At 34.7% G+C, this 104,324-nt stretch overlaps 2 protein-coding genes and 2 pseudogenes across 2 annotated transcripts; 2 read left to right on the top strand and 2 right to left on the bottom strand.

Annotated features, from left to right (window-relative positions):
* Positions 1 to 223: 223 nt before the first annotated feature.
* On the bottom strand, positions 224 to 40,028 carry LOC128929869 (uncharacterized). Its single transcript, XM_078352755.1, has 3 exons — positions 39,660 to 40,028; positions 10,855 to 10,968; positions 224 to 1,287 (listed from the first exon to the last, which is right to left on the bottom strand). The coding sequence occupies exon 3, from the start codon at positions 1,244 to 1,246 to the stop codon at positions 833 to 835; it is 414 nt and encodes a 137-aa protein (XP_078208881.1). The 5' UTR covers positions 1,247 to 1,287; positions 10,855 to 10,968; positions 39,660 to 40,028; the 3' UTR covers positions 224 to 832.
* Positions 40,029 to 40,433: 405 nt separating this feature from the next.
* ZC2HC1A (zinc finger C2HC-type containing 1A) lies at positions 40,434 to 90,044 on the top strand. The gene is made up of 9 exons (XM_008982813.5): positions 40,434 to 40,509; positions 50,865 to 50,941; positions 53,605 to 53,721; positions 61,870 to 62,011; positions 64,433 to 64,581; positions 72,026 to 72,125; positions 73,008 to 73,107; positions 83,169 to 83,276; positions 87,632 to 90,044. The coding sequence occupies exons 1-9, from the start codon at positions 40,494 to 40,496 to the stop codon at positions 87,795 to 87,797; spliced, it is 975 nt and encodes a 324-aa protein (XP_008981061.2). The 5' UTR covers positions 40,434 to 40,493; the 3' UTR covers positions 87,798 to 90,044.
* Positions 66,896 to 68,224, top strand: LOC144579727 (RNA binding motif protein, X-linked-like-1; annotated as a pseudogene).
* A 4,011-nt stretch (positions 90,045 to 94,055) lies between the features above and the next one.
* On the bottom strand, positions 94,056 to 94,672 carry LOC108588659 (renal cancer differentiation gene 1 protein pseudogene; annotated as a pseudogene).
* Positions 94,673 to 104,324: the final 9,652 nt, after the last annotated feature.

The raw sequence follows: 104,324 nt of genomic DNA, 5'->3' as shown, positions 1-104,324 counted from the left end.
GTAAGATACTTGCTCTTGTATTTGTAGAGTATCATGTTAAAGCAAAGTCCATCAAATTCTATTTATTTGAGTTTTTAAACATGAATTGGCATTATAGTCATTTCTATACCTAAGAAGATGCTAGTATTAATTTCTTACTACACGTTTTTGAATTGATAGGTTTCAATTTATAGTTTTCTAGTATTAAATATCCCTTTGATCCCCATAATAAATATCATTTTGTCATGTTTTTTCTCTTTCGATTTTTTTTTTTTTACTTTTCATTGTTTTGAATGTCTAACACTTAAATATTTGTGGGTACATGTGATATTTTGATACAAGCATTTAATGTGTAAAGATTATCATTCCAAGCAAGATTATTCCAATCAAGATAATTGGAATTTTTTTTTTTTTCTGACACAAGACATAAAAACTTTTAATGGAGGATGATAATGAAGGAGGACACAGCCCAGAGCCCTCCACACGCCCTCCCCCGTGCAGCCCAAGCCCTGTCCATGGAGACCGGCCAATCAGAAGGTGTTCTTGGTGCGGCCGGCCACCAGCCTAAGGACCTCCCCAGTCTTCTTCTGCCAGTTGGCGATGTCCTTGGACATGGCACACCACAGCTCCCCATGCCGAGGCTCTGCGCTCTCACAGTGCTTCCTCACCTCCTCCTGCTGCTCCTCAGTGCCATGCTGCAGCTCAAACTTGTAGAAGAAGGCCCAGGCGTCCCCCAGGTCCGAGTCGATCTTCACAGTGCGATGGAACCACTCCCTGGCCTTGGTGATCTTCCGCTCACTCCAAAACAGCTTGGCCACAGCCAGGAGCACGTGAGGGTCATGCTCACACTTCTTTAGGACATCCACGCTCTTGGTCTTCCTCTGGGGCCTCGCCTCCAGGAAGATGGCCTCAGACCACAGGATACCGGAGTTAGGGCACCCTGCAGCACCTTGGCCATGAGCGTGTTTGCAATGTTCTTCAGCTCCGCACGGTACTCCAGCCGCACTGACTCCAACCACAGTCCAGGGTTCTTTGGGTTCTTCAGACGACACTTTTCCAGAATGGCCCGTGCTCGAGTAAGCTGCCCAATCTTCTCCTCCAGCCTAGAGAGGAGCAGCCACAGGGCTGTGGAGTGGGGACACTTCTTCAACCCCTGGTTGTAAGCTTCCCGTGCCTTCTCCATCAGCTCCTTCTGCTCCTCGATCTGCCCCTTCATCATCCACAGCTTGGGGAAGTCCTCGTAGTGCCTCAGGGCCTCCTCACACATTTATCATTTCTTTATGTTTGGAATATTCTAATTCCACTCTTCTAGTTATTTAAAAATATACAATAAGTTATTGTTAACTATAGTCCCCATACTGTGCTACTAAATGCTTAATCTTTTTCCTTCTATCTAGTGGTATTTTTGTGCACACTAATCATTCCATCTTTACCCTCACTCCCCACTACCCTTCCAAGCTTCTGATAATAATTATTCTACTCTCTATCTCCTGAGTTTTAACAATTTAGCTTCCACATATGAGGGAGAACACATATCTGTCTTTACCTGGTTTATTTCACTAAACATAATGTCCTCTAGTTTCATTCATGTTGTTGCAAATGACAGAATTTTACTTTTTGTGGCTAATATTCCATTGTGTAGATATACCATATTTTTTATCCATTCATCCACTGATAGATACTTAGGTTGACTCTGTATCTAGGTATTGCAAAAAGTGTGGCAATAAACATGGAAGTGCAGATAGATCTTTGATATACTGACTTTCGTTCTTTGGGATATATGTCTAGCAGTAGGATTGCTGGATCATATGGTAGTTCTATTTATATGTTTTGAGAAACCTTCATATTGTTCTCCATAGTTGCTGTACTACTTTACATTCTCACCAACAGTGTACAATGATTCCTCTTTCCCTGCAGGCGTGCCAATGTCAGATATGGTCTGTCTTCTTGAAAAATAGCCACTTTAATTGGGATGAGATGTTATATCATTGTAGTTTTGATATGCATTTCCCTGATGGCTGGGGAGGTCAAGTATTCTTTTTCATATTCATTTTAGCCATTTGTATGTCTTATTTTGAAAAATGTCTAATCAGATATTTTCCCCATTTTTGCTATTGAGTTGTTTGAACTTTTTATATATTTTGGATATTAATCCCTTGTCAAATATGTAATTTTCAAGTATTTTCCTCATATACTTATAAATAAATTTAATCAAAGAAGTGACAGATTTCTGCAAGGAATACCATAATACATGGATAAAATAAATTTAAGAGGACACAATAAAATGAAAAGATATTCCATGTTCATAGATTAGAAAAGTCAATACTATCCAAAGCAATCTTTCAAATATCAAATACATTCTTCACAGAAATAGAAAAAAAAATCTTAAAATGTGTATAGAACCACAAAAGACCTGGAATAGCTAAAGCAATGCTAAACAAAAAGAACAGAGCTGGAGGCATCACATTGTCTCAATTCAAATTATATCACAAAGCTATAACAGCTATAGTAACTGAAACAGCATGGTACTGGTAGAAAAACAGCCATAAAAACCAGTGAAACAGGGCAAAGACCCCAGAAGTAAGTCCATGCATTTACGGTCAACTCAATTTTGGCAAAGTCATCAAGAATATACGTTGGGAAAAGGACAGGCTGTTAAATGGTACTGGGAAAATTGACATTCACATGCAGAAGAATGAAACTAGCACTCTATCTTTTGTCACGTGCAAAAATCAACTCAAAATGAATTAAAGAAAAATTTAGGGGCCAGGCGCGATGGCTCACGCCTGTAATCTCAGCACTTTGGGAGGCCGAGGCAGGTGGATCACTAGGTCAAGAGATCGAGACCATCCTGGTCAACATGGTGAAACCCCGTCTCTACTAAAAACACAAAAATTTAGCTGGGCATGGTGGCACATGCCTGTAATCCTGGCTACTCAGGAGGCTGAGGCAGGAGAATTGTCTGAACCCAGGAGGCAGAGATTGCGGTGAGCGGAGATCGCGCCATTGCACTCCAGCCTGGGTAACAAGAGCAAAACTCTGTCTCAAAAAAAAAAAAAAAAGAAAGAAATAAAAAAGAAAAATTTAGGACCTGAAACTCTAAAACTCCTAGAAGAAAACATTGGAGAAGAACTCCAGGACATTAGACTGGGCAAAAATTTCCTAAGTAGGAAGTAGGACCTCAAATGTCCTGGCAACCAAAACAAAAATAGACAAAAGTGATCACATCAAGCTTAAAAGCTTCTGGAGAGCAAGGGAAGTACTCAACAAAGTGATGAGACAACCCACAGAATGGTTTATTATTTTTAAATGTGATGATAGATTTTGTTTGCTAATATTTCACTTAGTAGTTTTTGAATTAAATGTAAATAAGATTGGTCTGTTATAAAATTTTCTTATTTTTCTGCCAAGTCTGGCAAAATTTTTATTAAATTTTAGAAAATCCACATTTATCTGTTAGCCTACACAAGTTATCTGAAGAACGATTTTTTGCCTCCATCAGTCAGACCTGAAACATTTCTCTTTTTTATTTTATTTATTTTTATTTTATTTATTTATTTATTTATTTTTAAAGACGGGGTTTCACTATGTTGGTCAGGCTGGTCTTGAACTCCCAACCTCAGGTGATCTGCCTACCTTGGCCTCCAAAGTGCTTGGATTACAGGCATTAGCCACCATACCCGGCTGACATTTCTCAATGGAGAAGTGAAAAACCTCCTCCTCTGAGGTGAAGAAAGAAGCCAATGTCCAGACCCTGCTTTCAGGAGTCCTGATTTTGGATGACTACAAAACTCATTTCAAACTCTAGAGAATATTGGTATTTTACATTTCAGGAAATGTAAATAAGAATACATTGTGATAAAAATTTTCCTTGGAAAAACAAGTTATATGAGAGATGCAGCTTCATGAACTCACTGAAATAGTCACTCCTTGTGACCTAAAATCTTCAGCTCTGGCGAGATTAAATACTCAATATGCAATACACTTGAATGACATTATTACAATCTCCCATTTCAAAAATGCCTTCACAGTGTTAAGATTGTCTTTCAACTGTTAGCATTGATGAAAGTATAAAAAATTATCCACTATAAAATTGTTTCTGCATTTTTATTGAAAGTCATAGTTGAAAATATTGAGCAATACCCCGGCCCATTAAAAGAAAGGTATTGTACAGTTAATGTAAGGTCAGAAAGAATGCATCTTTTAAAGACATTAAATATGATATTTGCTTCCTAGAAAATCCAGCCTGAAAGATATGTGAGATAAGCAAGTTTTGAATAAAACAAAACAAACAGACCAGGGATTCATGAAGAACTAAAGAGAATTACGAAACTTAAGAGACCTGTTTGACAAGCAGCACCCGGCTGCAACAACTTCTTTTCTTAATAGGGTTCCACAGTACAAAGTTATAATTAGCAATTACCATTAACCTTAACCCTAACCAAACTGAATTTAAGTTGCTAGGCACATCTTAGGCACTCAGCAAACTGTTATCTTTATCTTTACTGCCAATTATACCTCCATATTCCAGTTGATTTTTCATTGGGCAGCATTTTTGCTCATGCAGACAGCATACGTATAACTCACAGCCACAGTCCTTGAATGACCAGACTATTTCCAGTCACAGACTAGAAAGGTTCACATTTGTGGATACCTAGTGACCTGTATGAAGAATTTTAATCAAAAATTTATAATTTGTCTACATTCTAGTGTTTTAAGAGAACAATTTCTTGATTGTTCTATTTCTGCTGAGTTTAAGAAAAATAACAGGTAATCATGATTTCTCTTCCTTAGACCTACCATACTACACTTTTGCTCACTTGAAAATGGACACTGCTGTACTACTAAAATAGTTTCGTCTTTTTAAGTGCCAGGGTAAACTCTGGCTGATCTAAATTTTCAAGCATTGCACATGCCAGAATTCCAGTGAAAAACAATCTCAGAAGGGAGTTTTTCCATTCACCCCAAAAATCCACAGGCTTGAGTTGACTTGTCTTGTATGCTTAAGGAAACCACAAGTGGTGTCATACTGCTGAGAACTAAAATATTTCCTGCTATTCTTAACACAATTTAAATCCGTCTTCTGGCTGCCCTGCAGTTGTCTTTGTCTGTTAAACAAGATGCCAAATGGCTCCTTTATGTCCCAGGTTACCTATTAGGGCTGTGTATTTGCTTTGGGGATGGAAAGCAGCTTAACCTAAAGAATAACATAATTATTATTCTTTCCTAACTTTGGTTGAGAATGCCACATTTATTTCATTTAAAAAACATATCATTAAGAATAAATGAGATTTAGTAAGGAAGATTTTATTACAAATGCCACAGAGAACATTCCCCCATAGAAAATAAACTAGTGACTACAATTGCCTTAAAGGATATACTATTCTGAGGATATGGGACAAAATGATATGTCTCTGTGGTAATTATTTTGATTTCAATTATGATTGAATTGACTCTGTCACATTGCTCTGAAATTGTCATAGACTAAATATTCTGCATGTTTTATGGATTACAAAATTTGACTATAAGAAGAGTCATCTACTAAGTGTTACTGGACAAACTATGTTGTATATTATACTTTTTTGTCCATAAAACTGCACAGATAAAATTAGTCTAAAATGAAATATCAAAGACAACCTTAAGAGAATAAGTGTGTTACAAATGGATAATTTAGACAGTCAGGAAGCAGGTCAATGTGTGCTAAAAGGTCTTCTTTGCACCTGTTCCTCATAGCAGCTTTGGATGTCGAATGCTTGTATCCGCTTTTATATAAGAGGATACTCAGTTGTAAAGAAAGTAGTTCATGCCAAGGCAACTCGCCACAACAGAGGGACTCCGCCACAGGGCGTAGCCCGTGGCAGCAGGGTGGAGACGGCAGCAGGGCGGAGACCACAGCAGCAGGGCAGAGCCTGCAGCAACAGGGCAGACCTCACACCAGCAGGGTGGAGCCTCGGCAGAAAAATAGTGACTAGACTGCCTCCTAGCTGGGCAGGACAGTGCAACGGACACATAAAGAAGACCCCAACCCCCCAAGACAGAGCATCTGAGAAAAAAGGGTTTTTTTTTTATGAGTTCTGCAATTAAATGTAGCAGCCTAACAGCCCTGAATGAACAACAGAGCTCACAGATCAGCACTTGAGCTCCTATAAAGTACAGATTGTCTCTTCAAGCAGCTCCCTGACCCCTCTATATCCAGAAGACTGACATTTCGCAGGCATCATTCTGGGACAAAGATAGCAGAAAAAGAAACGGGTAGCATCCCTCACTGTTCCGCAGCCACTAAAGGTGCACCCCAGACAAGCAGGGCCTGAAGTGGACCTCAGCAGTCGTACAGTGGAGGGGCTAGACTGGTAGAAGGAAAACCAAGTAACAGAAAGACTTCATCATCAACAATCTGGGTGTCCACTCAGAGACCCAATCGAAAAGTCAGCAACTACTCAGATGACAGGTGGATAAACCCACAAAGATGGGAAGAAACCAGCGCAAAAAGGAGGAAAACACCCAAAACCAAAACACTGTGACTCCTACAAAGGACCAAAACTCCTCATCAGCAAGGGAACAAAGCTGGATGGAGAATGACTGCGACGAAATGACGGAATTAGACTTCAGAAGGTGGATAATGAGAAACTTTTGTGAGCTAAAAGAACATGTTTTAAATCAATGCAAAGAAACTAAGGACCTTGAAAAAAGATTCAAGGAAATGATAACAAGAATGGATAACTTAGAGAGGAATATGAATGAATTGAAGGAGCTGAAAAACACAATACAAGAACTTCGTGAAGCATGCACAAGTTTCAACAGCCCAATTGACCAAGCAGAAGAAAGAATATGAGAAGTAAAAGATCAACTCAATGAAATAAAATGAGAAACCAAGATTAGAGAAAAAAGAGCAAAAAGGAATGAACAAAGTCTCCAAGAAATGGGGGACTATATGAAGAGACCTAACCTACATTTGATAGGTGTACCAGAAGGGGACGAAGAGAATGAATCCAAGCTGGAAAATACTCTTCAGGATATTATCCAGGAAAATTTCCCCCACCTAGCAAGGCAGGCCAATATTCAAGTCCAGGAAATACTGAGAACACCACAAAAAAATTCCGCAAGAAGAGCAACCCCAAGGCACATAATCGTCATATTCACCAGGGTTGAAATAAAGGAGAAAATACTAACGGCAGCCAGAGAGAAAGGTCGGGTAACCCACAAAGGGAAGTCCATCAGACTCACAGCAGATCTCTTGACAGAAACTCTACAAGCCAGAAGAGAGTGGGGGCCAATATTCAACATCCTTAAAGAAAAGAACTTTCAACCCAGAATTTCATATCCAGCCAAACTGAGCTTCAGAAGTGAAGGAAAAACAAAATCCTTTGTGAACAAGCAAGTACTCAGAGATTTTGTCACCACCAGGCCTGCTTTACAAGAGCTCCTGAAAGAAGCACTACACATAGAAAGGAAAAACCAGTACCAGCCATTCGAAAATCATCCTAAATGCTAAAGAGCATCAACATAATGAAGAATCTACATCAACTAATGGGCAAAACAGCCAGCTAGCATCAAAATGGCAGTATCAAATTCACACATAACAATATTAACCCTAAATGTAACTGGACTAAATGCACCAATCAAAAGACACAGACTGGCAAATTGGATAAAAAACCAAAACCCATCAGTGTGCTGTATCCAGGAAACTCATCTCAGATGGAAGGATACACAAAGGCTCAAAATAAAGGGATGGAGGAAGATTTACCAAGCAAATAGAGAGCAAAATAAAGCTGGAGTTGCAATTCTCATCTCTGATAAAATAGACTTTAAAGCAACAAAGATCAAAAGAGACAAAGAAGGCCATTCCATAATGGTAAAAGGATCAATACAACAAGAAGAGCTAACGATCCTAAACATATATGGAACCAATACAGGAGCACTCAGATATATAAGGCAAGTTCTTAATGACTTACAAAGAGACTTAGACTCCCACACAATAATAGTGGGAGACTTTAACACTCCACTGTCGATAATAGACAGATCAACCAGACAGAAAATCAACAAGGATATCCAGGGCTTGAACTCAGACCTGGAACAAGCAAACCTGATAGACATTTACAGAACTCTCCACTCCATTCCTTCTAAAACTATTCCAAATAATCCAAAAAGAGGGAATCCTTCCCAAATCATTTCATGAGACCAACATCATCCTGATACCAAAACCCGGCAGAGACCCAACAAGAAAAGAAAACTTCAGGCCAATATCCATGATGAACATAGATGCAAAAATCTTCAATAAAATATTGGCAAGCCTATTGCAACAGCAAATCAAAAAAACGTATCCATCATGATCAAGTAGGATTCATCCCAGTGATGCAAGTCTGGTTCTACATACGCAAGTCTATAAACGTAATTCACCACATAAACAGAACCAAAAACAAAAACCACATGATTATCTCAATTGACACAGAGAAGGCATTCGACAAAATTCAACAGCCCTTTATGCTAAAAACCCTCAATAAACTCGGTATCGACGGAATGTATCGCAAAGTAATAAAAGCTATTTATGACAAACCAACAGCCAATATCAAACTCAATGGGAAAAAACTGGAAGCATTCCCTTTGAAATCCAGCACTAGACAAGGATGCCCTCTTTCACCACTCCTATTCAATATAGTACTGGAAGTTCTAGCCAGAGCAATCAGGCAAGAAAAAGAAATAAAGGGTATTCAAATAGGCAAGTTGGAAGCCAAATTATCTCTATTTGCAGACGACATGATAGTATACCTAGAAGACCCCATCATCTCATCCCAAAAACTCCTGAAACTGATAAGCAACTTCAGCGAAGTCTCAGGATATAAAATCAATGTGCAAAAATCAGAAGCATTTGTCTACACCAATAACAGACTTCAAGAAAGCCAAATCAAGAACAAACTGCCATTCACAATTGCTACAAAAAGAAAAAATACCTAGGAATACAACTCACAAGGAACGTAAGGGACCTCTTCAAGAAAAACTACAAACCACTGCTCAACGAAATAAGAGAGGACACAAACAGATGGAGAAACATTCCATGTTCATGGTTAGAAAGAATTAATATCGTGAAAATGGCTATATTGCCCAAAGTAATTTACAGAATCAATGCTATCCCCATCAAGCTACCATTGACTTTCTTCACAGAACTGGAAAAAACCACCATGAACTTCATATGGACCGAAAAGAGAGCCTGCATAGCCAAGTCAATTCTAAGCAAAAAGATCACAGTGGGGTCATCACACTACCGGATTTCAAACTATACTACAAGGCTACAGTAATCAAAACAGCATGGTACTGGTACCAAAACAGAGATATAGACCAATGGAACAAAACAGAGGCACCGGAGGCAACACAACATATCTACAACCATACAATCTTTGATAAACCTGACAAAAACAAGCAATGGGGAAAGGATTCCCTGTTCAACAAATGGTGCTGGGAAAACTGGCTAGCCATCTGTAGAAAGCAGAAACTGGACCCCTTCCTGACACCTTACACCAAAATTAACTCCAGATGGATTAAAGACTTAAACATAAGACCCGGCACCATAAAAACCCTAGAAGGAAATCTAGGCAAAACTATCCAGGACATAGGAGTAGGCAAGGACTTCATGAACAAAACACCAAAAGCATTGGCAACAAAAGCCAAAATAGACAAATGGGACCTAATGAAACTCCACAGCTTCTGCACAGCAAAAGAAACAGTCACTAGAGTGAATCAGCAACCAACAGAATGGGAAAAAATTTTTGCAGTTTACCCATCTGACAAAGGGCTGATTTCCAGAATTTACAAAGAACTCAAACAGATTTACAGGAAGAAAACAAACAAGCCCATTCAAAAATGGGCAAAGGATATGAACAGACACTTTACAAAAGAAGATATATGAGGCCAACAATCATATGAAAAAATGCTCATCATCACTGGTCATTAGAGAGATGCAAATCAAAACCACATTGAGATACCATCTCATGCCAGTTAGAATGGCGATCATTAAAAAATCTGGAGACAACAGATGCTGGAGAGGATGTGGAGAAAAAGGAACACTTTTACACTGTTGGTGGGAGTGTAAATTAGTTCAACCATTGTGGAAGACAGTGTGGCGATTCCTCAAGGACCTAGAAATAGAAATTCCATTTGACCCAGCAATCCCATTATTTGGTATATATCCAAAGGACTATAAATCATTCTACTATAAGGACACATGCACACGAATGTTCATTGCAGCACTGTTTACAATAGCAAATACCTGGAACCAACCCAAATGCCCATTGATGATAGACTGGATTGGGAAATTGTGGCACATATACACCATGGAATATTATGCAGCAATCAGAAATGATGAGTTTGTGTCGTTTGTAGGGACATGGATGAATCTGGAGAACATCATTCTCAGCAAACTGACACAAGAACAGAAAATGAAATACTGCATATTCTCACTCACAGGCGGGTGATAAAAATGAGAACACATGGACACAGGGAGAGGAGTACTAAACACTGGGGTCTATTGGGGGGGAAAGGGGAGGGCCAGTGGGGGGCGGAGCTGGGGAGGGATAGGCTGGGGAGAAATGCCAAATGTGGGTGAAGGGGAGAAAGGAAGCAAAACACACTGCCATGTGTGTACCTATGCAACTGTCTTGCATGTTCTGCACATGTACCCCAAAACCTAAAATGCAATAAAAAATTAAAAAGAAAAAAAAAATAATAAAAAATAAATAAATAAATAAATAAATAAAAGTAGTTCATTTGTCCAAAGCTATCAACTATGAATGATCTATCACACATTCAAATTCCCCCATGAAAGGCCTATTGCATATGCAAATATAATTTTCCATGCTTCATAGAAAGGAATTAAACAGGTACCTTTACTCTTTGGTATAATGGCTGTATATGCATCAGGTTTATATTTAGAAGCTACTGTTATGATTATCTCTTCAACTCAGTTGTAACTCCATGTCTCCAAAACAGGTGCTGGTCCTGTAACAAAGGACAAGGAGGACCCTTAAATATGCTACAATAAAAGAATAATTTTCGCAGTAGGGTACTATTATGAAATCCAATTTGTAGTCTCTCTCTAATTCATAAAGAATTCAGATATTTGTAGTAGACATGCTTTGCTTTAACAATCTAAAGCATACTTAGAGCCTTTTACTTCTCACTGTCAGTCTGTGTTTATTTCTTTTTGCATTTGTATATACACTCATCTTCCAAATTATAAGTTCCTTTGAGGGCAACTATTGTAATATTGAATTCGGTTTTCCTTCTGCTGCAAAAACCATATCTTAACATACTCTTTGGAATACATATGTTACAGCTACATTTTTATTGTGATGTATATAGGTGTATATATACATCCAGATACGTATATGTTTAATATTTATTGTTCTAATTTTATTAAATAAGACTATAATAGAAGCCCTTTTTAAAGAAGCTAATAGGATTTAATTATTTTAATTCCTGTTACTTCAAAAGTTCCAATATTCAGCTTTATATATGCTTCGTTGGCTATAACATGTGGACTGAAGTAAGAAAACTTTTCCCTAATTTTGATGTCGTCTCTGGTCTCTGGCCAATTTGTGACTACATGTTTATTTTTAAGACCTGACAGAGGAAGACTGAACATTTTTGTTTGTGTAAATGAGAATCTAAAATGATCCTTGGCCTGTATTCCCCACTAATGAGTAATTAACCCAGAAGGAGATCGAATTCTATGGGTGAAGCTATTTCTGCCTAAAGAGTTAGAGAGGGGACATGGTTGGAGAAAATAGAGCATAAGTATACACTATAATATTAAAAACAGTTAATATAACATGAACAGAAAGTAGATATGGTTAACATTTTCTGCATATTTTGAGGTAGTCTTGAATTTGTAGCATGATCAATGAAGCGTAGTGACAAACTTTGAGAGAGATATTGAAAGCCAATATTCATTCACAAGTGGAATGATAAATGATGCAGCATTATGAATGAAGACATTGCCAGATTTTTAAAATTGTATTTCAGAAGCATAGTGGGAGCAAGATCTTTTTCCTGTCAATACAAACATTTTTTGAGGAGGAATGGCATTGTAGTAACAGCTACCTTTTTATTGTGATGGGAAGTATGACTTTAATCAAGCATGACACATTTGATTATAAAGAACATGAAGACATTGTTCTGTAACATAAACAGGAAGAAATGGGGGACTGAATACCGTAAAGGATATTGATGTGCAATAACTGTGTATTATACATACAAATGAGTGTCCCTTCACTACCTATTATTCTAAATCTAAATAAATAAATCTCTACTACATGGGCCCATAAAATTTGTTATACACTTTAAAAGAAATCAATTGTTTATATGGACCTCATTTTGAGAAAGATAGAGGGAGCAACAAGAACTAGATTAATCCTCATATTTTGTACATAATGACAAAAATATACTATTTTTATCTAAGAAAATTATAGATAAAATAAAATGTAAAGAGATACACAATTGAATGCAATCTGGCATTATCAACCTTATCACACTATCCTCTCTTAAAAGGTATACTCTGTTCTCTTTTCCTTTCCATGGCAACATCACCCTCATTTTTTTGTTGCTTTCTCTTGCTTTGGCTTTTAAGTGTCAAACCTTTCAGACTCACTCAATTCTTCTGATATCTTTCATAATTAAAATTCCCAAAAGTATCCTCACAGCTATGCTTATGGCATGTATGATTAAAAGTGTGGAAAACTCCAGGAGGAAGGAAAAGCTCTACATTTTTCATGTCATTCAAAAGATACTGTCTCCTGATTTTCTTCCATGTGTTACAAAAAAGAAATTCTGAAAATATTATTAGGATTGTTATGTTTCCATTTTTAACACAGAACTTTGACTGTGTACCAAGCTATTTTCCGCTCTACAAATATTACTGCTGATTACAATGTTTTGTAAAGATTCAGATTAACTTGCTTTTCTCAGAAACTTCTGAATTATTCCAGAAACAATTTTATACATAGGCTCAGCTATCCCTGTTTTCAGAGATAGGAATGGCGTTCTTACCACACATTTCTATCAAGTAGAACTTTTAAAATATACAATCAAAATGCTTAACAGATTCGAAAGTTGATTTTCAAAATAATTTTGCCACAAGGGAAAAAAATAAATAAACACAGATGGAAGTTAGTTATGCTTTCTAGTTCAGTAGATTGGTACTAACCACAGGCAGAAATTGGAGAAGGTCAGAAGGGAGATTCTGGGGGGAATTGTGATGCATTCAATTTTTGCTATATTTTCTTTAGGATTATGAAAAGATATTTTAGAGAAAATATCCTACAGATTATCAGAAATGGGAATGCCTAGAGTTCTGTTATCTTGGCACTGACAATTAATTGTATATTCATGAAAAACACTATTTTCAAGATCTAGAAAATAATAACACTATGAACTCTGGTTACATTATTACAATATAAACAGATAATTCCTAAATATATTAATTTTAAATAACAAAAATATAATAAAATGAACATTAATACTCATAAGTGTAGAGTAAGATTATCCCTTCTCCATGAGCAGTTGTCAAACATGTATTGTTTTCTTTATTTAAAAGAAAATTCAAGTTAACTTTTGACAAAACATTGTGAAGTTATTAAATATTTCTACAGTGGTTTACTTACGTCCTAGAATGTGATGCAGTTTAAATGGAACCAACTAACCATCAATAACTATAACTATTTTATTAAAAGACATTTTGCAGGTGTTTTCTTTTTGTGTAGTTCTCATATTACTGCAGTTTCCTCTAGCTAATTCCTAATGAAAAGCCACTAGAGGGTGACCAAGCATCATTTCATTTTCTTCTCTTGCTCTGGTTACTAAAATTATTTAGGTTATATTAACATTATATATATGTGTGTGTGTGTGTGTGTGTCTTAATATAAATTATTTCATCAATATCCTTGAAGATTTTTCATTACTACACTTGTTTGAACAAAAACGAATTTAATACCAATTAGTCACAAGAAGTTTAAATGTTTCTAACTCTCTCATTTCACTTAGTCTTAAATAAAGGATCTGCAATCCTCTTAACATTTAAATAAAGGTCAAATGAGAATTATGAACTTTTTACTCCACAGGAAGTGTATTACTTAGAATTCACAAGAGAAACAGAACCAAAGGATAAACATTTTGGAAGAGATTTATTATAAGAAATTGGCTCATGGTAACTCATATATTAATGGAGGCAATTATAGAGGCTGAGCAGTTCAACAATCTGCCCTCTGCAACCTGGAGATCCAGGAGAGCTGGTGGTATAATTCAGTCCAAGTCCAAAGTCCTGAGAACCAGGAATGCCAGTCCCAAGGCTGGTGAATATAGATGTTTCAGCTCAAACAATTGGGCAGAAGGGAAAAGTGGTGAATTCCTCTTTCTGTTGCTTTTTTTTTTTTTTAATTCTCTTCAGGTACTCAGCGGAGTAAAGTGTGCCCAGGCTTACTGAGGAGTACCATCTGCTTTACTGTGTCCACCTACTCAATGCTAATCTTATTTGGAAACGATCTCACAGACCAAAAATAATGTTTAATCTGGACACCCCTTGGCAAAGTCGAATTGAAACATAAAATTAATCATTGCAAGAAGTAAATTTTTACCCCCTTTGGACTATATATTATATAAATTAACCACAATTTTGAAAATAAATCTATACTTCTGAAAACGATGTCTTAGCATTTCTTAGCCTTTGAAAAATTACTTTTCAAAGTAATTTTTGAACGATAACATAAAAGTAATTATAATAAGCAGCAGGTATATTTTGAGAAAATCAACCAATTTCTTGGCATACAATTAAATTTTTTTTTCTAATTTTTCCTGAAGTTTATCTTGAGAAGTCGTACTAAAATATATATTAATAATTACAAATAAAAATTATCATAGTATTATTTCATAGTACAATTATAATATAGATTCAAAAGGAAGTAGTTTTAATCCTGAGGGTCTGAGTATATTAAGACACTTGAGAAAATACAAATTATTGATTGACATTTCTAGAACAATGATCCACTATACAATAAATATTTTATTTTAAAAAATTGAATATTTATTATTTAAATCAATATCAAAGAAGTAGTTAAAAAGAGTATTTACCTGTCAATTCTCCCAGTTTTTAAACCAAGAAGCACGCTATTATTAATAAGCAAATTAGTATTTTCTTATTTTTCACACAGTGTGATCTGGAGTTGAATAGCTGAGCTCTGTTTAATTCTGAGCTCCGTCATTTGCTAATTATGTGACCTTGAGTAAACTAGTTAACCTCTTTAAGCCACCGCTATCTCATCCCTAAAATTGGGAGAATAAAGTTCCTATCTCAGGGGACTGGTTGGTGGATTAGCCGAGATAATGTGTATGATGCATTATGCAGCATATCTGGCACAGAACTCCTACTCAATAAATGTAAATTAATTATATGATGAGCTTTGAATCATGATGAGAAGGTTAGGCAAAAAACATCATCTTCATAGTACTTCTAGCATTGGTTTGAAGATTAGTTACTGCTATAACTATTCCTTCCTCTCTTGCTTTCAAATTCTCCTTCTCAAATCACCCATTTAAGGATTTTAGATACTTAATTTAATACATATTTATGAAATCATATATAATAATTGTAATGCTTATAAACCCTTCCTTAGGGCCTGGTACTATGCTAGATTCAATGAGGGACTGAAACAAATATAAAATTATAAAAGGTGAGAGGAGAGTGAGCTGGAGTAGTCAAGGGAAGGGGAAAGGAGAGAAATGAAGGGCGCATGAGAGAGACTGAAAAGGGAGGGGAGGGGAGGGGAGGGGAACTAAGTTTCCTCAATCAGGCAATGCAAAGAGGCCTTAAGATTATAACCATGTTCAACATATGATAGCACTACCTACCATAGCACTCTATATTATATTTAGTCACCTGCTTAATGCCTGTGTTCACTAAGGGACCTGAGGTTTATTAAGGTAAGTTTCCTCACTATTCCTTACTTTTGCATCCTTGGTCTCTAACCTGACTCCTGACACTTGGAAATAATACAAAAATATTTATTAAACTAATAAATAAAAACTATCTTACCTCCTGCAGGTGATATTTTAAAATAAATTTTATTTTTAGCATAGTTCAAATTTGTAAAACATTTGGGAAGATAGTACAGAATGTTTCCATATGGCCCCCATTGTTTCCCCTATTACTAACATCTTGCATTAATGTGGTACCTTTGTTACAATTAATGAACCAACATCAATACATTATTTTTAGCTAAAATCTAAACTTTTTTTTTAGTTTTCTTTTTTTTTTTTTTTTTTAACCTAATGTCCCTAATGTCCTTTCTCTGTTGCAGAATTTCATCCAGGAAACCACATTCCATTTAGTCACTGTGTCTTTTTTTAGCTCTCTTTCATGTGACAGTTTCTCAGACTTTCCTTGTTTTTGACAACCATGAAATTTTGAGAAATATGGGTTGGATATTTTACAGAATGTCTCTCAATTTGTTTGACTTTTTCTTGATAAATATTTTGATGATTGGTCCTGGGTTATGGATTATGCATCTGGGGAAAGAATACCACAAAGGTAAAGTGCCGTTTCCATCACGTCATATTAAAGGTATCCATGACTGATCACTGGTGTTGTTGACCTTATCACTAACCTTGGCTAAGGTAGTGTTTATTAAGTTTCCCCACTTTAAAATTACATTTGTTCTGGAACTCGTCGGCTACAATGACCCTTCTGCCTCAGTCTCCCCAAGTTCTGGGATTATAGGTGTGAGCCACTGTGCCCAGCCAAATTACCCTTTTTGTCAAGTGATATATGGTCAGATCCAGTTTATGTTGATTTTTCATTTCACTACTCAAGAAAAACCTTAGTTCTTTCACTTCTATGTTGTCTGGAGCACTCTAACATAAACCTCTTCATAGCTGTAGGATGATTAAAATCAATGAAGAGAAATAAAATTAGACTTGTGACCAAGGCCTTCACCATCACTGTCTTTAGACTACAGTTGCTTATCTTAGATTTTGAAAAACTGGTAAATCCTACCCAGTCATTCACTTAAACTTTGTATCAGGTGTGATAATTGACGGTGGCAAAAAAAAAAAAAAAAAAAAAAAAAAAAGAGAGAGAGAAAGTAGGAGGAGGAGAACATGAGAAGTAAAGGAATAGAAACTAAAGGAGAGACCCTATAACTGAAAGAGTATCAGAGACATGTAATTTTCAGGGTATAGGAGCTGAACTGTGACACCCAAACTATGTCCTAAACCTTGGAACCCTATGAGTATTATCTTATTTGGAAAAATAATCTATACAGATGTAATAAGAGTCTTGCAATAAGATAATTGTCCTGGGTTATCTACCTGGGCCCTAAATACAATGTTAAATGTCCTTTTAAGAGACACCCAAGGGGAGACACAAGAAGAGAAAGCCATGGAAAGAGAGAGGCAGAGATTGGAGCAACGCAAAAATGGAATCTCCCCAGTCCGCTCTGAGGGAGCATGACCCTGCAGAATTATAGACTTTTGTCTTCCAGAACTGTGAGAAAATAAATTTCTGTTGTTTTAAGCCACCAAGTTTATGGTTATTTTAAATGGCCCCTTAAAAAATTAGTACAGGAGGACTTCTTTACAAATCATCCCAGTTATCAATAAAGAATACATAAATGATTATACCTAAAAACTGGAAGGTTTATGTAAGAAATGTGTGTGCTGAGTAATACAAAGTTTTGCAGTGGAATAGGATGGCCCAATTAAAGTATCAGTGAGCCTTTAGTTTTTCAACTTGCTCCTAGATTTTCTTTGGTTTTATTTTTATGTTCATTGTCATGGACATTATTATTGGTGCTACAGAACAGATGAAACTGAGTTAAGTTTATCAATTTAAGAAATTGATTTATTTTCCTTTTTTTCTTTCACTGTTTCAGCATATTTCTGAAAAATATCATTTCCTGGACCCCTTCTCCCAAAAAGGTAGAGGTGGCGGTATGTGTGCTTTTGGATGAACTTCTGAATCTGGGCTTATCACTACTGCATATTGAAAATATACACTGATCAGTGCTAAATTATTTTATATCAAGAAAAAGTAGAAATTGGAGTTTGTAAGACTCTAATAATAGTAAATTATTATGCATGAGGCATTTTGTTCACTGTATTCATGTACTGTTTGACTATTCTTCACAGCACCCTTATTAGGGGCTATTGCTGTGTCTTATTTGTAGATGGGGAAATTAAAACCAATGAACTTCTTAAAAGCCATACAGCTGAGAGGTGGTAGGATTACGATTCTAACGTGATCTGTCATTGTCCAGAAACACATCATTTAATCAAAATTGCCTTTATAAGCAGATAATCACTTTATCTTAACTGTTTGGCACAGAGTCAATATTTAACTAATAGTTTTTGAGATTAACTTTATATTGCCTGATGGGGCAATAAATGTGGCCAGGAAGAGGTATGCCTTCAAGAACATGTCTTTCTTTGAGGAAAAAACTATCCAAAGCTATCCCTCCAAAAGAGGCTGCAGAATACTCCTGGGATCACAAAATGTTGATGTTTTCAGATAAAATGTATCCTAGATTGAGTGTAAAACTCTTGTTTTAAGAATGAAGAAACTGAAGGCAAAGATGTTTATTGACTTACTCAGAGATTATATGATTAGTGATAAAACCTAGGCTAGAAGTACCGGCATTCAAAAGGACTAATGTTATTAATGTTGAATCTCTTGGCATATATACTTTAAAATAGTCAAGTCCAAACTACTATGGAAGAAACTTTATATTTATAAGAAACTTTTTACTAAAAATGTTTGTAACAATATTTGAATTACAATGGAAAAGCATATGCAGCAAGAGACTCCAGATGTGACCATTAAAGGGAAGAATTTTCTCTAGTAGAAGTAATTTGCATGCCTTTGCCTCGTTATTAGTTCTATAACAACCATTTCAAAATGCACACTTACTTCCAACATTTTGTAAAAGTTTCAACCAACTAGGTCTGTTAGGCTGCCTGAAAAAACAATAAGTTCATCTTTGACCTAGTCTCTGCCCGCTTCTAGCTTTCTACCTATTCTAATTAATAAAGTAAGTAAGCCAAATTAAGAAATCAAACTGGTATTCTGTTTTGCCATCATAATTTTTTTTTAATTTATATGCAATACAACTATTTGTTTTTTGATATACAGTTCTTTAAGTTTCAGTACATGCATAAATTCATGTCACCACCATAATAATCAAGATACAGAACATTTCCATTATTACAAAATACTTCCTTGTAATCATCTCTTTATAGTCATACTCTTTGTCCTCTGCCACCCTTACTTCCCTAGCAACCACTGATCTAGTCTCTGTCTCTGTAGACTTGTGTTTTTTGTCACATAAATGAAATAACAGAGAAGGAAACCTTTTGAGACTGGCTTCTTTCTCTCTGCATAATGCCTTTGAGATTTGTTCATGTTGTTGAGTGTATAATTTTATTATTTTATTTTATTTTAGATTGCTGACTAGTTTTTCACTGTATGGATGTGCCACAGATTATCTGTTCAACTAATGGAGGTTGTTAGAGTTGTTTCCAGTTTTGGGCAATTATGAATGAAACTGCTGTAAACATTAAACATAAGTCTTCATTTATCTAGGATAAGTACTTAGGAGTAGAATTACTTGGTCAAACAGTTAAGTGTATATTCAACATTACAAGAGACCTCTAAACTATTTTCCTGAGTAGCTGTCACAATTTGCATTTTTACCAATCCTCAGTACTGTCAATATATTTTTATTTTAGCCATTCTAAGAAGTGTATAATGGTGTGAAGTGATATCTCTTTGTGGTTTTAGTTTGCCTTTGCCTTGTGTGCTATTCAGAAACATGTTATTTGATTTCCAACTCTGCCCAGGTATCAATATGTGTGTGTTGGGGAATTTTCCATACTTCTTTTAAAATGATTCTATTAATCCCCCTACACTATGTGTAGACAATTCATTGATGTTTTTCAATTATTTTAATTTGTTTTAACATTATGATTTATTTTGCTGAATTTTCTATGTGCCCTTGAAAATTATTTGCATTTCTTCTACTGTTGAGTGGAGTGTCCATAAAGGACAATTAGTTCCAGTTGATGTGTTAATTTTTTTAAACATTTTTGATAATTGCTTTGTCTACTTGTTCTAATTTTATCAATACATAATGTTTATATATTTGTTCTTTAAATTACCCAGAGAAAATATTTGAAATCCCCAACTCTAATTTTAATTTCTCCATTTCTCCTGTCAATTCTATCAGTATTTCCATCATGCATTTTTGAAGCTCTATTGTTTGATACATAATCTAATTGCTATGACTTCTTGGTGAATTGATGCTTTTAATCATTATGTAACGTCACTCAATCTCTCACAAATTTTCTTGCTGTGAAGTCTATCTGTTGTTGATATAGTCCTCAAAGTTTCTTAAGATTTGCACTTTTGCGGTTTATATTTATCTACCTTTTTGCTTTTAAACTATAAATCATTACATTTAAAGTGAATTTCTGGCCAGTTGCAGTGGCTCACACCTGTAATCCCAGCCCTTTGGGAGGCCAGAGTGGGTGAATCACTTGAGGTCAGGATTTCAAGACCAGCCTAGCCAACATGGTGAAACCCGTCTCTACTAAAAGTACACAATTAGCTGGGTATGGTGGCGCAGGCCTGTAGTCCTAACTACTTGGGAGGCTGAGGCAGGAGAATTGCTTGAATCCAAGAGGCAAAGGTTGCAGTGAGCTGAGATCGTGCCATTGCACTCCAGCCTGGGCAACAAGAGCAAAACACTGTCTTAAAAAACACAGGAATTTCTTGTAAACAGCATATAGTTGCTTCTTTTTGTTGTAATTGATTTTATAGCCTGTCTTTTAAGTGATATATCAAAACTATTTATATTTAATGTAATTTTTGATAGATTTGGAGCGATGGCAAACATTTTACTATTTGTTTTATCTTGATATCTTCTGTGTTCTTGTTTCTGTTTCCTACCTACTTTGTTTGGATTGTTTGACAATTTTTTAGTAATACATTTAATTTTATTTACTGAGTTTTAGCTTTAGCTATTTGTATAGGTATTTAGTTGTTGTTCTAGGGATGTCAATGGATATACTTAGATTTTTAGATTCTACTTAGAATTAACATTTGATCACTTTTAGTGGAATGTAGCAATCTTACCAGCTTAGGAGTCCCTTTAGCTTCTCTGTTTTATGTTGTGATTTTCATTTATATTAAACCTACAAACATTGAAAACCCTGACATAAATTTTGTTCTTGTTATATATATTTTAAAGAAATTAAAAGAAGCAAATGCTGTATTATATTTACCCAGATATTTACCATATCTGTTGTCTTCCCTGCATTCCTGACTTTCCAACTTTCTTCTTTGGTATCATTTTACCTTTTGTCTAAAAAGCTTCATTTAACATTTCTTTTGGAGTAGGACTCTGGGCAACAAATTCTCTTAGTTTTTTCTTCATCTATTAGTTTTATTTTGTTGTTGAATAAGAATATTTTCACTGGTTGTGGGAATTTTGCGTTGCCAGTTGACTTCTTTCAGCACTTTAAAATTGTGTTTCTACCGCTTTATGGCTTCTATTGCTTCTGATGGAAACTTAGAGTTGTTTAAATCATATTTCCCCTGTATGTACTTCATCTTTTTATCTGGCTGCTTTCAAGATTCTTTCTTGGCCTGGTTTTCGGTAGTTTGATTATGATTTATTTTGGTTTTCGGTTCTACAATGTCCATTTAATACATTTTTATAGCTCCTTCTCTACTGAGACTTTCTGTTCAACAGTACTTTTTCTTATTTCTTCAAGCATAGTTGTAGTGGCTGCTTTAAAGACTTTGATATTTTTAACATCTGGGTCCTCACAGAGTTAGTGTCTATTGAGTGACTTCCCTTCAATTTCTTGAGATTTTTCACGTGTTTTATTTTAAGTAACATTGAATTTAGTCTTCCCATTCTATCATGCACTCCCTGTGACTGAGTCTGACTGCAGAACCAAGTGGCAAGAATACAGAGAGAAACAACAAAGTCAGTGAGGATCTCCGCACCTCTCCCATCTTCCAAACACAGATCTTTTGGTCAGAAAAAAATCCACAGCTTCAGAGGTTTAGTCATTTCCTGGCCTCTAGTACTGCCCTAGCACTGTGGGACTTCAAGACTGGAGCATGTCTGAGGGCAGAGATACAAGAGAAAGAAAAAACCCTACTCATTCTGTCACATGGAGGCCCCTCTTCGCACTCTCCAAAATAGATATAAAGTGTTTCTCTTAAAGTTCTTTTTTTGTCCATGCTGATATGCAGTTCTGAGATTTGGGCTGTATTTGAGTTCAGGCCAGGAAGTTACAACAGAGCAAAACAAAACAAACCACAAAAAAATCTTTGGCATATTGCTTCTATTTCACGTCATACCATTTTCCCTCAATCTCTCTGCTACTATTTGTTTGTTCCCAATTTTCAGAGAGCTGCTCTATAACCTTGCATTCAGTAAGTGAGACAAGATATGTCCTAACTTCATCTTATCCAAAACTAGGTCATCACAATGTTTTAAATCTGAAGAAAGCTACTTGTTAAGAAACACAGTAATGTACGGTATATCAACTTTTGTGAATAAATGTATGACATTTAACAATATTCTGTATAGGCTAACAATTTATCAGTTACCACATTAGGAGATTATGAATTGAGTTGCCTAGCAATTAAAATGTCTATAAATAAATCTGTGAGATAACAAAGAACAAAAAAGTAGTTTAATCACGAGCTCATAATTCCAGTTAATATTTGTTAACACCTTACTGTGTAAGTACTTAATCTGAACTTCCACAATTAATCTTCATAATAACCCTATGAATTAACTACTATTTTTCACATCTTTCAAGTGTGGAATAGGTGACTCAGAGGAATTCAGTCCATTTTTCAAAAAAATGAAGGGTACAGATCCAGGTTTGTTGGACACTAGTGCAAGTGTGGGTTGCCAAACTTTTTCTTAGAACCATATTGTGAATATTTTAGGCATTGACGGCCATGCAATCTCTGTTGTAAATACTCAACTTTGTCATTGCAGTGCAAAAGCAGCCATTTATAAATGAATGGGGGTGACGGTGTTCCAATAGCATCTTATTTATTAAAACAGGCAGCTGTTCTATGGGTTGTAGTTTGCCAAACTCTGTACCAGAGACCAAAGGTCTAGCCACCACTCCCTACTTTTTGTTTCCATGCAAATCATCTTTTTTCTCTTCCAGCCCTATGAAATTGACCTTGCTTTCCATTGTTATAAGTGCCGAGAGTCAGTTATGATTATATTATTTTATCAGAAATACCTGTACTTATTAGAATTTAAATATTTGTTTATTTTAAATAATATTGACAAGTAAAAATTGTATATATTTATAGTGTACAGCAGATGTTTTAAAATATGTATACATTGTAGAATGAGTAAATCAAGCTATTTAACATATACCTTGCCTCCCATTCTTAACCTTTTTTTTTTTTGCAGTAAGAACATTTAAAATCTACTCTCAGCAATTTTCAAATATACAATATATTGTTATTAACTGTAGTCACTATGATATATAATAGCTCTCTTAGACTTATTCCTTCTAATTTAAATGTCGTCCCTTGACCAATATCTTGCTATTTCCCCTCTGGCTCTCAGTCTATTGTAACCACGATTTTACTATTTCATAGAGTTCAACATGTTTACATTTCACATATGTGAAATCATTAGGTATTTGTGTTTCTGTGCCTGGCTTATTTCACTCAACATAAAGTCCTCCTGATTCATCCATTTTGTCACAAATGACAGAATTTCCTGTTTTTTAAAGCTTAATTGTATGTCATTGTGTATATATGCCACATTTTAACATTTTAAAAATTCATTCATCTGTGGGTGGACCATTTGGGTTGTTTCTGTTTCTTGGCTATTTTGAATATTGCTCCAGTGAACATGGGGATGCAAATATCTCTTTGACATATCTATTTCATATTCTCTGGGTAATATGGTAGTAGTAGTTCTATTTTTAATTTTTTGAGGGATCTCCATACTATTTTTTTATGTGGGTGTACTAATTTACATTCCCACTAACAGTATACAAGGACTCTCTTTTCTCTACATTCTCACCAAAACTTAATTTTTGTCTTTTTAATAATGTGGTAGAATGTAATTTTTTTTTGAAATAGGATCTTACTCTGTTGCCCAGGCTAGAGAGCAGTGGAGCCATCATGGCTCATTGCAGCCTCAACCTCCCATGTTCAAGCGATCCTCTCACCTCAGCCAACTAGCTGGGACTACAGGTGCAGGACACCATGCCCAGCTATTTTTTAATTTGTATTTCTGTAGAGGCAGGGTCTCACTATATTGCCCAGGTTAGTCTTGAACTCCTGGGCTCATGTGATCCTCTTGTCATGGCCTTCCAAAGTACTGGGACTACAGGTATAAGTCACTGTGTCTGGCTGAGAATAGGCATTTTAAATTTGAGATTTCTGTCACTTTTTTTGGCTATTTATTTTTATTACATTAATTACCTTTAATTTACTGAATATCCAACTGTTTGTAGCAAAACACAGCCAGCCAGATAATATTTTCAGGCGTGACTGCTGACTTTATTGCCTTCTGAAATTTCAGACATGCTTATTAACATCAGTACAAAGCTACATTGGAGGCTGATGTTAAGCAAACAGCCAATTCGAATTTTTGCGTTAAGAAATTGATAAATGGTAACTAGAATGAGAGATTGAGAGAGGGTAAAGACAAGTCAGAGTAAAATAAAATAAAAGTGAATTCAACATTTATTTTCCTAAAGAAGTAACAAGAAACATTACTAGACTCAATCTTTTTATTAGATTTTCTAAAAATCAACTCAAGATTGATTGAAGACTCAAATGTAAAACCCAAAACTATAAAAACCCTAGAAGGAAACCTAGGCAATACCATTCAGGACATAGGCATTGGCAAAGATTTCATATCAAAGATATCAAAAGCAGTCACAACAAAAGCAAAAATTGACAAATGGAGTCTAATTAAACTAAAGTGCTTCTGCACAGCAAAAGAAACTATCAACAGAATAAAGAGAACCCACAGAATGGGAAAAAATTTTTGCAATCTATGCATCTGACAAAGATCTAATACCCAGCATCTATAAGAAATGTAAACAAATTTACAAGAAACAAACAATCTCATTAAAAAGTGGGCAACAGACATGAACAGACACTTCTCATATATGCAACCAAAAATCACATAAAAAAGCTCAATGTCACTGTTTATTAGAGAAATGCAAATAAAAACCACAATGAAGTACTATCTCACACTAATCAGAATGGCTAGCATTAAGAAGTCAAAAATTAATAAATGCTGATGAGGTTGTGGAAGAAAAGGAATACTTTTACAATCTTAGTGGGAGTGTAAATTAGTTCAACCATTGTGGAAGATAGCATGGTGATCCTTCAAAGACCTAAAGGCAGAAATACCATTCAACCAACTAATCCCATTATTGGGTATATACCCAAAGGAATATAAATCATTCTATTATAAAGACATATGAACACATATTCACTGCAGCACTATTTACAATAGCAAAGACATGGAATCAACCCGAATGACCATCAATGGTAGACTGGAGAAAGAAAATGTAGTACATATACACCATGGAATACTATGTGGCCGTAAAAAAGAATGAGATCATATCCTTTGCAGGGACATGAATGGAGCAGGAGGCCATACTTCTGCAAACTAATACAGAAACAGAAATCCAAGTATCACATGTTCTTACTTATAAGTGGGAAGCAACTAAATGATGAGAACACAGGAACACATAGAGGGGAACAATGCACACTGGAGCCTACCAGAGGGTAGAGGGTGAGAGGAGGGAGAGGATCAGGATAAATAACAAATGGATACTACGCTTAATACCTGGATGATGAAAAGAAGAATCTATACAACAAACCCTCTTAACACACATTTACCTATGTAACAAACCTGCACATCTTGCATGTGTACCCTTGAACTTAAAAGTTAAAATTTTTTTTCTAAATCCTATTAATTTAAATATGATGTTTTTATCTAACCAATTTATATTCCTAGTTTTCTAAGATTTATAAAATGTATTAAACTTTACCACATTAGTCTGTCTTTTGTGTTTTAGTCTATTTCATCCTATGTTTACTCTCTGAGTTAGAAAACATGTGATATTACATGTCATTCAGTTTTATATATCACATTCCTACAAATCAGGACATGATGGCCTAGATGACTCTCAGCTGTGTAAGAGTGAACTATTGGACTAAGATGTGGGAAGTCCTATAAATCACTTGAATGTTGTCAATGTTCTACATAAAAATATATCTAAAACAACAAAGGAGAAGTACTTTTTTCATTTTTATCCATATTTAAAAAAATTTGAAGATGTGATTTAATTTAAAGTATGACTTTTCAATGATAAAAAATGCTATTGATTTCTAAGCTTTAGTATATCCTTTTAATTTCACTGTGCAATGTGTTTGTTAAAAGCTTGTTTTTAAAATCAAAATTTAATAGTTGCTTTGCATCCAAATTATGAGGCTTCTATTATAGTCTTCAACTATGTCTTTAACATTTTGGTTTTTATGTACCATGATGAGAACTTGAATTTTCAGTGTATTATTCTCAAGAGGCAGTTTTCACAAATCTACTCTACATACAGATGGTTATGGGAATAGTATTTAGGGAATTTAACAAGAGTCTGGCTCATTGGAATTACCATGAAGCAAGGGGAAGAGACCAAGCATCAGAGGTAAAGTTTATATTTCAGCAGGACTGTGTCTTTGGAGTCAGATATGACAAGCTAAATCTAAAATCTATAAACCACAAAAATATTGGACTTCCCACAGAAGAGAGTGTTTAATTTAAATAAAAACTCTCAAAGAACAGGTTGACCTCAGATGAGTCAATTCTGTTCTATAATTGTATAAAAGCTATGATGCGCAAAAGCTGCAATTTTCAGACAGACTTCACAGAATTAGCAAAGTGTTCAACATTGATTTGGAGCACAAAAGTAATCTGTAATTTCTTTCTGGTGTTGTTTCTAAGGAAGAACTATAAAGTAGTTGTTACGAAGAGACCTCACTGTATATAAAGAAATAAGTGAAAAATTTTAACAGAATTATAGAATGTTCCTTATTATTTTTGCATTTCTAATATCTTTTTGTAAGGGATATATCATTTAAACCTTAATTGTAATTTGAAAATAAATTTTAACTTAAATTTCTTGGCTATATTAAAACTAGTAAATATATCTCTGGAAATAAAGATAGTAAAAATAGTATTTGGAAACCCTAATGTTCAGACTTCAGATGTGTATTCTACATGCCCCAAACTAGATCCAACCATGTTTACTTTTTTATCATGTGGAAATAGAACGTGTAAACCATATATCAGTTTTTCTTCAACTGTGAATGTAAAAATATTTTGGATGCCAGATTCTGCAAGCCTCGATTAGAAAATTTACTGACCAATCTTGAAAGAATGAGGAATTATTGCCATAGTTGTTTTTGAACAGATCCTTTAGCTCACCATCATATTGCACTACCTAGATAAGGAAAAGTTTATTGGATATCTACATATGCAAACAAAAAATTTAGGTTTATCGATTTTAATCTGTATTTTATCATAAAATTTAATATTTACCAGTTTATTTGGTAAGAAAGTCAAAGTACTTTCATAAAATAGTGAAAATAGTATTTACAATGCTAAGGCATATTTATTTGTAACTTTGTATTACTTTTACACACTTTTGGAAACCTGTGTTTGTTCACTTAAATTGAATCCTATGTTATAAAAGGCAATTAACTTTGCCTACCAATCTTGTGATAATTAACGCAGTGTCATGATCTTTATTCCATAATTTCCTATATAGAAGTGGTTAATTAATTAGTAAGAAAGCACCAAAACTTAGTTCTTCATAATCTTACTTGTGGAAATCTGTTAAAAAAATATAACTTTAACAATTCATTTCTAAAAAAGCAGCACAAATAACTATTTCTTTGCCAAATAAATCTCATGTATTACTGAAAATGTCATAAATATTTGGCTTTATTGTTTTATTTGTAATGTTTCTTATTCTTACACATTAGCAAACATATATTTTTATTTCAAATAAACTTATTTGTCAATTTTGCTATTTCTCCTAGTAGAATTGCCATGTTTTTAATAATTCATACTGGAAAATATAAGGTCATATTGCTTTTCTAATTTGCCTTCAATCCAATCCCAGGTCTCACCATAAATTGCTTTTTTATAAATCAGTTTTAGGAGAAAACTTCCTGAAGAATCAGAATACTTCCTAATCTCTGATAAAGAGATCTTGTAACTCATTATTTTTTCTCAATTGGGATAATCTTAAATGCCAGAAAGCATGTAATCACAAGATAACAATTTATATTTCTCACAAATTATAAATGCTCAGTACAAACTTGTGTAATTTCTTTTCCATTTTTAAACATATTTTTATTATTTTCTGAAAGTAACATTACCATGCCTGCTTTTTTACCTTTATTCAGCCTATGATCAATCCTTTGTTCAAAATGACTGTCATCATCCTACATAATCTTCAAGAACAAAAATACAAAAAATCTGTCTCCTACAGGAAACTATCCTAATTCCAAACCATGTGAACATTTATGCATGTAACTCTTCTGCCTCTTTTGACCTGAATTTTCATTCAGGCATTATATGTGTCGGTTGCATAAGCATTTTTAAATAATTTTTATATCTTGTTACCTCATTTAGATTATAAACTACTGTAGGACTTCCATCTTCAGTGCCTGGTTTTGTTCACTAATCCTTCTCTGGCAGAGCAGCCCATAATAACCTCTTTAATTAGAATATTTAGTACTTATTTTCTATAGTCTTCATTTGGTCCTCAATTATATTCAATATGCTATTTATTTACTATGTATTATTATCATATTCCTCATATGTTCTTGCTCAATTAACTACATTTTAAGTTCCCTGGAGGAAAAGTTTTTATTCTTAAAATTCCTGAACTATGTATTAATTTGCATATAAAAAGGCACAAAAATACAGCCTAAAGGGCAAAGGGTCAGAAGGTAAAAGATCTGAATTCTAGGTACTTGGTTTAGCCAACCAACCACTCATGTTGAATAGTTTTTTAACAAATCTTTCTGAGTCTTTCCAGAGTAAAGTTGTGGTAGGAGAAGACTGTTAAAAATCTTTTAAAGATTTATTTTTTTGGAAGCTGGGCCATGAGTTTGCCTCTATCTGCAGGGTCCAAATTATTATACTAAGAAATAAAGTAGCTACTTCTGAAAATAGGATGAGAACAAAGGAGACATCCAACTAGAAGCAGCCAGTAGGGTATTTGAATAAGGACACAGATCATATTAAGATTGCACATTCTTTCAAGAGAATATTCTTGTTTGTCCTTTGTGCTTCCAGGAATTGATTGCCTACCTACTTTGGTAAGCATTGCAAGCACAGGGTAAGCATTCAGAACTCTTCAGAGTAATAGAGCCAACAGGACATGTATATATAGAAAGAAAGAGCCAACAGGACGTGTGTGTGTGTGTGTGTGTGTGTGTGTGTGTGTATTTTAAGTAATTGCCTTGCTCATATGATTGTGGAGGCTTGTGCAGTCCAAAATCTGCAGGGTTAGGACATGAGGCTGGAGAACCAGGAAAGCATTGCAATTTGAGCCTAAAGGCAATCTGCTAATAGAACTTCTTTTTGCCCAGGGGGAGGTCAGTCTTTATTTTATTAAGTCTTTCAACTGATTGGATGAAGCCTACCTACATTATGGAGAGTAATCTGCTTTATTCAAAGTCTACCAATTTAAAGGTTAATCTTATCTTAAAACACCTCCACAGAAACATCCTGACTAATGTTTGACCAAATCTCTGGGTCCATGACCATGCCAAGTCAACACATAAAATTAATCATCATGCACTGATTCTGTCATTTAGGGACAGAAAGTGTAACTCAAATGGCTTGCTTCTGCTTCAGTTCATGGACAATTTATCAGCCATAATTTGAAACACAAGAGAGCATAAATCCAGGGTCTTCCCTTTTGTCACTCTCCACAGACTCAGTGTCCTCATCTAGAAAAAGCTGTTATGCTATGATAAATGAGATCTCAGGTGGGATATTTATTTTCATTATCCAACCCTGCCACTTACTAACCATAGCTTTGAAAAAGTCACTTTATCATTTGTTCTTATGGCAAAAACAAGGAATCAATTATATTAGTAATTAGCATATGTTTATAAGGTGACTTCTCATATAGCTTTTTCTATTAAAAGGCAGCTGCAGAAACCATAGGATCTGATTGTTTTAAGAGCCACAAGGCTTTCAAAACCACGAAGAAGTGCCAAGATATTCATTTAAGTGATAATAGGAGAGATTTTTTTTGTCTTTAGTATAAATCTTCTGATGTCATCATTAACATTACATAACATTTATTTGTAAACCTTAGTTTCTACAACATAAAAATGGAAAGAATAACACCTACGTCACAAATAGGTTATCACATGAGCCTATATGGGAAATAGTGTGCATATTAACATATCAACCATAACCATTATGTACTAAATAAAACCTCTCTGCTTACCTAAAATAACTGTTTTGAAGACCATACCCATTCACTCATATTTATCCAGTCATTTAGCAAATATTTACTAAATATCATTGAGTGAAGTATTAAACTAAGCTTTTTAAAAACAGTAATGTCCTATGAATATGTAGAGAATTACTTTCAAAGTACTGAATAGATTGCTGATAATCTGTTTATTTACTATCAGCTCTTTAAAATCTCCAGGGGTAAAATGCAGTCTGTTTACATATCCCCATCAATATTTCACATTCTTGGTTTCAAGAACGTAATTCAGGAAAGCAGTGAAAGGGCAAATTTTTTCATCTCAGACCAAAAGTATAGCTGGACATAGGATCAAATAACATTTAATATTAACAATAGGGCATTAAATTGACACTATTAATCCATTTATAAAGGAGTCTTAGGTCAGTTTCCTTAGAAGCTGAGGGGATTCTTGTGGGAAGTTATTTATTGAAAGATAGCTCCCTTTGAGTGAGGAAAGCAAGTTAGGGCGTGGGGGCAAGAAAGGAAAGGTAAGCAAGGATATAGTCTTATGTGAAGACGAACTTGAGCTTACCCTGAATCAAAGGAGCCAGGCTGTAAGTCATTAGCTGTGAGTACACCCTCAGAGAGAAGTGTCATGACCTCTCAGATGTGGCGATACCCTTTATGAGAAGGGCAATTCTTTGGAGAAGTAGTTATAGATCATCAGCCAACATTTTCAATAGTAGGGGTGGATATCCCTTCCAGAGCAGGAGATTTTGAAAAGGCAACAACCTTCATTTCTGAAGGGCCATTAATATTCATAATAATAACAGAGGCACTGCAAAGGTTTAAGAGCTCTCTTATTTTTGAAGAAATTTCAAAGAAGTTTCAAAGAAAAACTGACAACCACTATAGTCTTATAACATTAAAATTGTTTGAAAATTAGTGTTCCTTAAATTCTATTTAAATTCATTTTCTATAAATAAATTCACATAAATAATTTGCATATAACTTAAGGAATGCTAATATTTTAGATAATATTTTGTATCTAGAATTTATTTTCTTATGAAACGTAAACCTTATTATGTTTTGAAAACAGAGCCAGAGGAGATTCTTATTTCTGTTTTGTTGATTATCCATTAGCTGCTAAGAAACATAAATGTACATAGGCTTAAAAAACTCTGTCTCTGAGGAACAATGAGCAAACAATTGTTAGAATCATGTGATAAAATGAAATAGACAATATGCCAGATGCATACTTTTAATATACATTCTAAGTAAGAAATCAATATATAAATGAATACAACAGTATGTTTTCAATGTAAAAAAATGCACGCAGGCAACTTTTCTAGAACGATATGTTTGCAAACAGCATTTGTATACTTATTTACAGATAATTTTAATTACCTGTGTATCTACAATATAAACAAGCTCTGGTTTTTAGCTTTTACTCATTTGTTCTTAAAGTAAAACCAAGTAATCAATTATATTAGTATTTAGTATATGTATAAAGGGTGAATTCTCATATAGCTCTTTCCATTAAAGGGCAGCTGCAGAAACCAAATAATCTGCTTGTTTTAAGAAGAGCCATAAGGGTTTTAAAACTATGAAGAAGTGCCAAGATATTTATTTAGGTGATTGATAATAGGAGAATTTTTCTTTGTCTTTACTATAAATAGGCTGACATCATCATCATTATATAATATTTATAACATTTTATAGCATTTTAAAGCAAATTTTAAAGGCCTTAGGAAGCTGCTATTGTGGGCGGGGGGAGTGGGGGAAGAAGGGGGAGGGAGCAGTGGGATGTGGGTAGAGAAAGGAGGAATCTGGAAGATGCTCCCAATTTCCCAGTATCCCAATGTGCCCAGGTCCTTGATCTTTCTTACCCTAGGGATGGGGAAAGGGACCCCAGAGGCACAGTGAGCTTACCTTTGGAATCAATATCGTGCACCCAAATAGTTTAGTGAGAGAAATTTACTAGGGAGGGAGGGAGGGAGGGAGGGAGGGAGAGAGAGAGAGAGAGAGAGAGAGAGAGAGAGAGAGAGAGAGAGAGAGAGAGAGGGCGCGAGCTCCCAGGCTGCTGTAGGAGGGGATCCAAGGGAGGAATCTGTATAGGTAAGAGCATGGGGGCATTTAACCCTGAAGTTATTCCCACCCCATTCATGTTTTCTTCCAATGAGAGGAGTTCTTTCCAACTTCCACTGTAGTGATTGATCTTTGACTCTGATACCGGATTGGCTAATTGGCCTACAACAGAGCCCCCCTCCTAGAGTTTTTGAACAAAGAAGCTCACCTGGATTTTTCTACCTAGCCCTCCCAGGAAAAGTTAGACAAAGAACTCTAGATCCCCGAATAGGGACGTGGATGTAGGTATGGCACTGAGAAACTCATGTTTTTGAAGCCATACCCCTTGTGGACCCGGGAAAAGAAGTTTGTTTCCTGAACACAGTCCCTCAATATGATTAATAATAAAGTAAGGGAGAAAGGATTCTTGATAGTTTATCTATTTTTGTTGTTTCTTTTCCTTCAAAAGAAAAGGTGCATCTGAAAACACTTGGCTGTCCTGGAGACAACAGCAAAATTGGACAAAGCTGAAGTGCACAATTCCTTAAAACAGTTCTGGGTATTGCTACCTATTCAAATTTTTAGAGTTACGCAGCAACACAAAATAAACTAGGAAAAACTGTTTTTCCTCTTACCGCTGTATCTAAATCTCTGTTTTATGAGGATTAAGTTTGACTATAAATGTAGAACAATTCCCCTTACCTCATCGTTTCTCTCAAAAAAAAAATTGCTTACGATAAAATTATTTCTCTTATATAAATTTAGAGATTGATGGTCCAGATGCAAGAGATCCAGCTTCTTCAGTCTTTTAGCTCTCCTATGAATGGACTCTATTCCCAAAGTCATCTTATGGTCCAAGATGGCTATTCCAGCTCTAGGTATCATGCCCAAACGCAAGCCAACAAAAGAGAACAAAAAGAAGGAGAATGGCTCACCCCCCTTGTTTTTTAAAAATGCTTAAAAATTATGCACATGGAAGTTATGAATTCTTAGTCACCTGGACTACTTAGTTGCAAGAGAGGCTGGGGAGTATAGTTTTTATTCCAGAGCCATATGCTCAGCTAAAATATCAGTAATACTATTCTGAGAAAAACAGAATACCTGGTGGCCTCTGCAGATCCTCCCATCTCTGTTCTGTGTTCCCTACTGTTCAGACCTCCAGTGGACTCATGCTGTATCCTGGTCATGCAAATCAGAGCTCTTCTCCCACACCAATCTATCTGTATCCCTTTCTCCAGGCCTAATGCCAATCTTCTGCTGCAGAGTCAGAGGCACCACATATCTAGTTACAAGATAAATGTGTTTCAAATTAAGATATGAATGGCTAAATATGTAGAATCATCCAAGGGGGAATTTTGTCTTTAAAACTAGAAACACATTTTTTATATTTTGTCGATCCATTCCCAACCCAAACTGGTTGATTTTTTACAGCAAGTACAATTAATGAAATGGCATTACTACAAATTATCTAGACACCAACCATATTTCCTTGTCAATATCAACCCTTTTGTTTCAACCATCATTAATCATATATACCTGTCTTTGGTGGATTCAGCAATACAAAGAACAACAAAACTTGTCACTGGAATGTATCATAAAGATTTGAAATGCAGAATTCATGGCTTGTCAATGGTTCTTATTGAATAAACGGAAAACAGAAGAAAAAAAGCTAAAATTTATACGGATATCTTGATATGAAATTATACTTTTAATCATGGTCTATACCATCTTATTTAATAATAATTTAATTGAATACAATTCGCTAATATCTTTTTTAGGACTTTTGTATATATAATGTTAGAATAGAGACAATCCTATCATTTTTCATATATTAATTTTATATTGTTTGGAATCAAGGTTATACTAATCTTAAAAAATTATGAGTTTTTCCTCTTTTTAAATTTTATTGAAAATCTGGACACAATAAAAATTATCTTTGTCTTAGAAGTTTGGTAAAAGTCACCTGTAAATCTTTCTCCATCTGGGGCATTAAAGTGAAGAGCTGTCTTTACTATCTGAATTTATTAACAGTTTTCATACTACTCAAATTTCTTGTCATAATTTTTAATTTTATCCAGAAAGATATCCATTTCCTCTGAGTTTTTATATTTATAGAAACAAAGCTGTTCAAAATATCATTGTATTTGTAATTCTGTGCTGTCTATATTTACTTCCTCTGTTTAGAGATAGTTTAGGAAAAACTGACTAATTATAGGCAGAAGAATGCAGTTGATTTCAAACACATATAATATACAAAGGTGATTCCTGGTGGATTGAAAACCTAATTAAGAAAGATAAAATGGATAACACTAATACAAAAACATGTAAGAAAATACCATCAATAATCTAGAAGTGAAGAAAACTTTAATAAAAAAATGCACAATTCATAAAGAAAATATATTGACAGATTTTATAGAATTAATCTTATGGACTGAATTAATTTATTCAGTGAAAGACATCAAAGACAAAATTATCAAGTATTTGGCGAACTGGAAAAATATTTTTTAAATAATTAAAATTAGCATGGGTCAACATCTAGAATATACATGGAATTTATATGTCCATAAGAAAAACATGAGAATTTCAATACACAAATGGGTAAAACCAGGCAATTCATTGAAAGCCAAATATGAATTAGCAAGTATATGAAGAAAAGATGAACTCTTGATTCAAAAATTAGAGCTAAGTCAACTATTACTACTGAGACATAGAAAGATGGGCCCTCTGTACTGTTCATGGGAATGTACACCAGTATCGCTATTGTAGAGAGAAATCTGGGTGCTTAGTGGAAGTGAATATGATCCAGTAATTTATTCCAAGGATGCATCCCGGAGAAACTTGAGCCCAGGTTCATAAGAGGACAGGCACAAAGATGTGCATTGTAGCAGCAGGTTAGAGGCAACTCAGTGCCCATCAGTACAGAAATGAGTAAGTAAAATGTGGTGGTGTAGGCATACAGTAAAATACTATTATCCCACATCCAGAAGCAATAAACTTGTATTTCATACAGTGACATGGGTATATCGCTGAATGAATGATAAAAAGTTAACAATAAATTTAAAAATTAAATAAAATAATAAAATTAATTAAAATTTAAAAATTGCAAACAGAATGAAAACCATAAAATAATGCCATTTACGTAAATTAAAAACAGATGCATATACAAAACAGCACCATATGTGTTTCAAAGAATCACTATATCCAAAGACATCTGTATGTAATAGAATTGTGCCTATAGCAAGGAGGCTGGTAAATTAAACAAAAATGGAGGATGAATGAAAAACAATAAAAAGAAAATAAAATAAATACCTCTGCATGCATAGTTGAGGTATATGCTGGGTGTTAGCGAGTATCATTAACTCAGCACCCGGCTTAAAAAGATATACATTATATAGCCATAATGCTTGTACTCTGTAATATAAAGAAGAACAAATGCTACACGTGAACCAAAATATATACAAATATTCTCCTTGGTTCTTTAGATGGTCCCAAAAAAAGCCAGGCTTGTATCATTTTCTTAAGGAAGATTATGCCATTGTCCCATCATCTTCAGTGATCTCTACCTATCCTATGACACTCTTCAAGACACAATTTAAGTTCTATGCCTATAAAACCTTTAAAATTGTTTCATTCATGTTAATGACTTCCTGAAACCAACTGCTTTTATAAGCTGCACCACATCTAAAACTTACTACCATTAACCCTCTCTTGTCCTGCATAATGTCTTGCTCAGGGTTTCCTTTACTAGATGTTAACTTTCTAGAGATCAGAGAGATTTCTTTGAAGCTTTCTGTTGTGCCTAGAGCAATGTCGTATTCAAGGTTGGAAGACATCAAATCCTTATTGGTCTATGTATGTTATTTTCAGTTAAAAATGTCACATAGCAGGTTAAAAAAAAATATGTACAGACCAGTACTTAAAAACCTAAGAGAAGAAGCTGAGCTTCATTCATTTTAGTATCTGGCTAGTGATAAAATAGACTTGAAGCACAGAAGGTACCCAACAAATATTTGTTGAAAGAATGTGTCAGAAAAATGGACTAGACTAGAGAGGACCTCAATAAGCATTTTGATTAATAGATTTTTAGTTAAGATTTGAAATTGTGATACAAAGGCAAGATCATAGCTGAAGGTTGAAGAAAATGATCTTTTTGCAGTTGAAAATTTGTTTCAAAAGTAGAGAAGAATAGAGCTGGAATAATTGCTATCACACTATGAATGGAATAGCCCTTCAATCAATTAAGTAGGTAAAGTTTTCTTTAAATTCCTCACCTTTTTAAAACCCCTCTTTCTTTTCTTGGTGCTTCTTGTCTAGGATAGTTTGTCTTCAATAAATCTTCACCTGTGACAGCCTACCTATATGCTTTCTGATTATCTCAGGCCTATCACGATTTTTCTCCTGAACACTTAGATAATTTTATTTTTACTTGAAATAAAGCTAGCAAAAACCAACTCAAAATGTGCTTTCTCAATCTAGAACTCTTTTAAGGGAATTATTTTCTTATGTTTTTGATGAATATTATCATTTTCTTATGATTACCAAATGTATGAATTATTTTTATATGCTAAATTGTATTAGGTCATTCCTCTGCTGGTCATGAAAGGAAGAAATGCCCCACATAGTGGAGGTGATAAACTGAGTTCTCACTGAGACTCAGAGTCTCATTTAGTTGTGGTCTGCAAATGATCTGAATGAGAACCAATGGCTCTCTCTCTGAAAGGGGTCTGGAACTTGGTGGGATTCAAGAGATTGGAGCTTTGAAACAAGAAGCTATATGCAGCTTGCTCTTGAGCAGATCCACATCTATTATGCACATTTTTGGAATGTGCATAATAGATGTGGATCTGCTCAAGGGAATGGTGGATGAAGGGAATATAATGCAAAATTAAAAGAATCACGGATATGATGTAATAAAACACCTATACAATATCTATTTCAATTAAGTACTAGTTTTGTGATCTTGACCAAGTCAGAAATATCTCTGAAACTTTGTTTTCCTTTTTGTCTGGCAAGGAGATTGGAAGATCTCAAATTCTTATTGATCTATAAATGTTATTATCAGTTATTGTAAGTAAAATTTTGATACTACAAAATAAATAGCACTTGAAGATAAATCCTCTCAGCAAGGCAGTTTACTTCTATAGAAAGATGTGGTGCATGGATGGAGCAATGGTGGCCACAGGCCTGTACAAGAAGGGGAAAAGCTACTTATGCGTGACCGGGGTCTCCCCTACTGCTGTGTCGCTCGCCTATTGGCTAGGGTTAGACCACACAAACTTGACTTAGACCCATTGGCTATTTTAAAGAGAGCTGGGGTCCTACTTGGAGTGGCAGGTTGGTGGTTTGGCGGGAAGAGTGATTATGAGCAGGGTAGAGCAGGTAGCCAGGGGTGACCTACGTCAAAGAAGGTGACTGGAGCAGGTGACTGAGGCAGGTGACCATATGAGTCAGGACAGAGCTGAGGCCCCAGGGGAACACATGTGTACTACAAGGAAGTTGAACTTTAAAATCGAGAATTAAAGAATAAGAGAGCTGAACATACCGACATACTGATTCTTTGAAGAGAAATTTGGGGTTCACTGTATCTAACACAGTTAATAAGATCACATGGCAGGTAAAAAAATATGTGCAGATAAGTGCTTAAAAAACAAGAGAAGAAGCTGAACTTCATTCATTTAATAACTGGTAGTGATAAAATGGACTTGAAGCACAGAAGGTACTCAGCAAACATTTGTTGAATGAATGCCTTCTGAAAAATGGACTAGACTGCAGAGAAAGTAAAGTCATGATACAGCGCCTAGGCCAAAGAGACTCTCAGGCTGGGTATTTAGGCGGCAGAGGAAGTAACTTATTGAAGGCTGATAGGAAGAAGTCCTATTTATCCAGGGGTCAGAATCAGGGAAAAACTGCAGGAGCCAGGGTAGCTGTAGCATAAAAGTTCTGAAGTACCAATACCTTTAGAGAAGACTAGCAATCATGTTTTAGAAAATTAAGATTCACAATAGAAATGCCTACTCAAATACATGTTAAACAACATGTCTAAAACTTGAGTTTACATTCGAGGCAGCTATAATAAAAAGCAAGGCAAGGAAGGGTAGTAAGGAGCCCATTTAAATCACCATAGGCTTTAGAATTTAACAGACAAGAGTATAACCAAGCTCTACCATTCAGTAATGATCGAAATATTGACAAAATATTAATTCTCTGAGACATCTAGAATATGAAAATTTTTATTCTGTCAGATGAAGATTGCAGTATCTACTTTGTAGACATCTTTTGAAGATTCATGAATATGTAAAAGGATCTGGCCGGGTGCCGTGGCTCACGCCTGTAATCCCAGCACTTTGGGAGGCCGAGGCACAAGGTCAGGACTTTTGAGACCAGCCTGGACAACATGGTGTAACCCCGTCTCCAAAAAAATTCAAAAATTATCCGGGCACAGTGGCGAGCACCTGTAATCCCAGCTACTTGGGAGGCTAAGGCAGAAGAATCTCTTGAACCCCAGAAGCGGAGGTTGCAGTGAGCCGAGATCCCGCCACTGTACTCAAGCCTGGGCGACAGAACAAGACGTTCGTCCAAAAAAAAAAAAGGACCTAAAACATGTCTCACATGATTTATTCTTTGACTATTATTATTTTTATTGTTTCTGTAGATTTTATGCTAAATAGTATTAGCCAACTCAATATTCATCTTGCCTTCAGTAAAAGAACTTGTAATTTGTAAAATAATGGCGCCTTTATTTTTATATTTTCTTCTGTGTGCTTTTTTCCTCCTTAATGCTTTTTTAAGCCCTTTTCTCCCCACTCAAAATTCTACTTTTGCCTTAGCAGCACTAAGGAGGAAAAAAGGACCTTTCCTCATTCAGTCTAGAGTAGCTTAACAATAAAATTCATCCGAAGTTTGCATAATACTGGTAGCTTGCCGGTAGATACGCTATAGTCAACAAACAATACAATTTGTTTATAACTGCTAAATCAAATTTTCAAAGAAATGTAGCTCTGGTGAATTGTAAGTAAAAACATTAAAATGGTCTGAGTTCGTTTTGAAGTTACCTTCATCTTCAGGATGTTTTAAACTCTGTTGGAGACTGGCGGACCGCATCCTGTCAGGTTGTAGGTTAATTCCCCAATTCAACTTCCCCGATCAAACATTATAAGGCCAGGCGACTGTTTCGGTTCAAGGATGATAAAGTGTAGGCCCAGGGTAGGCCAAGAGTAGAAGATGGAGGGAAGGCTGGGTTTCACTTCTAAATTTTGACCCAAGCTTTCATATGAGGAAATTATTTTCAAGGGCTTAGAGCAATAGCAGTTCCACAATCGCAGATAGAAAGTATGATTTCTCTAGAAAAAACGTGTCTGAACCTATGAAGCTGTGTGTGAAGATCAAGTCTAGGGGATACGCTCAGGTCAAGTCATGCGACCAAAGAGCGGAAAACGGAGCGTCCTACAAGGAAGCGTACTGGGCGTCTGTTTGGTTTGGTTGCTTGCTTAAAGTATCCGCTGGGAGGGACTGGCGGCTAGAAGTCAGAGGCACTGACTGATGGGGAAATGCTGAAGCGCAGCCCATGAGGTGCTGAGGTACTCAAAATAGGAGGATAAGGTATGAAGGAAAACAAGGTTGGAGTCGAACAAAGGCGCCTTTGCGTCGCAGAATGCAACCTGAAGCGGCTCGCGGATCCCTGGAGGGTAACCTCCAGAGACCCAGCGAGGTAGGCAGAGAACGCAGGAGGCGCGCCTCCGCCCCCACGGAGCCCCGCCCCACAGCGCCGGAACCAATAGGAGCCCGGGATATTAGCTGGTGGGAGGTGCGGCTGGGTTGCTACAGCCAGAGCTGGGCGGTGGCGGGCGCTGCTGAAGGAGTCTCGCTGAGCTCGAGGCGGCGGTGCAATGGAGGGACTGGAAGGTGAGGAGAGGAAGGGATGCGGGCAGGGCGACTAGAGCGGGCCCGGAGCAGCTGGGGTCCCTAGACACCAGTAGCAGGGAGACAAGGGCAAGCTTGGAGCGGCGGACTCCGCCAGGTTCCCGCCGCACCTCTGGAGGCCGGGGCCGAAGGGAGCTGGCCAGCCCAGATGCGGTGGAGCGAACGCTCCCAGGCTGCCCCGCCTCAGACGGTCTTCAGCTGGGCTTGTCCGCCCGGAGCCCATTCCTGCTTCTGGCCGCATGCCTGCACGTCTCTATCTACAATTTTCTGATCTTGCCTGACTTCTGAGTGCCCTTAGTGATCCCAGTCTCTGGCCAGATTTTGTTTTTCTTGCAGACTGGACTCTATCCATTATTGTCCATGGCCTTAACATCGCCAGGCCAATTTGTGCTGGAGCCCCGGGGTGTGTCTCCAGCCTCGAGCTCCTGACACCTTCCTTGGCCAATTTCCCTAGGTAACCGTTTTTTTTTTGTTTTGTTTTTTTTTTTTAACATTCCGACAGCCTTCTGTCTGAGGGATGTCAGAGCATCTCACAAGGAAGTGTCACTGGCCAGCTTTAAAGCCCGTACGATAGATTACCAGAAGGATTTGATAGCTTCTTCACGACCGCTGTGTGAGGAAGAGCCTGTATTGGTTCCTTATCTTTGGGTTTATCTTTGTGCTGTAACCGTGACTCCAGATTTTGCTTTGTTTCCAGTTCTTTCACTTTTTCTCTATTCTATTTACCCATTTTATCCTGTGTGATGAAAGCATTCACCTAAAAACAAAGGAAGAAAAAAACCCGCAATAACTAACACTGGCAACAACAGTTGCAAGATTTTTTTTATTTGTTATGAAGAACAAACCTACAGGATTGAGATCCTGTTGTCTTGACTTGGCCCCCCTCCCCTGCCCCGTCTGCTAATTTACATGGATTCAGTTGGAATTAAGAATGAGCAGAAGCGTTGAGTCTTGTGTATTGTTGCATGCCAGAGAGTAAAATATTGTACATTGTGTGATGAAGTGAAAAGTGGTAACCGGTAACTTTTTCAGTCATCTAAGTTCACTGAAAAGCAAATGTGCTTTTGCTCTGAGGTTAAGCTCTCATAGTAAACACCTTGAAAATGATAAATAAATAATTTTGACAATTTTCCATTTGTGGACAGCTGCAGTATGCAGTATTGCTTACGGGTTTTTGGAAGATAATTAAAGTGTCCATAAAATAAGGAATTGTAATGATAGTACAGTATTTTTTAGTTTCAAGATGCTTTTGTATCACGGTGGGATTAAAGCACAGTGGATAGGACATTGGTTCTGGAATTCCTTTATGATTATCATTATACATAATAATAATAATAAAAGGTTTTATTATATATTATCTAGTCTTTTTGAACAGTTTGCAGATTTTAATTTTATTCAACATTTGTTATTAAGAAAAAAGATCATCGTCTGATTTTTCGCTTATGTATGTATGTTAAGCACATAAAACAATGTCTGACACAAAGTAGGTACTCAATAAATATTTGCTGCTAATTAAATGTCTATTATGGGTATCTTTTTAGGTTCTAGGATGCAGCAAAGAGTAAAAACGATAAAGCTTTACTCTCATTGACCCTACGTTTCAGTGAACCTTACATTTTAACAGTGCTAAGATATTACTGTTATTGAAACCTTACTAGGAATGCTTTTAAAATGTAATGGAAACCTATAAGGATAATCAGTTGCATAGGAGAACAAATAGGTGGATTCTGTATTTATAGGCGTGTTTTATGGGCCCAGTATATGTTAATAGTGCTTGCTCTTTTTAATTTTTTTTTTTTTTTTACAAAATAACATGGTAACGATAATGCATTCAATTATGATAAATTGGGTTGAAATATATGAAATTGCCCTAAATTATGTAGGGCAAAACAGTTGAATTTTGGTAATTTCAAGTCGTTCAATTTAATAAGAGCTCTGGGACTTTTCTGTTGAAGTTAGGAAGGTGCCTTTTTCCCGTTTCTCCTCCTCTGCTCTCCCTCCCCTAAGAGATCACACTTTGCAGATATCAAAAAAAAACTCTGAGTCTTAAGGTTACCATTCGTTAATTCATTCATCTATGCTATCATTCTATAAACATATAGAAGTTAAAGTCTAGTACTTTGACGATGTCTAATAAATATTAGATTGTAGTGTCCAGTAAGAAATAGTCAAAAATTTGCTTAATGTGTCAGAGTAATTGAGTAAATATTGTATTCTGGCATTAGATATATTTCTAGTTGAAACCAGTTACCAGACATTAATCTTGGCTGTAAAACTAGAGAATATATGGACTCTTAAAAAATTCTATTGAAGATGATCTTACTCTTTTTTATAACTTTTACATTATTTGTATGTAATCATATACCATTTATATTACTTTTGACCTTTTGGGTCTTTATGCTTCTTTAATATTCAGTCAATAGATGAGGTATTAGGCTCAAACACTATACTTTGAAACCAAATATAAGTTACTCATGTTTTTGTATAATCAATATCTGAACAACTCTAAATTGTGTGGGTAATTTTAGCAAAGCTTAATTCCTTTTCATCTAAAAGTTGAGCCCTACAAATCTAAGGATAATAGAGGTAGTTCTAGACTTGGGAGAGTTCTAATCTCTTATAAGCTTTTTTTATTTGTAAAATGAATAGATGGTATCTGCTTAGATAAAAATCTAAGCAGATTTTATCCTTGTATATAGTATTGGCATTCCCTTCATAACCCTGATAAATGCTTTTAAAAATTGTGACTGAAATCAGACTGTCTGTTCCTCTTACGGATTGTTGACTTACTAGATCTTAGTACTGCCCTCTAAAACTTGTTTGAAAGACTGCTCTTCAGTGTAGCTCTTGGCTTAAAGACAGTCATGTCTTGTCAAAATTTCTGTTTTGTTGACCAGGTGTGGTGGCTCATGTCTGTAATCCTAGCACTTTGGGAGGCCGAAGTGGTTGGATCACCTGAGGTCAGGAGTTCAAGACCAGCCTGGCCATCATAGTGAAACCCCATCTTTAAAAAAATAAAGAAAGAAAAAATGTTTTGTTTATCTTTTTCTAGTATAAATGTGTACTAGTTTACTGAATAGTTCTTCATCTTTATTTATCTAGCATTTATTCCTTTGTGGTACTGAGTTAGTTGCCAAATATTTTAATAGACAGTATATTGGAGAGGACTGTGTTTGAATCTTTGCTTTGTTTCTTTTTAGCTCTGTGATTTGGGGAGTTTACTTAATCTGAACCTTAATTTTTTCTGCTGTAAAAAAAAATTGAGCTTTTAAATATGTAACTACCTAAATTATATTAAATATTAAATGATGTAATATATATGTAAAGCATTTAACTAAATGCCTGATGCATAGGATGCCCTCTCAGTATATGTGTTTGTTAAATGAGGAAAATCACAAAAAACATGTTAACAGGTCCAGTATAGGTAAAACATAGTATGCTTGGGAGGAGAAAAAGAAATACTGAAGCCAAGAAAGAAAGGACTTTAAAGGTGAAAGGGATTCATCAGCAGTGCCTCAGACTGTAGAAAGGCCTGGTAGCGGGGGGATTCAAAATAGGGCTTCAGATTTGACAGTTAGTAAATTCATGGTAATTCCTTTTTAAAGTCTTTATTGTCTCCTTATTAAACAAACTTTTCCTGATTATCCATACTTCTCCAAGACAGCATTGTGACCATCTCTTCTGCCCTTACTAATTTTATCTTAATTGGACTTATCACCATGTATAATTTTATATATCTGTTTTTATTTATTTTTTCCCCTATTAGATCAGTGAAAACTATATATGATCAGAGTCTTTGTTTTTATCATCCTTATATCCCTGCCTACTAAAACAGTTTCTGCCTCATGCTGGGTGCTCAACAATACTTACTGAATCAAGGAATGGAATTGATGTATTTCTTTTCTTTCTTTTTTTTTTTTTCCAGGCAAGAGTTTCGCTCTTATTGCCCAGGCTAGAGAGCAATGCCGTGATCTCGGCTCACCGCAAACTTTGTCTCCTGGGTTGAAGCAATTCTCCTGCCTCAGCCTCCTGAATAGGTGGGATTACAGGCATGTGCCACCATCCCAGCTAATTTTGTATTTTTAGTAGAGATAGGGTTTCTCCATGTTGGTCAAGCTGGTCTCGAACTGCCAACCTCAGGTGATCCACCTGCCTCAACCTCCCAAGGTGCTGGGATTATAGATAGGCGTGAGCCATTGCATCTGGTAGAATAGATTTATTTCAATACAGTGGTTGGCCTGATAAAGTCTGCCTGCAATTCAGACCGTGAGTAAATGAGAGGTAGGGAAGGACTAAGCAGAAAATGTAAGTCAGTGTTTCAAAAAATGTGCTCCTTAGGGCACTGGTGGAGGACACTGGTCTTAGGAGTACAAAGGATTTCAGATAAAATGAATTTGGGGAAATAACATACTAAGTCAGTCTCTCTCTCTCTCTCCTTTTTTTAAGACTAAGAAAGTCTGCTCTAAGAGAACCCATTTAACTTAGTTTAATCTACTGTTTTCCAAACATTTGGCCATGAAGCAAGGGATTCGAGAGTAATTCGTGGTATAAATATGGGTCATGTTCAGACTGGGTAGGAAGGGAAGTGCAGCCAGGAATTAGCTTATTAAGAAAAGCAAGTTGCTCTGAGATCAAGATAGTAACTTAGAGAAAGGTGGAAGGTAGAATTCTATCCTTAAAGAGGGAACTTGAGTGTTTTAAAGTCCAGAGTTGGTTGTTTAGGCAGCAGTTTTGCCAAACTAGCGCACTAAAATGTGCTAGTGAAAGATGACTTCTTTCACTAAAAAGAAAGGTGAAAGGTGACTAAAATGCTGTGAAAATGAGGTTGTGTGTTAAGTAGGGTAGGCACTGACTAGGTTAAGACAAAAACTCTTCTAGGATGAGCTGAAAAGGGTAAATCTTGTGAGATACTGGAGAATATTGATCTGAAAGTAATTCAGTTTTGGAAAGGATATTGGGAAGAAAGTGGTATAATGTATTTTGTGCCTTCAAACAATAGGTTCATTGAGTATTAAAGGTTGGAGTCAAATGGGTAGTGATAGAATATAAGATTTACCAGCAGTAAAGAGATAGACCTGCCACAAGGAAGGCCAGAATTGTTCTTAACTTCCAAGATTTATTTGAAAATGGTTCTCTCATAGTTCTTAAATGTATGCATTTTAAAATGTCACAACTATTTTAAATAAAATCATTATTTCTCATCACTTACAGTATTAGGTAAAGGTACCATTTCAAGTCTTATCATCATGCAGGTTTTGAAGTTGCAAAATATAAGCAACGCATAACAGAATCAACAGTGTGTACCAGATGAATTTTGTAAGGAGAGACTGGCATCTTAAGAGTTCTAGAAGATTAAAGTATTTTATTGACTTCATTCTATCCATCAGCTTGAGTGCTTATTTTAACAGTATATGCTCTCTGGTATAACATTCACCCCTCTGAATATCATATATCTCTTGTATTTTTATAAGATGCAAAATTTGCTACTTTTTGCCATGGAGGAAAGGTTAGTGGAGTTTATTTGAATACCTTGGAAAGTAGAATTTTTTTATTTCTGTAGGTTATGAAGCATTTTTATATGTAATAGTTGATTCTTTGAACTTTTAAGGTAAACTGAGCAGATATTAGCCTCATTTGCCTCATTTAACAGATGTTAAATTGAGTCTTGTCTGTATGATTGGTAATATATTTCCTTCTAATTCATGTCTTAAAGGCTTTTCTGACAAGGAGTAGGTCCTTTCAGGTTCTAAGTTCTTTATGTACATAAGTGGAAGTTAATACCTCAGCGTGGTATATACTACCTGAAGCATTGATTCTACCATCTGCAACTGGTTTAATCTTTCTTATATATGAACTTTATTTTTAAAAAATCAGTAAGAAAGATGTCTTCCATGTATTTTTCTTACTAATGTGGTCTTAAGGTAGATTTTCTTAAATTAAAGTATGTTATAGATGAAAGGGGACCATATGTCATTTAACTTAAATTCCTTATTTTATATAAGAAAATCTAGGCCGGGTGCAGTGGCTCAAGCCTGTAATCCCAGCACTTTGGGAGGCCGAGGCGGGTGGATTACAAGGTCAAGAGATCGAGACCATCCTGGTCAACTCGGTGAAACCCCGTCTCTACTAAAAATATAAAAAAAAAAATTAGCTGGGCATGGTGGCGCGTGCCTGTAATCCCAGCTACTCGGGAGGCTGAGGCAGGAGAATTGCCTGAACCCAGGAGGCAGAGGTTGCAGTGAGCCGAGATCGCATCATTGCACTCCAGCCTGGGTAACAAGAGTGAAACTCCGTCTCAAAAAAAAAAGATAATCTAAACCTTAGAGAGCTTAAATATCTTGCCTGGGGATTCATATTGCTCAGTGATGGAGCTGGGGACTTGAAGTTAGATAATATAAGACAAATTCACTGCTTTTTCAACTACACTATATTGTCTTTTAATGAATTTAATTAGAGCAAAATATGGCATTTGACTCTGAGGCTGCAAGTATTTATAATGATCTGGGTAAAAGGTTCCATTAATTTTTTTTTAAAATTATTTTAGTAATAAAATTTATATCCAGGCACATGATGATTATTTTAATTTTAATTGAGTGAAAGGTGTAGCCACTTCTTTATTATTTAGTTATGCCTGTGAGGTCAGAATATTTTAATTTCTTGGTCAAATTAATCTTAATATAATTATTACATATATAAAATAATTAACAATTCAAATAATACATGCAGTTTGCTTAATTTACCTTATAGCATTATACTTTCTAATGTCTGGTAATAAACAGATAATGATTTTTTTTTTTGCTCTGGACTCTTCACATCAACTCAGTAAGTCACTGAACTGATTACCAGCAGTATTTCTTCATGCTTTAGAGATTAGTAAGATAAATTTTGTTTTTAAGCTTTAGTATTCTACCATAGAGATAGCTTTAAATTAAGAGAATATGACAAATTGATTTTCTTAAAATAATTACAAGAAAACTAGGTATTTCCAATTAATCAGCTTGGTTATCCTTAAATTATGACTTTTCTTTGTTTATTGTGGACTTTTTGCCCACTGATAACTCTTAAGCCCATTTTAGTTCATAATTTTGCTTATTTCAAAATACAGTAAGACATTTCTTTTTACAAGAACTGACAACTTACCAAAGAAACTAATAGAAAACATTACAATGTATAGTTTCACAATTTAAGCTATAGAAATTATTTGATTTTTTTAAATTTTGATTATACTTTAAGTTCTGGGTTACATGTGCAGAACGTACAGTTTTGGTGGTTTGCAGTACCCATCAACCTGTCATCTAGGTTTTAAGCCCTACATGCATTAGATATTTGTCCTAATGTTCTCCCTTCCCTTGCCCCCTACCCCATGACAGGTCTGGGTATGTGCTATTCCCCTCCCTGGGTTCATGTATTCTCACTCACTCCCACTTATGAGTGAGAACATGCGGTGTTTGATTTTCTGCTCCTGTGTTAGTTTGCTGAGAATGATGGTTTCCAGCTTCATCCATGTACCTGTAAAGGACATGAACTCATTCTTTTATATGGCTGCATAATCTTCCATGGTATATATGTGCCACATTTTCTTTATTCAATCTATCACTGATTGGTATTTAGGTTGGTTCCAAGTCTTTACTATTATAAGTAGTGCTGCAGTAAACATTTGTGTGCATGTGTCTTTATAGTAGAATGATTTATAATCCTTTCGGTATATACCAGTAATGTGATTGCTGGGTCAAGTGCTATTTCTGGTTCTAGATCCTTGTAGAATCACCACGCTGACTTCCACAATGGTTAAACTAATTTGCACTCCAACCAACAGTGTAAAAGCATTCCTATTTCTCCACATCCTCACCAGCATCTGTTGTTTCCTGACTTTCTAATGATTGCCATTCTAACTGGTGTGAGATGGTATTCTGTTTTAGAGAATGAAAGTATCGTTCAAATTGGAGAATCGTTACCTTCTTACTGGGTAGAAGTTCCCTCAGTAGAGCTTGACATCAGCACACATGCACATGCCATATTTTGTGAATTCCAGTGCTATGCTCTATGACCAGCTAATATTAGAGGGCATTATAAATTTATATATATGTTATATATATCTTTATTTTGGGTGAAGTAATGACATTCTTTTCCAAAAAGAATATTTGGGAGGGTAATTGCTTTTGAATTATCCCAAAGTATCATTCTTTTAAAATGCTCTTGTATCTTTTTGCGCCTTTTATTGATAATAATTAAAAAAAAAAACATTTTAAGCATGTTTGATAACTTGTGGAAATTAACTTCAAGAACTGGATTTTAGTATATGGTAATATTCTGGTTGCTGTTTTAATTTTTCTTATAAAAAATCGGTGATTTAGTTCTTAGATCTATTTATTAAATAAGTGATAAAGATTATGTTAGCTTTCTGAGAGGAATAATTATGTTATTCTTTTCTTGTGTTAATATTACTTAATGCATGCTTAGTACGTAGTTTTTCCATGTGCTGAATATATTTTTCTCAATAGTTTTATAAGATTTTTCCTTTGTCATCTGTTTAACAAGTATATTCTCATATATACTTTAAGCAAGTTTAATATATCGTGCTTTTTAATATTTTGTATTGATGAATTTTAAAATCATTGCTTAGTATTTAAGGGAATACATGAAAACTGTAAGCAAGTTTAATAGTTAGCGTGTGATGTTATGTAGACCATCATTTTGAAGACATTCTTATCTGAATGAACCTAGTGGTTTTCATTTAGTAACTCTGGATGGTTAGTGGACTTAAGTGATTTAGATAAATTAGATTGTTCTCCCTAAATAACTTAGCTTCTGGTATTGGAGAAGGACAAATCAGGCAAATCTTAGCTTTGCTTTTGTAGTGTTTACTGCTTAACTGCCACTATGCAACATTGCATCCATCTGAAATTACAGTTTGTCACTATCCACCAGTCAAATAGCGCAGTGGAGTCATAGGAAAATGAGAAAACAAAACAGTTCTGTTACTGTATTTGAATGCATTCTTACCAATATCTATTTTGATTTGCCTGTTTAGTTCTCTGTGAACTCATTAAATGTCTTGCACCAGGTTATATGGAGTCATAATTGTACTTTTAAAAATTAGTTTGTTACTTCTAAAGGAAAATGTTTTTTTAATTTGTCTTCCATGTGATAAAAGAATTTTAACATCTCTAAAATATTCAGCAGAAAATATGGGGAAAATGTTACATATTTAAGATTATTTTTAGGAAATTACAGGTATGAAAAGTTTATGTTTGATATTTGGGAAAAAATGATAAAATGAATTATGTACAATCACAAATAATGTAGTTTCTTTTTTGTCTTTTTAGTAATAAAATTTGTTGTATCCAGGTACGTGATAGTTCTATTAGTTTTATTAATAGTTGAGTGAGAGTTGTAGCCATGCTACCTCTTTATTTAATTTTGTTTGTAAGGTCAGAATATCTTCATTTACTAGTCCACTGACTCTTAATATAAATATTATATGTATAAAATAATAATTCACATATTGCATACAGTTTGTATAACTAGGTGATCTTAGTCTTTGTGGTTTTTTTTTTTTTTTTTTTTGAGACGAAGTCTGGATCTATCACCCAGGCTGGTCTGCAGTGGCAGAGTCTCGGCTCACTGCAACCTCCGCCACCCAGATTCAAGTGATTCTTCTGCCTTACCCTCCTGAGTAGCTGGGATTAAAGGCACCCACCACCATACTGGGCTAATTTTTGTATTTTTAGGAGAAACGGGGTTTCACCATGTTGGCCAGGTTGGTCTCGAACTCCTGACCTCAGGTGATCCACCTGCCTTGGCCTCCCAAAGTGCTGGGATTATGGGCATGAGCCACCTCGCCTGGCAGATCTTAATCTTAATATGATTATACTTTCTGTTGTCAGGTGATAAACAGAACAAGATTCCTTTTATTCTAGATTCTTCAAATCGTCTCAGAAAGTCACTGAACTGATCACTAATGGTATTTCTTCAGACCTTGGAAATTAATAAGATAAATTTTGTTCTTAAAATGTAGTAATTTACCACAGAGATAGCCTATAGGTGAAGAGAATATGACAGATTGATTTGCCTAAAATAATTACAAGCAAACTAGATATTTCCAACAATACCAGTTTGGATATCTTTAAATCATGAATATGTATCCTGATCTTTTCACCACTGACAACTAAGTATTATGCTCATTTTAATAGGTAATTTTGCTTGTTTAAAAATTCAGTGAAACATTTTTCACAAAAACTGATAATTTATATATAAAACTAAGAGAAAAAGTTAAAATGTGAAGTTTCACAATTTTAAGCTACAGAAATTATTTATTACATTCTTTCCTGTTTTAGAGAATGGAAGTGTTGTCCAAGTTGGAGAATTGTTACCTTGCAAGATTTGCGGAAGAACATTCTTTCCAGTAGCATTAGTGAGTAGACTGATTTTGTACCTTTAAGGTTTTACAGATCTGTAATTGTTCAGTAATTCTGGTCAATTCTTATGGAAAGAACTTAACTGGAATAGTTTTTGAAGAGTTAATGGGTAATATTCTTTGTTCAAGTGTCTTGATTTCAGCTATGTCATTCTTCCAGAATTCTTTCTTTTCTTCAGAGGTTGGTCTTCAGAACTCTTCTATTAAAGTTTAAAGTTATTCCTAGTTTTATGAGACTTACCAAAAACAAACAAAATCACACAAAACAGTACCTTAGAGATAAGTAATTATTTACAGATACAAAATAGTGTAATATCTGGGATTTGCTTTATAGTACTTCGGGAAAAAAGTAGGGATAAATGAAACAAAATTACCAAAGTGTTGGTAATTGTTGAAGCTGGGTGATGAGTAGTAAATGGGAGTTAATTATCCTTTTTTGTCAGTTCTTATTTATGTTTGAACTATTTCAGTGAAAAAGTTTTTTTCAATATAAAAGTACACCTAAGACTTATTATGCATTCTTTAGATATGTTAGCTACTTAGTAAATATAAATAAAAGCACTTTAAACAAATCTTTATAAAAATCAGCTAAATAGGGAATAAAAATTTTGCCTACGTACCTTATGTATTTTAACCTCAAGCATAGATGAACATTTATTAATACTTTGATGTAAGACATAATTTTTCTTTGAATATGGATTTGCTCATTAAAGTTCTGCCACAATCTACTATGCATCCTGTTACTATTTCTAGTTTGTTTTTTTAAAGCAAAGTGGGGAATTAATGATCCAAAGTGTCCTGATTGTAGGTACCTTTTAAACAGTGATGGCTTTTTTGTACTCTTTTAAAAACATCTTGCCTACACATTCAGTGATTTTTTTTTCTTATCACTTTATTATTTTTTAGAGTTTTCATCCAAATTTCATGGCCAAAAAAAAGCCTTTTTTGGCCCTCATGTAGTATTTAATTGAATGATGTTATCATTAAAACAACTACATGTTATCATGAGTCATCATGTTGGGAAACCAGCACCACATACACTTGACATACATAATTCAGTGAGGAACATACGCATATGAGTCCACTAAATAATCATCTGCTATCCTCATTTTTTGTTAAATGCTTAAGAGCTGTAATTACAATGCTTGTTTTTTGAAATGAAAACTGAAAATAAGTATGTAAAGCAGTTGATTACTAATTGTGTACTGAAAGCCTAAGAGCCTCCAAGACACCAAATAAACCAGTTTTAAGGTTTTGTTTTTCCTCAGAGAAAATTTGAGAGTTCCAACTTCTTCAGTGTTTATCAAAATACAAAAGAAAAAAGTGTGTTTAGTGTAACATTGTCATCAGTCATCATGCTTAATATAGTGGAGAGAGAATGTTTATTCAGTTGGTTCATTGGAGGTTATTTAAGAAAGCTTCCACTCTATTGTCCCTAAACTGAATTATTGAATGAATGAATTGACAACTCTGTTTAAAAAAAAAGAAAACCTGTAAGAGTAGTGGAACACTAGATAGCTCAAGAAAACTTACTTCTAGGTGAAGAAGCTGCAAAGTTTCAGTTCCAGATTAGTGTTCGGGAAAGACACAAATCAAACCACCTGTCCTATTATTTTGTGTTAAATTTATGTTAGCATATTACTATTATGTTAACTTTAGGAATCCAAACTACTACTCATGTTAACTTTTGTAATCCTAAAACTAATGTATTCTTTTCATTTTCTTTTTCTAGTATCTATGCTCAGGTTTTTAGTAAAGACTTTATCTTTCTTTTTCACTATAGCATCTTTGACTTTGCTACTATCTCTTATTCTTAGTGTTACAGGACAGAGAAATATGTTACAGGAAAGGGGTTCCAATCCAGACCCTAAGAGAGGGTTTTTGGATTTTGCGCATGTAAGAATTTAGGGCACACTGGCAGTGCAAAGTGAAAGCAAGTTTATTAAGAAAGTGAAGGAATGAAAGAATGACTACTGCATAGACAGAGCAGCCCCAAGTGCTTCTGGTTGGGCATTTTTATGGTTATTTCTTGATGACATGCTAAACAAGGGGTCGATTATTCATGCCTCTCCTTTTTTAGACCATATAAGGTAACTTCCTGATGTTGCCATGACATTTATTAATGGTCAAGGTGCTGGTGGGAGTATAGCAGTGAAGATGACCAGAGGTCGCTCTTGTCACCATTTTGGTTTTGGTGGGTTTTGACCAGCTCCTTTACTGCATCCTGCCTAGGGTCTTTATGACCTGTATTTAGTGCTGAACTCCTATCTTATCCTGTGACTTAATATGCCCTAACGGTCTAGGAATGCAGTCCTGTAGGTTTCAGCTTCATTTTACCCAGCTCCTGTTGAAGATGGAGTTGTTCTGGTTTATACACTTCTGACATTTCTAATGTACAAACTAGGAGAAGAGTATTAAATAATAAAATGTTAGAAAAGTGTTTACAATTTCTTTTAGTGAGAAAGTTAACTTAAAGCATGCATTATATATATGTTTTAAAACTTAACTTTTAAAGGCAAGGTGTATCTTATTTATTTATTTTGTATTCAGATTTCTCAGTCGGTCTCAGTTTTAAACTGGTTTCAATGTAAATAAAGTTCTATATAGTCTTACCTTCTGTAGAAAAGAAAATGATAGGCTGCATTTCTTCATCTTAACAGAAAAAACATGGACCCATTTGCCAGAAAACTGCCACTAAAAAACGGAAGACTTTTGATTCAAGCAGACAGAGAGCTGAAGGAACGGATATTCCAACAGTAAAACCTCTCAAACCGAGGGTAACTATATAACCTTTTGAACAGTGTGAACCTTATGTGTGTTGAAAAAAATTAAAATTATCTGTTAGATTAAGATTAAGAATAAACATAATTATCTGCTACATTAAGATTAAAGAATAAGTACAACTCTGTGTTATATGTTCAGCTTAGAAATTATCAGAAGCTTATAAGCTTATAAAACAAATTTTATTTTAAATAAACTTTTAAACTCTTCAAAGGAGAGACCAAGGTGCTGTCTCCATCAATTACAGTGAGATTTTTTTTTTTTTTGAGGAGTCTCACTCTATTTCCCAGGCTGGCGTGCAGTGGCATGATCTCGGCTCACTGCAACCTCTGCTGCCAAGGTTCAAGCAATTCTCGTGCCTCAACCTCCTGAGTAGCTGGGATTATAGGCACCTGCCATTATGCCCGGCTAATTTTTCTATTTATATTAGAGATGGGGTTGCACCATTTTGACCAGCTGGTCTTGAACTTCTGACCTCGTGCACCACCCACCTTGGCCTCCCAAAGTGCTGGGATTAACAGCGTGAGCCACCATGCCTGCCTACAGTGAGATTTTTACAGCATTGGAGAGCGAATTGCTGCCCCACATTCTTTTCATTATTTAAAACTTAAGGTATAACTTAAGTTTTGGCTTATTACTATCTTCTACCATTATGATAATCTCTAATGCATAAAGTTAAGCAATTATTTATAGACATTTTAGCGTAATAGATGCTGCTTATCTTTACTTATTGACTGGCAGAATTTGTAATCTATATTATGTTTCTAAGGAAATGTTTTATCAGTTGTTCAGTGTCCACATATAGTTATTGTCAGCTTATTTTCTTTCTTGAAACCAAAGCTATAAAACTGTTGTGAAAATCTCTCCTTAATATCTGTTATATATTATAGTAATCCCTTGGTATCTGTAGGAGATTGGTTCCAGGACCCACCTCTGATACCAGTATCTGTGAATACTCAAATTCCTTATGGCATAGTATTTGCATGTAACTTATGCACATCCTCCCATATACTTTAAATTATGTCTAAATTACTTATAATTTAATGCTTTGTAAATCAGAATTGTCTTTATATTACTTTTTATTGTTCTATGGTTATTTTTTATTTTTCTTTTCCTGAATGTTTTTGATTCATGGTTGAATCCATGGATGCACAAGCCACGAATGTGGAACCCATGGGTAGTAAGGGCCGACTGTGTATTGCTAAGAATAAATTACATAAATACTTTATTCAGCATAGTTGTTAGGCATAATTTCATTGAAGTGGTCTAAGCTAAGTACATGATTGGATAGGTTTTTGAAACAAAACCCTACTATTAATGGTGATAACTTCTTCTGGTGGTATAAGAACATTTTTCTGTGGGGAAATTAATCTTACTAATAAAATCATTCGATGTTCGAAAAATTTGATATTCATATTTGTGTTTTACTGTGAACATTTAAAGTAAGGGTGATAAAGTTTAAATAAGGTACATAAATCAATATATGAAGTTTTTCTTGGTTATCTGCTACCTATATTAGCTTTAATTTGCTTTCGTAGATAAAATTGCCAAATCTTTGGAGGCAGTATAATATAGTGGGTGTTAAACTTGGCTCAAGAGTCAGACTGTCTGAATTTAACCTTCACTATGCTACATACGATGCTATTCTGGGCAAGTTAGTTAATGTAATTATGTTTCTGTTCACTGCAAGCTGGTGATAGTAGTAGTATTTATCTTTATCATGTATGATTATTGTAGGGATTACATAAGATTATCCATGGCAATTTCAATGAATGTTAGTCATCCTATTTCTTTTATAAGGAATTGGGGTTGTAAACTTAAAAACTGAATTCTAGAAAAAAGCAAAGTAAAAACCATTACTTTGTATTAAGTGGGTTATTGCCTTGTTACCTAAAACTATGGCCCATAGAGCAGTAATAGCAGCAGTATTTGGGAACTTGTTATACGTGCAAAATCTGTCTCCTCCCAAAGGTACTGAATTAGAATCATTTTAAGAAATCTTGGGTGAGTCATATGCACATTAAAGTTTGAGAAGCAGTGTCTTAGAAGATTTGATTGCTCTAAGTGTAGTTCTTAATATATTTACCTGTATCAAGAAAATCCTATAAACTCATTAGCAGAGTGGGGCAAAGCAACTGTAAATTTCATTTTTGGAAAAACAAAAGGTACGTAATTCACAGATTACCCCTAAGGACTATCCAAAGCAGTTGAAGTCCAGGAGAAATTACCCATAAGAGGAGGTACATGAAATTGCTTGGGGGCCTGTGGCTAGATTCTGGAAATCTGCTACCTTAAAGGTGAGGAGTTTCCTCATCTTAAAAGTAATTCCTTAAAGGTGAGAGATCTTATCAGACAGTGTATTTATCTCTTGTTTAGTATAGCAAAGGCAGAAACTGGGAGGAACTGTAGGAATTTGGATAGCTACCAACTGGAATGAGCAAGGCTGAAATTGTACAAAAGCCAGGAAGGAGAGAATGGTGGGAGTAGAAACAGATAGTTGAGGAGGCCTAGCGACAGAGGCCCTTAGAAAACACTAATGAAAATGCCTTTTCTGAAGATGAGGGGCCTAACCTAAAAGGCCATGTCCTGTTTTTGAAGTGATTCCCATAGGATCTGAGGGAAGCAGGGTATAATCACACCGAGAAGCCTTATTTACAGGAACTAGTCTGTATATGTTGCAACAGAGAGGAGAGCTGCTGGTTTGTATAGCTACCCTGAGCCTGTTCTCCCTAAAAATTTTTGCAAATAGCTGTACCACTAAAGCCATGCTGAATAGTAGAAATGAATAATGGAAGTGATGCATAATAGAAAATTTATTAACTCAGCATTGATAAAAGATACCATGAGATTAAAGTTGGCAAAGAACAACAAAACTTATTAGTAGATGATTAATAATCATTGTGGAGCAGATGAATGTGGTGATCAGATATTTTGCTATAAAATAAGAAACTTTAAACAGTAATCTCAAACATCTAAATTTGCCGACATTTAAGATGTTATCTATATTCATGAGAGAAGTAGATCTGTAATTCTTTTTGTCAAAAGTTTTTGCTGCTCTCCACACACTATTTGGAAAGTTGTTTCTTTGTTTTCTGTTCTCTGAAAGAGTTTGTGTAATATTGAGGCTAGTTTTTTCTTATATGTCTACAAAAATTAAAAGTTAAAGGCAGCTGAGCCAGGAGGTTTCTTTGTGGGAAGGAAAATTTATTGGCATAAAATTTCTTTATAATATCTTCTTTTCTGTCTCATATTTGTATATTTTTTATTTCTTTATAATTTGTGTTCTCTTTTTTTCTTTTTTTTTTTTAAAGAGACAGGGATCTCACTATGTTGACCAGGCTGGTCTTGAACTCCTGGCCATAGGTGATTCTCCTGTTTTCACCTCCCAAAGTGTTGGGATTATAGGCATGAGCCACCATACCTAGCCATCTTTTCAAGTACCATATTTTGACTTTGTGGATTTGACACATAATTCTTTATTTTAAAAATACAGACATAATAGGAATAGTTGGGTATCTCAATAATATTACAGAATAAATCTCTGTAGCATGTGAGCCAGCATCACATATAGTGGAAAGACACTGGAGGCACTCCCATTAAAATCAAGGAGAAGGGGCCAGGCGCGGTGGCTCACACCTGTAATCCCAGCACTTTGGGAGGCCAAGGCGGGTAGATCACGAGGTCAAGAGATCGAGACCATCCTGGTCAACATGGTGAAACCCCGTCTCTACTAAAAATACAAAAAATGAGCTGGGCATGGTGGCGCGTGCCTGTAATCCCAGCTACTCAGGAGGCTGAGGCAGGAGAATTGCCTGAACCCAGGAGGCGGAGGTTGCGGTGAGCTGAGGTCACGCCATTGCACTCCAGCCTGGGTAACAAGAGCGAAACTACATCTCAAAAAAAAAAAAAATCAAGGAGAAGGCTAAACTGTAACCAATATAGTAAGTGCCAGCTGATAGATAAAAAGAAGAAATTAGATGCATAGATGTATTAGTCATTTTCCTACTGCTATTAAGAAATACCAGAGACTGGATAATTTATAAAGAAAAAGAGGTTTAATGGGCTCATAGCTCCATGTGGCTGGGAGGCTTCACATTATGATGGAAGGTGAAGAAGGAACAAATGCACATCTTACATGGTGGCAGACAAGAGCGTGTGTGCAGGGGAACTGCCCTTTTAAAATAATAACTATCAGATCTTGCAAGACTTACTCACTATCACGAGAAGAGCACAGGAGAAACCTGCCCTCATGATCAGTTAGCTACCAATGGGTCCCTCCCACATATGGGTATTATTAGAACTACAATTCAAGGTGAAATTTGTATGGGGACACAGCCAAACCATATCATTCTGTCCCTGGCTACTTTCAAATTTCATGTCCTCACATTTCAAAACCAAGTATGCCTTCCCAACAGTCCCCCAAAGTCTTAACTCATTTCAGCGTTAACTCTAAAGTCTAGAGTCCAAAGTCTCCTCTGAAATAGGGCAGGTCCCTTCTGTATATGGGCCTCTGAAATCAAAAGCAAGTTAGTTACTTCCTGGATACAATAGGGATACAGGCATTGGGTGAATACATTTCTTCTAAATGGGAGGAATTGGCCAAAGCAAAGGGGCTACAGGATCCATGAAAGTCTGAAATCTAATAGGGCAGTAATTAAACCTTAAAGCTTCCCTTTGACTCCATGTCTCACATCCAGGTCATGCTGGTGCAAAAGGTGGGCTCTCATGGCCTTGGGCTCTGCCCCTGTGGCTTTGCAGGGTACAGCCCTCTCCCCCCGGCTGCTTTCTTGGGCTGACATTGATTGTCTGCAGCTTTTCCAGGCACACAGTACAAGCTGTCAGTGGATCTACCATTCTGGTATCTGGAGGTTGGTGGCCGTCTTCTCAGAGCTCCACTAGGCAGTGCCCCAATGGGGGCCTCTGTTTGGGGACTCCAGTCCCACATTTTTCTTCTCCTGTGCCCTAGTAGAGGTTCTCCATGAGGGCCCCACCCCTGCAGCAAACTTTTTCCTGGACATCCAGATGTTTCCATACCTCTTCTGATATCTAGGCAGAGGTTCCCAAACCTCAACTCTTGACTTCTGTGCACCTGCAGGCTCAACACCATGTGGGAGCTGCCAAGGCTTGGGGCTTGCACCTCTGAAACCATGGCCAAGCTTGTACATTGGTCCCTTTTAGGCACATCTGGAGCAGCTAGGATGCTGGGCTCCAAGTCCCTAGGCCGTACACAGCAGGGGACCCTGGACCTGGCCCAAAAAATCATTTTTCCTTCCTAGGCCTTGGCACCTGTGATGGGAGGGGCTGCCATGAAGCTCTGATATGCCCTGGAGATATTTTTCTCATTTTTTTGGTTATTAACATTCTACTCCTTGTTATTTATGCACATTTCTGTATCAGGCTTGAATTTTTCTCCAGAAAATAGCTTTTTCTTTTATATTACATCAGGCTGAAAATGTTCCAAACTTGTGTATTCTGCTTCCTCTTGAGTGTTTTGCTTCCCAGAAACTTCTTCCACCAGATAACCTAAATCATCTCTCAAGTTCAAAGCCACAGATATCAATGGCAAGAGCAAAACGCTGCTAGTCTCTTTGCTAAAGCATAACAAGAGTCACCTTTGCTCCCGTTCCCAAGAAATTCTTTATTTCCATCTAAGACCACCTTAGCCTGGACTTTGTTAGCATATCACTACTGGCATTTTGGTCAAAGTCATTCAACAAGTTTCCAGGAAGTTCCAAACTTCCCCATATCTTCTTGTCTTCTAAGCCCTCCAGGTCTCTAGGAACTTCCAAACTTTCCCACATTTTTCTGTCTTCTTCTGAGTCCTCCAAACTGTTTCAACCTCTGCTTGTTAACCAGTTCCAAAGTCACTTCTACATTTCTGGTTATCTTTATAGCAATACCCTACTCTACCAGTACCAATTTACCGTATTTTTTAAGTCAATTTTCATACTGCTATGAAGAAATACCTCTGACTGGGCAATTTATAAAGAAAAAGAGGTTTAATGGGCTCACAGTTTTACATGGCTTGGGAGGCTTCACAATCATAGTGAATGGTAAAATAGGATCAGAGGAATGTCTTACATGATGGCAGGCAAGAGTGTGTGTGCAGGGGAACTGCCCTTTGTAAAACCATCACATCTCATGAGACTTATTCACTGTCATGAGAGAACAGCATGGGAAATACCTGCCTCCATGATTCAATTACCTCCCACTGAGTACCTCCCACAACACATGGGGATTATGGGAGCTACAATTCAAGATGAGATTTAGGTGGGGACACTGCCAAACTATATCAATAGATATTTGAAATGACTAAGTAAAATCATTGTTATTAGAAGATAAGATATGCCTGGAAAACTCAAGAGAATGAAGTGAGAAATTACTAAAAACAATAGGAATAAAAGGAAGTAATGCTGTAAGGTTACTATGCAAAAATTACTATGCTTCCTATACTCAACAGACAGGCTCTTGAGACAACAATGAGGAAAGGACCTTCTGTAGAAGAACAATACAAAATATGAAATATTTATGAATAAACTTTATAATAAAGATACAAGACTTCCACAGAGAAAAAAGAATACTGCTGAAAGATGCAAATGAACTGTTTTTCAAATGGAAATATATCTCATGTTTTTGTAGAGGTAGACTCAACCTAATAAAAATTTTAAGATTGTCAAGTTGTTTATAAATGTGATTCTTAATTTTTAAAAATTAGACAAGTGGATTCAAAAGTTTATATGGAAAAATTTATATACATGAATAACTAGAAAAAGATTGAAAAAGCTTAATAAAATTGGATTACCCCATCAGATATTAAAATATAAAGTCTCAATATTGAAAATACTGGTTCTAACTCAGGATAATCAGAACCACGGCACAGAAGAGAAAGTTCAGTAATAGTCCCAAATTCAGAAGGGAATTTAGTATATGATAAAGGCATTATTTCAATTCTGTTGGGGGTGAGGGGAGAATCAAAGTATAGGACAACTGCATAGCCATGTTAAAAAAAAACAAAGGAAAATTTGATTCAATGTGTTACTCCACACAACAGAATAAATTCCACATGCATAAAATATTTTTAAAATTTTAATTAAAAGTATAAGTTGTAGAAGTAAACATGGGAAAAATTTATTTTTTCCTTGGTATGAGGTTGGGCCTGGCTAATGCAGATCCAGAGATCATAAAAGATCAGTAAACTGTAATTAAAAAATAATTATGCATATTACAAGATGACACATAGACAATGTCAAAAGACAGATTGTTGGTGGGAGGGAGGGAATAGTTTCCTATAAAAAAATACTAGAAATTTTTGCATAAAAGACCAATAACTTAACAAGTTGACCAGGAATATAAACAGTCCTCAGAAAAAGCAATACATTAAATGGTTAACAATATAAAAAGGTACTCACTCTCAATCATTATAAGAGAAAATCCAATTAAATCCACAGAGTGAGGACTATTTTTCATATTTCTAATTAGTTCAAACCCCAAATAATAAATAATACACTATGTGGAGGATCTGTGGGAAAACAAGGAAATACACTGTCTTAGTCTCTTTTCTGCTGCTATAATAGAAGACCACAAACAGGGTAATTTATAAAGAAAAGAAATGTGTTTCTCACAGTTCTGGAGGCTGGGAAGTTCAGGACCATAGAGCTGGCATCTGGTGAGGGCCTTCTTGCTATATAATCTCATGAGAGCAGGCATGCATGTGAGACAGAGAAAATGGGAGCCAAACTTACTCTTTTATCAGGAGCCCATTGGGATAATGGCATTAATCCATCATGAGGTGGAGCCATAATGACTTAATCACCTTTCACAGGTCCCACCTCATACTACTGTTAAAATAACAATTACATTTTAACATGAGTTTTGGAGGGAACATTCAACCACAGCAACAGTGTTAGTGGGAGAATAAATAGATGTAACACCTATAGAAGCCACTTTAGCAGGTCTTTGGCAATGAGGATTGCATTAAGAAATTGAATATAAGATTGCAGTGCAGTTGCATAAAGTTTCTCTTTAAAATTATAAATTTGGGAAGGATGAGGACTCCTGATATGAGAACATTTAAAATGATATGGCATTTTCTAATGTTTTATTTCAATATACTAAAAAGATACTGTTTCTTGATTTACTTATAGCCAGAACCACCAAAGAAACCATCTAATTGGAGAAGAAAACATGAAGAATTCATTGCCACCATAAGAGCAGCTAAAGGCCTTGATCAGGCCCTCAAAGAGGGTGGCAAACTTCCTCCTCCTCCTCCACCTTCTTATGATCCTGGTATATGGAATATTGTTGACAGAAATGTTCATGTGGAAAGAAAATAATGATAGAGTTTTTATAAATTTTAACTTTTTAAGCTTAACTTATAATCATGGAGTCTTATAAAGTATAATTTTTAAACGTTTTGGTATAAAACAGTGGTGGTAATCTAGGCATGTAGGCTTATAAGGACATTAATTTGGAACATAGAAGTGTATTGTGTTTTTATTTTAATACTTTTTTTAAACACAAGGCATTATAATATTTAAAACAAATTATAGTAACTACTAAATGTGAGCACCAGGAAATATTTTAGCCATGCTCACTGCAGATTGAAATGTAGTTATTGAATAGGAGTCATATAATTATGTTGCCTGGTTCCTTGATATCTTCTCATGTGGGATTGGTGAAAACTTGTAATTTTTCTAAAATGTATAATTCATGTAGCTAGACTACATTTATGCCTGAAATTTGTATGTTGTTAAATTTTTTTTCATTTAGGAAATAAAAGTTGCTTGTTACCAAAAGCAAAGCAAGATTTTTGCAACCCTGTATGAGATACTGAGATACATAAAGACTTAAGGGGACAAAGTTGACACTTTTGACATTTGTTACTAGAGCATCCTAAAGAGGTTGTTAATTTAACAGGTTAACCACGTTAATATTATGTTAGTACTCTAGATTGGGATTTATTTTCTAGCAAAGAGAAAGTTCTTTAGCAAATCTAGATATAATCATTTTTGGCATTTTATTATAGAAGAGAGATTAGCAAACTTTCTATAAAGGACTGGATAGTAAGTATCTTAGGTTTTGTATGCCATAAGATTTCTGTTGCAACAAATAAGCCATAGACAATATATAAATGAATGAGCATGGCTGTGTTTCCATAAAACTTCATTTACAAAGACAGTCAACAGGCAGGCTGGATTTGCCTCATGGGTCATACTTTTCGAAAACCTGTTCTAGAGTTTTAGTAATTAACTTATATGAATGAATGTTTCTGGGATGCTTGAACTGATCCTGGGTCTTTTTTAATACTACCTTTATTTTCTTTATGAACTTGAGGTTTCTCTCTGCTTTGGAGGTATTTAGATATTGTGTTGTACTCTATATTGGAGGTATTTAGATATTGTGTTGTACTCTATATAGCTGCATTTCTCATGTCTAATATTTCTCATTTCTCATGTCAGAGAGTGAGAGGGTACTAGTTCTTCAGGATCAATTGGGCTGTAGAAGTTTTTTTTTAATCTTGTGGGCCTGACAAAAACAACTTATTTCATTGTTATTAGAGGTTTTCGACCTACACCAGTAGTAAGCATGACAAATTTCTGAGCTGCAGATGAATGTAAATTCCAAAGGACAAACTCTCTGTCAAAAAGTAAACCAGTTAAAATAAATTAAGATTATTTTTTGACACTACTAATTTTTTACATTTATTCCCAGGGTCTCATTTAGTTATTTTACAATGCTACAATATTTGGTTCTGGGTTAATTTAGAAAGAAGTTTAATTTACAGTATGCTTTGCATTTTAGGAAGATATTTTATCTTGGAAACATTTGCTGTTTCTTAAATTTGAATTATGTCAGTTAGATATATTTTAATCACTTCTTCCATCTGTTGGAACTTTTAAGAGAAAATGCCACTTTAAAGATGAGTAACTATTTCTTGAGAGTTTTCCATTAGATGAAATAAAAAAATTTAATAGACGAGCTCATATTTTAAAATATATTTTTTTATTTTATTTTATTTTATTTATTTTTGAGATGGAGTTTCGCTGTTGTTACCCAGGCTGGAGTGCAATGGCATGATCTCAGCTCACCGCAACCTCCGCCTCATGGGTTCAGGCAACTCTCCTGCCTCAGCCTCCTGAGTAGCTGGGATTACAGGCACGTGCTACCATGCCCAGCTAATTTTTTGTATTTTTAATAGAGATGGGGTTTCACCATGTTGACCAGGATCGTCTCGATCTCTTGACCTCGTGATCCATCCACCTTGGCCTCCCAAAGTGCTGGGATTACAGGCGTGAGCCACCGCGCCCGGCCTTAAAATGTATTTTAATGTCATGTGTTATTTCTTTCTAACTAGTCGGCTACATAAAATACACAAATATGTTATAAATGAAAACATAGAGACAAAAAATAAATAACATTTTTTCTGTTATTCTTTTGTACTAAGGATTTATCTTTTGTTCTTTTTCTTTCACAAATTTGATTCAAAGCTAGGAAAAAATTAGGATTCATCGTGTACTAGCAGACTTTTTTTTTTTTGTCTTTACTAAGTTTAGACAAGTCAAGCTGGGTAGTTATAAGGATATGGGAGTTTTTGCTTATCAGATATTATTGCTTATATTTCTTGAATGACTGTATAGAAACTTAGGATTTTTAATGTCTGTTTCAAGTACTATGCTATTAATCTGTTTCTGTTTTTATCTGTTATAGATTATATTCAGTGTCCATATTGTCAGAGGAGATTTAATGAAAATGCAGCTGATAGACATATAAATTTCTGTAAAGAACAGGCAGCACGTATTAGTAATAAAGGCAAATATTCTACAGATACCAAAGGAAAACCAGCGTCTCGGACACAGGTGATAAGCTCATTTTAATAATTGCTATGAATGAGAAATTGGCTCATTGATATTTATAGATTTTTATTTATGCTTTTCATGACATTAGACTTTTTCTCGCCTGCTATATATATATAAATAAAAACGTTTTTAGATTATTTTATATATATATAAAACGTTTTTAGATTATTTTATATATATATAAAACGTTTTTAGATTATATTCTTGGTCTTTTCTCAGATATATATTAAGAATATTTTCTCCCATTCTGTGACTTGGCTTTTCATTTTCTTAAGGGTGTCTTTTGAAAAGCAAAAGTTTTAAAATTTGATTAAGTCCAATTTATTAATTCTTTATGATTTATGTTCTCTATGTTGTATCAAAGAAATCTTTGCCTATACCAGGATTGCAAAGATTTTTCTCCCATGTCCTCTAGAAGTCTTAGGCTTTTAGCTCTTATGTCTGTAAATCATTTCAGGATATTATTTGTTTATATGTGATGTAAGGGGCAGTTTTCCTTTTGTTATCTATGTGGATATTCTATTCTTTTAGTGTGATTTATTTAAAGGACTTTTCTTTCCCCCCAGTGAATTGCCTAGGCATCTTGGATGAAAATCAGTTGAGTATAAATGTGGATTTATTTCAGGACATGGTATTCTGTTCCATTAATTTATATCCCTCTCCTTTAGTCAATACCACATTATCAGTATACTGAATAGTGTACCTTAGTCTTAAAATCAAGTTGTCTAAATTTTTCTACTTGAATTCCTTTTAAAATTTGCTTTGGCTATTCTTGATTTACATTTACATATACATTTTATAATTGACTTGTCATCTACAAAAAATGACTTCTAGTATTTGACTGAGATATTTATTTATTTATGAGACAGAGTGAGAGTCTTCTCACTCTGTTGCCTGGATTTGTGTGATCTCGGCCTGCTGCAACCTCCACCTCCGAGGTTCAAGTGATTCTTCTGCATCAGCCTCCCGAGTAGCTGGGATTACAGGCACGTGCCACCATGTGCAGCTAAGTTTTTGTATTTTTATTAGAGGCAGGGTTTCACCATTTTGGCCAGGCTGGTCTTGAACTTCTGACCTTGTGATTCACCCTTCTTGGCCTCCCAAAGTGCTGGGATTATAGGTGTGAGCCACTAAGAGTGGCCTTTGACTAAGATTATATTAAATTCATAAATCAATTTGGGGAGAATTGACATTGTAACAATATTGAATTGTTCATGAACTTGTTATATTTTCTGATCATTTAGGTTTTCTTTATCAGTGCTTGTAGTTTACATTATATAGGTCGTACACATATTTTGTTAGATTTTTCTAAGTATATCATGTATTTGGATGATCTTGTAAATGGAATTTTATTTTATTTCATTTTTAGTTGTTTTTTGCTTATTTAGAAAAACTGAGGATTTTTGTATGTTAATCTCTTACCTTGCTATTTTGCTAAATTCATTTACTAATAATAGCCTTCTTATAGATTACTTATGACTTTTCTATGTATACCATCATATTAACTGTAAATAAGGACAGTTTTATTTTCTTCCCTCCAACATTTTTGGCTTTTATTTCTTTTTTGTGATTTACTACACAGGCTAGACTAATGTTGAATAGAGGTGATGAGAGTGGACTTCCTTGCCTTGTTTTTCTGTTCTTAGGTGAAAAGCATTGTTTTTTACCATGTGTATTATGTTCCATCAATTACTAAGGGAAATATGTTAAAATTATGACTTTTTTAGATTTCTCTTTAGTTTTGCCAGCTTTTGATTCAAACATTTGAATTTCTCTTACCATTTGCATATGTGTTTATGAGTTGTTATGTCTTCCCCATTTATTGACCCTTTTATCATTATGAAGTGTTCTTTTTTGCCTGTGGCAATATTCTTCATGTTGCAATTTCATGTGATAAAATATAGCATAATTATGCTCCCTTCTTTTAGCATAATTATGCTCCCTTCTTTTCTTTTAGCATAATTATGCTCCCTTTTCTTTCTGTTCTTTAACTTATATTTGTTTTTGCAATTCTATAATTGATTCTTGTATTTCTTTTTTTTAAATTGAATCTGGTAACTTAATCTTGTCAGTTGAAATGCTTGTCAGTTACATTTGATACAATTATTATTGATTTGGTTGTGCTTAGGTTTGTAATCTGTTTTTTCTTTTGGTAAAAAATTCATTGCTGCTCATTTCTCAGTAGTGCTTGTGGCTTTGTGGTTCGGTCCTTGGACCTGGCAGTTGCCAGTGGTGCTGAGCTACTAGGAAGCCCTATTGGTCAGCTCATTGGAGCTTGAACTCATTGTCACCCCTCCAACTCACTGGCAAAAAAAAAAAAAAAAAAAAAGAGATTGAAGCAGATCACCCAGGAAAGCACTTTATTGGTGGGCTTAATATGGAAACAAATGAGAAAGCTCTTGAAGCAGTATTTGGCTAATATAAACGAACAGTGGAAGTACTCTTGATGAAAGACCGTAAAACCAACAAATGAAGAGGATTTGCTTTTGTCACTTTTGAAAACCCAGAAGACGCTAAGGATGCAGCCAGAGACATGAATGTAAAGTCATTAGATGGAAAATCCATCAAGATGGAACAAACCACCAAACCATCATTTGAAAGTGTGAAAGTGGTAGAAGTGGATTGCCTCCACCTCCTAGAAGTAGAGGTCCTCCAAGAGGTCTTAGAAGTGGAAGTGGAGGAACCACAGGATCTCCGTCATGGAGGAGGACACATGGATCGCAGTGGCAAATCCATGAATTTTAATAAGAGTTCTTCCAGGGGACCACTCCCAGTAAAAAGAGGACCACCACCAAGAAGTAGAGGTCCTTCTCCTAAGAGATCTATACCTTCAGGACCAGTTCACAGCAGTGGTGGAATGGGAGGAAAAGCTCCTGTATCATGTGGAAGAGATAGTTACAGAGGTCCACCTTGAAGGGAACCACTGCCGTCTCATAGAGATGTTTATTTGTCCCCAAGAGATGATGGGTTTTCTACCATAGAAAGCTATTCAAGCAGAGATTACTCAAGTCCTCCTGATACAACAGATTATGTAACACCACCACGAGATTATACTTACTGTGATTATGGTCATTCCAGTTTATGTGGTAACTATCCATCGAGAGCCTATAGAGATACAGATGGATATGGTCATGATCATGACTATTCAGATCATCCAAGTGGAGGTTCCTAGAGAGATTCACATGAGAGTTATGGTAATTCATGGAGTGCTCCACCTATAGGAAGACCCACCTCATCTTATGGTGGAAGCAGTTACTTTGATGATTTCAGTAGCTCACGTGAACATATGGTGGAAGTAAAGACAGTTAAGCAGCTGAAGTGATCTCTACTCAAATGGTCATGGTTGGGTTGGCACACAAGAAAAAGAGGACTTCCCTCTTCTATGTAAAAGGGGGTACCCTCCTCCCCATGATTCCTGCAGTAGTTCAAGCCATGGAGCACCAAGAGGTTTTGGCCCTGGAGGAAGCCAATCTGGTAGAGGGGGAGGCAAAAACAGATACTAGAAACAAACAAAACTTTGGACCAAAATCCCAGTTCAAAGAAACAAAAAGTTTAAATTATTCTGTCATAACTACCCAAGGACTACTAAAAGGAAAAATTGTGTTACCTTTTTTTTTTTTGACACAGAGTCTCGCTCTGTCACCCAGGCTGAAATGCACAATCTCAGCTTACTGCAACCTCGACCTTATGGTTTCAAGCTATTCTCCTGCCTCAGCCACCCAAGTAACTGGGATTACAGGTGCCCGTCACCACGCCTGGCTAATGTTTTTGTGTTTTTGTTAGAGACGGGGTTTCATCATCTTGCCCAGGCTGGTATTGAACTCCTGACTTCGTGATCCACCTGCCTCGTGATCAAAGTGCTAGGATTACAAGTGTGAGCCACTGCGCCCGGCCTGTGTTACCTTTTAAAATAAGTTCCCTTCCATAATTTTTATGTTCTTGTGAGGAGAAAAGTAAAACATGTTTAATTTTATTTGGCTTTATGACATTACTTTTCAACAAGCAAATGTTAAATGTGTTGAGACTTGTTGTACTAGTGTTGTAACTTTCCAAGTTAAAGTGTCCCTGAAGGCCACTTCCTATCTGATTTTTCCCAGTAAATGAGGCAAGCAATTCCAAGATCTTCCACAAAACATCTAGCCATCTAAAATAGAGAGATGAATTGTTCTGCCTATACAAACAAACTAGCTATTAGATAGGGGTTGGGGTATGCTACTCATAAAATTTCAGGGTATCTTCCAGCTGAAATCTCAGTGTTCTCATTGTCAAATATGTTCTCATTATCAATCAGATGCCTATGTAAGGAAAGTGCTATTCACCCAGTAAACTCAAAAAAAGCAAATGGATAATGCTGGCCATTTTGCCTTTCTGACACTTTCTTGGGAGTCAGCAAGAAAAAAATCCCCTTTCCCCTCCCCCAATAAGACCATTTAAGTATGTGTTAACTACAGAATACTAAATAAAAAGTTTGGCCAAAAACAAGCATGAAGCTGCAAAGGTGCTTGCTATTACTGTTTCAAATTTTTGCAGCTCAGTGGTGTCTCACTTTCAAAGGAACAGCTTGATTGCAAGGAAGAAAATAGGTAAGCAATGAAGTTATCTCCAACTTCCTAAAGGCTTATGACATATTAAAAGTGAATCTGTCAGCATTCATCAGATTTAAAGCATCAAATGCCTGTGAAACAGCAAAGATGGTAAGCAAAGCAAACTAGTTTTTCCATCTAAATCAAAATTGAACACTTCTTTCCTCATAGTACAGTGAAACATACTGTACCTCATAGCAATGGAAACGCCTTCTAGATTAAAAAAAAAAAAACTACTTTTGGAAAAAACAGATATTCAACAGCATATTAGAAGTCCTCCAAATTCAACACTTGGATTTTTTTTTAAGCATATGCGACACCTAAAGGCTTTAATAATAGAGCTGTTATTTACCAGTAGAGATCTGGGGCTTGGGAGAGAGTATTTTTTCAAAGTCTATTTTTGATGAAGACCTTTAAATAATCTTCATATGTTTTAACATTTTTTTTCAAATCAGTCCTTTAGTCAGTATAGGAAATGGCTTAAGTTTGTGTTCCCTCTTTTTCCTCTGTAAACCATTGCAAAGTTGACATTTAATTGGATGCCTGACTTATTTTTAGTCTATGAAACTACACTATATGGAGAAAATCTTTTGCAAGTGGTCTTTAAAAAGCAAAACCTGAGGCAGCATGACCCAGGTCCAGCCATGAAGTTGAAAAAGATGCTCTTGAATATAGTAAATCTGAAGACCTCCAACTAAAAAATCTTTATATTGCACTTATACTTTCAAATAAGTTTTGTTGGTTCAACTTACGGATTTAATGTGGCAGTGCACTATTGGAACAGAATGATAATCTGTAAGCCATGCAACTTAACCATTTAAGCCATTCCACTTCATCCCAGGCCAGTGAATCTTCCACAACTTAAGAGAAGTAGTAGAACATAAAATATATTAACTGCAAGTCTAAACTTGCTTTTTCTTTCTGGAAAAGAGGGCAGTAATAAGCAAGTTTTAAAGAATTTCCTTAAGAGAGATGACTAGTCTTCATTTATTTAACTTTTGCAGGTTGAGAATTATGCTCATTATGGTGGTGAAGCACTGATTTGTTCAGTTTTAGAGAAATGTAATGCCTAAGTATGTGTAAGCCATTAAGTTGTTAATTTCTATTATGTATATAAAAATCTTTAGTCTTCAGTATGTAATGCTACCAGGAACCCTTCTGCCTGTGTCCTGCCTAAAGACTTGACCTCTCAATGTGTAATAGGCCACATCAGCATACTTTGTTTATGCTAATCATTTTGCTCCTTTTTGATTGCTTTCACAATTTTAGTGGATCAGCAGTCCTGTTTCCTGATCTAATTTTATTAATTCTGTTTTTGTATACATACCTCTGATAGTTTGACAAATCTTTGTTAGATCTTATTTTCCCTGTTGCTATAATTTTAAGAGTCTTTTCAAATGTCTTTATTTATTTATTTTTAGTGGCCCAGATGTCCTTTTACACCAGAAGCATCTCTAATGTTTTAAAAGATCAGTATCATTATATGGTTCATCTCCTGAAGACTCATAGACATTTGTTAATTTGAAAGACATTTACTAAAGGTTTTGATTTTCTATTTTGCAGGTGCTGGTATAGTTGTGCAAAATATGCATGCTACTTTTTTTGTGTGTGACCCTTTGTCATGATTTAATTTTTTTTAAATTCATATACTGAGTTAGTTATAATGTTTGATTTCAAAATTGGTTTTAGTCTGCTGTTTTTGGTAGTAGTGCATCTTAAATTTTATATTGATTATTGGTTATAAAATATGATTTGCATTTTGAAAAATATTTAAAATTAATTTTTCAAGTGAAATCTTGATACCTTATTGGGCTAAATTTCAAGCACATTTGCAATTATGATTTTCACCTTATGATTGAAGCACTGGGCTAGAACCAGCATGATTGTTAAATTCCTGCTCTGTTGTGAAATTCGGGCATAACTCTGGGCAAGTTCATTTCGTTCTGTTGAAGCAGGTGATCAATAAGATAATTTTATACAGGGAACTGAGCAAAATTTAACTCAAAAAGAGAAAATAAAATTAATAGTGATGTCTCTTTAGAGGAGTAGAGAAATTTAAAAAGCCAGGATAAGCTGAAATATCCAATCTTATGTCAATCCATACTCCATTAATTTAAGATGGTCTGGTGAGAACAGAGAGGCCACAGTTAGCTCTTTCTCTTCATGTCGGGCAAATCCATAAGGCAGCTTTTATAAAACTCGTCCAAGTAGAAGTTAATATTATGAATTTTTATCAATAGGAAATATGGCTGAATTATATATATGGAATATAAAACCACATCCAGGAACATGTAAAAATCTTGACCTTTAAAGCTGCACCACCAAGTGAGCTTCACTAGTGTTTCTAAGGTCTTCTACTAATGTTTATTTGGTGTTTAAAATCTTAACTTGAGGAAGTATTTTCCATTAGATGTTTTTTTCTATTCCCTGTGAACTGGAAAATTTGCTCTTAGTTTGTTTTAGCAGTAGAACATCTGAGAATCTTATTTTGGAAAACCTTTGAGGTGACATATTTTAATCTCTACTTCCTCAATTTGTGTAATGCAGTAGCTAATAAAAAGGCTGTTCATTTAAGGGAATGAGAGCTGTTTCCTTCCAATTTTTTTTTTTACTGTGGTATATAATACATGTAACATAAACTTTACCATCTTGCCATTTTTAAGTGTACATTTCAGTATATACTTACAAGTGTATTAATACATTAATGATGTACAACCGTCATCACCATTCATCTCCATAATTCTTTTCATCTTGTAAGACCGAAATTCTAAACCCAAAGAATCTTAACTTTTGAACCACTACTTTACAATTCATAATCAAAAAGTGATGTTGACTGAAAAATTTTTTTTTCATTATTTTAGTATAAGCCACCTGCACTTAAAAAGTCAAATTCTCCTGGAACTGCATCATCAGGATCTTCACGATTACCGCAGCCAAGTGGCACTAGCAAAACTGTTGTAGGTAATGACAGCCATAAAGTAAATCGATTTGTTTTTAAACCATGTTGGCAGAGAAGGAAATAAAGATAGTGGTCTATTCTGGAGTATTAGGATAGATTTCTATTAAGAAGAGATATAGAGGATAAGCAATTATTTCTAAAAATAAAATAACTTTCATCAGTTTCTACTTTTAACTTTTTTTTTTTGAGACAGTCGCGCTTAGTTTCCCAGGCTGGAGTGCAGTAGCATGATCTCAGTTCTTTGCAGCCTCCTCCTCCCAGGTTCAGTGATTCTTGTGCCTCAGCCTCCCAAGTAGCTGGGACTCTAGGCACATGCCACCACTCCCAGCTAATTTTTTGTATTTTAGTAGAGATGGGATTTCACTGTGTGAGCCAGGATGGTCTAGATTTCCTGACCCTGTGATCTGCCCACCTCAGCCTCCCAAAGTGCTGGTATTACTGGATGAGCCACTGTGCCTGGCCACGTTTTTGTTGTTTTTAGCTTAAATGTTTGTCCCTGATGTTGTTATTGATGTATCGTCTATTCAGAATAGTCAGACAAGTTCTTTCTTGATTCTTTGATCCGGTATTTTCCTCTCATTTTATGCTAGCTCTTCATAGCTTTCTGAACTTCTCAATTGTTCTCAGTAGACAAATACTTAATAGTTAGAAGAAGATATTGACCACTGACATGTACCTTTGTTTATATATAAATCATAAGAAAGAAATTTAGAAATGAGGGATGTTATATGTAATTTCCTGGAAATATCAGTTTAAAAATGTCTTTAATGGTGATTTATAGTTACAAAGATTATTACTAAAGCATCATTTTCTTTGCTAAATACTCTGTTTTATGTAACTTTTTTTAGAGTATTGTTAAAAATAATGTTTTTTTTAATTACAAGGTATGCCTTCAGGTAAAGTGTCTTCAAATACCAGCTCTTTGGGAAACAAACTTCAAACCTTATCTCCCTCTCACAAAGGGATAGCAGCCCCTCATGCAGGGTAAGTCTACATTGGATATAATTTATTACTGGTGTATAGTTAAATGATAGTAAGGTTTTATTATGCTTTGATAATTGGCTTTTCATTAATCTTCATTTTCTAAGTTCATTTGTCTTTTAACGCTGGTCAGGAGCACACTCACTGCTGTTGAGTATCTAAATTTGCATAATGATTTTAGGACATAATCTGGAATTTATTAAAAGCCTTAGAAATCATAGTTTAAATTGAATAATTTTACTTCTGGGAATTTAGTTTAAGGAAGTTTGAAATGTTGAGGATTTTTATACTAACTGTAATTTACTAACCACCATGTGTCAGGTACTGTGCTAGACATTTTGCATATATTTTTGTTAAAACCACTTCATAATCATAGAATAAGAAGATCAGAGAAGCTATTTACTCAAAGCCACATAGCTGTTAAAAGTTAGAAGCAAGTGGCCAGGCACGGTGGCTCAAGCCTGTAATCCCAGCACTTTGGGAGGCCGAGGCGGGTGGATCACGAGATCAACAGATCGATACCATCCTGGTTAACATGGTGAAACCCCGTCTCTACTAAAAATACTAAAAATTAGCTGGGCATGGTGGCATGTGCCTGTAATCCCAGCTACTCAGGAGGCTGAGGCAGGAGAATTGCCTGAACCCAGGAGGCGGAGGTTGCAGTGAGCCGAGATCGCGCCATTGCACTCCAGCCTGGGTAACAAGAGCGAAACTCCATCTCAAAAAAAAAAAAAAAGTTAGAAGCAAGTTTGATTGTAAACATTAGACTCCTTATACATTTTTTTATAAAAACATTAAAAATAAATGAAATTTCCACATGTGCCTAAGTAGCTGCTCTGCCAAGACTCCCCATTTCTGTGTGTCAGATTGAAGGCCCCAGTGGAGTGGGTTTACTAGGGCATCTCCTGACCCAAGGGTTGCAAGTCACATGTACACTCACAGCTTCCCTGGGCCAGGAAGGTTCCCTTGGCTCTGTGTTGCTCCCAGGTGGGCTGTTGGCTTGCCTTTCTTTTCTTCATTTTTTGTAGATCAAGTTGTTTCCTTGATTAGTCCCAATGCAAGTAAATGGATGTTTCAGTTGAAGGTGCTGTATTTACTTGCCTCTTTTCATGTTATTTTCAAGTTTAAGTTATCTGTGGCTCAAATTCATTCTGGTTTTTATGTAGGAAGTATATACAAAGATATCTGTCAAATGATGGTAACTACTTTTCTTCTAAATTCAGATTACATAGAAAATGGAAGACCTAAAAGGAATGTAATGTAATTATCATTATAGAAAGGAAAAAAAATCAACCAGCAATATCTTATGAGTTAAGTGATTTTTCTTATTGCTGTGCTTCCAAAAAGAAAGGCTATCTATAAGAAAGAGACAGGTTATCAGTAGATCAGGTAGCTGAACAGTAAAAAATTCTCATCTTTTAGTGGTAAGAAACTGATTTGATTTATTCTCTACTCCAATGAATTGACTCATTGGATGGTTAAGTGAAATGTAGACATAGCAATATGTGCTTTAATTTTACAAAATCATTTTACCGTATCACAGAGAACTGCCCACCATGTCAGGTAATAATGTTTGTTCATAGTGTTGTTTATAGTTTCATTTACAGTTGATCATGGATTAAAAGCTGATGTTTTCCAGTACTACTTTATACTGGCAGTTTTATCAGTTGGCAATATTAAATTGTACTGACACAGTGTTCCTAGATAGGACATGTAAAACTGGCTGATATAATGAAGAGAGGCACTGACCTTGGAGTTAGGAGACTAAGTTTCTGCATCATATTCTGCCGCTAAATAACTTTGGGCATATATCTCTCTGTCTGACTCTGATAATATCTGTGACTCTGCTTAGACCTTGCAACTGATCCAAGAAAATCTGACCAACATACCTGGTTACTAATGGAAAATATACTTTTGCTAACAAGCAGAGATTTTGAGTACATAATTTTGTGAGTTGTGCATTGCTTATAATGCCATGAAGAATACATACTTTTGGTTGTCCCACATCATATATAACTGTCAATTATATCTGTTCAAATTCTGATTGTCCATTCTGTATAAGATACTTATAGATTAAAGAAAGGTTTCCAACTACTGGAAAGAGAGTGGTGGAGCTCATTTCTACCAATATATTACTATATTAACTAGAACATTACAATGTTACTATATTAAATTAGAACCATTCAATGGTACTATATTAAATTAGCTGTCTGTTTAGTGGCCGAGTTCCTTTTTCTTTCTTTTTTTTTTTTTTTTTAAGAATTATCGAGTAATGATTTGTTTCTCTTGCTAGATTGTAAGCTCCATGATGACACATACTATGTCTGCCTTGCTTCCACTTGTAACTGTAAAATCTAGCAGAATGCTTAGGCTAAAAGAAAATTTTTGGTGAATAAATGAAAAAAGATAATTAATAAATTAATTCCCTCATTGTTACTCTATTGGCACATCATGGAATTATTGTCCTGTTACAAGTTAAAGAATTATTTGAAGTTTGTATAACAACTTTTTATTTTGATTTATACGAATGATTCAGGATTGGGTAAAGGTTGAATTAAAACATTTGATCAGGTGTAATGCTGAATAAATTGAGCATTTGCTGAGATTAGTAAATGCTAATACTTCCGTGGATTGCAATGGTTTAAAGTCTGGTGTATGTAATCTTTATTGTGGTCCACTTTAATCAGGTATACCAACAATCTGTAATAGAATCATGCCACAAAGAAATTTATTTTCACACTTGGAAAAATTCTTATATGTTTGATTGTTTACTTCTAGTTTGTGTATTAGGCCAGGCACAGTGGCTCACACCTGTACTACCAAAACTTTCAGAGGGCAGGGTGGGAGAGTCACTTGAGCCCAGGAGTTTGAGACCTGCCTGGGCAACATAGCAGGACCTCACTCATCTCCATTAAAGATAAAATAAAATCCCAAGGTCAGGAGTTTGAGACAAGCCTGACCAACATGGTGAGACCTCATCTCTACTAAAAGTACAAAAATTAGCTGGGGGTGGTGGTGGGAGCTTGTAATCCCAGCTGCTCAGGAGTCCGAGGCAGGAAAATTGCTTGAACCTGGGAAGTGGAGGTTGCAGTGAGCCGAGATCGCACCATTGTACTCCAGCCTGGGCAAGAGAGGGAGATTTCCTCTCAAAAACAAACACCGTTTTAAACCGTTTTTAAAATATAAAAAAGCAACGAAATTAATAAATTTGTAGGTCAATTTTAACAGATTTACTTAAAAAAATACAAGTGGAACGTTTTTCCTTTGTTCTAAATGATAATTATCTTTTCTTTTTTTTGAGATGGAATTTCACTCTTGTTGCCCAGGCTGGAGTACAATGGCGTGATCTTGGCTCCCTGCAACCTCAGCCTCCTGGGTTCAAGTGATTCTCCTGCCTCAGCCTCTCCAGTAGCTGGGATTACAGGCATGTGCCACTACATCTGGCAATTTTTTTATTTTTGGTAGAGATGAGGTTTCACCATGTTAGTCAGGCTGGTCTCAAACTCCTGACCTCAAGTGATCCACCTGCCTCGGCCTCCCAAAGTGCTGGGATTACACAAGTGAGCCACTGTGTTGGCCAAAAGATGATTAACTTTAATCCTAGGAAATTTTAGAAGTATAGTAAAACACAGATCTTTTAAATAAATATTGCCCCATTTCAATTGTGTCATGGACTTTACACAGTTGTATCTTGGGAACTCTGTTTTCTTAATGATTTATTACCAGTTTAAATGACTATCTCAGCTAATAATTTTCAGTTGCTAAACTACCAAATTTCAGAGATTTACTTACTTTTAGTTGCTATGAAAAACACATTTACTGTAGAGATCAACTGTAATACATATAAAATTAGAGCAACCAAATGTATGTACAGATCATGTTTTAATTAAAAAATTATATTTTGTTCCTCATACCTTATTAAAAACATTAAGAAGTAAATGTCTTTAGTATTGGAGTACATATTTGTATGAAAACATGCTATTTTCATAATTCAGTTTTTTGGTGTGTGTATTAAATTTGTGTGGAGCTTTATATAAATTTTTATCAACTTTTATTGTTGATCTAGAAATGCTTGTAATAACCTAGAATTCCAGAGCTTGGCTTCTTATTTGGGTAACAATGGTTTAAGATTTTGGACAGGAAGCTAACTTTGCTATGGAATTGAGATACTAATTAGTAGTGTAGGATTGATGAATTTAGGATCAAAAGTAGAGGTATGACACATTTCAAAACTTTGCCTTAGAGAAGTGGGTGTTCAATCTTTTGGGCCACATTGAAAGAAGAATTGTCTTGGGCCACATGTAAAATACATGACCACTAATGATAGCTGATGAACTAAAAAAAATATGCAAAAAAATTTCATCATCTTTTAAGAAAGTTTATGAATTTGTACTGGGCTGCATTCAAAGCCAGCTTGGGTGGCATGTGGCTTGCTAGCTGCAGGTTAAACAAGATTGCCTTATAGCATTATAACTAGAGAGGTGTACAAAGATACAACACTATCTGCTAAATTCTTTTCCCAATATTTTTTCAGAAATCATATTTTTCTTATATCTCAATTTATAGTGCTTGCTATAGTTCTACAAGGTACCTATTAAACCAGACTAAAATTACTTATTTCCTAAGTGAATTCACTCTCCTGGTATCAACAGTAAAGGACTTTTCCTATGTTAGAGTTCATTTCAAATCAGGAATAGGTTGATATCATCACCATACTCATTCAGCTATGAGTATTTTGTAAGCCTGCAAAAGTGTTTTATGGATAAAATCTTGATTATTGGAATTTATAGATTTTTTTTGATAGATAATTTAATGGCAACTTAGAATATAAATTATTAAGTGATTTTAACCTAAAAATAGCATTCATTAACTTTTAGCCTAAGTAACAATTGAGTTGTGAATGTACATACACACACACACACACATAAATCGAGTTGAATTTTATAATACAAGTATGGTTCAAATAATTATTGGAATCTGTCCTTCAATTAGGTTTTCAAAATCTGAAAATATTGGCAATTTTTTTATATATGTAATATTTCCTTTACCTTTAGATTTTTATTAGATTTTACACATCGTTCTTGAATTGAACTTTGTTGTATCACATGTAGGATTTGACCATTTCTTTTTCTTTATCTTTTTTTTTTTTGAGAAGGAGTCTCTGTCACCCAGGCTGGAGTGCAGTAGCGCAATCTCCACTTACTGCAACCTCCGCCTCCTGGGTTTAAGCAGTTCTCTGCCTCAGCCTCCTGAGTAGCTGGGATTACAGGTGTGTGCCACCATGTCCAACTAATTTTTGTATTTTTAGTAGAGATGGGGTTTCACCATCTTGGCTAGGTTGGTATTGAACTCCTGACCTCGTGATCCACCTGCGTTGGTCTCCCAAAGTGCAGGGATTACAGGCATGAGCCACTGCACCAGGTGACCATTGCTTATATAAGAGGAATATGTTTTTAAAATATAGTTAAAAGTTTTCTAAATTTTAATTTCAGTAAATTTTTTCTGAGAAAGAAAACTTTTATTTCTTGTTTTCAGAATCACAGATGCCTTTTCTAAGATAACCACTGTTTGGAACAAACATGTTTTGATGTTTAATTAAACATTGTTTAATTAAAATTTCAATAGGTGGCTTTCTCAGTAATTTTTAACAAATTAAAAACATTTTAATTTAAAATATTTTAGACATTATACTTAATATATTTATTTAATGAAGTCTGCTTTTAAGAACTTTAAATCCTCACGTAAACACCACCACCTGCAAAGTATGAATATCAATTTTTTCAACAAAATGCCTGCTGTGTATAAGCTACTGAAAGACAAATATTAATAAAATGTGTCCCTCCTCTTAGATATCTATAATCTAGAAAGATGATCACATTCCTTTCAGACACTAAACTGCCTAAGAACAAGCATCAGATCTATATTATTTACCACCACATACCCAGAATATTCCACAGTGCCTGACATGTAGTAGATGACCAGGATTTATAGTCAGTATAAGTGAGTGAGCAAACATCTCTTAAAAAGAATGGACTTTTAAAGTTAGCAAGCAGTGATGTATTATTCAGTAGGCAAATAAGAGTTTCCTGATTTCCTAACTCAATTTTTCCTGCTCCCTATTATGACTAGATGTCAAATGGTGATAATTCATATGATTCAGTTATTTGGTTGGTTGATTCCTGCAGTTTGTCTTACTATCCTCTAAATGGAAATCCTTTATAATTTTGGTTAAATTGTGTGTGTGTGTGTGCGTGTGTGTGTATGTGTGTGTGTATGTGTGTTTAGATGGAATGGCCCCTTACCATTATTATATGTGATTTTTAGAATTGCCATCCTTTTTTTTTCCATGCGGAGTCCTGTTTTACTTTGGATACATTTCAGAAATAAAGTCACTTTTTTGTTAGAAAGTCAATGGGGTTAGAAAATCAGATGAGGTAAATGTTATTTATTCAGTTTCTTATTTTTGGAATTTTAAAAAGCAAGCAAATAGATAATATGAAGAATAGAGAAAGTTTTTATGAATTCAGGGAGGAAGAAAAATTATTCGTGAATAACAGTGTTCATTTCACTTACAGCTTCATGAATTTTTTTTATTTTTATTTTTGAAATAGTTGTCCTTCCTAAGTATCTTCATTGATTCCATTGCCCTGCTATGTGTAATTTGACATTTGTTTGGATATGTAGGGTAACCTGCATAGTCAGAATTTGCAGATCTCATAGTGCACATTTTATGAACTCTCTCTGATGATTCTTTTGGACATTAGTTCTTACCTTGACAAATAAAATTAAGGGCTTGGGAAGCAGATTTCTGATGAACCAGAATAATGTCTTAAAAAAAAAAAACTTTATAAAAGGAAACAAACAGTAGCAATCTCTTTATGGGTATACCTTTGTATATTTTAATAGTAATATGGACAAGTTAGGCCCTTCACTTCGAACTGGAAGACATGTGCAAAGGTTGTATGACAGTGATACAAAATCAGACAGTGCCATCAAAAGATATGTTATTACCTATTTACAAGTAAGTATTTGTAACTCAGTTTGGTTAATATTTTTCAGATATTTTCTTAAAAGCTTTATATAATGGAGTACTATATATTACTGTCTCATACTTAAATCTGTTTAATAATTTCTAAGCCAAAATGTGCCGAATAATCTAGGATTTAAAACATTTTGAGATTATACATTTTATTCCATTAAATATTAATTTTTAGAGGTTTTAAATCACAGTCACATTTAGTAATTGTTTTTATTAAGTTTTTCTTTAGGAGTAATCAGGATTTTTTATAGTTTTAAAAAGTAGAGTTTGAGAAAAATAATGTATAGTATATGATATTGTTAGATTATCTTTTAGATAAGCAAATGATGAACTATTATAGAAGGCCAGGACAAAAAGAGATTTTAGGGAACTTTCAATCCAAGGGTCCTTAGTCTTTTCTTAGATGGTTGTAAATTCCATTTACCACCTGGAAAGAGTGTGACACTGCTGAATAACTCTTCTCTCAGTTCTGGCCTGGCTGGTTGAAAAGAGTGTGGCAATGGCAGTTGTTTTGAAACTCTATAGCATGAATCTTCAAGGTTTACTAATTTGGGTCTGAATTCTAGCCCTCATTTTAAATATGAAATTAAGGCCTAAAAATTAATTTACCTATTAATGGTGGAATATATATTATTAAACAGAGTAAGTTAGTTAACTTTGAAGCCAACACCTACTACAACAGTCTGCTCACTATGTAGGTAGGAAAAGTAATAATAAACTTAACTAGATACACAAAGATAAGAGAAGTTTTTGCGATACTAGCAGCAGCCATTTGTTATTTTTAAGTAGTTAGTAATAAATCCTAGCAGGAAGAGTTTATGCCACAAGCTGTTTTTCATTGTGTTGTTTCTACTGTCAGACCCATCTGTAGCAGATCTCACAGTAACAGTGACTAGCAGTAAGATGAATTGAGTACAATTCCAAAATTAAACCTTCTTTAATTATTCATATGAGCTGTAGCAGGTAGATTCTAGATACCCAGTAAGAGTAATGCTTTTCAGATTCTGAATAGGAGGAACAATTTGTGGCCTGTGTAAGACTGGGGCAAGATGTTTTAAGTGATCAAGACAGACAATTGTGCTTCCCAATCTAAATGATTCTTGACATTTCACCTCTTAAAAGATGTTACTAAAAATAAATGATAGGTATTTAATATTGGTAGCTATTAATGATGATAATCTCTTCTATTTTCCTCTAAATATAAACATTTTGAACAACCTTAAGTTACTAATATGGTGACATTATGTGTATGTTTATGGGTGTGTTTGTATTGTATGTATAACTTATGCAGTTAACCCCCCACCCCCCGCAAAAAAAGTATTCTTCCTATTTAAATACCATTCTTTGACAACCATTACTTAGAGACTGAATTTCTAGAAGGGGACTCTAGTAGTTCTACAATATCCCAAAAGAGGCTATACAAAAGAGTAGAATACACCTCATGGATGGAATTGTAATGAGCATTTGAAGAGGTACAGGGCATTCCATTCATGCACCCTAGGTGATTCTTTGCTTGCTGAAGTTTAGAAGTAATTTTAAGAAGCCACCATGCAAAGCAACCACTTTGAATGACAGCATTGTATATTGAGTATGAGTTCTGTAATTAAGTTCAAGTACTGCCCTGGCCACATAATAGCTTCACAATTTATATAATCTCTCTAAACACACTTCCTCTTTAAAATACGAATAATATCTTCTGAGATCTGGGGGACATTAAATAAGGTATGTGTAGTACCTGGCTTCATATTGTCATGTAGTGGATCTTTGAAACATAGTGGATGTTGTTATTACCTGCATGTACTTTGGAAGCAGCTATTTACAATTTTAGGGTACTCTCTCCTACTTTGCCCTATAAGTAGAGTAAGAAGAATTTCAACCAAAGTTTAAGAATCTCTAATCTGGAGGTATATTTTAAAGTATTCTGGTTGTTCATATAACACAACACTGATTACCTATGAAATGTAAAGATTTGATTAAAGCTCTATAGAAAGGGAGGGAACTATGCTTTAATGGACATCTAAATCCTAGCTTTTCAAGTGATCCTAGCACTAGCAGTGTCACCTTGGGTAAGTAACTTAGGGGCACTTTACCTCATATGTCTCATCTGTAGATGGAGTTATTAATCCTACCTATTTCATAGGATTATTGGTATACATAAATTTCTATGGGCAAAATAATTAGAATTGTATTTGGCATGGAATAAGCACTATTATATAAATGTAAACTTATAGTGGCAATAGCAGTAGTAAGTATTATCATCAACTATCTAAATATTTATATGAATTGTACTTTTTATCTCATAACTTTTCTATAGTAATTATTTTATAAATGATGAGACTCAGACTTGCTGTCACAAAGCTGTCAGTAGCATTGACATTCACATCTAAATTCATCTGAATTCCCAAGCCTCTACTCTTAGTGTTATATCATCATTTAGCTTTCTAAACTCTCCTTGATTCTTAAAGTTTCAAAATGGAGAGTCATAGATGATCCAACCAGAAGTCCCTCTGATTTTAGATCGCCCATGGAATATTATATTAACTCATTTATTTTAGTTGCTGCTTTTAAGAACTTTCATAAGTTGAATATTATCCTTTAATGTGACTACCAAAAGAAATTCTTTTTTAACCACAACATATATGAGTAGAATAATAATAAAATGTGTGTTTATTTAATAGTTATCTATAAGCATTTACCAGAATATATGTTTTTAGGGAAATAAAAATTTAAACTTTTTAAAAATGTGTCTTTCAGAATGATTACTTTAAAATTTTCATGTAAAGCATATATACATGTTTTAGTTGATTTTATTTATTGTGAGGATAGGTTAGTAACTGCAAAATTATTTGATTTATCTTTAATATTAACTACTATTTGTTTTGAGATTTAAGTTCATTATTGGGACTTTCGTCTTTTGAACTGCTCTGAAGCTTCTAAATATTCTTTCTAATCATGTGAATACGTAATTTGAGAAATAGATGCTCACTGTTCAATACCTTTCCATTGTTTTTTCTCTTTTTTATAGAGCTAATATCAAACCTCGAAATTCCACACCACCTAGTTTGGCAAGAAATCCGGCCCCAGGTGTGCTTACAAACAAAAGAAAAACATATACTGAGAGCTACATAGCCAGGTATGTTTAACTCTGCTATCCTAATAACTAAAATAAAAAGGAGTATAGGATAGTTTTCCAAGGACCATATACAAACTAAGTAACAAGCTATTTATAGAAAATCTGATTTTTTTCTTTTAATTGACCTTTTAAGTTGTACACTTCTAATGGATTTGGGCAAAGTAATCTGAAAACCTTAAACCAAGCCGGGCGCAGTGTCTTACGCCTGTAATCCCAGCACTTTGGGAGGCCGAGGCGGGTGGATCACGAGGTCAAGAGATCGAGACCATCCTGGTCAACATGGTGAAACCCCGTCTCTACTAAAAATACAAAAAATTAGCTGGGCATGGTGGCGCGTGCTTGTAATCCCAGCTACTCAGGAAGCTGAGGCAGAGAATTGCCTGAACCCAGGAGGCGGAGGTTGCGTGAGCTGGGATTGCGCCATTGCACTCCAGCCTGGGTAACAGGAGCGAAACTCCGTCTCAAAAAATAAAGGATTAACGATTCTACATGCCACCAAGAACATATGTGATTTATGGGAGGAGGTCAAAATGAGTTTGGAAGAAGTTGTTTCGAAACTTCATGGATGACTTTGAGGGGCTTAAATGACTTCATTGGAGGAGGTAACTGCAGATGTGCTGGAAATAGCAAAAAAACTAGAATCAGAAGGGAAGCCTGAAGATGTCATTGAACTGCTGCAATCTCAGGATAAAACTGAAATGGATGAGGAGTTGTGGTGGCTCACCTCTGTAATTCCAGCACTTTGGGAGGCCGAGGTGGGTGGATCATCTAAGGTCAGGAGTTCAATACGAGCCTGGCCAACATGGTGAAACCCCGTCTGTACTAAAAATACAAAAATAAGGTGGGCATGGTAGTGCATGCCTGTAGTCCCAGCTACTTCAGAGGCCAAGGCAGGAGAATTGCTTGAACCTGGAAGGTAGAGGTTGCAGTGAGCCGAGAAGATGGGGGCACTGCATTCCAGCCAGGGTGACAGAGCGAGACTCCGTCTCAAAAAAAAAAAAAAAAAGAAAAAAGAAGAAAAGAAAGATAGAACGTGGTTTCTTTACATGAAATCTACTCCTGGTGAAGATGCTGTGAACATCATTGAAATGACAACAAAGGATTTAGAATAGTTCATAAAATTAGTTGATAAAGCAAAGCAGGGTTTGAGACAACTGACCCCAATTTCAAAAGAAATTCTGTGGGTAAAGTGCTATCAAATAGCATCACATGCTACAGAGAAATGATTCGTAAAAGGAAGTCATTCGATGTGGCACACTTACTTCATTACTTTAAGAAATTGCCACAGTCACCCTGATCTTCAGCAGCCACCATCCTTGATCAGTCAGCAGGAATCAACATTGAGGCAAGACCTTCTACTTGAAGAAAGTTTACAACTCCCTGAAAACTCAGATGAGTGTTAGAATTTTTTAGCAAGAAAGTATTTTTAAATTGTGTACATGTATGCATTGTCGTTTTAGACATAATACTATTGCACAATTAAATAGACTATAGTATAATATAAAATTTTATTATGTACTGGGAAACCAAAAAAATTTATGTAATTTGCTTTATTGTAATATTTGCATTTTGGCAGTGGTTTGGAACCAAACCTGCAGTGTCTCTAAGGTATGCCTCTACATACCTTCTTTATAAAATAAAAACTTTACTATTATGAAGCTGTCTTGTACAGCTGTCTATTCTCCTCAAAATTAATGTATAAATTTGTGAAATTTTCAAACAAATTTGTAAATCTTGACAAGTTGTTTACAAAATGTATATGAAACACAAAAGTCTAATATTAGCCAGGACAAGTTAAAGAGAAAAATGTGTGAATGATGTGTGAAACTGTAGTAATTAAGGCAGTGTGATACTGATTCAAGAATAGACAAACAGAACAATAGATCACAATAGAGTGTTAATCAAGAGACCCCAGCCTCATAAGTAACTGGAAATTTGCCACATTTCAGAAGTAGCAATATAGATTTGGGAGGTGGGAGTACTTGGACTATTGGGCGTCCATATGTGGAGAAAAGCTTTCTACCTCATATCAGGTATAAAACAGTCAGTTACATGTCAACAAAATTAGGCCTAAATGTGCAAAGGAAGGCTATCCAGATTTTAGAATAAAACATAAGAAAGTCTCATTTTCATCTGCATTAGGAAAGGATTTCTTGAATAATTTAGCAAATGCAAATTGCATAGCAAAAAATGGATATATTTGATCCTGTCTAAATGCAAACTAGTGCTGTAAAAAGCTCCATGGATAAAATGAAATAGCATGATTGCTTGCGAGAGGATACATACTATATACATAAACAAACACATTACTGTCTAGGAATTGTTGGGAATTTCTACAAATAAAGTTTTAAAAAACCCATACAGTAGAAAATGGCTTTGGGTTTTGGTGGGATTTGGGAATAGGGAATAGTCAGTTCACAGTAGAAGAAATCCAAATGGCAAAAATAAACAACACAAACATGAAAAAATATTCAGTGTTACAAACAATCAGGAAATGTGCATTAAATCAGTGGTAGACTAAACTACCATCCATTTCACTCTCATCAGGTCAGCAAAACCAAAAAACGCTTGACAGTGCAAATGGTGTTAGAAAATGTAAGGAATCAAGATACTACCACTGGGGGTATAAATTTGCCAATCACTATGCAAAGAAATTAGGCAGTATCTAATTATGTTGAAGTTTTGATATTTGTTAATGTTAGTATGTGTGTTGAGTTCCTTGAGTGTGTGTACAATAGCATTGAAATGACCTTTTATTTTTTGAAAATAAAGCTGTCATTGACAATAAAGCTGACTTATTTTCCCTTGGCACTGTTTCTTGCCTGGGGTTATGTATTCTAATTCATTAGTATCTTCTTTGTAGTTTAAAGGAATTATGCTTATGCTATAAATTTGTTCTCAATATCTAAGAGAGTATGTTTCTTGATGCGGAAGTTTGTAGTAATTCTATAGCCTCTCTCTAGTGGAGCTTAAAGAGGAGGGAAAGAAGTACCACAAAATGCTGACATTTAGTCTTATTTTTATCTCTTCTAAATCCCTAGTACCTTTCATTAGAAAGTCCAGTTCTTGTTTGTTTTTATCACTCCTAAACTGCTTGTATGAAAGATGCACCCAAACTGGGTAGCACCTAGATTTCTTCAATAACTAACTCTGTGGAAAAAAAAAGGAATTTTTTTTTCCAGTAATGTCTTGTTTATAATCCTCCTAGCGATTAAGAGTTCCCTTTCCAGGGACTTTAAAGTAAGTATCATGTTCTCAGAAGAACACATGCCACTAGGAAATGTAAACATGTTTTTATAGGAATCAAATAGCTGTTCTTCCAATTAATTATTTTGTCGGTAGAATCTGCATTTCTTTAATGTCTGACATCTGTGATAAAACCTTTATAATCTCAAGCTTTTTGCTCTAAAATTTTGTTATAGTGCATAGTTTAGCATCTACTTTACTTTTTAAAATATGTTTTGTTAATAGAGACCTTGTGAGGGTATGCATAAGAGCTTGTTTTAAGTATTTATTGCATCACAATAATTTAATATAATTAAATAATAAAATTAAATACTACAGGTATCACCTTACAATCCTTGTGACCAAGGAGAGAGACTTGAAACCTAAGGATTTCTGTCTTCAGGGTTGGGTTTCAGTTTTCCCTTTAGAGATGGGTTTGCAGAAAGGACATCATAAACGTTCATTCTGCTCCCAGTGTAGTAAATTTCTAGCACAAAGAGATGGAAAGCAATGTGGTTTGGATTTGTGTCCCTGCTCAAATCTCATGTGAAATTGCAAACCCTCAATGTGGGAGGAGAGGCCTGGTGATAGGAAATTGGATCATGGGGGTGGACTTCCCCATTGCTGCTCTTGTGATAGTGAGTTCTCACCAGATCTGATTGTTTAAAAATGTGTAGTACCCGCCCCTTCTCTATTCCTTCAGCTCCCACCATATAAGTCATGCTTGCTTCCCCTTTGCCTTCTGCTGTGATTGTGAAGTTTCCTGAAACTTTCCCAACCATGCTTTCTGTACAGCCTACAGAACTGTGAATCAATTAAACCTCTTTTCTTTATAAGTTACCCAGTCTCAGGTAGTTCTTTATAGCAGTGTGAGAATGGGCTAATACAGAAAGCATGGCTGCAATTAGTCATGATAAATTCTCCTAGTGCAAATAAATATAATGTTAAAGAAAAAATTTTAGAATTATAATATTTACTAACAAGGATTTTTTTTTTAATTTGAACTAAAGGAATATTTAAAATGAGATTAAGGAGACTAATTGTTACACTTATGTCATGTTTCTCCAGGGGTATGGGTTGAAAACTACTGATGTGAACTTTATCTTTTCATTCTTTCTTTACATTTTTAGACCAGATGGAGACTATGCATCTTCCCTTAATGGTGGGAATATTAAAGGCATTGAAGGAAATTCACCTGGGAACTTACCAAAATTCTGCCATGAGTGTGGGACTAAATACCCAGTAGAATGGGCCAAGTTCTGCTGTGAATGTGGCATTCGAAGAATGATTCTATGAATAGAATCTCAAAAAAAACAAAAGCCAAGTTCAGAGTTTATGATTATTGCTGCTTGGACAGCTAGAGCACTCACTTCCTGTAGTTATTTTGTGCTAAAAATACACAAAATACCATTTCCAGTAATTTTGGAGCATAATTTTTTGGCTATATGTGTGTGTATTTATATGTATACATATACTGTATATAATAAATATCTCATATCCCAGACTGTGCCATTCAAGGAAATAATCACTTATCAGTCAGAAAATAATTTCAAATGGAATGATTAATTTAGGTGTTATTTTTCTGTTGTTAAAGCACATTAAGTACATTTTCATAAACTCTCATACTCTAGTGCTTAGCCCTTCAAGCTTTAGGATAATTATAACTTTGAGCAAAAAATTTGAATAAACATTTGTATCTATCTTAAGATAGTATCATAGTAGGATAGATGCTGGGAATTTTGTAATTAAAGAGAATGGTTTTACTTACCATTAGGTATGTAAGGTCACTTTCCTGTAGAGCATGTCAACAACTTATTTTATAAATCCTAAAAACTAAGAGAAAAAACACCCCTCTATTAGTTATATAATTTAAACATCTTACTCATTTTGTAAAAATGTAATTACGCGATTTCCTTTTCAAAAACACAAGACTAAAAATACAAATCTCTTACTCTATTTATAACCGAATTTTTTTTACCTTTGTATGTATTCGTTGAACATATTTTTTTACTTCCAACTGTTTCACTTTTTTCTTCCTTTTTCATAACCTGTGAAGAGTAGTTTTAATTTGCTAGTTCATTGTTTGCTGTATTTGAAAATGTAATTATTTAGTATAGAAAACACAAAATTCCCAGCAAAATCTTACATGTTTAAGAACATTTAATTTTTTGTATCTGAATTTAGGATAAATTATTTTAATGCATTTTGAAACAAATCACCTCACCTAATCATAATAGTTGTGGTAACTAATCATTAGTGCAGAGCATGCAGATAAAAATATTTGAATTTATTTTTCCTGGAAGTAGATGTAGTTATGAGTAGGTTAAGAGAATATCTAATTTTCCTACTCATAGTTTCTTCTTTAATGTATAATGTTGAAACACCATTCATGTCACAATAAGGACCCACTAAAGTATTGTTTTAATGTGTAATTATCTAATTAAACATACACAAAAATTTAATTATTTTTTCTCTTTAATCCGACCACAATACAGCTCTTAATCATTGTCACTTTCATTATAGCATAGTAATTAGTAGTAGATTTCCTTGATGGCAGCAATTCTGTAATTTCTGTTCAATCAAACCTAAGAGCTTTGATCTTACTGTAAGGTACAAGCAAATCTTTTATATAATTCCTAGGTTTTGTTTATGATTCTGATCAACTATAAGACACAATGTAAAAACTTTTGGCTTACATTTTTCTGAAATTTATTAACATTGTTTATTTTGGGCAGGAGTTATAAACTTAATAGGAATTCTCATTTTACTTACCTTATAGTTTCTTTCCTGGCTTTTTACTAGTATTTCCCCCTCAGTTATCTTTATTCAGTTGTATTGGTCAAAACAAACAAATAATCCAATTGAAATAAACTAATTAATTTAGAAGACAAATGCACATGTTAGATTTCCATTTCAATCACTTCTGTCCTGTTATAAATCACATGAAGAACTTTAAACTCTTGTTTTATCTAAGGCTAAGCACTGCTTTTTTCCAAAGTATTTTTTTAAGACCACATAATTTTTTTGTCTGCTCAAGGAAGGGATAGATAAGTAATTGGCTCATATTTGTTTCTTACTGAATTTTACAGTAGTAAATAAACGTTATACTGTACCACATGGAGATGGGTTGGTAAGAAAACATCCATTTTCAGAGCCCAGAGATTATTATAAACAGTGGGTGAAATAGATTTATGACTCTTGAAATATGTTGTGACAATGTATTTAAATGCATTTTTGTATTACTTGCATAGTTTATTCTCACACTGATTTATTGTGCAATAGTTCAATTTTTTTAAAAATCGTCCTATGCATCATGTATTTTATTTTTATTTATTTTCACAAGTATTTGACAGTATGGTAAAATAAAAAATGATTGTAAGCTTAAATTAAAAATGTAAAAATTGCTTATGTATTATTCTGAAATGCATTAGGTTGAAGAAGTAAGATGATATGGTGACTGTTATTTCTTGTCCACTATATGTTTGTTTTTTCACCAATGTCTTCATATTTGAAACTATTCAATAAAGACATGAAACATAAAAATGCTACTTCATATTCACTAATATCTTTTAGCCACACATAGAAAAATAGGAACCTCCCCCAAAAAGATAGAAACCCAATGAAATATAATAAAGTATTTGAAGTAAAAAGTACAGATTTAAAAAAATAAAAAATAGCTTTTTATTGGCTGTATTCTTATGCCATTAGCTTTTAAAAATGTATTACCATTTTATTGAAGTGTTTTCTGACATCAAAGTATTAGAAATGTTTTTGTTACAAGTTTTTTAAGGCATTATCTTCATAGACAATACATTTAGCACATTTGTGATATCAAGGTTAGTAAGAAACATGGACATTCTACTTGATGCAGTTTAATGGCAAAAAGATATCTGTGATGAATATTTAATATTTTAGACCATCATATTTAAAATTAAAAGAGAATTTAGTGAAAATTTCAGATTAGACATGTTTAATATGTGCTCAGTTTTCCTTAGGCTAGAGGTGAACACTTAACCATTAGTAAAAGCTCTGGAGATAAAAAATGTTAGAAAAATACAAAGAATCATCAGACCATTGGGTATTTATTTTCATTGTATATGTGTGTATTTTACATAGTAAGTATTTTTTAGTACTAAGATAGGTTGATTTCTTTCAAATTAGTATTATTGAATAGAGCTATAGAGAAACTAAAGTAAATCTATAATAATTTTTATTTTTATTTTGAAAAATTTCAGTTAAATGTTACTCAGGATGCTCCTTATTTTAAACACAATTTTGCTAAGCTAGTAGGTGAATTGCCCTTTGGCCACAAGAGGGTGCATTTGGATAATTATTTCATAATAGGACTGGCCTATTGTTTTTAAAGGCCTCTCAGCAATATAGATAGGATTTTTTGGCAACATGAAATTACAGAGATTTATAAAACTAGTTTTATTTGCTTTGTTATGATTTTAATAAGGTGTTTATATCTTAGACATTTTGCCCAGCTCAACTGGGTCACCAGCATTGCAGTAATTGATAGAGATATTTAATAATTACACTTCACAATATTTTATTAGCAAAATTATGCCTCTCAAGCATATCACTCATGGACGTTATATGGATTAGTAAATATTCCTTGAAATATTACTTCAATATTTCACCTTAGTTCTACTACAGTGTAGTAGGTTATAGTCTGATTTAAGATAAGGATTTTTTTCCCCAATCCTCTAGCCTGATTTAACTTTATCTAACACATGAGAGTGTAGTTTATTTAAATATGAGCTAATAAGTGGCTAGACCAACTACTGTAAGGTGCACAAAGCTAAAGCTTTATGCTTACCATTAAAAAATGCTTTATGTGCTCTTCATGTTATGCAATGGTGGGGATCAAGAGAGTAAGATGTGATTAAGTGTCTGCCCTCAAGTTGATACAATTCATTTCAAGAAACTGATATATAAATAGACAGTTACAATGTGGGACAAAAATAAGTCATTTATTTTAATGGAACTTTTGTTTATCATGAAGGTACCAACAAAGTGTGGCAGAAATTAAGAGGGAGCTGCTTATAACCATAAATTATACAGCTAACCATTTCCTATTTTCTTTTTTTGTTCCTTGTCCCAGTGCTTGAGAGGAAACCAAAGTATGAATAAGAACTATTTTACCTTTTAGTGGAGAAAGGACAGTTTCCAGTGGAAACAATGTGTGTGTGGTCCGTTTGATCTGTATAATGGGAACTGCTTCCGTAGTCCTGAGGACTGAGGAAAAGAGATGTTGAGTAAAAGTTACTGATAATTCCAGTTGTTCAGTCTTATCTCACTTAGTCCTCTCTTTCTTTCTCTGCCCAGATACCTCTATTTATGCCCCTCCTTTGAATTTGCAACACCAAGACTGGGGATGGGAGACAGCCAGTAGTTCTGAGTACTGTTGAGTACAGTTAACAGTGAAATGCTGATTTTTCACTCATCAAATCAGCAATCTTAAATTATGATAAAATTGAAAACCTGTCATGGGGCATTAAGATGAATGCCCTTATGTACCGATGGTGGAAATATAAATTGATCATACTTTTTGAAAAGGTTGACTAAATTTACATTAAAAGCCTTTAAAACATTTGGGCTTCAAAACCTAATAATTATATTTCTCAGACACACTTAGGGAAGTATAAGAAAACATACAGAATATGATTAACAATACTATATAGTGATGAAATTGAAGAAACTATAGTAAATTGGCCATTAAAGCAATTTTGAATAATTTTAATAGCATAACAAGTTAATTGCTAAGATAAAAATTTTCAAATAATGTTTGTATATGAAATATTCTAATCATGTAAAAAAGTATATAGAGAAAAGACTGGAACTATATTTCTCAATATATTGTGCTTATTTCTACCAAGGATATTTGGTAAGTCATCTTTTATATTTTTTTATATTGTCAACTTATAAATGCACCTTGCCATTATAATTTTTTAAAAGCAAATAGGTTTCTGTTTTTCGAGGTTAATCATGCTCATCTGGAAACAGTTAATCTGAAACTGCCACCTTTTACATTGTTTTCTAATATTCACCAATGTCTTGTGATCTGGTTAAGGTAGTTTGTTTTTAAAATAACTGTATTGCTGAAAGTGGCCTGTTAACCCTAGGTATAATTTTAATGAAATTATTTTTTCTAAATTTCATTCAAGAGGACATTCTATTTTTTGAATTTTAAGTTTTTTATTTTTTTCTTTCAATAAGAATTTATTTTGCACATTTTAAAAATTGCAATTTTCAGGATGTGTAAGAAAAACATTTTTCTAATACTGAAATAAGCATGTCTTTGGTATAGAAATCACACCGTATGTGTGATCTTTAACTAAAAAAAACTAATCAAGAACTATGATCTAATATGCTAAACAAAACTATTATTTGCCCATTCATCTGTCCCCTTTCATAGCCCCATTGTTGTGCTTTAGAATACAGTTCTGTACACTTGTCTGTTATCTTCAAGGAATTAAGATGCCATATCAAAGATGTCCAGAAGTTATATATAGTAGAGAACTAGTTGGCTTAATCCTTGTCACAAAACACCAGAAGCAATGTAAGATACAGGACAAGCGAAAATAGAACATTGTCACTAAGGTCAAATAATATTAAAAAATCACATCATTTAAGTTTGATGCATTGGAAACAAAGTAACTTCTTTATTATGTAAACAACTTGCAAAGCTCGAAAGGTAATAGCACAGAGCCATAAATTTGATAAGGCACTTTAAAGATAGCAATCAAACATAAAAGTATCAAATAGAAAAAAAATTGTAAAAGCAGTAACCATAGAAATAAATAGAGGGAATATATGCATTCTTTCTAGTCTTTCATTTTCTGAAGGAAAGCCTTCTATAAAAAAAGTAGTACAAATATGTATATATTTTTAAAAGCTGTCATCAAAGTTAAGATCTGTAAAAAGAGAATGTTTTCCTTGTTAGTAAAACTTTGGAATTGAACATTTTCTGGAGAAACAATTACAATCTTCTTGTTATATATAGGAAGAAAAATAGCTTTTAATTATGTTTGTCAACTTTTTGATTCAAAAATCATTTAGTGACTGTTGTGTGAACTTTTTTAGGTGCTGAGAATAGAGAAATAAATCAGAAACAATCATTAGCTCTAGAGAAGAAAACCTAATGGAACTGAATCTATCACTGGCAACCTTAAAATCACCTCTTTTTGTCCTTAAGCTGAAGCTCAACTTCAAACTCTGATATGCTTGGCATCTTGTTGCAAAACAAATAATGATCTACCTAGTTTGCCACTAGTAGCACTTTGGCACTATTAATATTAACTATCTACTGATGAAATTAACTTTCATTAAAGATTATACAAAAGTTTAGAGACTAGAAAATATTAATGGATAAACAAGTACTGGTTAACAATAAAAATAGCATCAGCATTCTGCTTTCACAAAAGCCAAGAAAATCAAGAAAAATTTCATTCTGAGTATATACAGAACTGCTGGAAAGAGATCACAAATATTATATATGAGGAAGAATGACTTATTACACAATCACTCTTAACAGCTAAGCATGTCAAGTCAGTCATCAGGTCTCAAATAATCATAGCCTTCTTTCAACAAGTCTTTCCAGGTTTTTAGGAAACATGCATTTTCTGTACATTTGAAGATAAGCTCTTCCACTTGAGCTGATACTGCAGATGTGACATCAAGAAATTTAGTTAATGAAAATGCATTTCTGATCTGCAACTCCACTTTCTCCTGTGGGTCCTCCGTTTAGCTGTTGCTCCTGCTCAGAACTTAACCAGCCCAAACCCACTGGACGCCCGGGAAAGATCCCAAAAGGTGTCTGAAGATGAGGGAGAAGTGGGAGGTTCTGGGGACTGGTGAAGAAACCCACAACTCCTCAAGGTTGGTCATGGGGAAGATCTAGGAGCTCAGAATCCAACCAGCAAGAGGACATTCTAACACAGGTTTGTTTGTTTTTTTCTTACTCTTTTTATCACCACTGATTTTAAGAGTACAGGTAATACAAGTAAAGTTTTACTCCATAGTGCATAGAATAAAAACAGTTGATCTAAATATTTAAGAGCTATCTGCCATGCTATTGTTGAGTTGGGAGGAATGTATATTTACATTTCTGTATATGAAATATTTAGATGTTTTCATATGTTTGCCTATTTAAAGCTTAATTTTTTAAAAAGTTTTATTATTTTTCTTCTAATAATTGTCAAGGAGGACATTTCAAGAACTAGAAAGTTCTAAAAATATATATTTTTACTTATCTTCTTAAACTTATAGTTATTATAGGGAAAACTCATATAAACTCTGCAAGAAACATTGAGAACTCTAAATTTCATTTTAGTCATTAATTCTTTATGATTCACTTTGGAAACATGCTATTCAATTAACTATTAATTTGAAAATTCAAAAATAGTTTTTTCCACATGTGTTAATGTCAGTGAAATCAAAACACCATTTGAATAAGCAACTTGTATGCTAGAGTTGCTCTGTACCCTCTCTGAGCCAGTCTATTCCCATGACTATTCCTTTTAGTAAACACGGTTATGTTTCTCCCTCTGGAATCAGTAGAAAGATTGTTTCTCACTGATGTCATTACCAGAAAGCTATTTTTGAGGAGAAAGAGGTCTTATCATTTATTGGCTCAGTTACTTCAACATAATTTTAGTAGAAAACATTGGACGATATTAAACACTGCCCAACTCATGTCTACTAGAAATATTTTGATTTGGGATGTATTTTAAATCTAAATTTTGTTATTGTCTGTAACAGGCATTTGTCACAATTATGGCTAGCACCTTTTGAGAATCCCATGTTTCGTGAATTTTCCATGGTGAAAATCTCACTGCATCAAAATTGTACCTAGAATTTATAGTTTTCTATACTTTATTACAGCTAGGGAGTAGTCATGTGACTTGGGAACTACTGAACAGGCTTGGATTCTGAAAACAAGTAATGTGAAATTGACACTGCAGCTTCCATTTCCTAGTGAGAATGGTGAAGTTTATTGAAGAGACACTGAGCTTCTAAGGTAGCTGTGGCAGAGCATCAAGAAGTGACACCCTTATTGCAACATGTGGTCTGTTCCCTACGGTAATACTTTAACTGACTGTCCTCCCCTCCAAGTTTGGAGGCTGTTCAGCCAGAAACAGTGCCAAGTTGGTGATTATAACTTGGGCATTATTTGTGGCTGAACAGCCTCCAAACTGGATTATCTGGCTCTCCCAGAGATTCTGTGCATTTCCTAATAGATTTTAATTACTATTATTATTTTGCTTAAACTAACTAGACTGGGATCTGCTATTTGCACTCAAAACTCTTCAACAATCAAATTTGGAATAACTTGTGCTTTCCTTTTACAGTGGCTGAGGTAATGGGGGATATGTCAAAATCAGATTTTACAGAAAATAATATTTGATATACTGAAACAAGACATCTTCCTTAACCCAATCATAGTGTTAGATAAACACAAACTGAATTTAAGAAGTATGCTTTGAGTATAATTATATGTATCTTGCAGGATGAATTTGAGATTATCAGTAACATGTATAAAATCTTTGCCACAATGTCTGACACTTAATAGGTAAATGTCATGAATTATTTATTATATAATGTTAGATATCAAATTTTTTTTATTTTAATTCCGACCAAGCATTATTTTAGGTGCAGTGAACAAAGCAGTAAAAGATTTCTGTTTTTTTGAAGTTCACATTCTGATGAAGATTTAAAATAAATATGACAAACAAGTAAATATGCTTTATAGAAAATTCTGACAATGCTATGAAAAAAACCATGTGGGGTTAGAATGGAAATGTGAGGGAGAGTAGAAGAGGGTTACAATTTTAGATAGGGTATTCAGGGACAATTTCATTGAAAAAAGTGATATTTAAGCACAGATCTGAAAGAGGGGTAAGTCATTATTGTACCTCCTTTTTGTTTACTATACTTGTTTATTGGATTATTTTTCTTTAACAGTTAGTACTTTCTGTTAGGGTATTAAATATGGTTGAAATGTGAAAATGGACAAGAGGAAAGAGTATTTCATAAAAAGAGTTAAATAAGCTCATGGCTCTGTGGTAGTAGCCCAGTACCTCTGGAATGGCGTGTGCACAGAGAAGAGCAGAAAATTAGTCATGTAACCAGGCAGCCAGATTATGTATGCTTTAGAGGCCATTCATATGACTTTGGCTTACTCAGAGTAAGATGGGAATAGGAGAGTGACATAATCTGGCTTAAACATATAATCTGAGTATACTTTTTAGCCCTAAATTAGTGAGACATAAAAGCAAGAGAAAATTATTGTCTCCCATTCCTTTCTAAAGTGGTCACAGGTATTGATGAGATTAAGTGTTGTTAGTACTCAGTTTTAAGAAAAGTATTACATGATATAATGTAGAGTTGAAGCAAACTGAGACTTTCCTCCCCAACCTGAGTATAAAACAAAATGATCAGTTTTCCTAATAGTGCTCTCCAGTCCCGTAGTCTCTCATCCTTAGGCCCACTTATTAGAAATAAAGCCCTATTTGTTATTGACTCAACTACTTTGTCTTGCTTAGGATGTAAAGATTAGTCATTAATTCTAGTTTCTTAATATATTACCTAATGTTCATAAATTTGCTTTTCATTCTCATTTCCTCATTCATCAATATAAAATAATCTCAATGAACTTTCATATATAAGGGACAGAAATCCTTTTAGTTACCTTGAGAAAAAGGTTTTGACAGAAGGTACATGTGGATTAGAACTGGAAGGTCATTAAGTCCTGAGAAATCTCCAAGGACTGGTACATCTGTGGGGCTCTATGCCTCTCTTAGCTCATCTGTCCATTCTCTGTTGTCTTCTTCACTCACTGTGGTGCATCTTTTTTGCTTCTCTTTTCTTTCAGCTTGCCAATGCCCAACTTAATTAAACCTTGCAACTTCCTCTCCATTTCAGGGTGATTTGGAGCAAATTCATGTGAAATTGTGGTTGTAATTCCTGGCATAGAGCACCTAAATTAGCACATCTTTTCAAGCTGCATGACATATATAAGAGATCATTAGCCAGCCTGTTAATTAGTTGCACTTAGGGGAATTGCCCTATTCTCTCTTCCCTTTAGTTGGTACAGAGGAATGAGTTCACATGATTAAAGAACATGGCCACTTAGAAGAATAAATAGTGCAGGATCCTTTTCAGGTCAATGTCAACATGCCAGGGAATGATTGACATATTTCAATAACAAGTATTTGTTTACATTGTAAGAGTCAAACTAGAAAATTTGAAATTTGGTTGAAGTGAAAATGTAGAAATGTATCATAACTCCTTATAACTATTAATTTAGTGTTAAGTTTGTTAACAGCAGTAGCATGACAAATCCCTGAGAAATATGTATTCAAACCTTCTGATCAAGGGGCAATGGGTAATTTTATAAGGCAAATTCAATATATCTATTATTTTTATAATACAAACACAAGAAAGTAAGTTGACAAAACCTTGGCTGGGGTGGGGGGGTCTATGCAGAAGGTAAATTAAGAATTTTAAAAGTGAGATTTCAAAAGTTTCTACATTCACAGAAGGCATGATCTCTATTTTGTAAATGTCATTACCATCTTTGTAGAAAATCTCAATCCACAAAAATCTAGAACTAATAAATGAGTTAAATAATCCTATATCCATAGAATATAAGGGCAATATACAAAAGTGGGTCATTCTTATATATCAACTATGAATTCTGAATTTGTATATTAAAATGCCATTTGTAAAAGCACACATGTGCATACAAACCCAAATAAATAGTTATGCATATATCCAACAAAATAGGTATAGAATATGTATGCTGAAAACTATAAAACACTAAGGAAAGAACTCAAAGAAAAACTAAATAGAGAAACATATGTTTCTTAATCCCAAGGAAAAACAGAGTACAGATGTCATTTCTCCCCCAATTTAATCTATAGATTCCGTGCAATCTCTATTGAAATTCCAACAGGCTTCTTTTACTGATTTGACAGACTGATTCTAAAATGTATATAGAAAAGGTAAAGCAACTAGAATAGCTGAAACAACTTTGAAAAATGAAAACTGGAGAACTCAAATGACCCAATTTCTAGAAATGTTATAAAGCCATAGTAATCAAGACTATGGTTTTGGAGAAAGGATACATAGATCATCAGAACAGAGCAGAGCATCCACAAATATGCACACATAAATATAATCTACCAAAATTTGCAATAGTGCAAAGGCAATTCACTTGAGAAAGTACAGTGTTTTCAACAACTGGTGATGAAACAATTGGATGTCCATATGCCTAAAATGAAACTTGATACACATTGTGTGTCTCATACACAAATAAGTCATGAACCTAAATGTAAAACGTAAAACTATAAAACTTCTAGAGCAATGGTTCCAAGTGGGGGTGATTTTTTTGTCTCCCAGAGACAATTTATGGAGACATTTTGACTGTCAGTACTTGGCTGGGGAGTTCACTGGCATCTAGTGGGTGGAGACCAGGAATGCCACTAAATATTCCACAATGAACAGCATGGTCCCCTTTACACACACAAAATGCCAATTTCTAGTCTGGATAAATATACCATGGTTATGTAAGTATCCCTTAGATGAAAGAAAACTTGGTAAAGGATATATGGGAAAGCCTTGTACTCCCTTTGCAACTCTTCAGGGTAATAGACTATACTTGAAAGTCAAACATTTGATTATTTCCTAATTTACTTATGTGAAGGCATCATGTATTGTAGCAGAAGTATTCTGCTTTGATGCCTTACAAAATCACTTTGATTCTTCAGTTGAATTTATTAAACGTGTAAATATTACCAGTCATGTATTTTATGTAAAAATTTGAGACCAATAAAATATTTTCAAATGTCTCCTATTTGAAGGAGCTTTTCTGTTTCATCGAACCTAAAATACCACCTTTCTCCACCAATCTGTTTTATGTTCTCAGCATGGAACTTTTTCTGACTGTTTTCCCTTTTCGAGGCATATGCTCCATGAAGGCAGGGACTTTGTTGTATTCCCAGGACCAGAACTGGCACACTAGATACTTCCCGCAGGACCAGAACTGGCATGCTAGAGATGGATGCTTCATAAACATTTGTTGAGTGAATAAATTATATGTATCTGTGTTGCATCTTCCCAATAAGTGGTCCATATTCAAAAGTTGGAGCTTCAGTAAACCCCTATTTACCTGTGAACAGATTAGCCTCAATCCTAGTATTTAATTTATCCTGAGTGAAAGTAGCACCTTTCTCTTAAGCAGCGAGGTGCATTAGTTTTTACATTTAGATTTTTCATTAAAAAAATTCCATTTTCTTTTTTCACTTTCTTCAGCTCCAGGGATGCCAGGCAAGAAGGAGATGACAGGGTAGATAATGGTCACTTTGAAGTTTTCTCGAAGATGATGCTGGTTCTACTAGAAGTCTTTCACCTCACTTGATTGGATGCAAGCGGAACTCCTTCCATTTGTGATAATATTTGGACCATTTCCAGAATACGTTATAGGTTTTTCTTTCCAATTAAATTTTTAGGGTAAAATTCCCATTTGAATCAGATTATTTCAAATATAATAGAATTTATGATAAGCATTGAAGATGGAAATTGGCAAGCATATGTCCCCCTCCCAGAGGTAGCAGGTGGTAGGTTATTAAGAGTTACTTGTCAAGCTAAGCAGTGGAGGCACACATGAAGGAATGATCAGCTCCCCCTGGGAAAGCATGGGAAGGCTTCAGAAAGATTGAAACCCTTAGACTGAAGAAAAAGAATAAATCAGCAATCAACATTAGCAAACCCTAAATTTTAATGTTGCCACGTCTTAATTTTATTCATGTAAAATATGAATATGAAATTAATTGACTTTTAGAACAGTATCTTAAGCAACACTAACCTCTCCCCCATTTAGAAAATTGCTGCCTTCTATAGAAAAATGCACTTCATTCTTACCATTTTTTATGTAAAGCAAACTCCAGATTACTCCCAAGACAAAATGATGATTTAGCACCTTTCTCAAATATTAACTTTATGGGTCTATGAATGCATGTATTTTTATATTTAGACATTGAAAACTGTTAGAATTTGCAATTATCAATGTACCTACTTATTTCACTGTCTTGTCCTATGATATTTCCATAGATTCTGTTATTTGGTCAGAATCAAAGCTAAAAGATATTGCACAACAAATTAAATTTAGAAATTAAAGAAAATTCTACCATATCACTCTGAATGCACCGAGTCCCATGCATAGATATTTTGAATACACAAAGTTGTTGGGCCATAATGTCCTATAATTGTGTTTTGTGGGCCTATCATACCATCTTTAAGTAAGTTACATTTCATTGTAGAAATATGTTTTCTAGATTATTTAAATGGATATTAATAACAGAATGGCACAAGGCAATTCCTGTTAACTTATTAACTAACATATATCTAGCTTTTCCCATTAGGAACTAAAGAGAAGACAAAGATTATAATTCTTCTAGGGTAGGTAAAACATTTCAAATGAGCAGATTATTTAAATTGTATTTAAGATAAATTACTAAGATGAATCTGGTCCAATAATATTGATGCAGGTTTAAATACTATGAACACTAAGGGAACATATATTAATATTATCTAGAATTATCATTGAAGTCATTAGCAATTGAGGAAAAGGAATTGAGATGCCCCTTGAACCTTAAGCAGGATTGGCATAGAATTTGCAACAACATTCTAAGCAGCAAGAATGTGATGAATTAATATTGCATGTACAGAGTACAATAAAGATTATCTGACTTATGGTACAAGATATGTGTTTTAGAGAAATATTTTTGCAGAGTGATAGGGTTGACAAAATATCCTTCTTAAGCTGGCTATCAATGAAAATATGGCCTAAAGCAAAGAAACTTTTCTAGTTCAGGTTTCCCACAGATCAACTTTAAGAAAATTATCTTAATCCTGAAAAGAGTATTTCCTTCAGCATATTTGCTGAAAACCTGTTTTAAAAGACTTTTAACTGAGACCCTTTTATAAAGCAGAATTCTCCTTGCTGTTATATTAGCTTTAATACTGTGAATTATATTAACTTTGTGCTAGGTTAGGGTTTTTTTAGTGTAAAAATATGTTATATAATCAAATAAGTTTTAGAAATGCTATATTACTGTTAAATTTTTTCACAGCTACATGAATGAGTTTTCAGAGCCTTTAATATACTTATATGCATTGCAAATCTCCAAGAGAAAATTTAACTTACCTATTCTATGCTCATAGATAGGAAGAATCAATATTGCAAAAATGGCCATACTGCCCAAAGTAATTTATAAATTCAATGTTATCCTCATCAAGCCATCATTGACTTTCTTCACAGAATTAGAAAAAAACTACTTTAAATTTCATATTAAACCAAAAAAGAGCCCATGTAGCCAAGACAATCCTAAGCAAAAAGAATAAAGCTGGAGGCATCACACTACCTGACTTCAAACTATACTGCAAGGCTACAGTAACCAAAACAGCATGGTACTAATACCAAAACAGATATATAGACCAATGGAACAGAACAGAAGCCCCAGAAATAACATCACACATCTACAACCATCTGATCTTTCATAAACCTGACAAAAACAAGCAGTGGGGGAAAGGATTTCCTATTTAATAAATGGTGTTGGGAAAACTGGCTAGCCATATGCCAAAAACTGAAACTGGACCCCTTCCTTACACCTTATACAAAAATTAACTCAAGATGGATTAAAGACTTAAATATAAGACCTAAAACCATAAAATCCCTAGAAGAAAATCTAGGCAATACTATTCAAAACATAGGCATGGGCAAATAGTTCATGACTAAAACTCCAAAAGCAATGGCAATAAAAGCCAAAATTGAAAAATGGGATCTAATTAAACTAAAGAGCTTCTGCACAGAAAAAGAAACTATCATCAGAGTGAACAGGCAACCTACAGAATGGAATAAAATATTGCAATCTATCCATCCGGCAAAGGGCTAATATCCAGAATCTGCAAAGATCCTTAAAAAATGTACAAGAAAAAGACAACTCCATCGAAAAGTAGGGTGAAGGATATGAACAGACACTTCCCAGAAGAAGACATTTATGCGGCCAACAAATACATGAAGAAAAACTCACCATCGCTGGTCATTAGAGAAATGCAAACCAAACCACAATGAGATACCTCATTTTTTTTTTCTTTTTGTAGTGTTGACAAGGATTAGTGTTTCTTGGGACAAAATTTAGAAAATGCTGATTTAAAGCATCTACATATATATTTGAAAGAAAATATTTATTGAGATAAGTCTCTAACTGAGATACTTAAAATATCCAAGCCATTATTAACCAACTTATCTTGCTAGTGGCTAGGAAACAAAGAAAGGAAACAGAACCATAGTGTGTGGATAATTTTTCCAAACGTTTGGCACATAGCACAAGCTGAATACACTGAGTCCAATTTTCTCAAAAATTCAAATCTATTATAACAAATGACAGAAACCAAGGAAGAAAATTTTAATAACGTTTTCAAACAAGCATTTAAAAAATATTGTGCCACAATCTCAAAGAGAATATATTTTTAACACTGTTAGGGACCATTGTAGATAGCCTTCAAGGAAACATTTTCAAGGACTGTTTCAAGAGTTTACCTTTAGAAATGTAACTTTCCTCATTTCTCTAACTAATGGTTTACCAAGGGCTCCAGTACATAGGGTAGAAGTGTACCATATGGTTGACCACGTTTTATGATGGAAGGATCATAGCCTACTTAGAAATTCTGTCTGAAGAAAGAAAGCTTGGAGAAGAATCATTTGCTTCTAAAAAGTGTTAGTCAGCTATTTTTGGAGTTAACAGTGACAACTAAACAGAAAAAACACTTGACTCAAAGTCCTGTTAATGGGGCAATTCAGTAAATTCTATGCAAGTGTATACAATTCTATATAGCTATCTCACCAGTGAAGGTAAAATGTCATATGGGTCAGGGAAAGTGAGAGAAGGCAGGAAAGTGTTACCAGCACACAGTGAGAGTGTCACTGGAGCATCTTCTGTAGATCAAATAAAGCCCATCAGCATGTAACTAGATGGTGATGACGCTGAGAAAGAACATGAAGTACGTGAATTCAGTGCAATGCAAACTGAAAGCTATTTGTGGATTTTGGCCTGCTTACAATAGTGTTTCCCTTTCCCTTTATCAGTGAATGAAGACTGCAGACATTTCCAAACAGGTTTCTTTTGAAAAACTAAAAAATAAATTTTTTTGGCTGCATTTTAAAAATTATTTATTAATTTATTTTAATTTATTTATTTTACTTAAGGTGCATTCTATATCTGGCATTTCTCCCCATGTTATCCCTTCCCACCCTCCCCTCCCTCCCTACCCCCCGATATCTCTCCCCTACCCCCAGTGTGTGATGCTCCCCTCCCTGAATCCACATGTTCTCGTTATTCAACACCCACCTATGAGTGAGAACATACAGTGTTTGGCTTTCTGTTCTTGTGTCAGTTTGCTGAGAATGATGGTTTCCAGATTCATCCAAGTCCCTACAAAGGACACGAACTCATCGTTTTTTTATGGCTGCATAGTATTCCATGGTGTATATGTACCACATTTTCTTTCTCCAGTCTATCATTGATGGGCATTTTGGTTGGTTCCAGGTCTTTGCTATTGTACACAGGGCTGCAGTGAACATACGTGTGCGTGTGTCTTTATAGCAGAACAATTTATAGTTCTTTGAGTATATACCCAGTAGTGGGATTGCTGGGTCAAATGGAATTTCTATTTCTAGATCCTTGAGAAATCACCACACTGTCTTCCACAATGGTTGAACTAATTTACACTCCCATCAACTGTGTAAGAGTGTTC

The sequence above is a fragment of the Callithrix jacchus genome, chromosome 16 (assembly GCF_049354715.1).
Source record: "Callithrix jacchus isolate 240 chromosome 16, calJac240_pri, whole genome shotgun sequence".
Lineage (NCBI taxonomy): Eukaryota > Metazoa > Chordata > Mammalia > Primates > Cebidae > Callithrix > Callithrix jacchus.
This window is presented reverse-complemented; position numbering and strand designations above follow the sequence as displayed.

Excerpts from the sequence above, each read along its gene's own strand:
- ZC2HC1A (XM_008982813.5), top strand. Across the intron at positions 53,722-61,869 it reads TAAAACCTCTCAAACCGAGG|CCAGAACCACCAAAGAAACC; the intron begins GTAACTATATAA and ends ATTTACTTATAG. Across the intron at positions 64,582-72,025 it reads AACCAGCGTCTCGGACACAG|TATAAGCCACCTGCACTTAA; the intron begins GTGATAAGCTCA and ends TCATTATTTTAG.
- LOC128929869 (XM_078352755.1), bottom strand. The coding sequence starts at position 1,246 with ATGTGTGAGGAGGCCCTGAGGCACTACGAGGACTTCCCCAAGCTGTGG.